General features: G+C 40.5%; 3 protein-coding genes across 3 annotated transcripts; 1 reads left to right on the forward strand and 2 right to left on the reverse strand.

The window, feature by feature from the left end:
• The first annotated feature begins 487 nt into the window (after positions 1-487).
• TLR2 (toll like receptor 2) lies at positions 488-2,842 on the forward strand. The gene has a single exon (XM_063108088.1). The coding sequence runs from the start codon at positions 488-490 to the stop codon at positions 2,840-2,842; it is 2,355 nt and encodes a 784-aa protein (XP_062964158.1).
• A 3,716-nt stretch (positions 2,843-6,558) lies between these two features.
• On the reverse strand, positions 6,559-53,900 carry RNF175 (ring finger protein 175). The gene is made up of 9 exons (XM_063107490.1): positions 53,864-53,900; positions 50,004-50,040; positions 47,220-47,361; positions 23,219-23,373; positions 19,020-19,127; positions 15,573-15,693; positions 11,576-11,709; positions 8,559-8,664; positions 6,559-6,663 (listed from the first exon to the last, which is right to left on the reverse strand). The coding sequence occupies exons 1-9, from the start codon at positions 53,898-53,900 to the stop codon at positions 6,559-6,561; spliced, it is 945 nt and encodes a 314-aa protein (XP_062963560.1).
• A 25,407-nt stretch (positions 53,901-79,307) lies between these two features.
• On the reverse strand, positions 79,308-87,537 carry SFRP2 (secreted frizzled related protein 2). The gene is made up of 3 exons (XM_063108527.1): positions 86,992-87,537; positions 84,555-84,635; positions 79,308-80,205 (listed from the first exon to the last, which is right to left on the reverse strand). The coding sequence occupies exons 1-3, from the start codon at positions 87,491-87,493 to the stop codon at positions 79,901-79,903; spliced, it is 888 nt and encodes a 295-aa protein (XP_062964597.1). The 5' UTR covers positions 87,494-87,537; the 3' UTR covers positions 79,308-79,900.
• Between the last annotated feature and the right edge of the window lie 56,642 nt (positions 87,538-144,179).

A 144,179-nucleotide genomic window follows, 5' to 3' on the forward strand; every position in this document is an offset into this window, starting at 1 on the left:
TCCAGTGAGTGCTATGATTTGGTTCTGTGAGATCTCGGTGATTAAGGGGGCACTGACAGAGGGAAGAGGCATGCTTAAACATAAGAAGGTTTGAAGTGCAGAAAAAGGAGGTTGTAAATCCATATGGTTAAGCCTCGTCTATTTGTTAAACTGCTTGCATTCCTCCATTCATTCATTCACTCATTCTTTCAACCCATGTTTATTGAGTCCTGCTCTATGCTCCCATATGGTTGTGCTTTTAAGTCACTTTAAGTGGCCATATATATGTGTTAGTGTTGTTGGATGTGTTGGGGAATTCATTTTTTATCCTCATTTGTATGTTTCATTCACCTCTCTGTTGTTTCCTCTGTGTGTGTGTGTGTGTGTGTGTGTGTGTATGTATGTGTTGTGCCTTATAAAACACTTCTTGAGAATCGGAATTATAATATGCTATCAAACACAATTACCCATTTGAACCTCTTTTATTTGCAGGTTGAATCACTGGACAATGCCACTTGTTTTGTGGACAGTGTTGGCCTTAGGGGCTGCAATCAGTATCTCCAAGGAAGGGTCCCCTGATCAAGCTTCTCTGTCTTGTGACTCGGCTGGTGTCTGCGATGGCCGCTCCAGATCTTTAAACTCCATCCCCTCAGGGATCACAGCAGCTATGAAAAGCCTTGACCTGTCCTACAATGAGATCACCCGTATCGGCAACAGTGACCTGCAGAGGTGTGTGAACCTCAAAGTTCTGATGCTAATGTCTAATGGAATTAACACAATAGACGAAGACTCTTTTTTACCCCTGGGCAGTCTCGAACATTTGGACTTAGCCTATAATCACTTATCTAATTTATTACCCTCCTGGTTCAAGCCCCTTTCTTCCTTAAAATTCTTAAACTTGCTGGGAAATCCTTACAAAACACTTGGGGAAACATCTCTTTTTTCTCATCTCACAAATTTGCAAATCCTGAGAGTAGGAAATACTTATAACTTCTCTAAGATTCAGAGAAAGGATTTTGCTGGACTCACCTTTCTTGAGAAACTTGAGATTGATGCTTCAAATCTCCAGAGTTATGAGCCAACCAGTTTAAAATCAATTCAGAACATAAGTCATCTGATCCTTTATATGAAACAGCCTAATTTACTGCCCGAGATTTTTGTAGATCTTTTAAGTTCCGTGGAACATGTGGAACTGAGGGATACTAATTTGAGGCCTCTCTGTTTTCCAGAGCTATCCATAAGTGAAACAAGTCCATTGTTAAAAAAGTTTACATTTAGAAATGTGGAAATCACCGATACAAGTTTTAATAAAATTATAAAAATGCTGAGTTACGCTTCTGGATTATTAGACTTAGAGTTTGATGACTGTACCCTTGATGGAATCGGTGATTTCAGAGACTCTGACGCATACAGAGTTGAAGACTCTGGTAAAGTAGAAACATTAACAATACGAAGTTTGCGTATTCCAAATTTTTACTCATTTTATGATCTGAGTACTGTATACTCACTCACAGAAAGAGTTAAAAGAATCACGGTAGAAAACAGTCATGTTTTTCTGGTTCCTTGTTTATTTTCAAGACACTTAAAATCATTAGAATACTTGGATCTCAGTGAAAATTTGATGGTCGAAGATCGGTTGAAAAATTCAGCCTGTGAGGATGCCTGGCCTTCCCTACAAACCTTAATTTTAAGACAAAATCATTTGAAATCATTAGAAAAAACTGGAGAGACTTTGCTTACTCTGAAAAACCTGACTAATCTTGATATCAGTAAGAACAATTTTCATTCTATGCCTGAAACTTGTTACTGGCCAGAAAAGCTGAAATATTTGAACTTATCCAGCACACGAATACAGAGTTTAACTCACTGCATTCCCCAGACACTGGAAATTTTAGATGTTAGCAATAACAATCTCAATTCGTGTTCTTTGATTTTGCCACAACTCAAAGAACTTTATATTTCCCAAAACAAGTTGAAGACTCTACCAGATGCCTCCTTCTTTCCCCTGTTAGTAGTCATGAAGATCAGTAGGAATACAATAAATACTATCTCTAAGGAGCAACTTGATTCTTTTCACAAACTGAAGACTTTGGAAGCTGGTGGCAACAATTTCATTTGCTCCTGTGAATTCCTGTCCTTCACTCAGGAGCAGCAGGCCCTGGCTGAGGTCCTGATTGACTGGCCAGAAAACTACCTGTGTGACTCTCCGTCCCACGTGAGGGGCCAGCAGGTTCAGGACACCCATCTCTCAGTTTCAGAATGCCACAGGGCAGCACTCGTGTCTGGCATGTGCTGTGTGCTTTTCCTGTTGATCTTGCTCATCGGGGTTCTGTGCCACCGTTTCCATGGACTGTGGTACATGAGAATGATGTGGGCCTGGCTCCAGGCCAAAAGGAAGCCTCGGAAAGCTCCCAGCAGGGACATCTGTTATGATGCATTTGTTTCTTACAGTGAACGGGATTCCTACTGGGTGGAGAACCTCATGGTCCAGGAGCTGGAGAACTTCAATCCCCCCTTCAAGCTGTGTCTGCATAAGAGAGACTTTATTCCTGGCAAGTGGATCATTGACAATATCATCGACTCCATTGAAAAGAGCCACAAAACTGTCTTTGTGCTTTCTGAGAACTTTGTGAAGAGCGAGTGGTGCAGGTACGAGCTGGACTTCTCCCATTTCCGTCTCTTTGATGAGAACAATGACGCTGCCATTCTTGTTCTTCTGGAGCCCCTTGAGAAAAAGGCCATTCCCCAGCGCTTCTGCAAGCTGCGGAGGATAATGAACACTAAGACCTACCTGGAGTGGCCCAGTGATGAAGCTCGGCAGGAAGGGTTCTGGTTAAATCTGAGAGCTGCAATAAAGTCCTAGGCTTCTAGTAGAGGCTAGTCTTGGTCTAGTTGTGGTCTTTCTATCGCTAATTGTACCTAAATTCATTCTGATATGATTATATAAAAACCACGTGAATGTACTGTCATTTGAGGACTTTGATTATTAAAACTACTAAAACTGTTCTTTTTCTCAAGTGCTGTTTTATAAAAGCTGAACTGAAGATTTCCAATGTCTGTGTCAAGTCGGTCAGCTTTCCGTGAAGAGACTCACCTGTGGCTACACAGGGCATTCTCCACACAACCCAGATGGCACTTCTCTGTGTGACTGCTCTCAAGAGCAACATGGCAAAACGTTTGGGGCACTCAGCCACACGTGTTGCTTTTCCTAGAAAAAAGTGCTGTGTGCCCACATTCGCCTTCACAGGATGCAAAATATCTAGAGGGTATATTTTCATGGGAACTGGGTCTTTTTTGGGTATTTGATAGGTTCCTCCAGCCATAGACTTGAGAGAGGGTACATAACACAAGGTACAGTAAATGGTGTCTTTCCACAAAAACAAAAGTACTCAGGTAAATAAAATACTCAGTTTAGAAGAAGTTGAAAGAAGCCTCCCCTGTCCTAACTCTCATCTTCCTCAGCCTTCAACCACTTGTTAGGTTCCAACTAGTGTTAGTTGCTCTGGCTCTCAGTTCCTGTTTTCTAGTCTTCTGTATTTTGTGGCTTTTTTCTTCTTTGAAGTCGTCTTGTTTCTAATTCTAATAAGGTCTTCCTTTCCTTTTCCTTCTGAAAATTTAAAAAAGTACATGTGAGCTAAATAGATCCTTAAAAAAGCATGTACCTGGAAGGTCCTCATAATTACTTGAAAATAGTTTGATACACAATAATTTAAAGATAGATACCATATGTTAATTTTTATAATCTAGATTTAATAATACATTAATTTTGATGGAACATTCTTTGCTGAGAACTATTTACTGATTCTGTGTGACTTTTTTCTTATGCTGGGAACGGCACGTGAAAGGAAGTGAACCCTTTGACCGCTGCTCAATTCTCAACCAGAACTGGGTCTACATGGTCCAATCGGTCTCTGGTGGAGAAGGATGTGGGTTAGTAGATGTGTAATCTTGGGCAATTCACTCGACCTGATCCAAAATGTTTTCCTGTCCTTTAAGACGGGGGTGCTGATCTGTACACCCTGGGCTAGTGAGAGTATGGAATGCAGTAATGGAAATGCGCTCTGAGCACATGCCCCTTGGTCACCATTCCCTCTAGAGGGATGAGGAAGGCAAGAGGACCAGGCCTATGAGAATGGGAACCACAAATGCAGGGTTAGAGATGTGTGTGGTAGATGTTAGCCATCATCATTATTATTATTTTCCAGGAAGTGATTCATTGCTTTATATAGTAGGACTACTAAGTGGATATTTTTTCTGTTATGGGTACCAGCAGGGATATGAAAGATCCTGCCGTCTGCAGAAAAATACCCCAAAGAAATAAGTTCATTAAGTGCATAGCAGGCATTAGTCCTTGGGGAACTCACATAGTGCTGCTACTCTCATACACACTCCCAGGAGAGCATGATGGAGGAAACAATAGCCAGCCCAAGCAAAAGATGGGCAAGTTCAGAAGAAGGAAACTTGAGTAGAAGCTACAAACACCAAACACAATAACGAAATTTCTGCTTTACTTCTCTTTTTCCTGCCATGTTAATAAAGCACCATGTTAACTATGAGAATCAGATAGATTTAAAGTTGACTTGATCTAGATACTGAATTTCAAGTCCTTAAAAACAGCAATAGAAATAGCTTTGTAGTAAGCTGATAAATTTAAAATAATCTTTGAAGAATAATCTTTATTTTTTCTTAGTGCAAATGTTAAACATGTTCATTGCAGAAATTTTGGAAAAGAGACAAGAACATATAAAAAATGAGTCAGCTCTTATCCCATCACTTTAGGGTAAACACTGGTAACTGTAGTGTGTAGCTCTCCAATCTTTTTTTCAATATATATACTACTTTACAAAATTGGTATTAGATTGTAAATACTAAAACTGTATAAAGAAAATCACGTCTTCACTTTTGTCCCTGAGATTATTTGGTGATTATCTGACATTTCTGAACTCTAAGGGTCATTTTGAATTCTATGCAGAGAAATACTGTTTTTTTGCCTAGAGGTCTAACAAGTTCTTAAAACTACCCTCATGCAGCTGTCCATAAAAGGTAAGTGGCAAATACACCAGAGATCCATTTAAGGGTTCCCTTTTCCACAGAAGAAAAACTGATTTTTAGCTAGTGCTTTATCCGAATGTGAGGTCTTTTATTTGTCGATAGACTGTGAGCTCGAGAATTCTGTTTTATCTCCTTAACCCGTGAACATGCCTAGCATGTAATAAGTATTGAATTATTGAAATGTTTGCTGTGTAGAGTAATAATCCAGAACTAAATCTTCCAGTAATCTGGATGGTGAACCAATTGTAATATTGAAGCATTGGGCAGTTTGGAGAAGGAAAATTTTCAACAGGTAGAAATCTTAGTATGAGTTATCTTGATGATGGAACTTTGAATAGCATTAAGTGAAGTATGCTGTGAATACCTGGACAAGGAGAACAATTGCTGTATTTCCTTCGTACTTCATACAAGTGTTATGGTTTCATGTATTGCATAGTAGATGTCTGGTGTTATGTATAGTGTTGGCTGTATAACAAATGACCAGTGATTTAAAATGAATTAATTTTGGGAGACCAACATATCATTCTTGGGTTAATTCTTTCTGACTGGTCTTCCAGTTAATTTTGTTCCCTTCTGCCAGATTAATTTATTCTTTCAACAAGTATTTATTTAGTTCCTATTATGTGCCAGACACTCCTCTATGTTCTGGGGATATAGTAGGGAACAAAACAGATAAAATTCCTTGCCTTCATAGAGTGGAAGACAGACAATAAACAAATGAATTTATGATATGATTCCAGGTATTGATAAATGCTATAAAAAAAATAAAAGAGTCCTGCAATAGAATGATTGTGCATGTCCTTGTGCATGCACATGGGCGTGTGTGTATGTGTGGATGTGAACAGAGCAGCACAAAAGAAGAGAGTGATTCTTTCCTCTTTAGTGCAGTCCTTGGATAGGTTGAGTGCATTTGGTAGTGCCCGGCACCCCAGAGTAGCTGTGGCCCACTGAGTAGGCATGGCACCCTGTGCCACAGGCTTTGAGAGTAATCCCCTCTGCAATAGAAGGGCTTTGTGGTGCCAAAACAGCCACGTGGTGACAAGCACAGAGGGCAGAAAAGACGATATCCTTAAGCCATAGATTACTTGATGATTCTACCTACTTCTTTGAAGATGTTGAACTGATGAGAAGGTATTAATTACAACTAAAAGTCGTATGTGAGAGTACTTTGTAAACCTCTGAAACGCTTAACAGAAGAGATCATTATCAGCCAAACTAGAGGTGGAATGTCCACAATGGAGTGTAACAAATGTGTTGCATACATGGGTTAGAAAACACTTGTAATAAAAAAGAAAGATTAAAAAGCACGCTTTGTTTATTCCACTGTTCAGCTTCTCTTTAAATTCATTCCACATAGACAAACTGCTTTAAGCATGACACCAAATTTTACTTAGTTTTCTTAACTCTTAGGAGCATCTCTAAAAGTAAAAAAGAATATCAATATTAAATGTAGGACCAAAGATTTTTTAAATGTTTCAATCATGCAATACATTGCTTCTGGGGTAGGTGTGCGGTACTATTCCAGTCCTAGAGAACAGTTAATGCCTGAACTATTCCTATCATCACAGGTTGCCAGGCCACCAAGTAACGAAGCCAATGAAAAATTTGTCCATACAAAAAATGTGTGTGCTCCTAGCTAAATCTCTGTTAAGGAGGTTGTTTTATGTACAACCAAGTAGCAGAAATATTCATAAATATCATTTGCAAATGTAATAAGCAATGTATGTGTATTTCCTTTCTTGTTAATTCCATGTGCTCAATTAAAAGTCCCTTACATGATTTTTATAGCATTATGGTTATCATTGTTATTTACAGAACATCCAATTTCTGAAAATAAATTGAGACTGTTTACAATAAAATCCAAAACTATAAAACAAGAATAAAGTAAAGGGTACATGCTAAAAGAAAGAGGAAGAAGGAAATGACTATATTGGAAAACCAAGGATAGTGGGAGCTGCTATAAACGAGCAAAAACTTAGCTCCAGGCTTTCCTGTAGCCAGCACATCATAGGGAACTCATCGTATACCAGCACTAGTTCATCAGATAAGACATACCTTTTTCTGGTATCTTTGATAAATTGTGCTAAGGAAACTTAATTAGTGCATTGTATCCCTGATGGCAATTTTACAAACAAATTGACTACTCTTTTTTATACTGAGTCTCGATAAAAAGAATACATGTGATATTCAACAGTTTATTCTCTCGAGATTATATGAAGACACAAATTGCCCTTTGTTATTTAAACTGTCACTTAAGGTGACATTTATGATCATATTATCAGCAATTTTATAATAAAGATTTACATACTGCAATTTTATAAGTTACTAACCAAAAGCTGCTCTGAACTCGGTCTCCTCATGTTAGAAAGGGAAGTCGGGGACAGTGGATGAAAAGTAGGGAGAAAGGAGCATCATACACCTTCAGCCTTAGGCTGTGCTTGAGTGGCACTGTGGATGGAGTGGGTGGCTGCAGACGGTGGGCTATTGCCATGGCACGGCCCTGAGACCCAAAGACCCACCAATGCCGCCTCCTCTGATGTCCTGCTTGAAAATCTCTCCCTGATTGGCAGTGCTTGGGGATGGGGGCAATGCTGCCGGTAGCCACTGCTGAACTGCTCACTTAGAGTTGGTGAGTAGGGGAGCTGGGAGCAAGGAAGGCGTCTCCTTCAGCACTGTAAAATCCAGGGGACTGTTGCTCAGAAAGTGCAGAGAGGCTGTCTTTTATGAGAAGACAGAGTACTTGGCCAGTTGATGATGTTAACCTCTCAGTGCTCTTCTGCTTAAGGGGAGATATGTTTTAATCCCGTTTACCTCCCAGAAGAGATACACTAGGGTGTTGGGACAGTGAGGTTGAGGACTAAGTCTTTCTAATCCGCTCTGGATGGGGGCCATTACCTTCCTTTGACCTTAATGGGACTTAGGTTTAATCAGTTGGGCATCCCTCCTGGTGTCTTTAAATATCCTAGTTGCTGCCATAAGCTGACAAAATCAGTAGATACTTGTTTTCTTTCAATATCATTATCACTAGGGTTTAGCCTAAGAGATGAAGCATGACAAGGAATTTAAAAAGCCAAACTCCAGAGAGGAAAACAACCGCTACTCATTTCTAGGAATAATAAAATTTGGTACTCCCTAAAATATTTTCCTATAATCTAGTTCACATTTGGGGCTTTTAAAATTTTAATTCCAATTCATCTATTTATCCACCCACCCATCTATCCGTCTTTCTATCTTGATTACTCTTCCACATATTTTACCTATCTTTTGCAATGTCCCATCACGTTTCCACTAAAGCCTTTAACATGGAAAATATGAACAATAAGGAGTGGGATGTTTTTTGGCCTTTAACTTCCTAAGCTTCTTAGCAATATAGGCACAGAGGAAAAAGAGAGACCTAAAGTTGTTTTGAAATGGTTGGGGAAAACAAAATGTTTTTTACTAAAACTATTCAAAGATAATGAAAGTTTAGATTGAAGAATGCTTCTCTAGAAACTTTTACGATAATATTTTATAATTTTTAAAAAAGGATATGGATTACTGATCATCCTCTTCAAATCTACCTTCTCTTTGCAGTAAGGGAAAGTCTGCTTTTTACCGATGATACACCAACCTCGGACGCAGAATTCATGAAAGCTGAAACATCTTGTTGGGGAAGTTTCTAGATATTAAAGGGCGATGTCTGGTTCGTGATGACATGGAAATGATTGTGCATGTCAAAAAGGTCTCTTTTTTAGGGAGATTCTTTAGGACAATGGAGCCTCAAGGATAGCGAGCTTGGAGTCGGGGGTGCATTAGTTTTATGACGCTGGGAAATTTGCTTTGCTTCTTGGCCTTACTTATTCTTGCCCCACTTGATTCTGGTAAGAATTAAATGAGAAAAAGAGTGTGATTTTTTACAGTAATGTCTTATGCAAACGTATCACTATAGTTCCCTATATTTCCTACCTCATTTACTGTGCGTTTCTCGTGCATTATCACAGCATTTCCCATTCTACTTTTTGTGCATATTCATTACTTTCTATGTAATCAGACTTGTCTAAGGCAGTTAGACAAGTTTAAATTAGTTGTGGTCATAAACTTACAAATATTTCTATTAACTTCGTAAGTTTTTACCTCAACTTTTTACTACTGATAAGGAACCAATTATTTTTAATAGAATATAAACCTAATAAACTTAACTTCTCAAACTCTAGGCATTTACAGATTCATTTGTATACCTCACCTTGTCCAGACAGTCTGACCCTTTGCCCCAAAGCTGCGAGTGAATGCTGTGTTTTCTCACAGCACTGAGGACTTGCTCTAATGTATCATAATTTTCTGTGTATTTTGTGTCTCTCCTAGAGGATATGGTACCTGTGGCACTATGTTTCACTCATCTTCTGAGTCCTCAGAACCTTAAGCAATGCCTACGAAATATTTTTTGAATGAATATTTGAATAAATCACTCAAAATCAAGTGTTTTTGGAAATGTATATATTTTTCAACCTCCCCAATATTGCAAGTTTGGATAAAATGATTAACTATAATGAGATCCATCCTATTGACTTATTTATTTCTATGATTGCTGCTCCCAATGTGGTTTTTTGGTCAAGATTGCATGATCTTCTCACTGGCTTATTACATGCCCATGTGACCTGCAAGGATGCAGAAGTTCCCTTGCAAACAAGCAGTGGACCATGGAGAAGTAGCCGAGGAAAGGCCATGTGTGTAATCCCTCAATATTAGATCTCTGAAACTAAGAGTTTCCACTATTTTATGTTCTTGGAATTGGGTCATTTTTGCAATATGCTTGGATTAATATAAAGTGATGTATTAAAAATTTTGAACCAAAATCCATATAGCCCTGCATTCAAAAGGTCTGGAGTACAGGCCCAACTTCCACATAGGTATAGAATTCAGGGGTCATTGAACCAACACTGAAGTGTCCACGTTCTCTTTAATATTCTCTTTCATCTTCAAAATCTCAGTGCTGAAAAACTTCCACACTGGTAGAACTGCCGCAGAGCAATACTCAGATAACCTCCCCTCGTTAATATGATTCATGTTTGTCCACTCCTCGCTAATATGACTCATGCTAAAAGGGGCCATTAATAATACTTCCTGCAAAGCAAATTTAAAGGTGACTACATTTTACATTACATATGCACACATGTACAACAGTCCCTAAGGGCTTTTAATGGTGGAGAGAGAAAATATTTCCACTTGCAAATGGCAGAAAGGGCTCTGTTCCAACATTTGAAAAGTAAATCATATTTAAAACTATGGCCAGACTTGGAAAATTTCTACAAAGAATGATAGTTTTTTGGGAAGGGCACCACACTGAAAAACCACTATAGAACTCCATATGGGATATTTGTGTTTCCTTCCTTAAAAGTTTAAGGCTTAAATGTTGGTGTAAAAGCTCTTATTACTTTTGAGATGCATTTGGTCCAGTTTTTTATTCTCAGGATTGAATGCATGGAAACTGTTCAGATTAAAAAGAACTGAGTCATAGACACTGCACATCGAGGTATGACTGACTGAATTAGGCGGGCTTCAGAGGCAAAACACAAATGGTTAACCATCTCATAATGCCAGATCTTTGAACTGACTGGGTATATAGTGATAACATTATTAAGTTGATACTGTACTATAAAATAAAGATAAACGATGCCCTTACTTTGTATTAGGGAAGAATTAAAATACAGATTGTCCAATCCAAACACAACTTTGGTACCCACAGTTACATGCTCAGGCAGCACAGGCTGCTTTGTGCAGGGGTCTTGACACCAGCATTTTTCTGCACGTTGAGGCCCTCAATCTCACTGGAGTTCCCAGAGTATGCTGGCTTCCATGCTCAGACTTGTCTGAGTACAACCTGAAGATCCTTCAGCCAATAGGGAGCTATTTGGGATGAAACCCAAAGGCAGAAGAGCCAAATGGTCCAAGAACTAGATGCTTAAATTTTGGTGCCTCCTTTTGTAATCTAAGGTGCCCCACTGCCTGTGGCATTATCCTCTTTTCAAGACCAAGTCTTATCCGGAGCCTTGGTTTTCTCCATTGGCTGCCCCATGACCACTGTTGCTACAAGTAGGTTCCTAGGATTACTTCTAGGCCAAACACACTTTGTATTTCTTGGTCCCCTGAGATTCAGACATGGGCTGCACCTGGACAGCCTTGAGTTCCTCCTGCACCTGACATTTCACTCTTTGTCTCACCTCAAACCCCTTCTCTCCCTGGTCCTTCTTGGCTATCCGCTCACTTATGGCTTTGACCAACTTCCCCAGCGAGCACCGTGCTCAGATGCTGCTGCCTTCCTCTTTATGTGGCATTAAGAGCCCTCTTGAAAAGGAAATTACTGGAGGAGGAGGTTCACCTTCATCAGCAGTTCATTATTTAGCAGGGATTATCAGAAAGTTTCAAAAAGAAAGACTGGCCCTGAAGGATAAAGTTCTGAAGTTTGGGGACGGGGCTAAGCAAAGCAGAGGGGATGGGGACAGGAGGAGCAGAGGAAGGGATGAAGAAGTCTTGATGAAGGACAAATGGTTTCCCATGGAAAGGATACACATGACTACATGAAAGCTGGTAGGTGTTGTCAATGAGCCCTTCCTCATCGAGCTCCACAATGATCTTCTGCCCACAGATGGCACAAATAGTGTCTGACAGGCTCCTTGTGGGCATCCCAGTGACACTGTAGAACTGTCAGGGAAATGAACAGAGCACTGTTGGAAAGGACAGCACATGCCATCCTCTGAATGCAGGGAAGCCACTGCCGGGCACTAGTACAGGCAGACCTTAGCACAGAGTATCCACTGCCTCTAAGATGGTTTAGAACTTGAGACACCTTTTCCTATGGGAACAAGGCAACAGAGGGGTTAAGGTTTCCAGGCAAAAACCCAATGAATCCCAAATGGATCCAAAGCACATTGCTAATGATAACCTCCTATTTAACCTCCGCATTTAGGAATCTTTTGAGATGAATAGTTTTTATCCAGGGCTGTAGTTCAGAATCACACAGGAGGTTTTTGATCTTATCCATAAACTTCCCTTTATTCTCCTGGGGGTTCTGACTTAGAGATCTGGAGTTAACCCAGGCATCTATCTATTTTTTTTAAATTCCCAAGTTATCATTGGGAGCAAACAGACTAATAGCCATCGAAGGCAATGCATTTGGAATTCTACCTTGGGGTACCTGCACCTTCCAGTGCTGTGGATGAGGACTGGTTCTCAACACTGCAGCGCCTTAGAATCCCTAGGAAGCTTTTTTTAAAAAATAAAATATTTATTTTACAATAGTTTTAGATTTAAATAAAAGATATGAAGATAGTACAGAGAGTGCGCATACACCACATACCCTGTATTGCCTATTATTATTAGATTTATTTTAAGAAATTGGTCTACACCTTTGTGGGAGCTGGTAAGTCAGAAACCTTATGGGCAGGTTAGCAGGCTGGAAATTCTGGCAAGAGTTGATGCTTCAGTTGAGGCAGAATTTTTTCTTCTCGAGGAAGCATCAGTTTTTGCTTTTAAGGCCTTTGACTGATTGGATTAGGCCTACCCACATCATGGAGGATAATCTCCTCCACTTAACATCAGTTGGTTATAGATGTTAATCATATCTACAAAATACCTTTATAGCAACATCTAGACTAGTGTTTTACCAAACAGCTGGGTACTACAGCCTAGACAAACTGACACATAAAATTTGCCATCACAACCTCCTTGAGGGTTGATTATCTACATAAAATACATAGACTTCTGGACACATTTGTCTATTCTCCACCATTTATTTACTTATTCAATCATTTATTTATATCAGTGAGGACTCAGATATTTATTTTGTACTTTGTGTTATAACTCAATACTGCTATTACTATCTTGTTGCTCAAATTTCAGCTTTGGCCATTAGAGGCTCTTTCAGTTGTCCTGTGTGTCTCTTTAACATACCACCATCATTGTGGGGTTTTTTTTGTTTTGTTTTATTTTTAGTGCTTACTTATTTTCTGGCCCTACAAGGTGCTCTGGGCTGATATTGTATATTCCTTGCCCAGACCTGTAATTAGCCATTTCCCCAAGGATCCCTGGTTCCTTTTATTGTAGGATGATATTAGAAACCAAGATCTGGGCACTAGGTGTGCTCATTGCTGCTGGGATGTCATTGCTTTCAGGGCTTCTTAGCTGACAGAGCAAGTAATATGTCCGTATATACCAATCTATGTACATACACACATATATAAATATTTCTATATGTAGCCATCCATATATTAAGCTAAACATGAGTTCATACATCTCCAATTCTAATCCATTAACATGTAGCTCATTCTAGACTTCTCTCCTTGCTTGTCTGTAACCTGCCACTCTGACAGTGAGAAACCTAGCTTCCACTATCAGCCGTCCATTCACCTAGTTGTTCAATTCCAAAATACATGTGTAGTGGCATCAGAATTGCTAACCCACAGCCCTGAGGGCAACAGCTATGTCAGTTAGAGCTATGTACATTCCTTCTGCTTTTAGTCTTACTATCTTGTGTTATAACTCATTTCAAAGTTACCGGGGAGAGCACCTGTTTCCCCCACCCCTTTCCGTGAGTTAGTTCATACATTTGTGATACAGTCAGATTCTTTTGTCACAGTCTGCTTTCCATCCTCGGATTCTCTGGCCTCCTAAATGGTTTTTTAAATTTGTATACATTAAGGTTCACATTTGTGCTTCAAAGTTCTGTGGATCTGAGCAAATGAACAATGTTATGTATCCACCATCACAGTATTCTACAGAACAGTTTCCCCACTCTAAAACACTTCCTGGGCCTCACCTGTTCAACCCCATTCCTTCCCTGAAACTCTGGAAACCACTGATTTGCTTAGCATCTCTGTACTTGTGCCTTTTCCAAAATGTAATATAAATGGAATCATACAGTATGTAGCCTTTTCAGACTGGCTCCTCTCACTTAGCAATACTCATTTGAGATGCATTCACGTTTTGGGATGGCTCAATAGCTCATTCCTTTTCCTAAGGAGCTTTCTAAAACAGAACACATACATACATTGGCTCCCCTCCAAGAGATTCAGACTTAGCCTGGTGTGGGATCTAGACACTGGCATGGGAATAGAGATTGCTCCTCCTTCGCTTCCTCCTTACCTCAGTCACAAGCACATACACCCCCCCACCACACACACTCTCACACCCCACTAGTCCAAGTCACTGGTGGCTGTGCCAACGGCTTGAGGCAGTGGTTTTTATAGATTTGGTAGCTGGAATGAAGATGACAGAGGATGACAAGATGTTGAGGGTTGGTGTGGGGGGATCAGGTGAAAAGTCTCCAGGAAGTTGGTGCTTAAAGCCCTGGTTGTTTTGCCAGGTGAAATCTCTTCTTTCTGTTTCACTGGAGAACAGAACATACAACTCTTCTCCTCCTCTCCTGTCCATAAACCAGCACAAGAGGATTTGGGAAATTTCTAATGTATATGATTTCTAGTTTTTGTTGGAGGAACTGAGAGTGAAAATGCTCCTTCCTGTCCTCACCTTAAACTTTGTAAGAAAGACAGTTGTCCCATTGAGGATGCATGGCATAGGAATTCCAAAAGGTATGTTGTTGCAGCATTTCATCTGAGAAGTTGAGTTGTAGTCTCTAGGAAAAGAGTACTATAGAGCCTAGAGTGGAGGGGAGAAGGACCAAGGGCGTGGGGATGAAGTCAAGGTCATGTCCTCTTGGTCCTGCCCCATAAATGGAAAGAGAGAACAGTCCAGAAGTTCACTCTTGTCTTGCTACTTACACTAGTTTTTCTACTTCATATTTGGCTGTGCATCAAAAGACAGGTAGAGGACAGAGAGGCAGAACTCTTGAAACCACTGGGTCATTCCTGGAGCCCTTGGTTTGTAAGTTTTTAAGAGATGTGCACATGTCAGACACAGATGAATGCTCTTTATATCTGAATCTGGAATCCATCTAACTGGAAAGTATGTCCATTCTGAATTTTAATTTTAAGAGAGTTCAAAAACTAAAAGCAACTATTAGGGATGTTTTAAAAAATTCCAGGCAACAATATATGGTCAGAATACATTTAGCACACTTTTTATATCTCCTTTTGGGTGCTATAAAATGATAACTGATCTCTATGATAAGTATTACCCTGAGGCATTGGTTGATTCTGAAGTGTTTTATATAGCATCAAATATGATTTTTATTTGCATTAGGCAGAGTTTCAGTCAGAGAGAAAAGGTTTTTGTTATTGTTGATCTTTTACTAATCCTTTAAATATTGGCAGTTGGAATATGCTAGACATGATAACCTAAATAATTAACATTTTATTTTTAAAAATGCCACATTCCCCAGTCACTCTATATGAGAAAGAAATGTATTTTCTAATTAATTAACAAAAATTTTTAATGCAAGGAGACTTCAGGGAGCCATTGGGTTGGGAGAACCAAAATAGCACCAAAGGACATGACCATAAGTATACGGAGAAACAATGCCCTGTTTTTGAAAATGGATGCGGATACATAAGATGAGATCATCTCTCCATGTGTCATAAGTGGTTTCAAAGAATGAAAGCAGCACTTACCCCTATAGTAGAAGCCATGTAATCTGAGCAAATCTCAGTGAAGTCTCTCCCCATTGCTCCATAGTAGCGGCCATAGAACAAAGACACAATGCCAAAATCCATGCAATCTCTAGCTTTGATTCTATTGAAAATAACAGTATAAGGAAATAAGAATGTGGCATTTCGAGGGTAGAGGACAGCTGGAGCTTAAAAAATATTTCCTGCCATAGTATCTAACAGAGCCTTGGGGATTTTTTTTTTTTTTTTCATTTATCTGTTTAGTTTTCTTTTTGAAAATGAAAGAACCTTAAATTCTTTAAATTTTCCTCAAATTGTGCCTCCCAGTACCAAATGGACAAAGGAATTCCTGAGACAGTCTTCACATGCTTCTTAGGACTGCAGTGCTGAGATAAGCCAACTCTAACCAGTGGTTTCGAGCTTGGCTGTACAGGGAGACCTGGGCAGCTTGCGAAAACCTCCATCTTCACGCCACAACCCAGGCCAATGACATCAGAATCTCTGGGGACAGGGCCTGTGAAGCAATGTTTTTGAAGCTCCCCAGGCCCTGAGTGGTACAAATGGGCAGCTAGTGTTAACAACCACTAGCATCTCACAAGGGATTAATATTCAGAATATACAAAGAGCTCAAACCACTTTACAGCAAAAAATCCAAATATTCCAATTAAGAAATGGGCAAAGGAGCTAAATAGACATTTCTCAAAGGAAGACATACAAATCGCCACCAGGTATATGAAAAAATGCTCAACATCACTAATCATTAGGGAAATGCAAACCAAAATCACTTTGAGATGGCACCTCACCCCAGTCAGACTGGCTATTATAAAAAAGAGAGAATAACAAACGCTGGCAAGGATGTGGAGAAGGGAGAACGCTTCTACGCTGTTGGTGGGACTATAAATTAGCACAGCCATTATGGAGAACAGTATGGAGGTTCCTCAAACAATTACAGATAGAACTACCATATGATCCAGCAATTCTACTACTGGGGATATATCTAGAGGATTGGAAATCATCAGGTCGAAGGGACACCTGCACTCCCATGTTTATTGCAGCTCTATTTACAATAGCTAGGTGATGTAACCAACCTCAACGTCCATTGATGGATGACTAGATAAGGAAAATGTGGCATATATACACAATGGTATACTACTAAGCCACAAAAAAGAATGAAATTCTGCCATTTGCAGCAACAGGGATGAGCCTGGAGAAAATTATCCTAAGTGAAACAACCCAGGCATTGAAAGAGAAATACCACATGTTCTCACTTATAACCAGGAGCTGAATCCATAAATAAACAAATGAACAATAAAGAGAGACAGAGAGAAAAAAAAAGAAACAACAATCCCAGTAATATGTTGAACTTTTAGAAAGAGAGAAAAGAACCGTGGTTACTATAGGTGGAAAGGGGGAGGGGAGTGGGAGAGGGGAGGGGGCTAATGAGGAATTGGTCAAATGACACAAAGAATGATTGATATTGTAATGATGAATAAGCCAACTATCCTGATCTAACCATCACTCATTGTACACAATTATTGAAAATCAATGTTGTACCCCACATGTACATATAATAAATTATCTTAAAAAAAAGAACCACGAGCGTGATGGTTCTTAGCCCTAAACATAGATTAGAATCACTTGGGGATTTACAAATGCACGGGCCCACTCCCAAGGACTCTAGTGTAATTGGCTTGGGGTGGGGTCTGGACAGAAGTATTTTTAAAGAGGATGTCAGGTGATTCTACAATACGGCAAGAATTGAGAATCTCTGCCTTAAAGCTCAGACTTTACAGAATGATTCCAAATACTTTATCTTTTCTAATCAATGTTTGAGATAGATATTATTAGCCCACTTGCATGTAAAACATGGAGACTTAGAAAAAATTATTTGTTTAACATGACAATTGGTATATAACAAAGCTATAAATCAAGCTCAAATTGTGAGGCCATTTGCTGCTATGCCATAATTGCCATGTGTTAATTGAAAAAAATTTTTTGCAAGTAGAATCATATTTCAAATATACTAGAATTCTGTGATAACCCCCTTTTCATTCTTAAGGGAAAGATCTCTTTAAAAAGTGAATAATTTGCCCCCAATTTAATTTATGAATATTAATTATTGCACATTTGGTTTGCTCTATTTGTAAAACAATCTCAAATACCAACAGTGGACCTGAATGGGTCTGACTGATTCAGGGAAGGAAGTGAAGTGTAGAGAAGAGTTGGGTGGTCTGCTTCTGGAACTTTCTTCTGTTTGTTTCTGTGCCTTGACAATTTGAAGAGGAAATGGTAGAGGCAGAGAGCTTTGTAGATTTAGAGGATACAGATTTTTTGGTGATATAAATTGGGAATTCCAACGTAGGTGGAATTCTTTAAGGATTCGCCTGGGTGTATTTGAGAATTAGGGCAGTGGGGAAAATGAAGCTTATCCTTCCTCCATGTCCAGGACAGTCTGTATTTATAATCTTATTGTTAAAAAGTATAGCAACAAACTTGTGGCTCCATAGAAAAGAACCTTAATACAATGAACAGTGAAAAAGTAGTTCCTTCCCAATCTAGGGATTAAATTCTTGATACTCCTCCTTGAAGGAGAATTCATGGATAAGGATCTTAAAATCTTATGAGGTAATAGTCTTGGGATAGCTATGGTTTCATAAAAATCCTTACAAATATTTTTACATTCACTAAAATAAAGCAATATAGACACTATGCTCAAAAAAGACATTATCAGTGTATTTCTGTCTTAACCTAGCAAAAATAGATCCATGCAATTACTTTCTATCCTATTCCTGCTAGAAAATATTACAAAATAGTCGAAGTTACCTCTCTGAAATATTTACTTTCAGAGAAAGTTTCATGAAATGCTTTATAAAATAAGATTGCTATGCTGTACTAGGAACAGCCCTTTCCCCAGGGCAGATTCTCCATTCGATTGCCTTCCTTCTTTTATGACCTCTGCTTTTCAATTTCTGGATGGTTCCAGAGATTGAGAGTAACTTCATGTGAGGGATATTCTGAAGAATTTTTATTTGAGCTGCTTTCCATAGCTGGATAGTTGGATAGCGTAGTTCTAGAGGTTTTAAGAAAGAAGATGTACAGAAGGAGATCTGAATTCTTCAAAATTTTGTGGAAAAGAAATCTGAAGTTCAGTAAGAATTACTCTACCACAATTGTAGATCTACTTTCAATGGTGATCTCTTAAATTTGTAAATCAAGTGTAGATCCTCTTTAAAGCTTCTAATTAAAAAAAAATTATTTTGTAGGGCTCTCCTTTCTTCCTTTTCTAGTGGTTTCCCCCAATGACAAGACTATGTCTAGACATCTACTATAAAAAATATGCACACGGAAAATTACAGAGCTAAATGCTTCCAAATTGAGAGAACATGATGAGGTGAATGTTCAAGCAAGTGCTTAGCTATATGTATTAATATCTTAACTGGAGATACTTACTTGGAAAATAAATTGAATCCACACATTGTAAACCTGATAGCCAAATAACCCACAACACCAAAAGCATAGCTGAGCTTGTAGATTAGAAGAAACCATTTGTAGACCAATCTGTGTTATGAAAAATGGGGAGAAACACAGGACATGATATAAAGTATTTTGTCTTTTTCAAACATTGTTATAAGTTGGTTTTTTGTTACTAAAATTCTATTTGTTAAATAACATACAAAATATATATTAGTTGAACTCAAGAATAGTCTAAAGTTTTAACATAATAGCAACAAGCAATATATAAATAGTACTATTATGCTCATGTGTTTCTATGTATATGCATGTGTAAATTCATTTTAATTTACCTATATCCCTCACATAAAAATAGACTTGGGGAATGGTTACTCTACCTGCCTACTCCCTTCCCTCCTTCTTATTTGGCCCTAGGGTTGGTTTAGAGTAGTTGTGGTAGGAGCGCCTTGGAGGCAAGCAAACATTGGGAGAAGTCAGGAGGGGAGACCTGGTCCCCCATGGTTCCTCTCCCCCCCTGCTGTGCTGCCCCCCTGCCCAGCCCCAGTGCAGACATCATCAGCAGAGGGCCCAGTCCTCTTCCCATCTCCCCTCGGGCCCCGGGATGAAATCACAAGACAGCGGCAGCCTTGTTTTCTTCTGTTAAGTGGATGGCTCCTTTGTGCATCCCAGCACCCACCGTGACCACTCCTGAGGCCTTTCCTTCTTCCCAGCGGGTCTAAGTGGAGAAGTAAGAGGCTGAGGACAGAGGGCGAGAGTGGAGATGCTCTAGAAGGAGCCCTTTATCCTGCTTGTCTCCTTCACTGGCAGTAAAAAGGCCCTTAGAAAAACTACACGATGGGCTGCGCGGCTGCTTTGTGCCTGGAGGCTGTGGGAAGAGGCTGGGCGCCCAGCTCTGTTCCTGGAGGGTCACAGCAGAAGGGCGGTGCCAGGTGGAATGAGAAGCTTTTCCTTGGTGCCCAAAGAGAATAAAGGGGTGGCCAGAATGTTGCTCACAAGGGTGTACCACGGCAGGAGGCTATTTGTCCCTCGGCCCTTTCCCTGCACCTCCCTTTTCCTGCCATCCACCCCAAACCGCTTTCGGAGTCTCCCTCCAGAGATCTGGCCCCACTCTCTCACCTCCTCCCCCTTAGCTCTGTCCCCAGCTCTCTCACCTTCGCCAGCTTGTCTCATTGAGGCCCCTGCACCACATGCTTAAGTTCCCTGGTATTACTCATGTAAGGTTTCAGCACCATTTTAAAAGGTGCTCTATTTCATTGTGTTCCAGTTAGAAGGGACCTTCTGAAATATTATGGTTTAAATGGGGGTTGTGGGCTAGCCCGGGAAATGAATGTCATTTACATCACTGTTACGGTGAAATGTTTTCTGACTTCAGGCAACTGACACACCAGGGCCATCTGTGCTGGTGCCTCCTCCACACAGGAGTGATCCTGGCCTGTGGAGGGGCAGGCCGTGGTGTGGTATGCAGAGTCAGAAACTTGCAAAGGCTGCACAACTGGGCTTAAATTGCCATGAGTCTGCTGTGAGTCTCTAAAGGGGGACAGAAAGAGTTTTTGGGGTCTTTCTGCCACAGTGACTCTTCTTTAGATTTGCCGGCGCTGAGAGTTTGGATCATTGCTCAGTGCAGTTGTCAGAAGTTTATGTTGCTAAAAGGGGTGAGGATGGGGAAACAGGCAAGCTCCAAGACGGTCCTTTCCTACCCAGTCCCCCAACACCAGCCAGCACCAGAATGTGTGTTCCTTGAACTCCACACGTTCTTGGCATACCCTCTCCCTGCCTTGAGGAACCTCTCTCAAAGCTGTGCCAATATTAGAAATGTTCCAGGACCAAAAACTTTTCAAACTGCAGGATTTCTCTGTGAAAAGTGGTTTGTTAATTTAATAAGCCACAGCATGCCGTTGGGAGCAGGGGCTTTGCAATTGACTAGTCTTTGGTTTGATTCTGGGCTCCTCCACTTACTGCCTTTAGGACCTTGGACAATTTATAGTCCGTGGCATTTCTTCCTACGATTGCCTCATGTATAAAGCGAGGATGATAACACTAGCTCCTAAAGTTGTTCTGAAGATTATGTGAGATGATGTATTAATGTTTAAAAGACATGGCACATCAAATGCTCAATATGCCATATTATTGTTAAAGATGTGTTAGATTTTCCAAACCTCAACACCCTCTGTGCATCTTCCTGCTTATTGGGGGTACAAGTTTCCAGGAGCAGCAGAGTCTGCTACTCAGACTTACACTGTAAGGCAGATAAGCCAGGTAAGTTGTGTTCCTGCTTCATAGCAGCCTCCAAAAGGAAAGCTTGGCCTTGGGTTGGAATTGGTATGGTCAAGCCCAGCTCTTTCTGCTAGCGTGTGGCCTATTTTTGAGCCTGAACTTCATTGCTTGGCAGACAACCTAGCTGTAGCACAGAGGAAACTCACTTCCCCTTCTCTGGTACTCTGTCCCCTGGGGCGGGCCTGGTGTGCTCTTGGGGAGGAACAGCAGGTTTTAAACTGTGTTGGTGCTGGAGACCACTCCTCTTGGGTTTGCCTTCTGCGCCTATGCTGGTATGCTTCACCCAGCCTTGCTAGCTTGTCACGAAATCCTTCTCTTTCAAATGGAAGATAGCTAAGATGACTCACCTATAATACAATGATTAAACAAAGATCCATAGAAATCCTAGGGCCTACTCTCTCTCATAAACAGGAGCTTCTTTATCCTGACTGCTGTTCTAGACGAGGCCCTAATTAGCCTCTCCCACTGTGGTCTTCTCCTCAAATGGCAGCTGGGTTTGCTTTAGAATGTCAGTGGAGTCTTTTGGATCTCAGACCGTGCTCCCGGGCTCGGAGCTGTGCTGGCAGTCAGAAGCTCAAGTGGACGTGCTGCGGGCGTGAGAAGTGGAGGGCACGGCACCTTCGCCATCTGAGATAAATGAGCCATGAAGGGTAATGAGGCAGCAATTGAGTATTTCTTGCAATGAAGTTCTGCGCTGAGTGAGCTGATGTGCACAGAAATACTGCATTTAGCTAGGGTAATTCATTAGATAGTGGAAAAGCAAACATTCTCATTGAAATACAACATAGATTATCCAGGGGATGAAAACAAGTACATTTCGATTCATCTGACACTCAGACTTTCACGCATCTTACATAACTTACAACACTTTGTGAAAAGGAGAAGTGGACCATATGCCCATTTTACTGATGGGTAAACCAGGCCCTCCAAAGGCTATTCAAGACCCCAAACTGACCAGTTTAGAAGGTCTCCTAATACGACCCCAAAGCTCTTCCCGAAGTGGAATTAAATTAAAATACTCATAAATCTGAATTCATGTATTTGAATTTCAATTTTTATCATTATGTTTATTTATCTGATTTCTCTCACTGCATATTTTTCCTTTTCCATACTAGAAGGAAAAGTTAATATTTGTCTCTCCTTTTTCAGAGGGTAAACACAAATATCTACATGGCAAAATAATCATAAAAATATTTCACAAGAGCTTATGATTTCTTCCTCAAAAAGATCAAAATTTGACATTGTCCTATTACTATTTTGCATTTTACACACTTTCTGTTTATCTCATTTCAGTTTTATCTTGATCAGGATTTGGAACTTGCCCACAGAAAAAGGTGAGCAAGAGCAAACTTGTAGGCACATTACATGATTATAAGCATTTTGGAAAGATTTGTGAATGATACAATGGGATTACATAAACCTCAGACGCTGGTAATGGTAAGTAAAGTGATCATCAGAATATTAAAGCCTCTTTTTTACGACAGCAATAGGTTGTCCATTACTTATGATTTATTAGATATTTTCAGGTTGAAACACAAACTTTCAACTCTTGCTCTATCTTAGAATGTGTGTGACACATTTTACAGTGGAGTGAAACAAAAGCTGACCTAAAAATAAACACGCAAATTGTGCTCTAGAAATTTTAAACAATAGTTTCACTTCTCTTTCTCCTTCACTAGCTGATATCTGAAATAAATTTTACAGGCATGTCTGAATCACCGTTAAATAATGAATGTGAACTCACAGCAGTATAGCTTATCTCCAGATAGTTTTGCTACCAAAGGCAAAACAAGTGTAAAAGAAGTGTAACACCTGGTTCTCTACCCAGGAAAATGTAAATTGTATATACTTTTTATTGTTTAGAATAAAAGGGATCGTGGGGATGGAATGAGTGGAATACATACCGTGGTGTTCTCCGTGACAGGGGTTTTCGGGTGGCTCTGAAGAGGATATAACTGGTGATAGCTGAGAACGTTCCCCACACAGACAGAAACCGCCACCAGTAAAGTTTTATTGTGAAATAGAAAGGGACAACCCATATCTGCAACAAGGTCACCAGCTGTCAGAGAGAGGAACAGAAAGTCTCTTTCAATGACCAAAGGCCCGAATGGCATCTCCATTATTAAATGATTCAAAAGCTTCTCTGGGGGAAACCACTTTCACCGTTGTTTGTATGGTGCAACTGGCTCACCGTCAAACTAAGCTGTTCCTAGACGTGTCGAGTTATGGAGCAAACTGGCACGATGATCTGAAGATTCAAATGGGAAACGATCCAAAATACCCGTCTTTTCTCATCACCTCCTCTCATCTGACTATTTCAGGCCCATTTGGGGCCTCTACAGCTATGGGACTTTGCACAAGCAAGCTTCGCTCTAGTTGTGAAACTGGGGACACCAATGCCTGCACTGCTCCCCTGTCCTGACTGATGTGGGGATCAAATGAGATCACAGCGGGAAAGAACTCTGGAAACCACGCTGTACTACGCAGAGCCAAGGGGCTGTTGTTCCTATAGGTGCCCACGTGAGAGTGCAAGTGATGTCAAAGGAGGAAGTGGAAGTCACAGCAGCTCCTGGGACCTCTTCTGCCTGCTGTCCAAGTGCCCTCTGCAGGGTTTTCTATTCCTCTGTGCATAACCTTTCTGTGGCCTATACCATTGATCTGAATCCAAATATCCTTCAGAGGGTCCTTTAACCTGGCTGACGCCAATGCCACAGGGCAGGGAGCAGGCAGGCTGAGCCGATGGGAGGTGGGTCACTGCCTTGATCTGGTTACTGTGACAATACTCCTACACTCCAGAGCGGGCGTAATAGCAGCTCTTCACCTCTCTTGTGGAAAACAGACCAGCTTAAACAACATCAGTAATCTTTGGTCTTTAATGTTTTATCACTTTCAGATTAACCACCTATTATTTATTTGCTCTGAAAGAATATAAGGTGAATAGCCAAGAGGTTTTGTCTCAAGTATGGATATTAATTTTTAGCAGCACCTTGCAATGCTCTGCTGGCTTAGTGGTAGTCTCAGGATCAGTTAATTCCATCTGCCAGCAATGTGGGAAGAGTTGTTAGAGCTTGCACATCATGCATTTACCATCTTGAGTATAAAAAGATTGATGCCATTTGTTTTCTTTACCTTCTTAATTTTTGTGATAAAAGGGAAAGGCTCAGAAAAAAAAGTCTATGGATACAGTTTTGCCTCCTTTATTTATTTATTTATTTATTTATTTTTTTGTCCCCGGTAAGGGGATCACAACCCTTGGCTTGGTGTCACCTGCACGGCGCTCAGCCAGTGAGCGCACTGGCCATCCCTATGTAGGATCCGAACCTGCGCAGCGGGAGTGCCGCTGTGCTCCCAGCACTGCACTCTCCCGAGTGCGCCACGCGGTCAGCCCTTGCCTCCTTTAATAAAGGCTCGTTTCACTAAGACTTGTTTCACCAAGTTTCCTGTATGTCTTTTCATGACTTGATAGCTTCTTTCTTTCTTTTTTAATTTTATTTTTAAAAAATTTTTTAATTTTTATTTTTTCAAAGATGACCGGTAAGGGGATCTCAACCCTTGGCTTGGTGTTGTCAGCCCCACACTCACCCAGTGAGCAAACCAGCCATCCCTATATGGGATCCGAACCTGCAGCCTTGGTGTTATCAGCACTGCACTCTCCCAAGTGAGCCACGGGGTCACCCCTCTTTTTAAATTTTAAAATAATTTGTAATCCCATGAAAAAGAAATTTACAACTGTTTGTATTTTGATACATTTCCTCCCAGTTTTTCTCTCTTTCTCTCTGTCTCAATATAAACAGGTTATATCACGAGCATTCTCCCATGTCATTAACTACTCTGCTTATTTCTTTATTTATGAATAGCATTTTATTTCATGAATGTGCCACAGTTTGTTTATTTGGCTTTTAAAGCAACCAATATGTGCTTTAAAAGCCAAATAAATAAATATTATTAATAATAAATATTATTCACAATAAATGTCTTTATAAATATTATTCATAATAAATGTGATGCATATTTTATATTATTCATTAATAAATATTATTCATAATATTATTATGAATAAAAGTACTATAAATATTTGCATACAGGATTTTGTGTGAATGTAGATTTTTCAGTTCAACTGGGTAAATGCCAAAGGGTTGGTTATAATAGTCTAAGATCAATAACCAAAACTATTTGACAGCATTTCAAGATGTAAATGAAAAAGGCAAGGTCACAGCCATTCTTCTTTGAGTGTCAAAGAGGACATTCCCAGGCTCATCGTTCTCCTATTGCTCCATTCCACAAACAATCTGCAGTCTTAGAATTGTTCTAAATCTTCTTTCAGAGAATAGTAGAGGTGTTTTTACACATATACATTTGAACAAAAATACACATGAAGCAAATCTGAAGTAAATGTCTGGAGAGTTCAGGAAAAAACAAATTTTATAACCTTTTTTGTTTTTAAATTTCAGGGAATACTTTCAGGATAAAATAAATATTCTTTACTCTTGCCTGAATTTGTCCAATAATCACTTGAATTTTGCATCCTATTTTGTGGATGTGGTCAAAGTTAATGAACGAGTTAGCCCTTTTATTTATGCAACTGAGATAAGTATACACAAATAGGAAAAACAGGCTTTACTTAAGGAAGGAAAATAGTTTTTGGGAGGATCCCAAACCACATGCTGGGTAACCAAAACTCAAGACATGCTTACTTTAGCACTCGGCATTAGCAACTTTGACCCTCTGCTATTGATAATGAAAGTGAGCAGCCCCTTAAAAAATCTCATCATCACTTTGGTTATTTATTTCCCGTAGCTGATTACAGAGACAGTTCTCTATCATAAATCATACATTTGCTGACTTTTTTAGTTTATTACTTCTGATACTGAAGAAGGAAATGGACATGAACTCCATTATTCAAAATCTGATTATCTGTCATTTACATTTTTCATCTTTCTGTTTTAAGAATTTGATTCATTTTAATATTTTCTTCATAGAAATGCTTACATTTTCTGAAAAAAAAGTTGAGTTTTTTGAATAAAAAATTGAGTCAGTTCATTTTAATTCAGTGAAACTACTACACCCTTGTATTTTACACTTTAGATCATAAGCTAAAATTTTCTCAAATCCATGGAGTTACAATCTATGATAGTTTGGAGTTACAGTTGGACTCTGTTTTTATAAAACTAGTTCTCTCCCTGTGAATCTATAAGTATGAACCATTTATAGGCATGCTACTTTTTAAAATAGGCTTTGGAGATCAGAAATGAAAGGAAAGCAAGAAATCATTATAATGTATTATGTATGCAGATATTTAATTTCTTATCTTTAAAGTGTATACCCAACGCCATATTTTCTCAACATGCAAAGAGAAAGGTCAGAAATTTGCATTATCAATTCAATAATTGCATGAGAAGTTGTTTTGAAACAAGGACCACATTTCATAGCAATTAAAAGATTCTTTATCAATTTCCAGAGCAGTTACAACATCTCATTTTTAATAGTAACTGCCACATATGAAATGTAGGAATGTTGTGCCTCATAAATAAACACATGAAATATGTGAAATTGAGGCACATACATGCAAAGGAGGAAGCCTGGCATCTGGAACACATTAATAATGCCAGAGGGGTCATCATCTGGGCATGTGCATATAAAACACATCTGCATTGCTGGCAAAGGGCAACTTGGGCATCTGGATCACATCATCCACATTCTCCCCACCCACACATCATAGCAGGAGGAATTTCCTGACAAATCAGATACTGCTCAAAGGTACCATGTTTTTTTGTTGTTGCCATGCACATAATGAATCTGAAAAGAATTGCAGATCAAGTCAAAACGAAGATACCTGTCATTTGTCTAATTATACAGAGTGATGAATAAGCCATGCAATATGAAAGAGAGAAGATATATGATGCTCATTTCCTTTGCACTGCAAATCCCAAACTACTTGCAAACATTTGTGTGTGTGTGTGCATGGGTGTGTATGAATGGCGGTGGAGGGAAAGAAGGGGGATGCTCCGAGGTAAGCAGAAAATTATTATGTAAACAAATTACCCCAGGAAACATTGTTGCCTCCAGTACAAAGGCAATGAAGGAAAGTGTGAACGTAAGTCAAACAAGAAAAAAGTATGGAATCTTAGCATATGAAGGGCCTTTTCAATTAGTCCACCAGCCCAGTGATGACCACGAGCTAACGCAGGAAGTGCTCTAGGCTCTCCTGAGCCCGGGCAGTGGGGGATTGAGAGCCTCGGCCACACCCCACCCAAACTTGCAGCCAACCCACAAAAGACACTGAGCCACCGCAGGAAGTGCCCCAGGCACTCCAGAACCAGGGCAGTGGGGGGCCTCCGGGCTCGGTCACACCCCACCCCCCAACACAAGCAACCAGCCAAGCAATGACCATCGAGCTGCTGCAGGAAGCACCCCAGGCTCTCCCAAGTCAGGGCAGTGGGGGCCCAAGGGTCTTGGCCATGTCCGCCTGACACGTGCAACCAGTCCAGTGATGACCACCATATTGCATCAAGAAGGGTCCTGGGTTCCTGAGCTGGGGTTGTGGGAGGCGAGGGCTTTTGCCACACCCTCCTGACATCTGCACCCAGGTTGGCTATGACCAAGCCACCTCTGGAAGCCCCCTGGTCTCCCCTGTGGGAATGTGGGGGGTGCCACAGGCCTCAGTCCCACCCCTCCTCCTTCCTTCTTCTTCTTTCCCTTTTCCCCTCTCCTTCTCCCTCCCAACTACTCTGCAACATCATACAATGTAAAAAAATAATATTAATAAAATAAAATAAAATAAAAAATCTTAAGAAAAAAAAGAAATTCAGTTGGTTCATATTTCTATCACCAAATCAATTGAATAGTTGATTTTGTTATTTAAACTCTTAAAGGAGATTCTGCACTGTTATGCAGAATGCATATAAGTATGTATTTATGACTTACCTAATTTTAAAACGATTTGAGCAGACACAATGCTTTATTGACACTGTGATATTTTGCAGTATTTCACAGCTATTAATAGGCAGGAAGTTTGATTTCAATAGAGCAATGTTTCAATCTGGCAAATTATTTGCCTGTGTATTGAAGCAAGTTAATAGCGTGTCTGAAACTCAAATTGTGTGGATGTAGTTATTGGGCCTTCTATTGATTTGAAGAATAGCAGAAAGATTCTTTTTTGGCACTCTCCTTCCTACTTCCTGCAGATATGAAAAATAAATGCACATAAAAGAATGTGGAGAGAGTGGTGTTCAATGAAATTTTACTTTTAATTAAATGCTGTTCAAAGCATTTGGAAATAATTTATTTGAAGTTCTGCCTATATCTATACCATATCAAGATTATCAGCTGAAAAGAGAAAATTCAAATATCCAGATGCTTGGTCTATACTGTGCTAAAAATGTGACTATTTGGAAACATCCAGGTATTAAGTAGTATCCCAAACAAAATAAGAGTTTTCCACCTTCTCTCCACTTTCTACCTGAACTTTTTGGTATCACATAGGAACAGTGTTATGTTTTTAAACTTTACTTTCTAAATAAACCACTTCCTTTGTTTTAGGTATTTATAATAAGCAGCTGTGACGTACACAGCTCCTACAGACCACAGAACATAATCTATCTAGACAATTTAAATCACTTCAGAAGGTGGCCATATTTGCTAAAAGTTGTATCTGAAAATGTTCTGAGCTTTTTGAATTAGTCCCTCTCCTTTTAAGTACATGGTCCAAATTATGTGTGAAATAGTGTGAAAATAATAATACTGTATATATAATAAATAATACCTTCAGAGTATAAATAATATGTATAAGTAATAATACTTTCAGTGTACAAAGCTATTCACACATATCATTGTATATGCACATCCTACTTTTTTTCTAACTTCCTCCCCCTGCTTAAATCTAATCCCCCACATCAACAGTAAATAATTTGGTAAAGAGTAAGTAATCAACAGTAAGTAAGCACACTATTTGCCATCTATTTATGTAATTGTTCTATTCCAGTATACATATTTAGCAGTATCAGAATTGTTAACCCATACCCGCATGGGAAACAATTTTATCAATTGGAGTACGGTGCTCACATAAAGTTCCTATTGTCTCAGTCTTACAGACTACATTCATTTCCAGTTACTTAGATTAGCACCTTTCCTCTCACTCCCCTTCGGTGAGGTTGTTTCATCCATTTGTAATGCAGTTAGAACCTCTTGTCACAGTCTATATTTCTCCCTGGATCCCCCAACCTCCCAAATGATTTTTTAAAAATTTGCATTCTTTAAAGGTCCACTTTTTGTGTTGTACAGTTGTATGGGATTTGACAAATGCATAATGTTTTCTATCAACAATTACAGTATCACACAGATTAATTTTACTACCCCAAAATTTCCATTTCACCTTTTTACCACCTCCTCTGCCCCCTGAACCACTGGCAACCTCCGATCATTTTACTGTTTCTATAGTTAGGTGATTTTCAGAATGCCATACAATTGGAATCATACAGTATATAGCCTTTTCATACTAGCTTGTTTCACTGTCTTTTTTTCACCAAGGTTCCTCCTTGTTTTTTCATGGCTAGATAGCTTATTTCTTTTTTATTGATGAATAGTATTTTATTGCATAAATGTACCACAGTTTATTTCAGCTTTGAATGAACATCTTGGTTGCTTCCAGTTTTGGATGATTATGATAAAGGTGCTAAAATATTTGCATGCAGGTTTTTGTGTGAACGTAGGCTTTTAATTCAACTGGGTAAATTCCTAGGAGAGTGATTGCTGGATCATATGGTAAGACTGTTTAGCTTCGTAGGAGCCTGCCAGACTGCCTTCAAAAGTGGCTTTACCATTTTCCATTCCCAACAGCAATGAGAGTTCCTTCTGCTCCACATGCTCATGAGAATTTGGTATTGTCAGCTTTTTGGATTTTAGTCATCCTAATAGGTATGTATTGGTATCTCATTATTATTTATTTTGCAATTCTCTAATGACATTGTCCTTTTCTGTTACTTATAACAAAATACACAGACCTGGGTGATTTACAAAGAAAGCCAAATTTTTTGCATAGTTTCAGAGGCTAGAAAGTCCAAAGTCCCGGGAAATCATCTGGACAGGGTCTTGGTGTTGGCAACAGTGACACAGGGTATCACATTGTGAAATGGTGCAGCAGAGATAAAAACAGACTGTCCTCTCTGTTCTTTTAAAGCTCTCAGAACTATGCCTCTGACCACCATTTTAAATCCATTCACTACTGCAGGGTCCTACAATCTAATTACCTCTTCAAGACTCCACCTTTCAATTACCATAATAGGATTTCGCACCTTCTTAACATCCATATTGGGGGCCAAGTTTCTAATACATAAAACTTGGGGGACACAATTCAAGGTTCAGTGAGTTTTGGGGGGACATAATTCAATCCACTACAATATATGATGATGAACTTCTTTTCTATGCTTATTTGCCATTGGTACATCTTACTGGGTGATGTGTCTTTTAGATCTTTTGCTATTTTTTAATTAGTTGTTTATTATGGTTGAGTTCTAAGTATATTTTGGATACAAGTCCTTTATCAGATATGTGTGTTTGCAAATATTTTTTCTGTCTGTGGCTTATTTGTTCATTCTCTTAACAGTATCTTTCCCAGAGCAATTTTTAATTTCAATAAAATCCATCTTATCAATATTTTCTCTCATGGATCATACTTTTGGTGTCATATCTAAAAGCTTATCTCCAAACCCAAGTTCACCTAGATTTTTTCCTATGTTACCTCCTTAAAGTTTAATGGTTTTGCATTTTACCTTTAGGTCTAAGATCCATTTTGACTCAATTTTTATGAAGGGTGTAGGTTCTATGTCTAAATTATTATTATTATTATTTTTGCATATGGATGTCCAATTGTTCCCGTACCATCTTGGAAAGAATATCCTTTCTCCATTGAATTGCCTTTGCTCTTTTGTCCTGGATCAGTTGCCTCTACTTGCGTGGGTCTATTTGTGGATTCTCTATTCTGTTCCGTTGATCTATGTGTCCATTCTTTCACCAATACCGCACTGCATTCATTACTGTAGCTTTACAATGTCTCGCAGTTGGGTATTGTCAGTCCCCCTCTGACTTTGTTCTTTAGCATTGTGTTGTCTATTCTGAGTCCTTTGCCTTTCCATATAAACTGAAGAATTAGTTTGTTGTTATGCATAAAATATCTTACTAGAATTTTTTGATTGGTATTCTGTGGAATCTATAGATAAGTTGGGAAGAACTGACATCTTAAAAATATTAAATCTTCCAATCCACGAATACAGAATATCTTTCCATTAATTTTAGATCTCACTTTTTGGCATACAGGTCCTGTACATATTTTGTTAGATTTCTGCCTAAGTATTTCCTTTTTTTGGTGCTATTGTAAATAGTATTGTGTTTTAATTTCAAATACCAATTGTACATTTCTGGTATATGAGAAAAAAAATTGACTTTTATGTATTGAGACCTTGTATCCTGTAACCTTGCTATTATCACTTATTAGTTCCATGAATTTTTTTTGTTGATTCTTTGAGGTTTTCCATATAGACAATCATGTCATCTGCAAACAAAGACAGTTTTATTTCTTCCTTCTCAATACATATATCTTTTGTTTCCTTTTTGTATCTTATTACACTAGCTAGGTCTTCCACTGCAATGTTGAAAAGAAGTGGTGAGAAGGAACATTCTTGCCTTCCTCCTTATATTAGGGAGAAAGCATCCAGTTTCTTGCTATCAAGTATGTTGGCTGTAGGTTTTTTGTAGATACAGTATCAAGTTGAGGAAGTTTCCCTCTATGCTTAGTTTGCTGAGAGTTTTTATATGAATGGAAGTTAGATCTTGTGAAATGCTTTTTTTACATCTACTGATATGGTCATATGACTTTTTCCCTTAGCCTCTTAATGTAATTGATTACATAAGTTGATTTTTAATTGTTGAACTAGCCTTTCATACTTGGAATAAATCCCACTTGGTTGTGGTTAAAATTCTTCTTATACATTGTTGGATTTTATTTGCAAATATTTTGTTGAGAATTTTTGTATTTATGTTTATGAGAGATATTGATCTATAGTTTTCCTTTTCCTTGTCCTGTCTTCATCCGGTTTTGATATGAGGGTGATGCTGACCTCAGTGAATGAGTTTGGAAGTGTTCTGTTTTTATTTTCTGGAAGTCACTGTAGAGGATTGGTATTATCTCGTCTTTAAATATTTGCTAGAATTTATCAATGAGCTTAGTGCTTTTTTTGATGGTCATTAATTATTGATTCAATTTTTTAAAAACACAAGGGGTCTTCAAAAAGTTCATGGAAACATTTGTATTATTTTTTAATTCTATTTTTCCATGAACTTTTTCAAGTACCCTTATAGATATAGGCCTATTCAGATTATCTTTCTCCTTGTATAAGTTTTGATATAATTTGTATCTTTTAAGGAATTAGTCCCTTTCATCTAAGTTATCCAAATTCGCGGGCATAGAATCATTCATAATATTCCTTTATTTTTCTCTTATGTCTATGGGATCAGTAATGATGATATCTTGTTCTTTTCTTATATTAGTAATTTGTGTTTTCTCTGTTTTTAATTTTTTTTCTTGGTTAGTCTGGCTAGAGATTTATTGAATTTATTGATCTTTTTAAGGAAACAGCTTTTGGTTTCATTGATTTTCCTCTATTGATTTCCTTTTTTAATATCACTGATTTCTGCCCTAATTTTTATTATTGATTTTCTACTCCATTGTAGGCTTAAATTACTCATCTCTCTCTAGTTTCCTAAGGTGTATTCTTGGATTATTGATTTTATATCTTTCTTCTTTTCTAATATATGCATCCCTCTAAGTACTGCTTTTGCTGTACCTGACTGACTTTGATAAATTGTGTTTTTATTTTCACTTAGTTCAAATTATTTTTTAATTTCTTTTGAGTCCTCTTCATTGACCCATGTGTTATGCTGTATTGTGTTATTTAATCCCTAAATATTTTGGGATTTTCCCAGCTATCTTTCTGTTATTAATTTCTAGTTTAATTTCACTGTGTTCTGAGAGCACAGTTTTTATGATTTCTATACTTTCAAATTTGTTTTGGTGTGTTTTATGTCTCAGGAATGTGGCTTACCTTAGTGAATGTGATCTCAAGAAGAATGTGTACTCTGCTGTTTTGGGATTAAGAATTACATAAATATCAATTATAGGAAGTTGATGAATGGAACCATTCAGGTCAACTAGATCGTTATAAATTTTCTGCCTGGTTGATCTATCAACTACTAAAAGAGGTGTGTTGAAGTCTCCAACTATAATGGTGGATTTGTCTACTTCTCCTTGCAGTTCTATCAGTTTTTGCCTCATATATTTTGATGTTCTTTTGTTAGGTGCATACCCATTAAGAATTGTTAAGTGTTCTTGAGTAACGGACCCCTTTATTATTATGTAATGCCCCTCCTTATCCTAACAATATCCCTTGTTCTGAAGTCTGCTGTGTCTAAAATTAATACAGCTAGTTCAGCTTTCTTTCAATTAGTGCTAGCATGGCATATGTTATCCCAAACCTTTCCATTTAACATACCTGTATATTTATAAGTTTGTTCCTTATAGGTAACATATAACTGGGTCTTGTTTTTTTTAAATCCACTCTGACAATCTCTGTCTTTTAATTCGTATATTTAGACCACTCACATTTGAAGTAAATATTGATATAGGTGGATTAATATCTACCCATGTTTGTAACTGTTTTCTATTTGTTGCTCTTGTTCTCTCTCTCTCTCTATCTTCAACTGAGTATTTTATATGATTCCATTTTCTCTCCTCTCTTAGAATATCAAGTATACTTCTTTAACATTTTTTAGTGGTTTCCCTAGAGTTTGCAATACATATTTTCAACTAATTCAAGTCTATTCTTAAATAACATTAGTCTACTTTACTGGTAGTAAAGGTACTTTATAACAAAGAAATCCTAATTCCTCCCTCCCATTTTTTATAATACTGCTGTTATTCATTTCACTTGTCCACATACTATAATCATCCCATACATTGTTCCTATAATTACTTTGAACAAACACTTATTAGATAAATCAAAAATAGGAAAAATCTCTATACAGGCCAGAAACAAACAAAAAAAAGAAAATAATAAGAAACAAAAGATTTTATTTTACCTTTATTTATTCCTTTTCTGACACTCTTCATTTCTTTATGTGGATGTGAGTTTCTAGCCTGTATTATTTTACTTCTTACTGAAGAACTTCTTTTAACATTTCTTACAGATCAGATCTACTGGTGATGAATTCATCATTTTATGTTTTTCTGAGAAAGTCTTTATCTCCTTCACTTTTGAAGGATAGTTTCTCTGGATATAGAATTCTAGATTGATGTTTATTTTTTCTTTCAATACTTTAAATATTTTACTCCACTGTCTTCCTGCTTACATGGTTTGTGAAGAGAAGCCTGATGTAATTCTTACCCTTGTTCCTCTAAAGGTAAGGTTTTATTTCACCCCTGGCTGCTTTTAAAATTGTCTCTTTGTCTTTGGCTTTGTGCAGTGTAAATTTGATATGCCTAGGTCTAGATTTCTTGGTATTTATCCTACTTGGTGTTCTATGAGCTTCTTGGATTTGTGGTTTGGTGTCTATCATTAATTTTGGAAAATTCTTGGCCATTATTACTTCAAATATTTCTACACCTCCATTATCTTTTTCTTCTTCTTTTGGTATTCCAGTATGTGTAAGTTATACTTTTTGAAATTACTGAAATTATTCCACAGTTCTTAGATATTGTGTTATTTATTTATTTATATATTTATTTGGTCTTTTTTCTCTTTGCATCTCAGTTGGGGAAGTTTCTACTGATGTCATCTTCAAGCTCACTGATTCTTTCTTCAGCCATGTCCAAACTATTGATGAGCTCAGTAAAGGCATTTTTCATTTCTAGTACATTTTAAAAAAATTTCTAGCATTTCTTTTAGACTCTTTTTTAGTTTCTGACTCTCTGTTTACATTACGCATTTGTTCTTGCATGTAGTATTCTTTTTCTATTACAGACCTCAGCATATTAAGTATAATTATTTTAAATTCCTGGTCTGATAATTCCAAAATCTCTGCCATATCTGAGTCTGGTTCTGATATTTGCTTTGTCTCCTCGGACTGTGCTTTTTTTCTCCTTTAAGCATTTTTGGGTGAAAGACAGATATGATGTATCACATAATAGGAATTGAGACAAATAGGCCTTTAGTGTGAAAGTTTGTGTTAATCTGGCCAGGTTGGGCTGTGTTTAATGTTTGCTGTAGGGGCGTTTCAAGATGGTGGTGGCTGCGGCGGTTGGCGTGGAGGACCTGAGGTGGAAAAGGCGGCCACTGGGCCTCAGGCAGCCAGGAAACTTGTGGACCTTCCTCTTGCCATCTCTTAAGGGAGGACCGCTGCTACTGGCTGGTCGTGGGGGCTGACCACCACTTTGCCCCCGGCAGGAGAGGCTGCCTCATTTACAGGCAACAGCTTTGAAGTGTGGAGCAGGAAAAGACCTGTTTCTTAGCTGCAAAAGCGAGTCTCGAAACAGGGAACATGGCGCCAGAGCTGCTGTGGATGCAGACAGGATCCGGGAGGCCGGGGCTGCGCTGAAGGCGGCCAGCTGCCCTATTCAGGATTCGAGGTTTCAGGCCGGCATTAAAGAAGATTCCTGGGAGCGCCCGAGCCGCGCTGCGACTGAACAGCCCGAGGCGGCAGCGGCCGAGAACGGGGAAGGTGACAAACCAGAGGCAGAGAGTGAGCGCCCGACCTGGCACAGTCCTGTGAGTGACCCCTGGCCCAGCCCTGTTCGGGGGGCTGACGCCCACCTGGCTCCCGCCTGCATCACCGGTTCACTCACCGCCCCGGGTCTGCCTCCATTTTCCCAGGTGCTGGCAGCTCCGCCCGGCTCGGCCATCACTGAGCCTTCCCACTTGCTTGGCCCGGCACGGGACTTTCCGGAGCCTGCGGGCCAGCCTCCCCTCCCACGCCCTCCATGGTTCTCTGGCAGGGCTGGTGGTGGAGGGCGTCCCCGACCAGTGTCGGGAGGGCAAGGAAGTACAGGAGGGCCGACTGTCACTCCACCACACCCTGGACTCTGGCCCCTGGTAAACTTCCTGTTACTGGGAGGCAGATACCATCTCTGCGGCCACCAGTTCGGAAAAAAGCCTAACCAATTTCTGGTTGGGAACAGTGTGGTAGGAGAGTTCCCAGGTCCGCTTGAACCTGCCGGAGAGCTGGCTGCAGGTGGGCGCTAGATTCGGTCTATGCCGGGGGGATACAAAGGTGAACAAGTCGTGAGAAAGATCTACACAGTGCTACAAAGGCACCCAGAGTGACCGGTCATCTGTGCCTAGCAGAAACCTGGTAGACTTCCTGGGCAAGGCGGTGCTGAGCAGGGTCTTGAAGGCCCAGCTGATAGACGAGGGTTGCAGAAGACACGCCCCAGCCCAGCACAGTGCGCACAGAGTGGGGAGATGTGCGGCCAGGGAGGCAGAGACTCGACAGAAACCACACACCCTGTGGGGTCACCACTGCATGATCCAACAGCCTGGGCCAGAGCACACGGAACGGGGAGAAGTCCTGCACAGGATGTGAAAGCTCAACAGAGATCACACACCCTGTGGTACGTGATCCACCAGCCCAGCAGAGTCCAAGCTGACCAGAAAGGTGGCTCCCCGGAGAAGCCCAAGACCCGAGGCAACCACACACACAAGGCACTAGAGGCCAACTGAGCAGCCATGGAGGGAGCCATACGAAATTGGCAACCACAGCAACATCCTAGCTAGTCATTAGTCTCAAACCGGTGGACTGTGAAACCCCCTGCCACAATGAATAAACATCAAAAAAAAGATACCAGAAATACAAAAAATCAAGAAAGTACACCACCAAAAGTTAATAAATCTCAAACTCTAGATCCTATAGAACAAGAAGCCCTTGAAATGACTGACAAGGAATTTCGAGTGATAATTCTAAGGAAACTGAATGAGATACAAGAAAACACAGCTAGACATCATGATGAAATGAGGAAAAGTATACAGGATCTGAAAGAGGAAATGTACAAGGAAATCAATGTCCTGAAAAAAAATGTAGCAGAACTTGCTGAACTGAAGAAGTTATTCAGCGAAATAAAAAACACAACAGAGAGTTTAACCAGCAGGCTTGTCGAAGTTGAAGAGAGAACCTCTGAACTTGAAGATGGGCTGTTTGAAATAACACAAGCAGACAAAAAGAAAGAAAAAAGAATCAAGGACATTGAAGAAAATCTGAGAGAGATATCAGACAACCTTAAGCGCTCAAATATCCGAGTCATGGGTATTCCAGAAGGGGAGGAAAATGGAGATTCCATTGAAAACATATTCAACAAAATAGTGGCAGATAACTTCCCAGGTATAGGAAAAATCACAGATCTTCAGATCCAGGAAGTTCAATGATCTCCAAATGTATTCAACCCAAAAAGACCTTCTCCAAGACATGTCATAGTCAAATTGTCAAAACTCAGAGACAAAGAGAGAATCTTAAAAGCTGCAAGAGAGAAGCATCAAATCACTTATGAGGGAGCCCCAATCAGGCTAACATAAGACTTTTCATCACAAACCCTAAAAGCTAGAAAGGAAGGGGTGATATTTTCAAAATACTAAAAGACAAAGATTGCCAGCCAAGAATACTCTACCCTGCAAGGCTCTCCTTCTGAAATGAAGGGCAAATAGTATATTTCTCAGACAAACAAAAACTGTGGGAGTTCACTACCACATGACCACCCTTACAAGAAATCCTCAAGGGAGTACTGGGTTTGGTTCCTGAAAAATAACTACCACTGCCATATAAACCCAAGAAAAATCAATACCCACTAGTATAATAAAAATGGCATTCATGAAGAGAAAACAAGCAAACAAAAACGCTATCTACAACCTAAGGAACCAACAAACACAGAAACCAAACAGTAAATCAGAAAGCAAGGAACAAAAGACACCTAAGACAGCCAAACAAAAAATAAAATGCTAGGAATAAACCAACACCTTTCAATAACAACTCTTAATGTAAAAGGCTTAAATTCCCCAATCAAAAGACACACACTGGCTGACTGGATCAAAAAGGAGGACCCAACTATATGCTGCCTACAAGAGACCCACCTCACCCATAAAGATTCACACAGACTAAGAGTGAAAGGATGGAAAAAGATTTACCATGCAAACAGAAAAGAAAAACGAGCTGGAGTAGCTATTCTTATATCTGACAAAATAGACTTTAAACTAAAAACCATAAAAAGAGACAATAAGGGACACTACTTAATGATAAAAGGACTGATCCATCAAGAAGACATAACAATCATAAATATGTACGCACCCAATGTTGGAGCAGCCAGATTTATAAAACAAACTCTATTAGACCTAAAGAAGGAAATAGATACTAATACCATAATAGCAGGGGACCTGAACACTCCACTGTCAATATTAGACAGATCATCTGGGCAAAGAATCAGTAGAGAAACACAAGATCTAAACAAGACTCTAGACCAATTGGAATTGGCAGATATCTACAGAACATTCCACCCAACAACCTCAGAATATTCATTCTTCTCATCAGCACATGGATCATTCTCCAGAATAGATCACATATTAGGTCACAAATCAAGTATCAACAAATTCAAAAAAATTGGAATTATCCCATGTATCTTCTCAGACCACAATGGATTAAAACTAGAAATTAATAACAAACAAAACTCTGGAAAGTATACAAACACATGGAAATTAAACAGCATTCTACTTAATGACATATGGGTCCAAGAAGAAATCAAGCAGGAAATCAAAAAATTTATTGAAACTAATGAAAACAATGATATATCATGCCAAAACCTGTGGGATACTGCAAAAGCAGTATTGAGGGGGAAATTTATTGCATTAAACGCTCACTTCAGAAGAATGGAAAGATGGCAAGTGAACAACCTAACACTTCACCTTAAAGAACTAGAAAAACAAGAACAATCCAAACCTAAAGTTAGCAGACGGAAAGAAATCATTAAGATCAGAGCAGAACTGAATGAAATTGAAAACCAAAAAACAATTCAAAAGATCAACGAATCAAAAAGTTGGTTTTTTGAAAAGATAAATAAAATTGACAAACCATTAGCATGGCTAACAAAAAAAAAAGAAGAGAGAAGACTCAAATAACAAAAATTAGAAATGAAAAAGGCAATATTACAACTGATTCATCTGAAATACAAGGAATCATTCGAGACTACTATAAACAACTATATGCCAACAAATTTGAAAATCTGGAGGAAATGGATAAATTTCTGGACACACACAAGCTCCCAAAACTGAACCGTGAAGATGTAGAAAGTTTGAACAGACCAATAACAATAAAGGAGATTGAAGCTGTTATCAGAAGGCTCCCAACAAAGAAAAGCCCAGGACCAGATGGATTCACAGCAGAATTTTACCAAACATTCAAAGAGGAATTGACACCGATTCTTTACAAACTATTCCAAAAGACTGAAATGGATGCAAATCTCCCAAACTCATTCTATGAAGCAAACATCATCCTGATACCAAAACCAGGTAAAGATATAACCAAAAAAGAAAACTACAGGCCGATATCCTTGACGAATATAGATGCAAAAATCCTCACTAAAATACTAGCAAACAGAATACAGCAACACATACGTAAAATTACTCATCACGATCAAGTGGGATTCATCCCAGGGATGCAAGGTTGGTTCAACATATGCAAATCAATAAATGTGATACACCATATTAATAAACTCAAACACAAGGACCATATGATCATCTCTACAGATGCTGAAAAAGCATTTGATAAAGTTCAGCACTCATTCATGACAAAGACCCTCTATAAGTTAGGTATAGAGGGAAAGTATCTCAACATAATTAAAGCCATATATGACAAACCCACAGCCAATATCATCCTGAATGGGGAAAAGCTAAAAGCTTTTCCTTTAAGAACAGGAACTAGACAAGGATGCCCACTCTCACCACTCCTATTCAACATAGTGTTGGAAGTACTAGCTAGAGCAATCAGAGAAGAGAAGGAAATAAAGGGCATCCAGATTGGAAAAGATGAAGTCAAACTGTCCCTGTTTGCAGACGACATGATCCTATATATCGAAGAGCCTAAAACCTCTACAAAAAAACTCTTGGAATTGATAAATGATTTCAGCACAGTAGCAGGATACAAAATCAACACACAAAAATCAGTAGCATTTCTTTTCTCCAATAGTGAACATGCAGAACGAGAAATCAAGAAAGCCTGCCCATTTACAATAGCCACCAAAAAAATAAAATACTTAGGAATTGAGTTAACCAAGGAGGTGAAAAATCTCTATAATGAGAACTACAAACCACTGCTGAGAGAAATTAGAGAGGATACAAGAAGATGGAAAGATATCCCATGCTCTTGGATTGGAAGAATCAACATAGTGAAAATGTCCATACTACCGAAAGTGATATACAAATTCAATGCAATCCCCATCAAAATTCCAAAGACATTTTTCTCAGAAATGGAAAAACCTATCCAGACATTTATATGGAACAATAAATGACCACGCATAGCCAAAGCAATGCTGAGCAAAAAAAATAAAGCTGGAGGCATAACACTACCTGACTTTAAGCTATACTACAAAGCTATGATAACCAAAACAGTATGGTACTGGCATAAAAACAGACACACTGACCAATGGAATAGAATAGAGAATCCAGAAATCAACCCACACACTTACTGCCATCTGATCTTTGACAAAGGCACCAAGCCTCTTCACTGGGGAAGGGACTGCCTCTTTAGCAAATGGTGCTGGGAGAACTGGATATCCATATGCAGGAGAATGAAACTAGATCCATACCTCTCACCGTATACTAAAATCAACTCAAAATGGATTAAGGATTTAAATATACACCCTGAAATAATAAAACTGCTTAAAGAAAACATAGGAGAAACACTTCAGGAAATAGGACTGGGCACAGACTTCATGAATATGACCCCAAAAGCACGGGCAACCAAAGGAAAAATAAACAAATGGGATTATATCAAACTAAAAAGCTTCTGCACAGCAAAAGAAACAATTAACAGAGTTAAAAGACAACCAACAGAGTGGGAGAAAATATTTGCAAAATATACATCTGACAAAGGATTAATATCCAGAATATATAAGGAACTCAAACAACTTTATATGAAGAAAACAAGCAACCCAATTAAAAAATGGGCAAAAGAGCTAAGTAGGCATTTCTCTAAGGAAGATATACACATGGCCAACAGACATATGAAAAAATGCTCAACATCACTCAGCATCCGGGAAATGCACATCAAAACTACACTGAGATACCATCTAACCCCAGTTAGGATGGCTAAAATCCAAAAGACTCTGAACGATAAATGCTGGCGAGGTTGCGGAGAAAAAGGAACTCTCATACATTGTTGGTGGGACTGCAAAATGGTGCAGCCTCTATGGAAAATGGTATGGAGGTTCCTCAAACAATTGCAGATAGATCTACCATACGACCCAGCTATCCCACTGTTGGGAATATACCCAGAGGAATGGAAATCATCAAGTCGAAGGTATACCTGTTCCCCAATGTTCATCGCAGCACTCTTTACAATAGCCAAGAGTTGGAACCAGCCCAAATGCCCATCATCAGATGAGTGGATACGGAAAATGTGGTACATCTACACAATGGAATACTACTCTGCTATAAAAACGAATGAAATACTGCCATTTGCAACAACATGGATGGACCTTGAGAGAATTATATTAAGTGAAACAAGTCAGGCACAGAAAGAGAAATACCACATGTTCTCACTTATTGGTGGGAGCTAAAAATTAATATATAAATTCACACACACACACACACACACACACACACACACACAAAAAATCGGGGGGGGGGAAGAAGATATAACAACCACAATTACTTGAGGTTGATACGACAAGCAAACAGAAAGGACATTGTTGGGGGGGAGGGGGGGAGGGAGAAGGGAGGGAGGTTTTGGTGATGGGGAGCAATAATCAGCCACAATGTATATCGACAAAATAAAATTAAAAAAAAAAATTCCATCATTTTAAATATCAAGAAATTGAGGCTCACTGTGGTTAAATAAGTAGCTAGAGTCTTCCAGCTCCTGAGCCAGTACTCTTCCCTTCATCACCCCTCCAGTTCATAGCAATACATCTCACAAAATCAGCCTGAGGAACCGTTTTCAGAAAGAGCAACCGCTTTGAAACAAAGCAATTCATCAATTCTAACAGAAAATTTAGATTAAAAGCTGAGTATTCACTTTAGCTTTACAAAAAGCATTCAGAAAAAGATTCTATTATTAGCAAACAGCTTTTACAGCATATGATTAAGTTTGCATAAATGTTACATACAAATAAGAGCTCCGAATGCATTCAGAGTCAACTAATGATACTGAAAGCTTACTATATATCAGTTACTGTACTAGAAATTCTCACAGGGAAATAATTCTGAATTACAATGACTCATTGAGAGAGGTTCCTATTTTAGATATTTCCATTTTGCAGATAAGGAAACCATGGTTCAGAGATATTTAAGGAGCATGTCCTTGATATGAGAGCAAGTAACTAGTGAAGTTAGATTCTAGCCACCTCTCTGCAAAACTAATTAGCTATTTGACCTTGGTCAAGTTATTTAATCTCTCTGAACTGTAGTTTATAAAGGGGATAAAAAATAATTACCTCCCAGGGTAAATGAGATCATGTTCAAAAAGCACTTATCACAGCTGTAATAATAATATTAATTTATATTTAAATTTATATATATTACAGTATTATAGTAATAGTTATTATCATGAGAGTAACTATTATTATAGTAATTATAATTAATATATATACTAACATGTTACTAATAAATTAATGGAGGTTACAATATTAAGTCATGAAATAAACTTTACTATATGGCCCCCTGTAGAAAAGATCAAGGAACGTCATGAATCTTATAAACATGTTCAAAGCTCTTTCTCTTTTCTTACATAATCTTAGATGCTAAGAGAAACAATTTAAAAGCTAGGTTCTCTCTGGGTGATAAGGCTATTTAGATCAGCATTTATGGAAACATGTCCATCAAATTCCATCCCAAGGACATTAAATTGGGTAGTGCATTAGGTCCTGGTTTTTTTGACATTGTTCATGTAGAGTACCATAAAAAAGCTGGAAACCAGTGTTAGAATAAGCTACGAGTGCTCGGGGAACTATCACCAGCTCAAATGGCTGTAGACATCACTGAAATGGCTGTGTTCTGATGACTGGCTCTGGAGGTGAACCTCTGAGAAGGGACGCAAAGCACAGGGCTACATCAGGGCTGCAGTGTGGGAAGCCTGGCTTCAGATACTGGCTCTCACCTTGAGCCAAAGATTGTCAAAAGAGACAAGCGAGGGAAAGGGACTATCCAAGCTGTTTCTTTGAGACAATGCCAATAATAGATAGATTGATGGGAAAAGAAGTAGAAAATATTACAGAGGTCAATCAAATCTATGAGCTAACCCAGCAGAGTCTCAATGGGGCATCATGAAACCCAACTCTGTCCTTGACTATATCTTTATCTAGGGTCCTGGCTTTGTCAAAGTACCAGATAGAACCACTCCAAGAGAGGCCATGATCATAGTCACCTGGTCAACTCCAAGGTAATCCTTAGGACCAGACAGCCCCTCTGGGTAGCCACAAAATACAGGAGCTGTGTGAAGGACACAGGAATAGCAACTTTCAGGAGCCAAAGTGGGGCAACTAAAGGGGTTCAGGGGGGCAGTCCAAAGCAACATCCCTGGAGAGGTATCCAGGCAGCACCACTTGTGCAGTGAGTAACAGGAAACAACTTGGACAGATGGTTCCAGCTAACCAACAGTTGTCAGACTAAGGGCTACTTGCCCAGCAAAGCCCAAATTAGCTAAGATTAGAAACTTCAAGGGCCACAAGCCCTTAAAGGAGACTCTGACTCAGGGGCAGGTCTATCTGTGGCCAACAGAGCAAGTGTGTGAGCTCCACACTTACTATTATAGTGACATACACCCTTGAAGAGGTGACACAGGGACAACTTCTTAAATACAAGGCAAGGAAAGAGTCTTTTTGGCACTTGCCACCTCAAAAATCATTGACTGGCTATTATCACAATGACAGAGAACAACAAATGCTGGTGAGAATGTGGAGAAAGAGGAACCCTTATACACTGTTGGTGGGACTGTAAATTAGTACAGTCATTATGGAAAACGATATAGAGCTTCTCAAACAAGCACATATAGAACCACCATATGATCCAGTAATGCAACTACTGGGGATATATCCAGAGGATTGGAAATCATCAGGTTGAAGGGATACCTGCACTCCCATGTTTATTGCAGCTCTATTTACAATAGTCAGGTGATGGAACCAACCTAAATGTCCATTGATGGATGACTGGATAGGGAAAATGTGGTATGTATACACAACAGAATACTACTAAGTCATAAAAAAGAATGAAATTCTGCCATTTGCAGCAACATGGATGAGCCTGGAAAAAAATTATCCTAAGTGAAACAACCCAGGTAGAGAAAGAGAAATACCTCATGTTCTCACTCTTAACCAGGAGCTGAATCCATAAATAAACAAATAAACAATAAAGAGAGACAGAGAGAAAGAAAGAAAGAAATAACAATCCCAGTCATAGGTTGAACTTTTAGAAAGAGAGAAAAGAACAGTGGTTACTAGAGGTGGAAAAGGGGAGGGGAGGGAAAGAGGGAAGGGGGCTAATGAGGAATTGGTTAATGACACAAAGAATGATTGCATATTATAATAATGAATAAGCTAACTATCCTGATCTAACCACCACATATTGTACACAACTACTGAAAATCAACATTGTACCCAACATGTATGTACAATTGTAGTAGATTGAATTATGTCCCCCCCAAACTCCCTGAAGCTTGAACTGTGTCCCCCAAGTTTTATATATTAGAAACTTGGTCCCCACTGTGACTGTTAAGAGGGTGGGAAATCCTATTGTGGTAATTGAAAGGCAGAGCCTTGAAGAGGTGATTAGATTGTAGGACCCTGCCATAGTGAATGGATTAAAAATTGTGGTCAGGGGCGTGGTTCCGAGGGTTTAAAAAGAAGAGGAGAGTCTGTCTCTCTCTCTCTCTTGCTCTATTTGCCCTGCCATTTTCACAATGTGATACCCCGTGTCACTGTCACCACCACCAAGACCCCCACCAGATGTATTCCCTGGACTTTGGACTTCCCAGCCTCTGAAACTGTAAGCAATAAATTTTGTTTTCTTTATAAATCACCCAGTTCTGTGTATTTTGTTATAAGCAACAGAAACGTACTAATACAATAATAAATTATCTTAAAAAACAAAACAAAACACATCAACACATACAGACACAAAACCATCAAACAAAAATGGTGGAGGAGTGGTGTGACCCAGTGCAAGTCAGTTGGCTCATGTGGCATTGTTTCCTTTCAAGGATGGGGGCTTCCTATGCCAAAGCCACACCTGTGTTACCACGGAAATAGGCCATTTTTCTATCTCCAATCCAGAGACAATTATCAGTTATAAAGAAAGGATGGAACAGGGCTATGAATTGGTTCCCTAAGAATCCAGGTTTCTTCTTACATAAGGACTCTGGAAATTGTATCTTGGGTATTTCCATTTTGCAGATAAGAAAACCATAGCTAAGATACATTTGAAGAGCTTTTCTTTGATATGAGAGTGAATAACTAGTGAGGTTTGATTCTAGTCACATTTATTTAACAAAATTACCCAAGTGCAATATAAAGGGTGTTTATTTTAACTGACAAGACAATGGTGACATGGCAGAAAATCAATGCATGTGTTTTTTAAAAAACAAAATAAAACAAGATTTCTCTTTCTAAATAAAATGCTCAAAATCGCCTAAACTTAAGTATTATACAGAACTCAGAAGAATTCCTTTAGACCCTGTGCTACACAGGAAATAATTTTTATGATGAGTAAAAATAAAATAATTGTCTAAGCCAACACTTCATATACCACAGGCAAGTCTTCTTATATAATGACCAGTCTGAGACCCAGAACCATGTAGAGTGTTAATTGAGACCTTCTCCCTCTGCAGCATTTCTCCATTTAAGCCATGCTTGGGTCTAAACCAGTGTTTCCCAAAGTGTGGTCCCAGGACTGGCAGCATTGGCACCACTTTGGAACTTGTTAGACATGCAAATTATTTTGCCCCAATTAGATCAGAAACGCTGAGGGTGGGACTTAAGAATCTGACACACCCTAGGATTGCAGAACTACTGTTGTAAACATCGCAATGGCAAAGTCTCAGGTTTAACAAGGCCCAGGGAATGCCTCTGAGGCCCTGAGATGGGAATGTTCCAGTGGATATGCTCATGTGGGATTGGTTTGTGAAAATGGGATCTTGTTCTGTGTTGATGAGATCGGTGGAGTGTTTGCATGAACACACTTCCATGGATATGCAAACCATTAATGTCAAGACAGTTTATTGCCAATGACATGACATTGGAAGTCTCAAGCTTTGGATTCTGCTTTTCCTAATCCTCCTTTTCCGGGATCATAGGCAGAGTTATTCATGCCCAAGAGGAAAACTGGTTTGCTTAAACCAGGGTTTCTCAACCTTGGCACTATTGACACGTTGGGCCACATAATTTTGTTGTTGGGAGCTGTCCTGCGCTGTTGGATGTTTGCCAGCATCCCTTTGCCAGCATCCCTGGCCTCTACCCACTAGATTTCATAGCAACTCCCCTTCTCGCTGCACTCCTACCCCACGTTGTGACAATCAAAAATGTTTCCAGATATTGCCAAATGTCTCCTAAGCATGAAATTGCAGTTGGTTGAGAACCACTGACTTAAACCAAAGCTGTTCCTTCAATGTGGCAGTGAAGGGACAGTCAAGCTGACAGACTGGAGCACGCTTCCAGCGGGCTGGGGGGCGACTCATGTTGTAGGACTGGCCATGCCTCTGTCTCCACTGCACCAGCACTACCTGGGCAACGACCAGGGCACAGAGGAAGATCAAGATCATCTCCACATGCATGGACTCATGGTCCCGGTGCATCTTGTACATCCTCTCCTGCTGCAGGCTGGAACTGGCAAATGAAGTCATCTGAAAAAGCCCTCAAGTCTCCCACATTTAGCAAAAAAAAAAAAAAAACAGAAAAAGAAAAAGAACAGGCTGGGCTCACAGGAAGCAATTAGTTATTTCAAATGTAAGGATTGGTAAGATTTGGTTTCAAAATTTTCTTCGTTCCTTCCCTTTGCCCAGGTTTGGGGAAGGGACAGCTGATTCTATTAGCAAAACTAATTCATCTTAACCCTTTGCTTTCCCTGGTTTTGGCCTCAGCCTTGTCTTTTCAAGTAAAGTGAAGGGGTCGAAAATCACTGATGTGCCCTGGGAAGACCTGGGTTCCAGTTCCTGATCTGCTACTTCATCACCTTATGACCTTGCGAGAGTCATCTACTCTTCTGAGCCTCAGTTTCCTCACTTGCAAATTTAAGATAAGGATCCCTCTGTACTTCCCAGTACATATGACATATGTCTGCAAAGGCACATGTTATTTCATTTGTACCCATATGAGGAATAATTATTATTAGACTGAACCATATGAAACTGCCATTTTTGAAAATCAAAAACAGTAGAGTGTTGGTAATTTCAAGTAATTTCCACTATTTTAGGGAAAAAGGATATCCTGGAGATGATGCCTATGCCAAAGGAGAGTATATTATCCGTGGGGCAACAGGGGGCTCTTGAGTGAGTTGTACAAATGGTTATACAACTGTCATAAGGAGAAGGAATAGGCCTGAGTCTTATCTTAGACATGCTCCAGCATTCAAATTATGGCTGAATGTTTTGGTTTTTAGCTAGATACTTAGTTTTACACAATGGTAGAGAAAACCACTAAAACAGCATGCCATCTGGTTTAACATCCTAGAACAGAAGTGGCCTTGAAGAAAACCTAGAGCAGTGGTTCTTGACCTTGGCTGTAAGCCAGAAATCACAGGGGAGCTTTTAAAAATCCTAGTGCCCAGATGTGCCCCAGATCAATTAAATGACCATTGCTAGGTGTTATGGGGCTGAATCGTGTTCTCCCCAAAACTCGTATGTTGAAGTCCTAACCCCCAGTACCTCAACCTGTCAACCCAAACCTGCCATCACCATGATCTTGGGCTTCTAGTCTCCAGAACTATGAGAAAATAAATTTCTGTTGTTTAAACCACCCAGTCTGTGGTACTGTTATGGCATTCCCAGCAAACTAATAAAGATTTCCAGGATAAGACCTAGGCATCAGTAATTTTTAAAGCTTCCTGTGTGATTTTAAGAAGCAGCCAAGGTTGAGAACCACTGGCCTAGAGGAAGAGAGAGAAGCCCAAGGTCAAGATTTGCGAAAGGGGGGAAAATTGCAAATGCTGCCAATCAATTACTTTCTAAATATTGGTTAGCATTATGTTTCATCCCTAGTGGGGCACCATCAGTCACAAAATCTCTTGTTTCTACTTATGACTGGTTACAGTATGCAGTTAGCTAGTATATAGTCAGAATGCACTACCGAGTAATATTAGTCTGTGCCACAAGATAGTGACTATTAAAAAGGCACCTGTTGGGTGTGTGGATTGGGTTCTCTCCCTCTACCAGCATTTCCACAGCTACTCTTAAAGCAGAGAAGTACCCAGTGCCTCAGAAAAGGGCCCCATACTAATCGCAGGGGTGCCCCCTGCTGGACAAGGTGTAGAAATGAGACCACGGAGCTTAAATATTCCTTCTTGAGATCAGCATCTTTGACATAGACTCTTTGAATGTTAGTGCTGGAAGGTACATAGATGTCCCGAAACTCCTTCATTTATCAAATGAAGAAGGTGAAGTCCAGATCAGGTAAGCAACTTTAAGTAAATTAAGTGGCTGTTAGTCTGTGTGTTGAAACCTGAACTCAGGAGACGAGAATGATTTCTAGAAGCTCATAAAAAAAAAAAAAAAAATTACACTTGTTTTCCCAAAGAAATGGGAAGAAAAATTAAAAGGATATAGGAGTTTAGTTGTGGTTTTTACAGCCCCAAATCCAAAATAACTATTTAATATTTTACGTAATTAATGTACTTTCAACTTAGGCCATGTAGATAGAAGAGTGAATTCATCAGTCTATAAAATAGGACTTGCATAGCTATAAAACAGAATGTCTTGTATGATATTAATATATTTTGTATATATATATAAAATGAAAACACATCTCGAATGGGTTAACTTATGTGGAAATACAACAAAAGATTAAATTGGTATACAAATGTAATAAGTATTTTCTATTTTGAGTAGAAATACATTCATAATTGATTCCTATAATGCAAAAAAGGTGGAAGTTTTCATTTTTATTTCATTTTGTGTGGTGCTTAAAGGGCCCAACGGTCCCACAGTAGGTACCAGAATACAGGGAAAACAGCATATAAAGAAAACCAGATGTATCATGTACCTAAAATAAATAGTAACTTGACACTGACATATTTTGAAGCATATATTAACCCTGCTTTGTGGGACTGCATGGATTGTGCTGTGGAAAACAGATGAAATCTATGCAGTGTTGGTGTATAGTGTGCTTGTCACATATGGCTACGCTACCCCATCTTCTCTACCCTGGGAAATTTACAAATAAAATGATGACTTCATTCAACTTCCTAATCTGTTAAGATGGATATCTAATTTTCAGTAAGACAGCTATAAAAAATACTAATCACTTACTTCCATGCATCGTCCTCAGAAAGCTTGTGTGAGAGATCTGAAAAACATAAAAAAAGGCCCTTATCAAAATTTTCTTGTTTTCTTGGCTCGTATGTTAAAGAATTACACGGGAATCCCAAACCATGTAAAATAGCAGTGTTCTCTAGGACTGGAATAATTTAGGATGAGAGTCCTAATAAAATAGTTTGCTTACATAACTAACACAAAACAAACAAAGGAACAAGAAAAAACCCCAGTAATCGGGTCACTATTAATAAATATTTGATTCTACTCTTAGGTCAGAGAACCAGATGTGGCTCCATTTCTGTGGTTTAGTTTGGGCAAATCAGTCAGTGCCACCACGGCTTCTGGGAGGTGATGTGTGAATCCAAGAACCCCTAAAAAACCACCCATTTTTGTGGTGTCTTAAATAATGCCAGTGTGTAAATATCATCTCCAAGTTGAAGGTTTTAGAGAGCTGACCAGACTATTGGTTGACCAGACTTTTTGTTTGGAGCATTTTTGTGCCCTCCTGTTAGGGAGACACCATTACAGATCCCAGGGCAGGGAGCAATCCAGCCTCAGGCCCTTGAAGATTAAGCTGGGGAACAGAGAGGTCATCCCCAGGACAGTGCTTTTTGGACGACCTGAAGAGTCTACCCCTGTGTGCCTTCCCTTCATTACTGCTAATCCACTACATTTAGTCATTTGAAACCTTTAAGGCCAATCACTGGAAAGACACAATCTTATAACTTTCATGGAGGGTACAGACAGCTTAATCCCTACTCCAGTAGTGTTAAAAGACACTGTTTGAAAGGTAACACCCCTGATGATGGCAAAGAAGGGAAGGTGAACAAAACATTTGTTACACAAACCTGGTATTAACCAGATTTTCTCCCATGTTTTCTTCAAATGGTGTAAGCAGTTCTGACAGATGGAAAGAAATAACTAACACCCATAGTTCAGTCTAGCATTTCTCTCCCTCAAAGTAAATAGGCTCCATAATAAAAATCTATGCTCTGTCAGATGCTTGAGGAATTCCCTTACAAGAGAGAACAAGGCTCCAGATAACACAGGTAAGTTTAGTCGTCCCTTGGTTCCAGGATGTTTGGTGATACCGAAATCCACAGACGTTCCAGTCACTGATATAAAATGGTGTAGTATCTGCATATAACCTACGCACATCCTCTCATACACTTTAAATCATCTCTAGATTACTTAAAGTACTGAATGCAATGTAAATGCTACATAAATAATTGTTATACTGCATTGTGTAGGGAATATGACAAGAAAATAAAAAAGCCTGTATGTGTTTAGTACAGGTACAGTCCCCCCCCAGTTATTTGCTGCCCCCCCCAATTATTTGCAATCCGTGGTTGGTTGAATCCACGAATGTGGAACCCATGGGTACCGAGGGCCAACATTATAGGCTTAGGCAGTATTTGCACAAGCCCAGTGCTTTCTGGATGATGCCAGGAAAGAGGAAGTGGGTGGTGCAGCAGGTGATACTGGCAGCTTCTCGATGGCTCCCTGTCCCTAAGTGATCACACCTGGCAGGTCCCTGACCCATCAGCTGCGCTCAAGTGCTCAGTTCCAGGAGAAAAGCCACCCTTAGGTAATAGTGGTTCCTGAGTCTCCTCCTTTGTTGGATAGGTCCCTGTCTGCTGATTTCTGCTTTTGAGGAGAAAACACTGGATGGGTGTGGAGCCCTGAGCCATGCAGCCACTCAGCACTACCCAGCACTAAACACTGTGCTGCCTGATTCTTTAGGTAATGACCTCAGGCATATTAATAGAAAGCTGCTAAAAAAAAAAAAAAAAAAAAAAGAAAGCTGCTCTTGTCTACTTCGTTGGAATATTGTAAGCATAAATAAGACTCTATATGAGGGTTTTGTAGGAAGGTGCTTAATCCAAGGTCCAATTATCTTAATAAACGTTATAACCTGTAGGACTCCCTGGGTCTTTTTCTTTTTCCTTTTAGATCTTCAGGTTCATAGTGCTTTTAACATTTGCCTTTAACTAGTAATATAGTCCTGGACATAACTGTCCCCAACTATCCACCAGATTCTAAGTCATTTTTAGTGAAGTATGATAAATTATTCTTCTGGAGACCAGGGAAGTTTATAGGTTAGAAATTGTACCTAAAAAGATTTCTGTTAAACATAAATAAAAACTTCCTTAGGTCAAGAGATATTGAAATCCCTATTTCCTAGAGAAAAAGTGAACCAGGATGATTGATGATGATGATGATGATGGTGATGCTCTTACAGACATCTCTTTTCTAGTAACAGTTCTTAATAGCACAACATTTTTTTCTACATGGGGTCTACTTTTTGGTAATCTTTTATAATATATTATTTTGCAAGCCCAATCAAGATGTTAAGAGGATTTACTTTGGAAATTAAAATGACACTAAAATTCACCTGGAAGGATAATCATATAAGGACAGCCAGGAAAATTCAGAAGAATGAAAGTAAAGACTGGGGGCTTGGCTTATCAGACTGAAATCCAAGATAAAGCCAAAGAAATTAATTGAAAGCAGTACTGGCACAGGAATAGAAAGACAGATGAGTGAACAGAACAGAGTTCAGGAATAGACACAAGTGCAAATGATAAATGAGTCACTTCAAATCAGTGAGGAAAAAATGGATTGTTCAATAAATGGTGTTGGGACAACTGGCTAGGCATTTGGAAAAAAATAAAGCTGGATTCATACCTAATTCTCTGCTTCAAAATAAATTCCAAATGATCAAATATTTAAATGTAAGAAAGAAAATCTTAAAAGTGCTAGAAGAAAATATGGGCAAACATTTTCATAATTGTGCAGTGGAGAAGGCATTTCTAAGTATGACATGGAGCCCAGAAATCATAGAGTAAAAAACCTGACAAATTTTTGAGGACATAAAAATGACTAATAAACTTATGAAGAGATGTTTAAGCTCACTAGTAATAACTGCATTAAGAAAAAAGGCCAATAAACATGGTAAATCAAATATATGCATTTTTCTCCTCTCCTTCCCCAAACACCACTAGAATACACAGAAGGATAAAAAAGACATAAACCCCCAAGTACAAGGAGAGTGAGACGGGAATCCAAAGCAACCAGTTTTGGAAACTGAAAAGCAGACGGGCCAGTGGAAAGGGACATGGCGGAGCAGAGGACACTGATGCATGCCAGCATGCAGGTGGTGCACAAGTAGACTGATTGTGTTAAGGTCCTCAGGAAGAGTGAGGGACTGAGGGGTCCAAGGACTTCTGGAACTGGAGGTGCAACTGGGGATGATAACAGAAGTTTCAGTTGAAAGTTGGTTTAAGACTTCGAGGTCCCTCCTCTGGCAGAATACTAGTGGTTAAAACTGACCAATGGGACTCAGAGGAACCAGGCACGTGGAGAGAGGGCAGCCTGCGTGGAAAGTCCTCATCTCAATGGACAGAGCCCCTGCCCCCTCCTCCAGTGGCAGCATTACCTTTGGATCAGGCCACAGGGGCTCTATCCTCCTTTAGAAGACCCCTGTGCATCTCAGCCCCTGAAACAAAAAAATCTGTCTTTTTGTTTCCCAAGAACATAGTTTTGAAAGTTTGCTAACTGATTGAGTGAGCAGAAATTGAATGGAGAGAGCTGATGTAGGGCTGACATCCCCAAGAGAGTTGGGAGGCTGGGGAGGAGAAAAAGAATAGCCCATGGGCTGGAAAATCAGAGACAGAGATTTGAAATGTGGCCATCCCAAACCATCCCAAGTGTCTAGGCAGATCAGGCTCCCCTCCTAACTGTGCTGCCGCCCCCCTCCCCCCTTCTGTGGTGGGGTAGTCTGGGAATAATTTAGAATGCACTGGAAATCCTGAGTCTGAAAAATGAGGTGTGCACCAGGGGATCCTACCTACCTTGGCTCCCTTGGGAGTCAACGGGGTCAGTCCTCATCCTGGTTTAGGCACTGCAGTTAGTTGAATTGTGTCCCCCCAAAAGATATGTCTGAGTCCTAACCCCTAAAACCTGTGAATGTGACCTTATTTGGAAATAGGGTCTTTGCAGATTTAATTAAGGATTTCAGGATGAGATCATCCTGGATTTAGGGTGGGCCCTAAATCCAGTGACTTGTGTCCCTATGAGAGAACGGAGAGGAAGATTTGCCACCCAGAGACACAGGCACAGAGGAGCAACATCATGTAGAAGGCCATGTGAAGACAGAGGCAGAGACTGGAGCAATGCAGCCATGAGCCAAGAACACCTGGACCCACCAGAAGCTGGAAGAGGCAGGTAAATATTCTCCCCTAGAGTCTTTGGAGGAAGCATGGCCCTGCTGACACCCAAGTTTTCGACTTCTGGCTTTCGTAACTGTGAGGGAATTAAATTTCCATTGTTATGGCAGCCCTAGGAAACTAATATAGGCACGATCAAACTTCCAGCCTCCCAGTCCCAGCAGATGTTTGCTACCACTCAAGCTTGTAGCCAGCAGTGCAGGTAGGAAGAACGTGGACCCTACAACTGAAGTCTAGCAAGCTGCATGGGTCATGGCAGGACCTGCAGGCAGGGCTGTGAGAGCAGTTTAGTTTATAATAATTAGACATGTGGCATGTGGGTCTCCATTTATGCCCTTGGCTGGGAATGCTGGTGGCCAGATACACCCTGTGCACACAGAAGATCAGAGGATTCCTCTCTGAAGAAGCTATCCAAGCACTGTAGATTGGATGCCCCCCAATATCACTGAAGCTTAATCTCCACTGTAACTGTTGAGGGTGGGAAATCCTATGATGGTAATTGAAAGGTGGGGCCCTGAAGAGGTGATTAGATTGTAAGGACCACGCAGTAGTGAATGGATTAATAATGGCGGTCAGGGTGTGGTTTGGAGGGCTTTAAAAGGAGAGTGAATGATGAAGTTGCTCTCTTGCTCTCTCTGCTCTGCTATTTTCTACCATGTGAGACCCCTGCATGGTTGTAAAGCCACCACCAAAGAAGACTCACTAGATGTGCTCCCTGGACTTTGGACTTCCTTGCCTCTGAAACTATAAGCAATAAATTTCATTTTCTTACAAATCACCCAGTTTTGGGTATTTTGTTATAAGCCATAGAAATGCCAAGAGAAAAGACCGACAGACATGGACAGTCCTTGTCTTCATATGTAAAGGCCCAGCAGGTCACCCTGCAGCACAGCCTCCTGTCAGCAAGCTCTCTCTGCTAGCAAGAACTTCTGAACAATGCTGTAGTGTCTCCCCTTAGATACACGTGAATAGCCAAAGATCACTAAACATTTGAGACATGAGAGGATTCTGCACCCATGATGACAAGAACATCATGCTTTAAAGAATATAGGGAAACAAACAAGAACTCTTATAAATGAGAAACAAGAGGACGGATATAAAAAATCTAATGGAAGGATTGTCTATTAATTGAGGAACTCCCTGAGGGGGAAAAAAAAAAAAAAACTTAGAGATGAAAAATAGGAAAGAAAATATAAGAATATTAGAAAACCTGGCCAGGAAATCTCACATGCAATAAACAGTAGTTCTCAAACCTGAGAATGAGATAGCAAATGGCAGGAAATTGAAAAGAAATTACACAAGAAGATTATCAAGGACTGAAAAATATCTGTTTTCAAAATGAGACACTCAGCAAGTGCCCAACACAATGAACGAAAAAGACCCATATCTTTGTACATCTACATAAAAAATCTATAAGATCTTTAAAATGTTAATACAGATCCATATTTATTGACATGGAAATACTTCCATGACATGTTGTTCAGAGAAAAAAAGCTTGCTTCAAACCAATTGTGCGCAATGTAAGACTATTTATGTAAATGTATAGCTGTAGAGACATCCAGAAGAAAAAGACATCCAGAACAATGATTACCAAAATGTTAATAGGAATGCTCTGTGGGAGGTGATGTACCTTGGGATATATACTTTCTTTTTATGCTTCTCTATATTAGACATGTTCTACATGAACAGGTGTCACCTAAAAAGAACAATATAAAAGTAAGGTGCGCTCTGTCTCTCTTTTCTCCTTCTCCTTGTCTGATTAGTTGCCCAGTTCCTTTCCCCCATCCCTGCACCATGATCTGTATCCTTTCTTTTAGCTAGTCAAATCTCACTTGCAAGCTCCAGATTCGGTAGATCTGGGGTGGGGACTGAGACTGTATTTCTAACAGGCTCCCAGGTGATGCCTTGGCTGCTGATCCCTAGACCTCACTGTCTTCCTACAGGGGATTAAGGGGAAAGCTACGAGTCCCTCCCCAGGCAGAGGTAACAGAGGGGCCATACCTCCTGAGGGCAGCGGGCAAGGCAGTGATGCCAGCCTTAAGGAAGAGCAAACTTCAGCAACGAACGTTGACACTACGAGGTCCTCTGCCCTTCCTGGCATGTAAAGCTCTCAATTCATAGCCCCTTTGGGATGATCTGGGTTTGAAACCAGAAAGAAAATCATGGAGTTTCCTTATAGGTTCCCCCATTTTAGAAAAGAAAACCCACATGCATAGTTTGGTACACAAAGCACAGCCTAGCTGCTTTATTTTTCTCTATAAGCCTTTATGAACCCTGGGTTTCTGCCAGTCACAATGCAGAGGCCCCCCCTCTGCCTTTTCCCATGGCCACCCCCCAAGAATTTTCTTCACTTTCAGGCAATTTGACACTGCTGTTTCCTCCATCTGGAATTCTAATTCCCTCTTAGCACCACATGGCCTTATCCAATCCAGTCTTCAAGGCCCAGCTCAAACGCCACGCCCCCATGCAGCCTCACCCATCCCCCCAGTCAGGAGCAATCTCTTGATTCTTAGAAATCCTAGATTCTTCACTGGAACCTACTTTGGGACACTGATCTCCTCCTGTTCTGTATGAGTTATGTTTGTCTTTGCTTTAAGGACGTGGGTTCCTCGAAGAAAGGCCCACCTCTCATTGTACTTGCCCCCACCCCCGACCCCCTTCCCAATGTGTAGCACGGTTCCTGGTACCTGGTTATGACCTAAGGATTGTCCTATGAATGAAAAATAAAGCAAGAGTGGATTTGCAATCACCACCAGCGGGAGGAAAGGTCTAGCCCTGTGGTTCTCAAAGCTCGAGCACCGGCAGCTCCCGGGAGCTAGTTAGACCAGCTAATGATCAGGTCCCATCCCAGAGGTACTGCATCAGAAGCCCTGGGGCAGAGCCCCGCGATCTGCGTTTTAACCAGCCAGCCCTCTGGGTGATTCTGATGTAAGTTGAAGTTTGAGAACCACGGCAGTCTAGCCAAAAGCCTGAAGTACAACCTTTCCCTTCCCCAGCTGCCCTCTTTCAGTGTTCACAGGCCTGGGGGCTTCTGCCAAGCAGGGAGGAGAGAGGCGGCTAGTGTGGAGGGCGGAGAACGGAGAGGATGGCGGGAGAGGGCGCAAAGTAGGACGGGAGGAAGGGAGCGAAGGCAAAGGGGGCGGGAAAGGAATACGGAGAGGGATTGGCAACCCCCTTGGCAGCATCTTCCAGAAGGCCATCCATTCCTACCTCCATCCAGGGAAGGCCCCCATCATTAAGGGTGGGGGTCTTGGAAACCGGTCTGCGCGCCCGCCCGACCCTAGCGTGAGCCTCGGGACCCCGACCCGGCGTTTCCCCCTGCGCCCCCGGCCCGCGCCCCACGCCGGTACCTGCTCGTGCTGCGGGGGCGCCTCCGGCACCGCCGCCCTCGCGGCCATGCTCCGCCGCGGGCCCGGGCTCGCCGGGAGTCTAGGGTCTCGCGGGGTCGGCAGCAGGGGGCGCCCCTCGCCGCGCGCGCCGCGGGTGGCTCCGACCTGCAGGGAGCTGTGCGCTGCAGCGCGGGCAGCCCCGGCGCACGCCCGCCCCTCGGCCCTCCGCGCGCCTTCTGGCCTCCGCCCGAGCAGAGACGCTCAGGCCCCGCATCGCCGTCACTGTGAGCTCCCCTGGGCCTCGGGCCCCTCGGCAGTGAAGCCGTTCGGTCAGTCTTCGTCGCTAATAAAACGTCTTGCGCCTTGCCCTGTGCGCTCGGCGGGAACCTGCGACTTTGTTACCAGATGACGGGGCTGGAGCGCAGGTCAGCGGTAGGTAGGAAGAGAAACGGAGTGAGAAATGAAGGAGACAGGGAAGAGCGGGAGAGAGAGATGGTGGGGGGAGGGTGGGAGGAGGGACGAGGGAGGAAGAAAGAGACAATTCCCTCAGCTCTCTGTCGCATCCCTAGCCTTGTTCCATTCCCTGGGCCCAGACAAAGGAGAGAAACTCCACTCTGGGGAGAGAACACGGACCCTCTTGGCCCCTGTGGTGCTCCAGGGTCCCCTGGGAAATCACTCATAACTTGTCCCCTCCATTTACACTTAGGTCTAAGCCTAGACTTAAGGTTGGGAACAAGCTGGAACATTTAGGCAAACCTTTGGAAATACTTGGGTGCTAAATTAGAGAAATAGACAAAGAGGGAATGCACAATGAGATCATCTGGCCTACAAGATACGTATACTTCATTTCAGTTTGTGATGGCTGATGTTTTTCAAAACCTAGAAGGAACTACAGGTGGGATTAACTGACTAACAGGATGGACCCTTCTCTGCCATTGTAGAATGTACAGCCCAGCAGGGGGTAGAGACAAATAAACATCTAAGTACAATTTATCTTGATAAGTGCCTCAGTTTTCCAGCCTAGGCTGTGCATCAGAGGCCAGTAGAGTACTTGTTAAAATTCTGGGCCCAACCCCCAGAGTTTCTGATGTAGTAGGTCTGGGCTGGGGCCTGAGAATTTGTCTTTTTAACGGGTTTTCAGGTGATGCTGCTGCTGTTGCCTACATCCGAAGACTGTCTGGTAGCATGATCAAGGTATTGGGAAGAGTGTTCCACATGGGTGGAACAGAGGATGCAAAGGCTTGGAGGCTGGAGAAAGTATAGCAAGTTGGAGAAACTGAAATAAAAGTAATAGTTGACTGACATAATGCTTGCTATGTGCCAGGTGCTGTTCCAAGCACTTTACCTGTAACCCATTCAGTCCTCCCAACAGGTGGATGTTGTTATTATCTCACTTTTACTCATGAGAACACTGAAGCACAGAGAGGTTCAGAAGATAGTTCAAGTTTTGAAGCCAGTGGGTGCTGCAGTGAGAATTTGAACCTGGAGAAGACTGGCTCCATGGTGTGGGCTCTTAATCACATAAGATAGTGGCAACAAAGGTCAGCAGGGGCCATATCAAGAGGGCTATGTAAATCATATTACACAGTTTGGACTGTAGCCTCAGGAGGACAGGAAGCCATTAGAGAATTTTTAGCAAGAGGACATTACCAGACTCACCTTCTGGCTTCAACGGTGCGGAGGGGAGGTAAGACTATGATTCAAGGCAGAGAGACCAATCAGACAGCTACTGCTGTGGTTCTAGAGAAGGATGACAGTGGCCTTGGTGTTGTATGTGAGAGTGTGCGGGGATGGGGTGGAGGAGAGATGGAGAGACGTGGACGGAGCTAGGAGATTTAGGTGATAGAATCTATAAGACTTGACTGATCTTCAAGGATGGTACCCAGGCATGTGGCTTGAGCAGCTTGGCATTTGGGCAGATGGTGCCACCATCCCTGTGAATGGGAATAGCAAAAGAACAGCAGATTTTGGGGAACAAAGATAGTGAGTTCATTGGGACATGCTGCATCCCTACCTGGCTTCTGGCCTGCCTTCTTGTGTCAAAGGCCATTTTTGTCTCTATAGCCCAGGATGTTCTCAAATTCATCTGGATTCTTCCAAGTCAATAAAATAAATAAAATAGAATAGTTCAGATATAAATGGAAGTTCACTTTCCTATAAAATTCTAGCCCATTATCATTGTATAATTTCTAGTTCCCTGATTTGAAACTCTCTTCCCTGGTTGGTTGACACCAAAAAGGTCCACATACTTCACTGGAGACACATGTAAACACAAAGATGGTTGGTCACCTTCTTCTGGCTTCTGCTCAACAATCACACCCAAATAAAACTCAAAAAGTCCATTTCCTTCCCAATGGTAACGATGGATTTGCTCTAACCTTTTTCTCTTACCTGGTTCCTTTTGTGTCCAAGAGAGCCAGAACTAATATCTCATTTCCCGGAAAGTTAGGCACTGCTTTCTGGAGGAGTTCGCATAAGCAAGGTTCATTAATTTGCAACTTTGTTTCCCTAATCAAATGGTTGGCAGCTGACTCTGTATTCCTGCTGCTTAAGCGCTAATCTCTTCAGCATTTTAGCCATAGTCTGGGCATCCTGCTGTCATCCCCTGCAGTCTAGAGCCCTGCTGTGATGGTAAAGATGTAATGGAAGAAATGAGCTAATGTGGTAAAGGGGTTTGAAACCAAAGTGGGGTCAAGAATAGCCAGCCAATTACGTATGATATTTGGTGCAGGAAGAGACAAATAGACCCATGGAACAGAATGGAAAGACCCCAAATGGGCACTTGCATTCATGGAAAACTAGTTTTATGAGGGAAGTGGCAAATTAGAAAGAAAAGGATGGACTGTTTAGTAATCAGCTTATCCACATGAAAAATTATGCCAAACCAAGACAAAATGGGGTTTAAAAACAAAAGTGGGTGGTGTGAGTATCCAAGAGCTTGTCTGATCGCAGAAGTCAGTATGAATGTGGCACCAAAGGTTCTGGATTCCAGTGATTCTTGGGGCCAGGGGCAAACTTGTCCTTAATGGAAATAATCATCTTGGGGGGGAAACACTGAAGCCAAGTCCCAACTTGGGTGAGGAAATGGCTGCAAAAAGATGGTTGGGCTAACTCTTTTTCAGTCATTCCCAACCCTTTACTTCATCCTCTCCCCAAGGCCCTCTCTGGGTACTTTCAGGTGCAGACACTGGGCACTTAGAATTGGCAGAAATCCTGCAAGTTGGTCTGGTTCCCAACTGCCAGGGTTCCTGATTCTAGTCCTAGTTCTCCCTGGCCCCTCAGCCTAACCGGATAGACCTTTGCATCCTCTTATAATTAAATCTACTTTTGCTTAAGCACTAGTACTCAAGACAAATGAAAGATACTCAACTTTATTGTGCATCTCATTCTTTAATTATTCATAGTGTATCATTATTGATTTCTACTCTTTTTTTGGCTAAAATGTACAATGTTTAGCTATATTATGGTTACATGGTTTTTTGTGAGCTGGCTTGTGGCCCTGATCGCCATTTATAACATTGCTTCTATGAGAAAGTGCATTTCTGCCTTTCAAATCACAGCCTTTCAAATGCATGTTTGGAACATAATCCCTTTGTAAGCTGGGAACCGTCTGTATTAATGTCTCTTGGCCCAGGGCAGCCCCACTATGAAAAGACATGTGGTTTAAGGTTCATGTAACAGCCAGTTCATTTAAATAATGTTAGCTAGTGCTCAGCTTTCAGTTTCTCAGATTTCTAGTTAATTTAGAATGGAGGAGGCAGCAGAGTTGCAGCGGTCAGACAACAGTATGTATGGTGCTCCCTGCTCTCTACTGAGAAATGGCACAATCCTGCTTTTAATGGTTTACCCTGTAAATTTTAGGATTGAGCCTCTTCCGAGGGTGAGCTTTTCAGTTCTGCTGAACAATTGGTCTTGAAAAAGAACTCCTTTTAAAAACCAGCTATACTTTCAAGCTTGGAAGTTCAGCTAGGGTCATTCTAGTTTATTGAGTGCAGGGGCCCTCTCGGCGGGAGGGAAAACCACATTTAAATCCTTGATGGGGATCCTTCTCCTCCCCTCTCCTTGTTTTCCTTTTCCCAGTGCCTCCACTAAGTCTCCTCTTTAATAAGTTAGAAGGCAGACAGCCCATCCCAGGCAAGCCAGGGTCCACTGCCCTAGCTATAAAGAGTTAATATTTATTGAACACCTACAGTGTGCCAAGCACGTTGTATGTCTGATATCATTTAGTCCTCAAAACGAACCCCAGTGATAGGTATCACCACCCACGGTTCAGATGAAGACCTCGAAGTTAGCAGAGATTGCTTGCTTTATCTAAGAATGTATATAGCAGGAACCATGGCTGTTCCAGCTCCCTAGTCCCTACGTCGTGTGGGGAGACCCATTGCTTCACTAGGGGTGCCCCCAGGAAACCCTGTCCTGGTGTGGTGTCCTGTCTTTCATTTCTAGTTAAGACCAAGGTATCTCCCTGGCTTATGGAGGCAGAGTGGGGACATGTGGTTTCCCTTGGCCTGTCACCTGCAGGGATTCCTCCAGGAAGAAGAGGGGACTATTGTCACTGTGACCACAGGCTTTCCTTATCTATCCATTGAGAACTGTGCACATGGATACAGACTTCAAGTAAGGGGCCTGAAACATGCCCTGTACATAATTCCATGCAGTTCAGAATGAACACATATTACTTCTTATTTTATAATGTGCGCATACTATTCTTACATAAGTTATCTTATTTTACAATACTTATATTTTGTAATATTTTATATTATATTCTTATTTTACAATGAGCATATACTACTTCTTATTTTATAATTTATTAATCAGGATGGAACATATTTTTGTCATCGTTCAGAGACGCTGACATGGACCGGGGAAAGGAAAGCTGTGCAAAAGGTAAGCCTGGCTTTGTTTCATTCTGCCTTTTATCTTATCCTTGTATTGAATGAACATAAATTTTGGTATTTAGCCACATAACTGCTAAAAATATGTGGCAAAAATGAGTGTTGAAGACATAGTTGTGTGTTTAAATTTATTCTGTAAATGCAGTAATCCTAGCACATCATATAAGAGCTGGAATAGTTGAAACAGGGAAATAAAACACATATTTGGGAATATCAGAGTAATGGAATATCAATGTTTTTGCTTGTTTATTGTTGGCTTCATCTTTTCTTTGGAAAGGATTTCAAATATTCCAAGTTACTAAATGATTATAAACAAAAATTTCGTGCTGGGCATGTTGTCTAATTATGACTATTTAAAAAAATTAATATCTTGGGATAAAATTACTTATGTACGTTTTATTTTTATAGTAAACATTTTTCTGGGTCTTGAAAAAAGAAAAATTTTAGAAGGTATCCTTGATATGATGGTTAGTGGGTAATTTAGGGCGTAGCTAGACTTCACTAGTTTAAGACCTAGTTTAAGATCTTATGGATATCTTTTAAAGTAGCCATAATGTTAGGGACAAATTTAAGTGAATAACTTGAAGGAAGTTTTACCTTGTTATATATGTGTGAAAAGAGCATTGTGTGGTTCCTCACCCTGCAAGAATTGAGTCAGGGTCCTGTCTCTTCTACTGGCTCTCTGGACTGTTTTAGAGAGAGCGTGCTAAGATTTGAATGTGTCCCCCAAAGTTCATGTGTTGGAAACTTAATCCCCAGTGCAGCAGTGTTGAGAGGTGGGACCTTTAAGAGGTGATTCTGTCATGGGAATGGGTTCATTATCTTGAGAGTGGTTTGTTATAAAAGCAAATTTGGCTCCCCCCACCTTCCATGAATGAATGTATGAATTAACCCACTCCTATGATGGCTACATTAACTCATCCGTGAGTACAGAGTCCCTCTCCTTGGTTTATACTGTGCATGTACTCAAAGTATATATCTAAGGCACTATATTAATAAATAGTAAAAAGAAAATGAGAAATCTCTTGGTAATACGTCATCTGAGTGAAGAATCACCAAAGAAAATTGTCAGAGCTGGTAACCCAAGCATGAAAAATTTGATCATTTACTGAATTTGGGGTAGGTTAATTATCTTTGCTTTCTAAATGGCCTGAGAACTGGAAAGGACACTAGCCAATGAGGAATAACTACCAGTAAAACTGTTTGTAAAAGGAGGATAAGATTGTGGAAGGTGAAGTGAAATTTGGTTTGATGCATGTTGATTTTGATGTATCTCAGGCCACACAGGCAGAGTTGTCCACAGTTAGAAGACAGACTGAAACTCAGGAGAAAAGTTAGGTATAGAAATAGAAATTTGGTGAGTGACGGTGGTAAACTCTGTATGAAAGAATAATGTTGCTTGGAAAGTCTATAATGTGAAAAAGGAAGGAGATCCAGGAATACAGTTAGTAGTTAAGACAATGAATTTAGGGTCAAATGATAACACACTTTTACTGTGTGGTCTTAAGCCTTGGGACATCTGACACTTTTTTTTTTTTTTTAAACAGATGAGATATAATTTACATATCATGAAATTCATTCTTTTAAAATTTATGGTTCTGTGGTTTTTAGTATATTCACAAAATGGAGCAACCATTACCATTATCTAGTTCCACAGTTTTATCACCCCTCAAAGAAACTCATATTCATTAGCAGTCACCCCCTATTTCCTCCTTCCTCTGTCCCCTGGCAACCACTAATCTACTTTCTGTCCCAATGGTTTGTCTATAATTGATATTACTTATAAATGGAATCATACAGTATGTGGCCTTTATGTCCGGCTTTTTAACGTAATTTTTTGAAGGTTCATCCATTTGTGGTGTGTCAGTACCTCATTCCTTTTTTATGGCCAAATAATATTCCATTCTATGGATGTATCACATTCTGTCTATCCACTCATCAATTGACAGACTTTTAGATTGTTCCCACTTTTTGGCTATTATGAATAATGCTGCTGTGAAAATTCATATACAAATGTTTTTGTGGATATATGTTTTCCATTCTCTTGAGCATATATCTGTAAATGCAGTTGCTAATTCATATAATCGCTCCATGTTTAAGATTTTGAAGAATGGCTGAACTGTTTTCTGAAATACCTATACCATCTTACAACTTCACTAGCAGTGTATAGAGAGATCTCATTACTTAACATCCTCATTAACAATGTCATTATCTTACTTTCTGATTCTAGCCATTACGGTGGATGTGAAGTCATTTCACATTGTGCTTTGATTTGTATTTCCCTGATGACTAATAATGTCAAGGATCTTCTTGTGCAATTATTGGCCATTTGAATATCTTCTTTGGAAAAATGTCTGTTCAGATCCTTTTCCCATATTTCGAGTCATTGGTCTTTTTACTGTTGAGTTTTAAGAGTTCTTTATATATTCTAGATACCAGTCCCTTATTAGATATATGCTTTACAAACATTTTATCTCATTCTGTGGATTGCCTTTATATTTTTAAATTTTTGGTAAAACTTTTGAAACAAAAATTTTAAATCTGTGTTTTCTTTTGTTACCTATGTTTTTGGTGTTATATCTAAAAAGCCATTGCCTAATGCAAGGTCATGAAGATTTACTATTATGTTTCTTGGAAGACTTTTACAGTTTTAGTTCTTAGATTTAGGTCTTTGATTCAGTTTGAGTTAATTTTTTATATATGATGTGAGGTAGGGATCCAACTTAATTTTTTTAGCATGCAGATATCCTGGCACCATTTGTTGAAAAGACTATTCTTTCCCCATTGAATTATTGACTTGGCACCCTTGTCAAAAATGAATTGATCATAAATATAATGGTTTATTTTTAGACTCTCAATTCTATTCTATTAGCCTATGTGTCTATCCTTATGTCGGTACCACACTGTCTTGATTATTGTTGCTTTGTATTAAGTATTGAAATTGGAAAATGTAAGTTCTTCAACTTTGTTCTTCTTTTGCAAGATTGTCTTAGCAATTCCTGGTCCCTTGCATTTTCATAAAAATTTTAGAATCAGCTTGTCAGTTTCTGCAAAAAACCCCAGCTGGAATATTGGTAGGGATTGTGTTGAATCTGTGGACCAATTTGAGGAATATCAGCATATTAACAATATTAAGTCTTCCAATTCATGAACATGGGATGCCTTTGCATTTATTTAGTGCTTCTTAATTTCTTTCCATGATGATTTGTACAATGATGTTTTTCAATGATGTTTTCAGTGTACAAGTTTGCACTTTATTTGTTAAATTTATCCCTAAGTAGTTTATTCTTTTTTATGCTATTTACATGAAGTTGTTTTCTTAATTTTATTTTTGCATTATCCATTGCTGTAGAAATAGTCAACTTTTGTTTATTGCTCTTGCATCTGGTAAACTTGCTGAATTAATCCATTAGTTGTAATAGTTTTTAGTGGATTCCTTAGGATTTTTCTGTATACAAGATCATGTCGTCTCTAAACAGAGTTAGTTGTTTTACTTCTTCCTTTCTAATCTGAATTCTCAGGTGTACTCTTTCTCTCTCTCCACCCCCCCTCTCCGGCCCCCTTCTCTTCTGTCCCTTTTTCTTTCTTTTTTCCCCCTAATTGTGTTGTCTAGAACTTCCAGTATTTGGGCTGGTCTGTTAGCTCAGTTAGTCAGAGCACGGTGCTGATAATACCAAGGTCTGGGGTTTGATCCCTGTACCTACCAGCCACCAAAAAAATAAAAAATAAAAAAATTCCTAGAACTTTCAATACTATGTTGAATAAGAATGATGAAAGTGGACATATTTGCTTTTTCCTGATCTTAAAGGAAAGCAATCAGTATTTCACCATTCAGTGTGATGTTAACTGTGGGGTTTATTTAGATGGCTTTATCAGGTTGGGGAAATTCCCTTTTATTCCTAGCTTATTAAGTGTTTTTATCTGGAAAGAGTATTGAATTTTGTCAAGTGCTTTTCAGCATCTACTGATATGGCCATGTAGTTTTTGTTTTTATTCTGTTAATATAGTGTGTTACAGTGATTGCTTTTTACATGTTAAATCAATCTAGCATTCCTGCGGTGAATCCCACTAGGTCATGCTGTATAATCCTTTTAATATGCTACTGTATTGTTGAGGATTTTTGCATCTATATTCATAAGAAATATTGATCTGTAGTTTTCTTACAATTTCTTTGTCTGGTTTTGGTATTGGGTAATACTGGCCTCCTAAAACAACTTTGGAGGTGTTCCCTCCTCTATTTTTTTTTTTTTTTTGGACAAGTTTGTGAATGACTGATGTTCATTCTTCCCTAAATGTTTGGTGGAATTCACCAGTAAAACCATCTGAGCCTGAGCTTTTCTTTATGGGAAGTTTTTTATTACTGATTCAATTTCTTGTTATATAGGTCTATTCAGATTTTCTATTTGCTCTTGAGTCAGTTTTGGTATTCTGTGTCTTTCTAAGAATTTGTCACTTTTGTCTAGGTTATCTAATTTGTTGACATACAATTCTTAACAGTGTTTCCTTATAATCCTTTTTATTTCTGAAACATTGGTAGTAATATCCATCTTTTATTTCTGGTTTTAGTAATTTGGGTCTTCTCTCTTTTTATTTTGGCCAGTCTAAGGTTTTGTCAATTTTGTTGTTCTTTTAAAAGAATGAATGTTTCATTGATTTTGTCTATTGTTTTTCTATTCTCAACTTTATTTACTTCTGCTGTCATCTTTATAATTTCTTCTCTTCTTCTTGCTTTGGCCTTAGTTTGATCTTTTTTGTTTTTTAAGGTGGAGGTTTAGGTTATTGATTTGAGATTTTTTTTAAATGTAGGCACTTAACAGCTATTTCCCTCTGAGCATTGCTTTAGCTGCATCCTATACATTTTGGTATCCTTTTCATTTTCATCCACTTAAATTTCAAACACGTTTAGTAATCTGTTGTTTAATTTCCACATATTTGTGAATTCCCCAAATTTCCTTCTGTTATTTATTTCTAATTTCATTTTGTTGTTGGAGAGTATATTTTGCATGATTTTAGTCCTTTTAAATTTACTGGGGCTTGTTATATGGCCCACCATATGGTCTATCCTGGAGAATGTTCCATGTGTACTTGTGTGATGAGTTCAAGAATTTGGGGGTTATCAAGGAAAGATAGGAGCATGAGATGGCTCTATCACACAGCAAGATCATTGGGTGGTGTTTGGACAGGGTTGTAGGAGAGAAGAAGTCCTTCACAGCAGGAAACCGCCCAAGGAGAGCTGCCAGAGCATCCAGAAGGGGAAAAGGGTAAGAGAACTCCCAGGGATGAGGGGAATTGGAGAGGGGGCTTTGTGTGTAGGTGATGTTACTAGGCAGCAAGGTGGGGATTTTCTGGATCAGATAGCTGTGAGGGCAGCAGTGGCTTGGGGTCATTTCTAGCTGCAAGGTTTGTCTTACCTCTGGCTGGCAGATATTGGGTGCAGTTTTGCAAGGTATGCAAAGCAGGCAGTCTCTAATGACTAAAAAATATGCTTATTTAGGATATATTTAAGGCAATTGAATGTGTAAAAATTTAGTTTGGTGCTGGTAGTCTTTGAACTATAGGTTCCAGCCAGCTATAAAGAAGTAAACAATATAAGGGTCAATATACAGGGACCATCTTTGGTCCATTTATATGACAACTTGAGAAAAATGTGTATTCTACTGTTGTTTGGTGGCATGTACTCCAGATGTCTGTTAGGTATAGGTGGCTTATAGTGTTGTTCAAGTCTTCTTTCTCCTTGTTGATCTTCTGCCTATTTGTTGAATCCATTATTCAAAGTGGGGTTTGAAGTCTCCGACTATTATTGTTGAATTGTCTGTTTCTCTACTTTGCCCTCTCTCTGCACATCCCTCCCACCTTCTTCTTTGCCTGAATAACTCCTCACATCATAAAAAGTAGCTCAAAATTCATGTTGATGATCTGACTCTGCTAGGCAGAGGGTAACTTTACTGGTTTGGGGATGGTTGTTTATTTTAATTTTTCTTTTCTAGTCTTGCATCACTGTGAGCTGATGTGTACATTCTAATCCTCAATAGGACAAGGGTTCAATGGAGGTAGGCCAGGAAATGTGATAGGGACCATGCTACACTCAGAATCTCTCCCTTTTCACTTTGAGCAGTGAGTGTTAAGATTTTTAGAAGTTCAAAGTACTAAAGAGATTATTATGACTTCTCATATCCCCCGTATTTTTATTCCAAAAACAAATAAGCAAAAATGAAAAAAGCCACTAAATTATTTTTAAAAGCATAAGTAACTATGCAAAGATCTGGTTTTCCCCATGATGATTATTTTGATGTTTTTTTAAAAAAATAAAAAATTAAATGCTTCTCCCCACCCTTTTTTCCTGTTTTATAAATAGGAAAAAGAAAAAGGAGCTACTTTTTAAAAAGGGAACTACTTCTTTATTGGCACCCTAAACATGAAGCCTCACCTGTTTTGGAGGCACTACAAGAAAGCCTCCTTTGCCCCATAGGATCTGCGTGGCAAGTATTAGGGACATGGGCAAGTACTTGGCTACCACACCCTACTTCCATGCTCATGGAAGACACCATCAAGACCATATGTATATCCTTTTCCATGAAATATCCATTCATGCCTCTGCTCATTTTCTAAGTGTGTTGTTGGATTTTTTTTACTGTTATGTTTTAAGAATTCATTATATATTCTAGTTACAAGTCTTTTGTCCTTAATCTGTAATTTGTCTTTTCATCCTCTTAAAAGGGTTTTTGCACAGCTAAAGTTTTAAATTTTAATGAGGTTCAATTTATCAATTTTTCCTTTTATAGATTGTGCTTTTGGTGTCACATCTAAGAAGACTTTGCCAAGTCCTAAGTCTTGGAAAAATAAATGTCTATTATGTTTTCTCTAAAACTTTTATAGTTTTATATTTTACTTAAGTTCATGATACATTTTAAGTTAATTTTTTTAATGCAGTGTGAGGTTTAGATTTTTTTCCCCTGTAGGATGTCCGATTGTTCCAGCACCATTTGTTGAAAAGGCTATCCCTGTTTCATTGACTGCTTTCACAAATTTGTTAAAACTTCATTGGGCATATTTGCGTGGGTCCGCTTCTGGGCTCTCTATTCTGTTCCATTAATTTATGTTTCTATCCCTTCACACAGTCTTGATGACTGCAGCTATATAGGAAGCCTTAACATTGGGAAGAATAAGTTCTTCTTCCACTTTATTCTTTTTCAAAATCATTTGGGGTATTCTAGGACCTTTCCTTTTTAACGTAAATTTTAGAACTAGGTTGTTCATGTTTACAAAAAACTTGCTGAAATTTTGAGAGGAATTGCATCAAACCTGTAGATCAATTTGGGAAGAATTGACATCTTTATTCTGTTGAGTCTTCGGGTCTATGACCATAGTATGTCACTCAAATTATTTAGGTCTTCTTTGATGTCTTTCATCAGCATTTTGTAATTTTCAGCATATAGAAGCTATATATGCATTGTTAGGTTTATATGTATTTTATTTTCTTTGGAGCAATTGTAAATGGTATTGTTTTTTACTTTAGATTCCACTTGGTTATTGTTAGTGTGTATAAATACAGTTGATTTCGTGTGTCAGTCTTGTATTCTGTGACCTTAGTGAGCTCACTTATTAGATTTAGAAGTGTGTTTTGGCAGATTCCTTGTGATTTTTATATGTGGATAATCATGTTTTCTATAAATATACAATATTTTATTTTTTTCCCATCCAATTTATGTGCTGCTTATTTCTTTTATTTTCTGAAAGAGATTGAGTACAATTTTTGTTAATTCTTGTCTAAATGTTTGGTAAAATTCTTCAGTGAAACTTTCTGGACCTGAAGATTTTGGTTTTTAGTATTATTTTAATGCCATGTCCAGGAAGGTTGGGAGAAATTTGGGTCTCAGTTGCTATTGTCTGTCACATTTATATGTGTCACATTAGACCATGAGCTTCTTTTTTTTTTTTTATTATTCAACAGTATTTTTTCTAAAAGCATGAAACAGAAACTTAAAAATCACAAAAGAATGTGTAAGAGTACAGAAAATAATTACAGTATATATATATATATATATATTTTGCTTTGTATATATATTTTTTATTGGTTATGAATATTCATGAATACAAAGCTGATTGTCACTCCTTGTGCCCATGATGTGAGGGCCAGATTCATACTGGCAGCATACCCATTACCAAAAATTGCATTTGTACCCGTGTCCCCCACCCAATTATCCCCAGCCTCCCTCACCCTCTTTCTTTTCCCCCGACTCCACTTTATAGCCCAAGGAATCTTCCCTCCCTCTGCAAGTCCAATGCTCTACTGTGGTCTTTCTTTCCTTCCTTCTTTCTCTCTTAGCTCCCACATATGATTGAGCACATGCAATATTTATCCCTGTATGCTTTGCTTATTTCACTCAACATGTTTCTCCAGGCTCATCCATGTTGTTGCAAATGGGAGTATTTCATTCTTTTTAATGGCAGAGTAGTATTCCATGGTGTATATATACCAGTTCCTTATCCAGTCATCCATCATGGACATTTAGGTTGGTTCCATGTCTTGGCTATTGTAAACAGAGCTGCGATGAACATGGGAGTGCAGCCTTCGACATGATGATTTCCATTCCTCTGGATATATACCCAGAAGAGGGATTGCTGGATCATATGGAAGATCTATGTGTAGTTGTTTGAGAAACCTCCACACTGTTTTCCATAGTGGTTTTACTAATTTACAGTCCCACCAACAGTGCAGTAGTGTTCCCTTCTCTCCATACCCTCCCCAGTGTTTGTTATTCACCATCTTTTTGATTATAGCCAGTCTAACTGGGGTGAGGTTGTATCTAAATGTGGTTTTAATTTGCATTTCCCTGATGACTAGTGATGTTGAACATTTTTTCATGTATCTGTTGGCCATTTGTATGTCTTCCTTTGAATAATGTCTATTCAGCTTCTTTGACCATTTTTTAAATTGGGTTATTTGTTTTTTTACTGTATAGTTGCTTGAGTTCTTTGTATATTCTGGATGTTAAACCCTTGGCGGATGCATAGTTTAGCAAAAATTTTCTCCCACTCTATAGGTTGTCGTTTCACTCTGTTGATTGTTTCCTTTGCTGTGCAGAAGCTTTTTAGTTTGATATAGTCCCATTTGTTTAATTTTTCTTTTCCATGAGCTTCTTGAGGGTAGCTGTTGTGTGTTGGTCATTACTGGAATCCCTGCACCTAGGACAATGCCTGGCATGTAGTAGGTACTCGGTGTAAGACTGTTGAATGATGAAATTGACTTTGAGCACTCTGACTGCTGCAGACTGGAAGCTTGATGCTGCTTAGAGAAGCCTGGTGAAAAGAGGGCAGCATGGAGGTGGCTGAGTCCTCTTTCAGGGATGGGAAAATCTCTTCGGAAGAAGGCAGGAGTAGACATTTGTGGTTCCATTTCTTCCTCTTATCTGCTTGAAGTGCTACCAATCATGCCCTGATCAGCCACACCACCTTGAGCAACTCAGTGTGGTCAAGAAGCTGAGCTGCATGGGGAGCTGGTGGGGAGGAGAGTAGGGCTAGGGCTGGCTGTAGTTTGGTGTTCCTTCCTGCTGTGGGTATCTTCAGGCACACAAACAAGCTCTGAGAATTGCTATTCAAAATTGAGGATGGAAAGGAAATAAGAATGTATTGAGCTTAGGCATAACTTACTGAGTCATAATTCTTAATTAGTTATAAATGAGCAGACTCAGGCTTGCAGAAACTATTGACTTAACTAGGTATCTCTGAATTTTAAAAGCTACACCAAGATGCTTGATACTTTTACTGGTTTCTAGTCTACGAAGTAGTTTATTTTGATATACCTTAGATTACACAGTTTTAGAAGATTTCTGCCACAGCTACATTTGTGTGTTGGTGAACGTGAGAGCACATGCGTGTATGAGTAACTGCATAGGTTTGTAGGTATATTTCTCCTGGGGACCCAGTTACTAAGTTCTAGTGCTTTGCTCATTTTACAACATAACAGAATAAATTAGTGATCATTATCACTCTGTACTGGAACATCTTGTAGCAGTTAAATTCTTTGATTTGTTCTTCTAACATTATATGTACTAACTGATATGTTTACTAATTGGACATTTTTAGCACTTACCTATATGCATCACTCTCTGGACAATTATGGACTGCTTTTAAAAATATTTTGTTTTATTATGTTGAATTGCTATTTGTTTCTGAGATATGTGTTGTTTAATTTTTTGTAGTTTGATAATTTTTGAATTTATTGATTATAAAAGCAATGGATCTTATGCTAGATTTATTTTTAGTGCCTAGAACAATACCTTCAGCATGATACTTGTACAGTATAATTGTTGACTGGTCAATATGTGAAACTGATGATAAATTCCTAATTTCTAAGGCTCTGTCTTAATAGAAGATATTCTAGTGCAACTCATTGAAAGTTCTCTTCTTATAAGCACCTTTAGCCTGATGCTAAGCTTAATCTGAACCAAACATTCTATTTTTTACCCAAGTTAGCCACTCTCTCCACTATGCCATCCCTGGAGCATGTAGACACTTCCATCTCAACACAGAGTGTTGGAATTATTTGTTTGCATGCCTCTCTCCCTTATTGAATTATGAGATCCTTTTGGAAAGGATACAATTCCTGACTCTGGAATATAAGCTGAAGGAGGGCAGGAGCACTATGTACCCACCACCTAGAACAGTGCCTGACATGTGGGTTAGCACTCAAAGCATATTTATTGAATGATTAATCCAATGTCAATAGTTGATACTCAATAAATATTTACTTAATTAATGAATTAGTACTTGTGTGATGTGTTTCGTAGGCAAAAATCACATTGTTCAATAATCAAGATGCAATAACTATGTGAGGGATACATATACCTGGATTTCCTTTTCAAGGCAACCCTCCCATCAGGAACATTGAAAACCTGGTAGTAAACGAGAGTTGAAATGTAAAAAATCCAGCCAAATTATCATTTGAAAAGAGAACATGAATGAGGAATTGAGGGTAGTTTTTACATAAAACTGATCCTTTTTAATCCTCTGAATTTTAGTTTACTGATTTGTGCATGTAGACAGTGCCTTTATCCTTTGTGCCCTTAGGAAATGCTGCCCCAAATCTATTATGAATTTGTTCTTGTAAAACAACTCATTTCTCAAGCTGTTTGTTAAAGGGAAGATGAATTAAATGCACAGTAAATGCATATAATTTTCATATCTTTTAACTTTTCTTTTTAGGCTGATCCCCATTTTGGTCATTTTAAGTTTATTAATGGGTGATGAATCATCTCAGGAAACTCAGAAATCAAATGTCCTCTTATTGCTTTCTTCTTCTAATAGTGGACCAACACTCATATTTTCATCTACCTACAAAAGAAATCTGATACTTGAAAAAGTAATTAAGAATACAATTATGATGACTTTAAGAATAAATGATCCATATATATTTGAATTATTATACAAAACAAAACAATAAAACAAAATGAAATAGCAAATAAAAACATACCTGCCGTGCCCCAAGCATGTTGCATTGGCCTGTGTCCTTGTCAAAGATGGGAACAAGAGGCATTGGGGATAGGGGGTTGGAAAGTCCATAGAGAAACATATACACAAAAGGCAGACACTGAAGGGATGCCAGATATTTAGAGTGTCCTCAAAACATGACTGAAGGAGACTGTCTGGCATTAACTTGCTCTCCAGAGCAGAAGACTTTACATTCCAGTATATGCCTGTGACTTTTGGCTTGATTGGAGAGGGAACACTCAGACAGGCCAGTTTCTTCCAAATTGTTTCTTTCCATTAGTTTTGATGCATTGTGCGTATTTCCCTCTTCTGATTCCCAAATCCTTGGTTTGCTGTTTATTTCTTTTGCCTTTTATCACCTCTTCCTTTTTTTCCTGCCTGTTCCAGGGTCCCTATTCTCCCATTCCAAGTATTTAAAGTGAGTGTTGGCCTTGACCTGTTAGTGGCCCCCTTCTAGTCTAGTCCATAGGGACTGTGTGGGAGCAGAGTGTGTCTTGAGTTTGCGGAATCAGATATAAGAAGCAGAGTCAAGTGACAACTCAGAGGAAAATGAAAGGGACCGCCTTAACATGCAGCCTGGCCAGTGGACTCTGTTAATTTTTGGTGGCAGAACTTAAAGTGCTGTAGAGAGATGAACATGGATGTATGTCAAGGAAACTTTTAAATTAAATTGACAAAATGCCATTAGATAAAGGCTTCACAGGAATGCCAGCAAAAATTTCAGTTTGATGGGGGAAACTGCTGCTCTTACTTATTACCTGTTCTTTCATATAACTTATGAGTTATAGGGAGGTGGGGCAATATGGTGGACTAGAGGTTCCCAATGCACAATCCTCCCATAGAAAGGGACCAGAGCAAGGAAAGGACAGCTAAGCATGAGGGAAAGCATTGGTGGGAGAGTGTAGGAGGGTAGCAAGAACCTCGTGAGAACCCTGTGGAGCACAAAAATCAAGCAGGGTAGTGTAAAGGACAGAGAGGCACATGGTTTCAGCTGCTGCCACGTCTCCTGTAGTGGATTGAATTATGTCCCCCCAAACTCACTGGAGCTTGAATTGTGTCCCCTGAGTTTTATGTATTAGAAACTTAGCCCTCACTGTGACTGTTAAGAGGGTGGGAAATCCTATTATGGTAATTGAAAGGTGGAGCCTTGAAGAGGTGATTGGATTGTAGGATTGTGCAGTAATGAATGGATTAAAAATGGTGGTCAGCGGCATGGTTCTGATGGTTTTCAAAGAAGAGGAGAGTCTGTCTGTCTCTCTCTCTCTCTCTGCTCTCTCTGCTTCCACCGTCTTGCAATGTGAGATCCCTGGACCACTGTCACCACCACCAGATGGACTTTGGACTTCCCAGCCTCAGAAACTGTAAGAAAATAAATTTTGTTTTCTTTATAAATCACCCAGTTTCAGGTATTTTGTTATAAGCAACATAAATGGACCAATACATCTTCTAAATCAGGATCAGCCAGTAGGAATTCTCCCCAGTGGCAGAAAGAATCTGCTCAGCATGAGTGCTTCCCAGCGGTAACCCTCCTTCTGCCTCTGTCCCAGCCTGCCTCCACCATCACTGCTGTTGCTAATGCCATTGTCTAGTCCCAGAGCCATGGCCCTTCTCCCGCACAGGAATTCATCCTGTGTAGTGCACCCCACTGTGCAGCTTATGTCCATGTTGCCCACAGGGCACCAGGTGCCTGTGTGGCTCCAGCCTTCCATTCCTCTGTGCCGCTCCTGCATTCTAGCCCTGTGTGTGGCTCCAGCTTTCTAGCTGCTTGTGTGACCCTGGCTGCACCTGTGACCCCAATCACCTGGTGGCCAACATGGTCCTACCCACCTTGTTGGCCCAGACATCAAGCCACCATGCAGTTGCAGCCACCCTGGCTGCCCACATGGCCCCAGATATCCAGCTGCCTGTGCAGTCCCAGCAACCACAGCCACCCATGTGGCCCTACCTGCACACATGAGCCCAGCCATCTATCTACCTACATAGCCCCAGCTGCCCCAGCTGTCCACACTGTCCCCACCCAGTTGCTTAGGCACGACCATATATGCAGCCTCAGCCAGAGATATAGCTGCCAGCATTCCCTGGAAATACCAAGTCAACCCAGAACGACTGAAACTACTGAGCCTACCTAGAACAACTGAGTGTACCCAGAACGACTGAAACTACTGAATCTACCTGGAACCAAAAGTAAAATACACCACCCAATGGGCAATATATAACAAACCTACAGGAGGGAGTCTCTCTCTTCAAAAGCCACCCCAGAGTAAAAGAAGAAGCAACTACCAGGTGACTAGGCATCAATGTAGGGAAACTAGAAATATGAAAAAACAAGAAATTATGACACCACCAAAAGACCACTATAATTCTCAAACACCAGACCCCCTACAACAGAAAATCCTTGATGTGTCTGAAAGGGAATTGTGAGAAACAATCTTAAAGAAACTCAGTGAGATATAAGGAGACTCAGTTTAGACAACACAATGAAATGAGACAATCAATCCAGGACTTGAAGGCACCAAGAACATACAATGGGGAAAAGACTGCCTCTTCAATAAGCAGTGCTGGGAAAACTGGACATCCATATGCAGGAGAATGAAGCTAGACCCATACCCCTCACTGCATACCAAAATCAACTCAAAATGGATGAAAGACTTAAATATAAGACCTGAAACTATAAAACTCTTAAAAGAAAACATAGAGGAAACACTTCAGGATGTAGGACTAGGTAAAGTCTATGAATAAGACCCCAAAAACACAAGCAACAAAATAAAAAATAAACAAATGGGATTATGTCAAACTAAAAAACTTCTGCACACAAAGGAACAATTAACAGAGCAAGAAGACAACCTACAGGATGAGAGAAAATATTTGCAAAGCATGCATCCAACAAGGGACTAATATCCAGAATATACAAGGAACTCAAACAACTTCACAGTAAAAAAAAGTAACCTGATTAAAAAAATGGGCAAAGGAGCTGAATAGGCATTTCTCAAAGGAATATATATAAATGGCCAATGGGTATATTAAAAATGCTCTGTGTCACTAACCATCAGGGAAATACAAATCAAAAACACATTGAGATATCATCTCATCTCACACTGGCTATTATCAAAAAGACAGAGAATAACAAATGCAGTGAGAATGTGGATAAAGGGGACCTCTCCTATGCTGTTGGTGGGACTGTAAACCAATACAACCACTATGGAAAACAACGTGGAGTTTCTTCAAATAAGTACAGATAGAATTGCCATACAATCCAGCTATCCCAGTACTGGTATATATTTACCCAAAGGAATGAAAATCATCATGTGAAAGTGATACTTGCACTCCCATGTTTATCACAGCTCTACTTACACTAGCCAAGAGTTGGAACAAACATAAATGTCTGTTGACGGATGACTGGATAAGGAAAATGTGGTATATTTACACGGTGGAAAACTACTTTGCCATAAAAAAGAATGAAATTCTGCCATTTGCACCAACATAGATGAACTTAGAGAAAATTATGTTAAGTCAAATAAGTCAGGCACAGAAAGAGAAATACTGCATGTCATCATTCATAAGTAGGAGCTTAAAAAAAAATCACAATAATACATTGAACTTTCAAAAGGAGAGAACAGAACTAGTTTACCAGAGGAGAGAAAGGGGGAGGTAGAGGGTGGATACAGAGAAATAGGTTAAGGGCCATAAAAAATGATTATATTGTGTAATGTTGAATATATTAATTATTCTGATATGAGCATCACATATTGAACACAGGTATTGATATTCAATGTGGTACCCTATCAATGTGTACAATCAATTATGTTTCAATTTTTAAAAAAGAAAGAAAAAAAATTACCAGTTATATATAATTATAATTGTGGTTATTTCTTTTTCACTCCTTCATGTAAATTCTGTAAGAACAAGGACTAATATCTCTACCTCCAGCACTTAGAACAGAGCCTGGCACATTGCAGGTGCTCAATACACATTTGCTGACTAGACGAGTGCCGTCATGTTTGTATAATCCACATATAGGCTGAGTAGAAGGCCTACTTTGTCATCTGATAGGCCTGCTTTTCTGCCGTGGCTCTGCTTCTTATGAACCTCACTGCCTAACCTCTCTCAGCCTGTTTCCTCATATGTCCAGTAGGATTTCTGTGGAGGTTCTGTAATAAAAAGGTGAAGTGTTTGGATGGAAATTGCTATGGCCTGAATGTTCGTGTCCCTCCAAAATTCATATGTTGAAATGTTGGTATTAAAAGGTGGGACCTTTGAGCTGGTCGGTTAGCTCAGCTGGTTAGAACCTGGTGTTGTAACACCACAATCAAGGGTTTGGATCTGTGGCCAGCCGCCAAAAAAAAAAAGAGGTGGAGCCTTTGGGAGGTGACTAGGTCACATGTGAATGGATCACTGCCCTCATAAAAGAGACCTTGAGGGAATTTGTTCATTCCTTCTGCCATGTGAGGACACAGCCACAAGGTGCCATCTATGAAGCAGAGTCCTCATCAGATACCAAATCTGCTGGCACCTTGATTTTGGACTTCCCAGCCTCCAGACTGTACAAATTTGTTGTTTATAAATTACCCAGTCTCAGGTATTTTGTTATAGCAGCCTAAACAGGCTAGACAGACATTTCATGGGTGTCTGTCCATCTTTTCCCTTCTTATCCTAATGCTAGTTTTCTACCATGCCCTTCCTACTCCCTGTCTTCCAGTGGATACTCTCCAGATCATGGCTTTCTTTATCTGAGGGTTAGAGTTTAAGTGGGGAAGGAATTAACATTTTTGCAATGGTTATTCTTTTTATTTAAAAAATCTCAGGAAATGAAAAGCACAACTGTAAAGCTCATGAACCTTAAGTTTACAGTAGCTGCCACTGAACTGCTGAGAAGGGACAAAGGAAGGCAACCCCCCTCCAGAGCCTGCAAGTCTCTGCTTCCTGCAGGGTCAGCAGTGGTGGAATCTGTTTGAGATGTGAGGTACAAGGTGGGTGGTGTAAGGGGTGACATTTTCTCAGTTACTTCAAACTGCTGAAGGGCTGGGCCTCAGGAGAAGGAAGTGGCCACTCATGCACACTTCTCTTTCCAGTTCCTTCTACTAAGAAGACAAGACAGAAGACAAGGAATAGGTAAAACAGGATGTAAAGTTTATATACAAGAATATAATGTTTATCTGAAATATTTACAGTGTCGGTTAAAGCAATATTTTTACAACTTTTTAAGGTAAACTACTATGTATCTTACAGGTAAGCTACAATGGTTTAATTTGCAAAAATTAAGTAGAAAATGTTTTAAACAAGGTTTAGAGTACTCAGATCAATTATAAAATTTGTTTTGCCCTGTATTTGAAGAAATCGTGCTATGAGGAATGGTTAATGTGCTTTTCATAGATGGAACGTGATACATGCAACAGTTTAAGTTTACAACGAGGGTGACAAACGTATTGTTATAAGGCTTAGACAGAGTCTGTTTGGAGCTGAGGAAGATGTTGAGATAACAGCCAGCTTTATCTCAACAGGGTTTGTGACCCATGAGCTTAGACCACAGAGAAAAATGAAGCAATTTGCATGTTATGATAACCTCAGTGGAAAGTGAAAATCAGCTGACTCAAACCAAACAGAAAACAACAACAGCAACAACAAAACCCAGACCCATGTCACAGTCACACCTATTCAAAACTAGCTTTAAAGTGAGCTATTTTAAAACTTCATAAAAATATTCGTGATTTTATTAGTTTGAATATTTCTACAAGATTGGGTGGGTTTTTCCTTTATGTGAAAACAGCTATCCATTCCTGAGGCCTCCTAGGGCCTTACAACTCAGGAGATGCTGGGGATGCGAACGTGCAAAAGGCAGGGGAAGCTGCTCCAGGCTGAGGCTGGAGCAGCCAGGACTGTGCTTGGGAAACGGGCGCTGAGGTCCTGGAGCAGAAATGGCCAGCTAAGCTCAGGAGCTGGTCTGTCGGGAACTAGCACTGCAGCTTGCGGATGCTGCGGGAGATACGCTTGAACTCTCTCTGCCCCTTCTGCCACCGCTTCACCGAGGTGATCACCAGCTCCCCGCCCTGTTTCTGTCCCATGACCAGATAGGGCGCATTGATGTCGTTCATCTCTTCGCAGGTGCACTGTAAGCTGTCTTTGAGCCACAGCACTGATTTCTTCAGGTCCCTCTCAGACACACCATTCAGCTTGTAAATGGTCTTGCTCTTGGTTTCCAGGATGATTTTGGTATCTCTGTTGATGTAGGTTATCTCCTTCACTTTTATTTTCAGCGCTATGAAGACAAGAGGGGGCAGAAAGAATCACACCAGTTATAATGAGGGAATACAGTAGAGATTGGGAATTTTCCTTACCCCATTCTGCTGCATATGTGTGTGACTCAGCCTGTGGGAGGAAGATGAGCTTCCTAGAGCTAATGAGACTGTAAGAGGCTGCAAGTAGGGGGTTGGGAGCCGGGGGCAGCAGGTGGCTCCATTTCTAAAGCCTCAAAGCATTTGCCAGGCACTTTGTTTCAAATCAGACATCCTTTCTAAACTCTTTCCCTTTGCAGGACTCAATTAACTTTTCTTTTCGTTTCCGCGCCCCTGTGTTTGTAAGTAGGTTGCATGTGGTTCGTGCTCTCCCCGACAAATGACTTCCCCTATTGGAAACTTCAGCGTGAAAAGAAATGCCTGACTCTTAGGTGAAACATGATCCTTCTGTGGCCGTAAACTTTAAACTAAATTTATTATGTCAGAGAGGTTTTGGACAAACCTGTAAGGAAATTGTATCACACAATCATTGTTTTCTAAAGAACAGATTACAGGGAAGGAGAATTGATCTTACAGCTGCATTTGATTTGGTAAAGTAACTAGGAGAAAAAACATGCAAGACTGTTTTTAAGAGCACAACATGTTTAGCCATAAAAGTGTTTTTCTGAAGACCTCATCCTAACATGCTCTCATTTGCCTGTCCAAAGCCAGGGCGTTTACAGATCATATATGTACTGTTTCCAAAATGTATACGTAGACTCATTAGAGTGCTAAGACCAAAAGTAAGTGGTTTACTATAAAAGACACATTTTATAGTCATGAACAGTATGCTTTGGGAAAAGAAAACCCTAAGAACGTACATGCTGGAATTAAATTTCAAGACTCTATGAAGGCAGGAAAAGGATAGAATTTTAAGGTTGGAAGGGATCATCCCATTAAAATCTCTTGTTAGTACATAAAGAATCTGAAATTCAGAGAAGTTTAGTGACATGAGGACACCCAGTGAGGTTGTGTCTTAGCCGAGTCTAGCATTCCAGTCCTCTTATAACAAACACCACTGTGGTCTCTTGAGGTAATGTCATATTTCTTGTCCTGACTGGAGCATTAACTTGCCCAACTCCAAAGTGTCCTAAGACCCTTGGTGCTACTGACAGCTGTCTTGAATAGATGATGTGCAAGTATGACTTCCTGACTTTGACAGAATTTAATGCATTGTTTAAATTAATAATACAGGAAGAGTTTTGTGTATGTATACAACTTTTCAGGGGTTTTCTTTTTTGGTGGCTGGCTGGTACAGGGATCTGAAACTGAGACCTCGATGTTACCAGTCTTTGGGGTTTTCTTTTTTTAAATCTCAGAAAGGGAATTAGATGAGTATGGCTTTCCAGCCAGCTAGGAAATGACAGAAACTCAATCAGGTATATCAGGGATACTGTGACTTGGCCAGCCATGGTTTTGTTTGATATAATGTGCATCTGAACCACAGTACTGAGTTCTCAGAGTTTATGACACTTAAGTCATGGAATAAGCCATGTGGAAATGTTTCATGTTCTTGTGGTTTTGGCATGGGGGCGGGGTGCTGGAAGACCTCACCATGGTGGGAGAAATAGATTGATTACACATTACCTGGTAGCCTCACCAATAGTACATATGGGGCACATGCAAGATTTCACCTGGTCAAATGAAACATTCCTAAGCTCCAAATATTAGAAAAATCATCACTTTTAACTAGGATGATTTATTACTCATCTTTCTCTAGCTGTAAAATAACCAACTCAGGCTGGCTGGTTAGCTCAGTTGGTTAGAGTGCAGCCTTATAACATCAAGGTAACAGGTTTGGATCCCTGAGCCAACCAGCCACTAAAAATGAAATAAAATAAAATAACCAACTCCACAAAAGCTTACCATGGGAAAAAATTAGGGGTTTCCTTCAGCTGGAACCAAACATAGGGAATCAAAGCCCCCAAATAACTTTTCCTACCCTCGAACATGAGACTGGGGATGCAGGATGTGGTCGGGGGCAGAGGTGATGATATTATCTGGTCCAACAATAGGCTGATACGTAGGAAGGCAGTTCTGGGCCATTCTTTATTTACCAGTATCCGGACCACTGAAGTGAGGAGGCACTCTACGTATTTCTGGAGTGCAAGAGAGAAGAGTATGGTGCTTTCTGGGATGATTCAAGTAAAATAAATCAGATTACTATGCTTGTTTCTTCTCCCCCTCCATTACTCCCCAAAGAGCAGAGGCAATATAGAGCACTGCTTACAAACCAAAAGTATATGATACACTTCCTGAAATTCAGCTTCGTTATCCCCTTATGGGTCAAAAGGAGAGTGTGGAAATAGAAAACAAAGCTTGTGACGTATCTGCATGTGAAATACCTCAAGTGATAACTTCCATGTTGTTTTGAAAAGCTTTCTTTCTTTAAGGAGAGAGAAAACTAGGGCACACTCACACACATCCATTTTTTTGGATAGGGCATCTTTAGAAAGGGGGTCTTCTGTAAGGTAAGCCACAGAGCAAACAGGGTGTGTGTGTGTGTGAGAGATATTCACCTGTTTTGGGGCCCCTTACAGTCAGAGATCTGTATTACATATAGTACAAAGGACAATAAGCTGCCAGAAGAAAGTAATATTTTATAGAATTTTAAATAAAACTTTTATTAAAATGATATTCTTCTATCTTGTCCTTAATCAAAGTCCTGTAGCATGGAAGCTAAGAACTGTGTTTTGGTAAGACTCTGGTGATTTGGGATTATCTACTGCCAACATGCCTGGCCCTCAGCTAGTTTGAGAGTTGTATATATGAGGGTACTTCCAAAAGTTCACAGAAAAGTAGAATTAAAAAATAATATGAATCTTTCCAGGAACTTTTTGAAGTACCCTCGCATTTGAATACAGACGTATGAAACCCTGTTAGCCTCGTGTGGCTCTTTCTGGAGGAAAAGTTCTTTAGGACTTTGAGTTACCTCTTTTCTTTCCTCTTCTGCAACAGTGTGAAGCCTTCCCTGACACTGGGGCTATAGTTGTTCTGGGAACAGCCAAGGTGGAACCCAGGACAATTCCTGGGAGGGACCTAGAACTGTCAAGGAGCAGTGATTGGATTGTTCCCAGAGTTTAGGGACCTGATCGGGCTTGAGATTTTGGGGATGGCAAAGTAGAGTGGCAGGACATCAGCAGTGGGAGCTGGAGTGATTCCCCTCAGTCTCAAGGAGTTTGTTGAGTAAGAAGAAATGCTAATTAGGGATCTGTTGGAGTCCATTATCAATTGATAGAGCAGGGACCATATCTGCTTACCAGGACGTTCAACCTTCTGCCTGAATAAATACTTTAAGGTATACCAACTGCTCTAACACAACATATGGTGCCTGCCCTTGGAATGGGATGAAAGCATGAAGGCCTCAGGAGTCTGGGCAAAGTTCTTGGCTACTCCCAACTCTGAATTGAGCACTGATTCTGTGTCTAGCTGGGCTCCTCCCCTCGCCCAGGAGGCCTGAGGACAGCAGATGAGGTGCTGGTGGTGTTCTGTGCAGTCTCCAACTCTCTTTTCTCTTATAGTCCTCTCTTAAGGGGAATGACTTACACTTTATGGAACTTCGATAACATATCACATGTACTTTTTATTGTCCCCAAGCATTGTGGTGTCATGGCATCTTACATGTACTGACTTGCTAAAGTAAATTTCTAAGTTTTTTTTTTAAAACTATTTGCAAAAGTGTGGCAAATGTATCTAGGCTTATTCATAAAAAACTTAAAAACACCTTGTTTTAAAAAGGATTTTAAGATGGTGTTTCAAGGTTATTAGGTGTCTTCTCAGTAAATCATTCTTCTTTTTAAATCTAAGGAATTATTAACCAGTATCTTGGATATATTCACTAATGGTGAAACATAGAGGAGCAAATCATTATGGATTATAAATAACAGAAAAATATTTTGATTTGATGCTGGAGTAAATTTTTATTTGTGACTCATTTACTGCCTTGAATCTTTTCTGCTGCGACTAATATTTACATTTCTATCCCTGGTGCACATGTCAAGTGATTGAAACGGAGTGTGGCTCAGGATAATGCTTGCTGGCAAGATAAAGCCAAAGTGAGATCAAACATGTGCCATTGAAAATTGATAATCTGAATAATTCTCATTATTTGGTTATTCCTTACCAGAACAATGAATCTCACCTAAAAGATACAACTTGATATAAGATAGTAACATAAGGCCTAAACTAGCATATCAAGTTGGAAACATGAGCTGTGATTGTATTTTGCCCAGCCTTTATCTAGCAACATCTTAATGGTTTGTATCTTTAAGTTTTACCAGTAAATAAAACTTCTGAATGTGACATCTGTTGTTGTTGGTGGTGTATTACTTACCAAAATCATTTTTACAAAGAGTTTCCATTATGTCGTTGTCATCATCGTTTTTATTTTTGCAGGCTTCACATACCTTTGGAGCTAGAAATGTGAAAAAGTCTTTAGTAAGTTTGCTTAAAAGGGAACAGCAGGTGGCGTTTGTAAACAACTCAAAGGGGCTTATCTAGGCAAGAGTAGTAATTGTCCTGTATGATCCTAGCTTTTGCCTCTATTAAAGTAGGGTCCATTCCTAACAAAGTCCCCCATGCTTCCCCATTTTTGGCTGGGCAAAATGAGAATGCCCGTATATTGTGTTTAATAAATGATGACTCTCAAATACAAAGGAAATTTTGGGCAGAGTGTGCAGGTGTGTGTCGCTACAGATAATGGCGACAGGTTGCAGCTTTTCAGCTCATCCTCCCCAACCCTGGAGCAAATTCACTCTGAAAAAGTTATTCCCAAAGCCTCTCTAAGGAGAAAGCACCAAAACAGCTAAAGACCCTTGAGGGATTTGGGAAAACTGGTAACCATAAAATATAGCCAAAAGATTGTCTTTCTCAGCTGCAGGACACCAGTGTAGCCTGTTCCTATTCAGAAGAGCTCTGTGGCTTAGGGGAGTCATTTCAAGATATTTTCAAGTCTGGACTGGGAGGGGTGGCTAGTGTTGTAGTATAGGCTGTTTCCACTTTGGAAACACATCTTACTAATTATAACAGCCTGCTCTAACTGGTTCTGTATCACCTTGTGCTTTCTGCCAAGTTTGCTCTTGAGTTAGGCAGCATTTATTTCATTGTTACCTATAAGCTCCCTGGTACAAGTTCTTCTTGCTCCTCTTTGCATATTTCAAACTCTCAAGACAAACAAACAAACTTATTCTTGAAGCCTATCAAAGATGAAGCAAAACTGTCTATGGGGTCTGACCAAATCTAGGAATTGTGTACTGGAACAATTATCAGAGATCCTACAGAAGGCTCTTCTAAGACGGTCTGGTTTCTTGGGAAAATGAAAAAAGAAAACATATTCTTTTTCTCCCTCATTTATAAATGTGTGTTAATGCTGTCTTTAAAAAAATGTGGGTAACGTGAGAAGATTTTCACTAGTACGAAATTGAATTTTCACAGAAAAAACTTTATGTGACTCATAGTAGAAGTTATCAAGTTAGGAAAATCACAAAGAACAAATTTTGAAGAACATAAGCTTTTACTGTGAAAGAGGAAAATGACTTTGGAGAAATAAATGTAGAGTGTGCAATGCTGGTGCTGATCGTGGAGAGAAATAAAAACAAAAGCAACACACACAAATCTGCCCTTAACTCCCCTCACCCAAACAAAATGAAACATTTCCAATTAGGAGCTCTCAGAATGTATACAAAACGTTACTAACCTGTATTGGTTGCTCTATAGTATATGTTAGACAAACGTTTGAAAAATGCCAAACATTTGCAATAAATTATAAATCTAACCAATAAGATGATTGCAAACTCATGGTGCCTGCCAGGAAAGATTGCTAAACAACTTTGCATTTTCTTTAACTGATGATGTCTGCAGGAAGACAATTAGAGATTGAAAGGGAGACGCTGCTGAAGCCCTGACAAGGATTAGGAAGCCTCCTTTCTATCCCAGGGGAACCTAAATCAGCTCAGACACATCGTATATGTTTTCCTTTCAGGAAGAATATCAACAGCCCATGAGGTTTTCATTGCTTTGATGGTTTTTGCACAGGAACTCCTCCTCTGTTTTCTAAAAAATTGGGAAACTCTGTTTTGCATATTTTCTTTCCAGTTAATTAAAACCACTCCTAAGATAAAAGCTGATAGTGATAGAAAGATGATCCCCGGGGATTCTCGTTATGCCCTCTTTCTCACGCACCTGAGCAGTTACAACCAATACCCGACTTTCCACAAGCCCCCGGCCAGTCTTTGTTTTATTTCCAAAACCCAAATCGGCGAAGGAGAGAAAGTACCTTAAAAGGTTATCTGTGCATTTTGGTTATCCTGTCTGTACGAGAAATGTCCTGTGACTAGAATCCTGTAACTAGAACGTGCGGAATGAGGCTGTGAGGAGCCCCTGGCCAGGTGCTTACCACCAACTCCTCCACCCGGGACCACTTCCAACGCTCTCAAAACGGCAGCTCCAGTGCTAGCATCTTTAACATTAATTGTGTACCTATAAAGAAAGGCCGCCTTCCAGGTCTTCCTTTTCTTTTTTGTCTTTCTTCTTTTATAAATGTCCCTAAGTATAAGTGGGATATTTCGGGAGGGGAATGAGACACTTGGGGTGGGGTGTGGTGTGTCTCAAATTTGATACAGGCCTGTCCCGATGACAGACCCGGGCAGGGAGAGCGTCCCGGGATTGGCACCTCCAACGCTAACGTACCGGGATGCGGGGCGGGGGCTGCGGGATCCCCTGGAAGCGCCTTGGCTGGGTTGGGAGGGCGGGAAGTAAAAGGGAGGGCATACCTTCCTCGGTGGCCGGCAGGAGGTGGTCGCTGCTAGCGAGGGGGATGCAGAGATCGTTGTCCTGGGGGAAACGGTCGCACTCGAGCATGTCGGGCCAGGGGAAGCCGAAGGCGGACATGACCGGAGCGCAGCGGTCCTTCACCTGCACGCAGAGCGAGTGGCACGGCTGGATGGTCTCGTCTAGGTCGTCGAGGCAGACGGGAGCGAAGAGCGAGCACAGGAACTTCTTGGTGTCCGGGTGGCACTGCTTCATGACCAGCGGGATCCAGGCGCCCGCCTGCTCCAGCACCTCCTTCATGGTCTCGTGGCCCAGCAGGTTGGGCAGCCGCATGTTTTGGTACTCGATGCCGTGACACAACTGCAGGTTGGCGGGGATGGGCTTACAATTGCTGCGCTTGTAGGAGAAGTCGGGCTGGCCGAAGAGGAAGAGCCCGCGCGCACAGCCCAGGCAGCAGTGCAAGGCGAGGACGAGCAGCAGCAGAGAGCTGGGGCCCTGCGGCATCGTGGGCGCGCGACCCCCGGGGGGCGGAGGCAGCCGAGCCGGGGAAGCGCTAGGCGGCCGGAGCCCGAGCTCGTCCCAGGACCGCTCGCTCCCTCTGGCGCGGCTCCGGGGCCTGGAAAGCGGGCAGCCGGCAGCCGAAGCGCGGAGAAGCCGGGTGCACGGAGGACGACGCGGGCGAGGCGCTGCAAGCCCGCGCGCAGCTCCGGGGGGCTCTGACCCGGGGGAGCAGAGTGCGCCGCTGCTGGGGCACAGCCAGAGTTTTCTTGGCCTTTTTTATGCAAATCTGGAGGTGGGGGGAGCAAGGGAGGAGCCAATGGAGAGTAATCTGAGGAGGGTTGGTCACTACTTTCTTGGTCTGGTTTTCCGTTGAGAATGCCCCTCACGCGCTGCCTGGAAGGAAATTCTGGCTGCGCCCCCTCCCCAGATGCTGCAGCGCGCGCGTCCTAGGACTGCTTAAACAGCACGCAGACAAGCCTGGCCGCCGCGCCCCCACAGTGCGCGAGGGGGCGCGGGCGGCGGGAGTGGGGGCACGCGGGGCACGGGGCGAGCGACCTCGCTGCCGGGTGGTAGCAGGGACGCGCTCCGCCCCCCGCGCGGCCCTGGCCGGGATTTGTTTGGTTCTAGCCCGAAATTTCTGCTCGCGCTGCGGGATTGTGGGGCGGAACTGCCTCCCCGGGAGCCGGGAGCCATGATCCAGCAGCCCCTGGGCTCGAACCCAGGGCATGCTCGCCGGAGGCCACCTCGCGAACTTCGTTTCCTCCTGAATCTGCAGCCACAGTCCAGCAGCCTGGCCTATGCGGTGTGCCGCGCACCCCCCCGGCCCCGCCCTTAAAAAATCAGAATTATGAATAGAGTCGTGTGAGCAAGACTTTACATGGAAAACGAAATAACAGTAAAACGTTGGGGTCGTTATTTTGTGGTGTTGAGTGTCTAGATTTTGCAGTTGTTGAAACGCCTCTACAGAATCTCTTCAAAATCACACAGGACTGCCCACCATTTCCCCGTTTTGGAGAAGAGACTTTCCCTCCTTAAATGATTGAGATGACTCAGTACTGAGGGCATCACGGGCCCTTGCAGCAGGGCGCCCAGAAGAGCCGGAGTACGGCCCTCGGGACACAGTTTGGAAAAACTGGTGCCCGGCACAAGAGACTCCAGAAAGTGTGCCAGGTGGGCAGGCTGGGAAGAATCGGGGGACAGAGGAAGGAGCCCTGTCTAGAGATCCACTAGGGCTAGTCGTGGCCTTGGCAGAATTAGTTCGTCCATCCTATAGGTACCAGGGGTACCATGCTGGGCGCTGGGTGTGCCGAGTGAACACACAGGCCGGCCTCTGCTTTCGTGGAGCTGGGGGTCTAGTCTTTAGCACTGTAAACAGTCAACTCACGGCTGTAAACCGGGAATAGGGTGTACGAAAAGGAGAGGTGGGGGCGGGGTGCTCCTTTTCCCTAATCGCCTCAAGTCCCCCCTCGGGGCAGGCGGCCTGCGGCGGTGTCCCCTGCCCCCCCCCCCCCGCCGGGTGGTGGTGCAAATCCCAATAGATAATCCCCGGAGAGCGAGGTTCTTTCACATGTAAGGTGGGCGCATTGTTATTACTTCCCGGACACTTAGCGCCATCAACGGGCTCAGGCCGCAGCTGCTCTAGTTTCCTCCCTCCGGAAGATGCACTGGCTTCAGCGGCCCCCCAAGCCCAGGCCACAGAGCACTCTGTGTGGGCCCGCTACTTCGAGTAGAGGGTGAACGAGTGGATGGCGAAAGCCCACTCTTGTTACCTCCTACCCCTTCCTGATCGTAAACACGCAGGAAAATAGCCACCCGGAGGGATCGCACCTTCTGAACTCCAAGAGTCTGGGTCCCTAAAAGCCCGGCCTCCATCTTCTTCCTTGCACGCGGGTGCTCTGCCGGGGAAGGGCCGAGGGCGGCAGCAAAAGGCCGCTCTTTTCCTCGATTGGTTCCGGGCTTTTTCGTGTCTAACGAAAGCACCAAGAGGCCTGCAATCTCCCCCCCCCCCCCCCAACACAAACTCCTTAGCAAATGAAGGCAAAGGAAACGGAAGCACAGCGAAACAAACAACTAACCAGAGCCTGGGTTCTGAAAGATGCTAGCACTTGGGCCCGGGAACGCGACGGGGCCCTCTGGCTTCTACGGCCCCAGCCCCAACGCCCTCCCTTGGAGTCGCTTCCGGCCTGTAGATCTCCTTGCTGGGGACTCAAGGAGCCCGAAGCCCGTCGGGCTGGTTTGAGCCGCGCGGGTCCGCACACTCCGGCGTGGCTGGGCCCGGACGCCGCGGGGCATTGTTTTGGGAGCCCGCGCGCCCAGCCCGCCGCCAGGGGGCGTCGGGAGCTGCGCTGGAATCTCCACCATGCGCGCGCAGTGTCCGGCTCCCGCCGGCCTAGTTGCCTGGCCCGCAGCGCCCACCGCGGCCCGTCGCGGCCGCTCCCGGCACCCGCACCACTCGCCCTCGGCCGTACCCTGCACCAGCTTCATCTTCCTTCCCACCTCGGGGCGCGCCTCTCTGCCTTTCCATTCCGCCTCTAGTCAGCGACTGGCCAAGTTCGTGCCCGCGTGACAGGAGGGCCTGCGGGACGAGCTGGTTGCCAGGGAACAAGGAGGTGGGCTCCCGTAGAGTCTGGCACGCGAGCGCGGACCGCTGTCTGTGTGAAAAGCGCAAGGAGCGGCGATGCTCGGCGCGCCTCCCCAGCCCCGTCCCTGAGCCACCGCGTGCAGTGGCGCGCAACGCCGGAAGGAGATGCGCACACGTGCTGCGGCCCCTTCGGTAACCCCGACTCTTCTCCGCTCCCTGTTGGCCCTCTGGTCCACAGTTCTCTTACAATCCTTGCAATGATCAAAACCCGCCAAAGGCTTTTGTTTTTACAAACGGAGAGTCCATGCTTACCCCGCTTTCTACTCATTTAGTACCTGCCCGTTTTAAGGACGGAAACTCTATTCACCCAGTCCTGGGGTAGATGGCGGTAGGTGCTGTCCTCACTGTGGACTGAAGCAGCGGGCCGCCCGTGGGTCTCTGGTGGTGGGGTTGGTCCAGACCACACGCACGTGCAATGAACAACATCCCACACAATGTTGCGGGCCCGATGAACAGCATCGACAGCTCGTGCTCCGGATTTGGCCTCGCTTCTTTGCTTGAGTGCTTCTTATGGTCAAGGCGCTGAAGCAGCTTGAGGAACAAAGTTCCCCCAGTTCGACCAGAACAGTTCTTCTTGGTTAAAACTGCGCTGTCTAGCGGTTTCTGGGCAGGCAGCATCCTGACTTTCAGGCTGAGAGATTCTGCCCTGTCGGGGAGGTCTGCTCAGCGCTCGCGAAGAGCTGGGGAAGGCGAGCCTCCCAGCCCTACCCGCGAACCGTGACAGGAAAGCGCACGGAGTCACTTCTGAGTGAAAGCGAGAGCGGGGAGAATCACCTGTCTCATATGTTCGTTCCTTAATGCACATAATCCAGCGCTAGCTGCGGCGGAAACCAGCCTCTTAGCCTTCAGTGTCCATATCACCGACCTGCCCTTTAGATTGGAGAGCCTGGGGCTTCGATGCTCCTTGTCAGAAGGCACAGCCTCCCGGGGGCGTTAAGCCTTTACCGCAACTCCTGAGCCTGAGCTGATATTAACGAAGTTACACAATGAGCGGCCCGGAGAAGCACAGAGAAGGGCCTTAACAGACTTTTGAGGGCCACCCTGTCTCATGAAATCGTCACTGCCACCGGGCAGGTGGGTGTGATTATCATCATTTTGCACGTAAGTAGTCGCGAGGAAACTGAGGCACGGAGGGGTTAAGTAACTTGAACCAGGTCACACCCTGGTAGAGTGGTAGAGCTGCTGGCGTTGCACGTGCTGCGGTGAAATTCCGGCAGCGCTGGCTTTGGGGACCCGTCCCGTCCTGTTGGCGGTCTCTAGCAGCGTCGTCGCTTGGCTTTCGTGCACGCGCAGGCCAACCGGGAGGGTGACGTCCTCCCCTCCTCCTCTCGGGCTGCATCCGGGCTTCTCTGCTCCAGCCGGAGCATCCTTCCGTGGGGTTCGCGGCGGTCGTCCGGGGGCGCCATTTTACATGTGGGGCGGGGGAGGACACCTCATTCCTTCGCCTTTGCTCCTCGTTCACCCCGCCCCGCGCCCCGCCGCGAGGACGGCCACCGCCGCTAGAGGGACAGCCACATCGGTGCCGCGCACCTGAGCGTGCCCTGCGACCCCTCGGACGCCAACGGTTCCGACGCGGCTTCCAGAGCAGGACGCCGGGGCCTGCGACCGGAGAGCCGTTGACTCTCATTTAAGAAAGGAAGAGACTAGACGTAGAGGGAACGGTTTTCCCACTGCTGACCCCAGCTCTTGGCCCATCTTATTTAGGGGTCCCTTGGGCCCCGGATCCGAGCAGGGAAAGCAAACAAAAGGCCCTGCCCGCGCTCGCGGCGCCCGCGTCCGCTCACGTCCCGTCCCCTGTTCTCCAGGGAGGGCGGCTGGAGACGGACGGGTGCGGAGGGGCCGCGCGGATGCACACGGTGGTCGGCAGAGCGCGGCGCGAGGGGTCCCCGGGGCCCGCGTGCGGCTGCCCCGGCGAGAGTCCGGAGCCCGCCCTGGGAGGGCTGCAACTGCCCGAGTCTCTGTGAGCTCTCGGTAGGGGGTTCAAAGCCTGTGTGAACGGCCGAAGTTCCCGAGGCCTCTGTCCCAGCGAACTTGCTCACTGAGAAAGGCCTGAAGAAAGGCCACGAGCGAATATTTCTGGAACTCCTTAGCAAATGAGTAAAAGACAGTCGCTCCAAAATGGTAAAAACAATGACGCCTAACAATTGATAATCCACTACTGCCACGGAACGGTTTCTTGCTCTTCCCTGGCCACTCCAGTGTGTTAGTCAATAGCTGGCTGGAGATGGACTGTTTTTATGGTAGGCTTCTCTCAAGAAAAGATAGAGGCTCATTGTGGAGATGGTGCCTTAGGAGAGACCAGTTTCCGTTTCTTCTATCTTACCTTCCTAGACATTTTGGAGAAGGGATGGGGCTAGGGCATGCTCTATATGCTCTATTTGCATCCCTAGGCTGCTTCTGCTTAAAAAAAAAACCCTGGAGGCAGTAAAGAGACATCAACCTCTGGGAAGGAAATTTCATTTCTATTTAGTGCACACATCTTCTCCAGTAACCTTTTATTTACAGTATAAGGTCTCAAATTTGCTGCATCAGTGGTGGTTCCTTGGTCTTTGGGCTCAAAAATTTGAAATTCGTGTCAAATGTGTCCGTTCTGCACTTTTAATTATAGAAATATTTATTGATACTTTCCCTTTCCTCTTCCTTACCCCTTTCTTCCCAACTTGCCCTATCTCTTTCTGGGATCCCAGTAGTTTATTGCTCACTGAGGTACTGCTACTGCTGAGGACACTCTTGAAATGAAGTATCTCCTAATTGCTCACATTAGGAAATCCTGAATGGGAAAAGCAAAACCCCAAGGCCATTCATACAGGACGATGCACAAGCCACAGAGTGTCTCTGGGAAGAAAGACCTGCTCCATTGTCTGATTTGAACAGCAGGGGTCACTGGATAAGCTGGTGTTTCACTCTGGTGGGAATTTATTGCCATCAGATAACAGCACACAGTCAATACAGTAAAGCCTGTTGGCTCTAAAGCAACAGATGGAATCTGAGTTCCTGCACACATGTACAGTCTTTCCAGAGATAAATCCCAGAATAAAAAGCTCTTTGTCATTACTGAACTGACTTTTAGGGAGACTTTTCCATACTGTGTGTGTTTTTGTCTGTCTGTTTGGGTTTTTCTCTATAATGGTAGAATTTTACACTGACCAAGTAAGACATTTGTCATATTCATTAAAGTGATTCATCCTTTTAAGACATAGTCAGCTTCAGTAAGTCACAGGATTCACAGCAACAATTAAATCTGTAAATTAAAAAAGGATTTGTTTTTGGTTGATTTCAGGCCAAGAGTGTAACCTGTGATTTCAAACTATAGTATCAGGATATGCAGATTTAGCATTCTGACTAAACTCATTGATACTATTAACAAAGTTTCATTAGTAAGCCTAATATTTCTTAATAGTTTGTAAATCTCCAATGGTACAATGGTGTGTGTGTGTGTGTGTGTGTGTGTGTGTGTGTGTGTGTGTGTGTGAAATATTACATAGAAATAACATTTCCAAATGTTAAATTGGGTTCCTGGTAAATAGCCAGTCTGTGAAGTGTCTAGCAATTTTCTTGGCCTGGTTGTCCAGGGTTTTTCTTCAATTTTCTTGAAGTCTTAATTAAGTAAATTCATGACAAGTTCTGCCCTGGAAGAAAATAAGGAGGAAAAGAGTGCTTTTATGAGTACAGATAATTTATTATTATTATGTAATAGTTCAGAAACCCTTTTCTATGTACAAGTGTGTCTGGATTAGATCTTCAAGATGAAGGAGATTATCTGAGGTTTTTGTATGATCAATTCTTCTTTGGAATAAATACTAAAAACATGTTTTTAACTCCTTTCTGTTTGGTGTTAATAAGTTGAAACCTTTTATTTCTTATGCTAGTTATTTTTCCATTCAGAGGAGTTGGGGGTGGTGGGAATGGAGAGGAGGGAAGGGAAGGTCGGGGACAATCTTGCTTGTGCCCAGCTTCAAAACCAGATTTCTTTTATTTTGAAATTTTTTGGGGGAAGGGTGTACTATTCCCTAGGATATTCCTGTGGTATTTGAAAGACTTTACAGATGGTCACTGAAATGTTTGTCATGGGATGTCACCATGTCACATCAGGCAGAACAAAAATTCTGCCCTGCTCTTCTCTTTAACCATACAAAAACTATAGTTTTTGTAATTAGCAGTCTAATGCCTCAGAGAAGGAATTTCTTAAGTTCCTTGGGGTTTAATTCCATCCATGTAATCAAAAGACTATTGGGCCTCTACCACGTATTGTGGGGGTAATCAAAAAGGTCCCTACCTTTCAAGGGTTTATGCCTTAGTATTTGCAGGTAAAAGTAGGATTTTTCCTTATCTACATTTAGCTTAAAGGTGAAAATGGCCCATATTTCTGAGGATAAAGAAATTTTCCCTCTACACTTAGATAAAGGGTGAAGGGCTTTGAAGATACTCAGAGTGAAATAGATGTTCTTCAGTAAAGGAATAACCAAGCAAAGGCTAACAATCCATGTGCCAGTCATGGCTGAAAATCTTAGTTACTTTTTCAATTGTGACAGGTATAAGCTTTATTAGAAAGCAGGCAATCAGAGAAACCTTCTGTAAAAGATCTTGAGAGATCTGTTCCTTGCCCTCACATAAGAACAGATTAAACTAACAAAGGGAGATTGTAATCTGTCCAGTGTATAAATTTACTTTCAGAGAAGACTGTTCAGTGTTTAAAAAACCCTAAATTGTAATAGATACATAGGAAATTCATGTATCAATTCATGTAACAATTGCATTTCCCACATCGGCAGCGGGCAATTGGACAGAAGACTGAAGGGAATCAAGTGAATGTTAAATCAAGTTAATATGAAACTTTTCATTCAAGACTTGCTTTCCTCTCTCTGCCCAAATGCTTTTTTTCTGTCTATAAAAGTAATACATACTCCACATCAGAATTTCAGACAACACAGAAAGTTATAAAGAGGAAAGTAGAAATCTCTTCAATTTCATTGCCCAGATCTACAAAAAATTAAGAATAAGCTTTATAAGATGGAGTAAAATAATATGTACTACTTGTAGCAACTTTCCATATGTCAAAATGGAGTTCTTTGTTTGTTTGACCTTTGAATATAGCACTCAAACAATATTCAGTTTCAGAACTGGGTGCCCCTGTGTTGATGGTTCCTCTCTAGTTTCTTATCAGTTCACAAGAGGTGCTGCTATTGTAGTAGCTGAGTCATGTGTATTGTGATCAAGATGACTGTGGGTGAGCAACTCATTGTCCAGATTTCTCCCAATATAGAAGTTTGATCATAATATCTTCTAGCATTTGGGTAGGTTGTCCAGACCTCAGAAACTGTTTTTCTCATATTACTGAATATATTTCCCATATCAACTTGGTTGGAAAGAGGAATTTTAGATTTGCAATAAAAAAAAAAAAAAGCACCAATCAGGCTTTTCTCTTAACCTCAAAAATGGTGTGGTTAGAATTTGAGAAGGGTTAGCTCTTATTTTTCTGAACTATTTTTCCCATTCATGTATTTCAAATATCCCTTTGTGCAGAGAAGAATGTACTTTAGGAACCAGAACTTTTTGGTTCCTGGAGATCATACTTGGAAGGCCCAATTCTGCCTACCACGAGAGTGATTGACAGGGAAGGTGAGGTGAGGTTGAGTTTGTATTGTCTGGGAGAGGAATGTGTTCACTCTCAGGCAAATGTAGCTTTGGATGGGGACAGTGTCAGAATAGATTTGACACCCTCATACAGAGTGTGTGCTCACAAGCCCTCTGATAAGGATCTTCTTGCTGGTGTGAATTATCTGGAAATTGTTTTATATGTTGTGTTTACTTATATTCTGCTTTCAGAATTAATTTAGCTAAAATAGTTTTTTATTTACAAGATATAATAAGCTATTTGTTATGTGTAAGGATAGTCCTATTGAACATTGATCATTAAGATGTTTATCATCACTTTCTTTTATAGAAGTAAAGAAAATGTGCACTGACTCATGCAAATTATCTTTCCCAATTCTCCTTGTAACCACACATTAGTATTCATTTTCAAGATGGTAGGGTTAAAATGATGGTTGGTCATTGATAGAGCAAGTTGACTAGTTTACTAAGGAATTGCACATGTGGGGCTCTGGGCTTAATTCAATATGATGCAAATCATGGGTCACACACAATACTGTATTAGTGAGGATGGGTGAAGTTATACTGCTGTAACAGTTACCACCAAACAACAGAAGTTTGTTTCTCACTAATGCAAAGTGGGTCAGGCAGGCTCTCCAGGGTAGCTGGATTCCAGGCTCAGAATTCTCAGCTGCTTTCCATTATGGCACTTACATGTCAGGGGTGCTCCCATAATCACTGGACAGGCTGGTGAATCCATCAGTGAAAGTTAAATGCTTCAATTCCGGAATGACACATGTCAATTTCATTCACATTTCATTGGCCAAATCAGCAAGAAGTCCACACCTAACTTCAGAGTGGTGAAACATGCAGTCCTGCTTGTGGCTAGAAGTGGAGACGAATGGAATATTAAGAAACAGTACTAACACCTATCAAATATAGGTACATGTTTTATATCCATTGCTTTGGATAGTGCTTAAGATGCTATTGTTGATCAATAACTGTCAAGTAATGAGTAAATACTGTCAAGGTTTATAGATTGATATGCTGTAAAGTTAGAGCTAGTGAACAAATTGACAGCTAGGAAATATTGCATGAAACTTTTTCTATGGTTATGCTTCGGTTTGTATCAGAGCAGAATCTGTAGGTTATGATCCGATTCCATTGCATTTGTAACAAGCAGTGTCAACTAACATAAAGAAATAAAAATAGACTACTGTTAGAAGGGCTAGAGAAACATAAAGTTTCCCCGTAGCACTGACAGGCCTAAGTTGTTGGTCCTATAAAAGTTTTTCTACACTTCGAATTGACAATTTAAATTAACTCCTATAGAAATTTCTTGCAGGAACACCTATAAGAAATAAGAGCATTACCAATAGGATGTAGCAAAGGAAATATGCTTTAGACATCTTTTTACATTATATAGCTGAGAAAGAGTGCTTACAAAAATGGCACATAAAAGAGTAAGACACTTTTTAAGAAAGAAAAGTACTTCTGATTTAATTTATTTTGATCAAATAAAATCCTTGAGCAAACCAAAATGTGTTGGGGCTATAGCTAAGAATACATATTTATGATATATTTGTATAACATGCATTACTGGTTCTCATGGATTAGGGTTTTTATTTTTTTATTTTTTTATTTTGAGGTGATCCAGCTATGAAAATACGTTCAATGAAATGTAAATTGCTAGGAAATTAGATAAAGACTTTAGATTGAGGGAAGAAAGATAAAGGAATCCTCCAAGCTATTTGGTGCTCTTGTTTGCCTTGGACAAGGAATGGCAAAAAGAGGAAGAATGTGCTTCAACATCCCCCAAGGGAGGAGAGTCAGAGTGTCCTTGTCAGAGAAGGTGAAACGAAGATCACAGATGTTTTCTTAAATTCTCTTCTTCAGCGTTGTTGCCACCAAAGAAAGCAAATGGTGTAATTTGAGACATATACTTGGTGCTGGGAGATATCAGCATCTCCCAGGCCGATATCTGGGACAGGCTGATGGTAAGAACTCAGACTGTGTTTAAATCTGGCTTCACTACTTTCTGGCTGTAAGATCCTGGACAAGTTACCTAAACTCTCTGTGTCTCAGTTTTCTCATCTGTAAAATGGGATAATAATAGAACCTACTAAGGATTTAAAGAATAAAGCACTTAGAGGATGTACACAGTAAGTGCTTTATGTACACGCTATTTATTATTTTTATTTTACCGAGTAGTCAATAGTGCATCATGGCAGCCAACTCCACTCACAGAGGCCTCCTCTGGGAACTTATCATGTGGATGTAATGAGGTGTTAGGAGACTTATCTAGGTCATAAGTAAAGCCCCAAATCACTAGCAGAGTTGGAGTACCACTCAGCCATTAATAACTGGACTAGAAATGAACTCCACACCATCATCCTGGGATGGGGAAAACAAATTTGACTTACACTTTGTTGCCAATTCAAGAAAAAGTCAGGCTCACTAAATTAGAAATAGATGTAATTATTTAAAAATGTTTTCACTGTTGTTGGAATTTGAATTTTAAGTCAAAATTGTATTACAAAATAGATGACAAGTAGTTGACATATTAACTGAGGGAAACAGTTTTGGCACTCCAAGAAAAACCCTTGTAATTAATCTTCACTCGTAATCTCCTCAGGATAACCATTGCTAATTAGAAACATGTCTTGTCAACCCATCCAGACTCTAAGCCTGGTGATGGCCAGAGTATATTTTTGTTGTACCACCATAACCCCAAGACTCAGTGGTATGCTTTGCATACAGCAAGTGTGTAATCAGTGTAATTTGTTACTACTCTGCCTTAAGAGCTAAACATAAAATCATAAACTTAAGGCAAAAACGAAACAGAGGCTTTTCTGGAGTGGGGCCATTCTCTTTTCTAGTCATGTGCTGTTGTTGAGATAATCCAAGTGGAAAAAGTGAATTTGATTCTGACAGTGTGGGCCGCAACATCTGCAGTCTGGCCTCCACCCTGGGCAGTGACCAATGTGTGACGATCTATTCAGGGTAAGGAGCATATATTCATCACTGCAAAACTTAATCATTTCTTTGGGATATGCACATTTGATCTCCTCTCTTCTAGTCATTTGGTAACATGCAGTAAGTCATTGTTAATTATAGATTCCTGGGTTGACTGTATACCAATAGGACTTATTTTTCCTATCTAGCTGTAATTTTGTGTCCATTAACCAGCCTCTCACTATCTCCACTTTCCACCCCTCCTTTCCCACCTCTAGTAACCACAGTTCTTCTCTCTCCTTTTAACAGTTCTACTAATTATTATTATTTTTTGTTTTGTTCTCTGTGTTAGCTCTCATATATGAGTGAGAACATGCAGTGTTTCTCTTTCTATGCCTGGCTTATTTCACTTAACATAATTTTCTCCAAGCTCATCCATGTTGCTGCAAATGGCAGAATTTCATTCTTTTTTATGGCTGAGTAGTATTCCATTGTGTGTACATACTTCATTTTCTTTCTTTATCTGACAAGGAGCTAATATCAAGAATATACCAGGAACTCAAATGCCTCAATAGTAAAAAAGCTCCAAATAAGCCAATTAAAAAATGGGCAAGGGAGCTGAATAGATATTTTGCAAAAGAAGACATACAAATGGCCAACAGGAATATGAAAAAACACTCAACATCACTAGTCATCAGAGACATGCAAATCAAAACTATGTTGAGCCAACTCATCCCAGTTAGACTATTATTAAAAAGACAGAAAATGACAAATGTTGGTATAGATGTATAGAAAGGGGAACACTTACACATTGTTGGTGGGATTGTAAATTAGTATAGCCATTATGGAAAATTAGAATAGAGGTTTCTCAAAGAAGTACAGATACGACTACCGTACTATCTAGCAATCTCGCTAGTGGCGTATACTCAAAGGAATGGAAATCATCATGTCAAAGGCATACCTACATTCCTGTGTTTATCGCAGCTCTGTTCACAATAGCCAAGATATGGAACCAACCTAAATGTCCATCTACAGATTACTGGATAAAGAAAACCTGTGTGAAATCATAAAATCAAAGGGCTATTCATAGTTTGTGGCATTTTCGACCCATTGGCTTTTACCAAAGGAAAGTCTGTGACAGAGGAGTAAAGACACTATGATCATGTGAGGGCACTTCCAAAAGTTTGTGGAAAAGTAGAATTAAAAGATAATATGAATCTTTCCATGAACTTTTTGAAGTACTCTTGTATAATAGATCCTCCCAACAGCAGCTTTGGGAAAATGACTTGGTGGAGTAGGGAATAGAATTTATTGACCAAGATGAAAATGTCATGCTATTCCTGCTATTCCTTTCTCTCAACAGAATTGGTTAGAGTTGCTAATAACTTAATGCATATCACAGTCCCCTAAAATGAGGCGACTCTTTAGAGCCAGCCAGTTTAGAAGCAGATCTGCTGACTCTTGAGCCTAGTGGAAGATTCTGGAATACTGTTTTCTTGTGGTAACTGCAGCTGTTCAAAGACCATCTTACTTCTCTGTGACCCTGTTGGTGGAGACTGGGGGACATCAGCCTCCTTCTTCTCACCTGGAAAGGCACCCCCAGCCTTTTTTGCTTACATTTGGTAAAATCCTATCTGTCCTTCAAGCTCATTTTTAAACACTCATGTACAAAAGTGGGAAAAAGTTGATAGCAGTGGTAAGAGACCATGCGTTTGAGGAATTAAGGATCCAAAGGAAGGAGGGGCCAGAATGAATCAAGGGAAAGTCTTTAAATGCACTTTTTTAATTTTAATTTTTAGATAGGAGAGCCCAAGTATATTTGATGATGGAGCTATTAATTCTCTTCCATGCAGAAACTGAGGTTCATAGAGAAAAACCATAGAAATCATAGAACCTGAGTGTTGGAAATGACATTGGAGGCCAGTTGATCTACTCTCCCACCCAGTGCAAGGTCTCTGACAGGAAATTATCCACCAATTCCCCTTGAACACATGCAGGGATGGGAGCTCCCCTGTATCTATTTCTCAAGATTATCTAACTCCTTTCTTTGTCTCCTATATTCATCAAGCAACCCTGATATATAGGAAAGGATGCTGTATTAATATGCCAGGGCTGTCATAGCAAAATGCCCCAGACTGGTGGCTGAAACAGCAGAAATTTATTTTCTCACAGTTCTGGAGGGTGGAAGTCCAAGATGAAGGTGCCGGCAGGGTTGGTTTCTTTGAGGCCTCTGTCCTTGGCTGCCCTCTTGCTGCCTCCTCACATGGTCTTTCCTCTGTGCACACGTATCACTGGTGTCTTTTCCTCTTCTCATAAGGACCTCAGCCATATGGACTAGGACCCTGCCTTAATGTCCTCATCTTAATTTAATCACTCCCTTAAAGACATTATTTCCAAACATGGTTATATTCTGAGGTGCTGGGAGTTGGGACTTTAACATATGAATTTGGGGTGGGGGGGAACAAACCTAGTTCAGTCCATGACAGATACTCCAAATGGAATTCTGCTGGGGCATGCCAGCGAACCATAAAAGTCTTGCAGATGTGCTGAGAGATTGGTTTCCTTAGTCACTGGAGTGGTTGTGTAGGGTGAGGGGCGCTGGGCCCCAGATGCCTTATTTTACTCCAGTGTGTCTTTCAAAGATTTCCTTTTCTATTGGTGCCATGATGTGAAAAATGCTGTGAAGTGTTGGCAGAAGACCCAAATATTACAGTCATTAGGAAGGTTGTTTATCATTCTAGATTAATAGATTGTCTTGCAAAGTGGACATGGACACTCACCACCACCATTTTGCAGTGTAAATGTAAAACAGAATTTCTTGTGGGAAGAACAAACAAAGCAGAGAAGTCAAGAATTAGAGTGTACAGGAACCCCCAAGCTCTCATTATTCCACGTCGTGACATACTTTGGCTGGGCCCAGCTGGAGTGGATGCATTGTGCCACAAGAGAGGGACTTGCCCCTACAGTGCCCCATGCCAACACTGCTCATGGTGTGCTCCATTGGCTGGTTGGCGCAAGTCTATGAGGACATGTGAGATGGCACCAGAATGTAAATCTACTATGTCCCTAAGCACAGTGTGTAGTTGAGCAGACTTCTTTTTTTTTCTCTCCTTGTAGCATGCCTTTTGATGAAGGGAGGAGTATGTTGCTTTACAGTGTGATACAACCTCCAGACCAGTCTCAAACAGTTCCAGGGTCTGTAAGCACAGGGACATGTGGGCAGAGAGCATCTATACCCCTGTGACTAGCAGAAATGGAAGCTCTTGGTGGAGGAAGTGGCCTCATTAGGAAGAAAATTCTTTGAGGCTCAGCAGCTGGTATCAGCCCGTTATTCCTCTGAGCTAAGTCAGACTTGCTGGGTCTGCTTCTTCCCACACTCCCAGAAGCTGGAGGAAATGAGCCTCCAGGGTCGTCTAGCTTTGTCTCTCTTCATACATTATCCTTTGGGCGTATTACCAGTTTCTTTGGTATGTGATTGTGATTAGCATCTGCACACACTGACAAAATCATATCCTGCATACACTGACAAAATCATATTTCTGGGCCTGCAATACTGAAGACCTTGTTCTGGTCTGCGTTAACCCAGGAAGCTGCTGTCACCTTTTGAGCAGCTAGCCACCCAGCCAGCCACACTCTGACATCTTTCCATCAGGAAATACTTGACATACAATATTTTCTCCTTTGCCCATTTTTTACTGGGTATGATCCATTTGACACTTTCCTTTGCCATATTTCAGTCATGAGTCTTGATGCTGTCTTTGGAACCATACTTACCTCCTTTGTCTTTTTTTATTACTATTAAGTGTTGTTAAGTTTGTGTGTGCAGAAGATAAGTAGTATTCTCAATTCTCTTTTCTATTTTCTCCTGAAAATTGCTAGAAGCTGCTTTGAATATTTTCTCTCTGTTTTAATTTTTTTTTGACCATGGAATTTGGTATTATGTCTGCATTTGGATGATTACTACCTCTTTCTCAGATTTCCACTTAATATCTTGCTCTTGCTCAGGAGAGGAAGCTGCTGATGAAGTACATTTCCACTTGAGTTTCCACACTTTGCCTGCCAGGGGTCCAGCATTCAGGCATGATAAGCCAGGGTCCAGGTAACCAAACCTATTCTCTTACATCATTTACATAGCAAGTTGCTCATTTTCCATGCTCTCTTTCTTTGCAAATTATTATCTACCACTAGAAAGAGAGATGAAAATTCAAGATAGGTCTCCGTGTGCCAATTTGTAAAGGATTTCAAAGCCACTTGAGGTGTAATATGTATTTCTCTGAAAAAAGTAAGTGGGCTGAAAATTGAAGGAGAAGAAAGGTGGAATATTTCATCAATTAACTATGCAGATGAAGACAGCTGTGTGATCTCAAGAAAGTTACTTTACCTTTTGTCTTGCTTTCTTTCTCTATAAAACCCAAACCATATATAATGAAACACAAAGTACAGAAAACAAATGTTTAGCTGTGTTTGGGCGTTTATTAAGCTGGGCTTGGTTTATTTCATGTATATGTAAATTTCACAGTTGAGAATTTAATTTAAAATTAGAAACAGCTTTGAATAATAATAAGTCCTTATATAATACCCACAATATAAGAACCTGTTCTAAGCCCTTCAGATCTATTTATTTATATGCAACTCTCATGCTAACATATGACATAACTATTACCTCCATTTTTCAGATGAATAGGCAAGGCACAGAGGTATTAAAGACCTTGGTAACAGGTGCTGTCTGGCTCTGGAATCTGTGCTCTTAGAACCTCTGTACTATGAGGAAGATTTGATTTTCACATGCAATGTGCAAAGCAAAGCCCACTGGGGCTTTCAGAGCCAGATATCCTTCTTAGGACAGAATTCATTCACAAGTATTAAATAAGTGACACTTAAACTACCTACTTAAGCCAGGTAGGATTTAGTTAGAAAAAGTTAAGAATATTTTGTAATCACAAGCAGAATTATCTCTGTAGGTTGTGGCTTGGTCCATATTACCCAAGAATACCGAATTTTGAATAACGAAAATCTGAATTCTAACATAAGAACAGTAGCAACTTCTCAGGGATACAGATGACTTTATGACTTAGCCTCAAAAAAAAAAAAAAATGCAGAATCATGTGGTTTTAAAGCCAGAAAGTACTTGTGGTATTATTTATCTCAACCCTTCTCTTCGCAGGGAAGGAAGCTGAGGCTGAGAAAAAGTTGAAAGACTTGACCAAGATCACACAGAGTTAGCGGGAGAGCTGCAGGTCCATGCCTGAGGATCCGCAACAGCCTCAGTGAATCGTATTTTGGAGTCTAGTCTGGGTTCGTACAACACAGAAAAGTCCACTCTGATCATCTGATTAGCGAGGCTGACCGAATTGTTATGGAAACTTCACCTTGAGTTGTGGACAAAGGGGTTGGCCGAAAGCCTTTGTGTTACCCTGGCCATCATAATGCCAGTCAGAAAGAGGGACTCGAAGTTAAAAGAGGAGGAGAAAGTAAAAGAAAATAACAGAAGACTGAAACCTCAGTAACAGAAAGTTTCCATGTTTCTGATCTCCCCTGTCTCCATTAGAGTGAACACGATTTTCCTGAAGAAAAAAAAGGGCAAGTATGAACCATGTTCCTTTTTCTTGTACCTCAGTTTAGTCCCTCTGTCTGCTTTTCAAAGATGCATATTCCCTGAAAAACCCTGGAGCTAAGGCCCTAGGAATCTAATTTAAAATAGATCTCCCTCCCTCTCTCTATCTCTCCCTTCCTTCTTTCCTCTCTTTCTTTTTTTCTGTGCTTTTTTAAAAAAATAGATTTTAAGATAAAATAGATTTTGTGCATGAAAAATGGAATCACCCAAAGCTTTAAAAATATTTGAATGGTTGCTCCTGAAAGACAGGAATCTTGTTTTTCCCATTGTGGGCTGTCAGAGTCCAGCACAGTGCCTAGCACAGAGTAACTACTCAATGCTCAAATGAACCACAGTGAAATGAACTGAAATGCATCTCTGTGTTCATTGGGATCTTCTGTGGGAAGCCAGTGTAGGACTGGAATAAAAAAAGCTGGAGAAAGGTGAGAGAACAGCCTCATATGGTGCCTGGGCATGTTGGTCCTTTTGCTGCTTGAAACTGAAATGAACCGTTAATTTTCCATGTGGTTGAACACATGATCCCATTAGACATCTTAAACATGTGACTGTCTTTTGGAATTTCATACTTATCAGTAATGCAGTGAGCCTTCATTGCATTGAAAGGCATACATATTGGAAACAGGTGCCATCTGTAGTGTGATGATTTCTCGTTTCCAGCCAGCTATGGGTGGATAATTGCAGGTTTTTGATAAAGCCAACAGGTTCACTCTACACGGTCCAATGAACTTTCTATCTTGTGTAGACAAATGTTACCATTATTTTATATACGACTTATTATTATATTCTAGATTATTATAGAAGGGCAGGTTATTATATTCTAGATTACTTGTATTCAGTGAGGCATACTCTTTTATTATTATTATTTTTGTGCCCTTCTCATGTAATGGTACCTACAGACTCATAGGTGCAATAGGTTCTTATTTAGCAGCAGAAGAGTCATCCTGCTTTGACTAACGATGCATCGTTCAGATTGATTGCTCAGTTGGAGGAGCCTGCATCTGGCTTCCCTGTTTCTCATTATGTACGCTTCTTTCTAATGTCACAGATGCCCTTATGCAGTGGGCACTTTCATTTTCTTTATTTTCTTCGCTTCTGGTGTTCATTCTCACTTTTTCTTGTCACCATTAATTTTGAAAAGTAAATTGCTATTTCATGTTGCTATTAATTTTGAAAAGTAAATTGTCCATAGAACAAATATTTCAGTGCATATGCTATTTTCATGTTCACTATCAATTTTTTCATTTGGACTTAGTTAAGAGAACATGTAAGATAAAGTTGTCCTTACTAGTCAAAATATAGTGGTGATTATTCTCCTCGGCCTTTGGATAACACACATCCAAAGATAAGGAAGTAATCTAGGACTGAGAACAAGGCATAAATAATACACTGCCCTCTTGCTTTAAGCCATAGGAAATTATGTTGGTGATCAAAAGAAAGGCTGGCAGTCACAGGAAAACTTCATCTATTATTTATGTAGTTGTTGCAGGGAAGTTTCAGTATCATGTCCCATGTGGCTTGTGGGTCACAGGTCAGACTGCCTAATCCCCACTAGGGGATTTGTCCCCACTAGGGACATTTGTGAATCCATTGCCCAGTTCCTAAGCTAAAGGCCCACAGGCAAACAGACCATTTGTGGATGGGCATATCCTTACAGAAATTAGCAGATGAAACTTATTCTAAGGTAGAGAAAGCCTGATTGGGGTGCGGGGGAACTAAAAATAATGTTAATTTTCATAATCACTTTATGAGATTAAAAGATGAGAAAAACCTCATATTGGGTGTGATAGAATAAAATAATTATGAAAAATAAAAACAGTGACATGCTGATAAACCCACAACAGTGAAATCCTTTTGTCCAATAGGAAAACCTCCACAGAAATATTAGAAAAGAATATAAACAGTATTACTTTAGAGAATAAACAATGCTGACTGATGTTTTATTCAATAGAACTAAATAGGATTGAAATAATAGTTTAAGATAGTTTCTTCAGATGGAAGTTACTTGATTGTCAGACTTCTAGAAAATACTCTGGACATATCTTGCTAATGTTCTCATACAGATTTGTACATTTCTGAGTTTTTCCATCTTTACTTATTCTGAGTGTACCAAACATGTGTATATAACATATGTATTTCTTTTAGTGGGAACCGATTTTATGGTAGTTTTTGTATAAGGATGGTTATTACAGTTTTGCAGTGTTGGGTGGGACCTGTTGCGTGTGCAACTCCCTGTAAGCAGAGGGGAGTGTATGTGGTTGAGGAGTGGTAGGGTGTCATCAGGAGAAAGAACAGATATTTTCCTCAGATCTCCTTGTTAAATCTTGTTTTCGTTATATAACTGAATATTGACATCCAACCCTTGTGTTCTTGAGACCTGGGCTGTTGATTAACAGACTCTTGTGATAAATGATGGCAGCAACTATGGCATCAGAAACGCTTGCTGTGACACTGCAACCTGGTGAGGCTTGTTAGAAACTTGTAGCAACGCCTGTGGACTGATGAATAGATTCTCTCACTCTGTCCCATATGTGATAATTTGGGGACATTTTCAAAGGGGATAGGCCACCAAGATCAGGCCCCCCAGTGTGTTACTTAACTCCTGAAAATTTTCAGAAAGTTACTAAGCAATTTTATTATTTTACAAAGAAAATTGCACTTTTTCATCCCTGGACTGTTTTACACATGTTATTTGGAGTGATAATTTTTTGTTTAGGCTTATGAGTGCTACCACTGCACATAGGACAGGCTGAACTGAGCAACGGCCTGGAGTGATAATGCACAATAGATCCAACTACATTTGGCTTCCAAGTCCTCAAAATATGTCATTGACATTGGCTCCAAGTGAAGAAAGTATTCCCATTAATTTGATATTGAAAAGATTTGTGTATCATCTTCTGATATCCTTTAGATTGGTGTTGGAGATGGGGAAAGTGATACAGGTGGTCATATCGCATAGAACATTTATGTTCTCCTTGACGACCAACTCACCTTTGGGCTCCTGGGAGCAGTTTCCAGAGAAATGGAGAGCAGAGAGAATCATAATTTTGTCTCAGCCCTGTTTCATCACCCAATAGGGACCTGTATTTCTACATGTGCCCTTATAAATCTTTTTGCTAAATCAGGGTCTCAAATGTAAAATCAGTTCCCTAGGGAACTTTTTAATATAAACCAAAGTCTGGTTTAGGCTGATTTTTAAAAAACTTTGTGAAATGCATTTACACATGATAATTGCAGATTTAGAACAAAGTCTTATTTATTTTACATGACACTAAAAACAAAAACCAAAATCAAATGAATAAAAGTAGAAACATACCTCAAACACTTTATTACACATACATCAAATTCCATGTAAATTTATATCTATGAAAATATAATTTAGAAGTTGGTAGAATAGTCAGAGGAAGCATAATATTTCTGGGCAAAGCTAACATCATTATTATGCTTGGTTTTGCTTTCCTATGAATAATGTTTTTTACTTTTTTGTAGTATATACCCATGAGTAGATAAAGTAATGGAAATATGACAAATTTGTCTGTTCTAGTTGTTTATGTGTCCTGAGACAACCAAGAAATGTGATCAGTTAACCAACTGATTCAACTAGGTTTAGTGTAGGTTAAATCCCGAGTAAGTAGCAATCTAGAGTAAATCTCATAAATAGCTCTACCTGATGTCCTGACTATCCTTAAAAAGGAGATTCTGTCTGTTCAGCACTCCAGGAGCCAAGTGCGCTTTTAAAATCTGGATTGTCTAGTGCTACATGTCACAATCCAGACAGTTATAAGTTACTCATAAGTAAAAAGAGAGGAAACTATGTAGTGATGGTCACTGGCTATGATCTTGGTATATCAGATCTATAGCTATTCTTTTTTTTTTTTTTTGTCTTTTTGTGACCGGTAAGGGGATCGCAACCCTTGGCGTGGTGTCGCCCGCACGGCGCTCAGCCAGTGAGCGCACCGGCCATCCCTATATTGGATCCGAACCCACGGCGGGAGCTCCGCTCTCTCCCGAGTGCGCCACGGGGCCGGCCCTATAGCTATTCTTTTAACTAGAGATCTTTTCTGTATTGAATATTTGATTCCCAATTTGCACCTCTGAATTTGAATGACAGAATAAGTTACTGAAAGCTGTTAGCAAAAACTGTGCTGCCTGCAAAAGATCCTTGGGATCTTTAGAATCCTACAGAGAAATAGTAGAAAACTGAGGGAACACTGGATGCCATGTGAACTACAGAGAAAAAAATAGTTTGTATTTTTCTGGAGCAAAGGTGACTATCTGTATCCATTTAATCATTTCAGTTATGATTCTGCTTATTAGATATAAGCCCCAGAAGTCATAAGGTTAATAGGAACCTTTCCAAAACACACGTGTTAAACTTAGGGAATAAGATGGTACATTTGAAGAATTCAGTATTTATTGGGACAAGTAACTGTCTCATGTTAGAGTCTTTGTAGGGAACACTGGCTTCTGGCACATGCTCTCTTGGCTTCTGTACTCTTTCTGTCTGCATCAAATGCTGCTTGTTCCGCAAACCAGTAGAAGCTATTTAAGACTTAAGGGATCCCCCGCTAGACCCAACATCATGTAAGCAATAAAGATATATGTCTCATTTACCTAATTAAGAAAGGACCTCAGCAAGCAAGTTTGGGGTATTAGTGACATGCTTTTAGACTTTGGTACACTATTTATGTTGGAGTAATTTTTTTTTGTCTGAAAATTTTTGTTAATTCACTCTGAATTTCTAGCTTTTAATTCAATTCAGTTGAGTTTATTTTCTGTTTTCAAATGTGCTAGGAACTTTGTGCAAAAGGCTATGAAGGGTGCTATAAGTGAGTGAGATGGAAGAAATGTAAATAAATATTTTGCATATGTAAAATTTTCAAGCTCAAGAGTAATCAAATAAATGCCCATTAAAATGAGATTTTTTTTTTTCTATCAAATTATCCAAGATTTAAAGAAAAAAGAATGTGAGGCTGTAATGCTAGCGACATGCTGTACTGCTGTTGGAGTGAGTGTTGTAAGAAAGACACAAATCAAAATCCCTGGGGGAAGGATGGAGATTGGAAATGGCAGAGAAAATTTCTGGAGGGATTAGTGCTTAGCAAGGGCTTGAAGGAGGGATGGAATTTAAACAGACAAAGGGTAGAAATGGAAGGCAGTGCACAGAGCTTGCTTAAGGCGGTGCCTTTTCACTCCACTGTGATTTGGAGATTTATCCATGTTGGCACATGTGCTCTATCTCATTCATTTTGATGTTTTTATAGTATTCCATTGGATGACTATACAATCATTTATTTATCCATTCTCCTTCTGATGAATGATTACATTGCTTCCAAATTTTCATTACAAGCAAAGCTGCTGTGAACATCTTTATATATGTCTTTTTGTGCACATTTAAGAGACTTTTTCCAGGACATGTGCTGAGGAGTAGAATTGCTGAGCCATGGGGTATGCACTAGATGTTCCAAATTGCTCTCTGAAGTGGCTGTGTCACATGAAACTTCCACTAGCAATGTTTGAGAGTTCTTATTTTCCCACATCCTTACTCTTACCATTAACACACATACATTTTTACCAACTTGATGGACATGAATGAGTATATTAATTTTTTCAGTTCACTGATTGCAAGTGAGATTCACAATGTTTTTGTGTATTTATGAGCCATTCAATTTCTTCTTGATCCAATTGCCTGTTTTTCTCTATTTTTTGTCATTTTCTTTATTGATTTATAGATATTCTTTACATATTCTCGATGTTTTAAAAAACATAGTTTTAAAAATCAATGAAATCAATGAAATGAATTGCAAATGAAATGAATTTCACTCTCTCTGGGTCTTGTTTTTTAAACTTTTGTATGGCCTCTTCTTTCTTCCAGAAGTAATTTTAATTTAGGAAAAATTATCAATCTTTTTCTTTATGGTTTATACTTTCTATGACCTGTTTAAGAAATCCTTTCCTAACATATTTCATAGAGTATCCTAACATTCTTTCCAGAATTTTTGTTTCTCATAAATCTTTAGTTGGCCTGGAATTGATGTGAGGTAATGTTGTGATATTTTTTCCCCCAAAAGATAGCTAACTCTCTGAGCCCATAAATAACTCATTTTCTATTTTATTTTTATGTATTCATCTGCTAAAAGGCAAAATTACAACAAATTTAGTTTTGCAGATCTTAATTGGCTTTTGTTTGAAATTCTAGAATTGGGCAGCAATCTTGACCAAAAATGGTTCAGAATGCTCCGCCCCACTACACGCACAGGTTACATTTATAGCCAGAGGAAAGGAAGTGACGTATAGAAAATGGAAGTGAGGTACAGAGACAGTTCAGTTGGTTAAAGCTTCATCGTTTACCTTAATTGAACCTGTTTTGAACAGTTGGCTGCCTGCCATTGACTGAAGTTTAGTTGCCATGATTGGCTGAGATTCAGCTATTGGTTACAAAAAGGCAAACTCTTAAGATAGGTTTTCAGTTTGTTTACATACTAAGTTAGGTTGCAGTTCATTATGTAGGCTCCTATGGAGGCTTCTAAAGCCCAAGTTTAGTTTGATTTAACATATCACATGCCAGGCAAGTTTACACAGACTTCAGGGAGCAAAAGCTATAAAAATCCGCTCAATGGCAAAGTTTGTGTGCATATCCCTGTGGTCTTAGGTGTTCCAAGAACAGCTTAAGATATGAATACAGATCTGATTGAGCTTGAATTCCAACTCTCTCGTTTATAAACAACAGAGGATAAAAAGAATGTTAACAAAATGAATCAATTTACAAAAGTTGGTATTGAAATGAATGTAATTGGACAGAAGATTGGGGTAGAAATATGAGCTGTCCACATCAATTTCAAATTTTTGGAAGGGCTGGAATATAAGGCTCTCCACAGGTCTCTGGGGATATGAGAATGAAATGAAGAGGACCCTTAATAACACTAACCCCAAGAGTCTAAGTAAAAAAAAAAAGTTGAGCTAAATAAATTGAACAAAACAGTCTCAATGAAGTGCAAGTTATGTGAAAACCATTTATTCTTGGAAAAAGAGCTGTCTACGTACAGCATCAGGAGTTGGCTCACTTAAGCCCATTCCCAACCTACTTATACCTTGCCTCCCTCTTTTATAGAGGCTGAAAGCTAAACGCTCGTTTTTCTTAGACACCTTCCACTGAGGTGGCCATGTGGCTCAGCTCTGTCCAGTGATACAAATGGAGAACATCCCTTCCCATGCAAAAGACAGACGTGCCTGGGAATAGAGCCTCTAGCCCTCTCACCTTCTTCCATCCTGGAAATTGGACGTGGGACCTGAAAGTTCTGAGGCCGTCTTGACATCCCAAGACAGAGACTTCTGAGCTACTCTGACAACTCTGTTGATTTTACCCTCAGACTTCTTGTTGCCAGAAACAAAGTAAACACCTATCTAAGTCCTTGCAGTGAAGGTTTTTATTTTTTAAATTCATCTGGAATCAAGCACATGCCGACCTGATACGGCTTTGATACTTACGAGGTCCTTCATTTATTCAATATTGTCACTGAAAATTTACAGTGATGGATGTGTGTTATTAAAACGAGGGAGGATTGAACAGAGGAAGGGAAAGGAGAAGATAGCACATGCACCTTGCATATCTGGGATTTAGTTTATAATAGGAGAAATAAGATGTGACCACAATGAGAGGGAGTTTATGATAAGTGCCCCAAGTACCAACATTTAACCCCAAGATTTTATCAGATGACCTTCTACAAGCATGTGGGGTTCATTCTGGTAGTTTGGGTACCACGTGGACACCTTTGTGCATCATTTGTCCCAAGAGCACATGTTATGTGCTCTTAAAGTCACTTCAGGACTATTTTGTAGTGTGAAATGTCCAATGGCATATTTTCTACTACAAAGAAATCATAGAAAATTCCCTTTGGATCTATACGTCATTCTATTCAAGAGACACAAGCAGTTCAGTCTAACTGTGATGGATGCAGGATGGACTCTCTTCGTCTGGTGGGGCTTTGAAAGAAATAAGCAGCCGACTGTCATTTTGTGATCCCATCCTCTGCAGGCAGCACACAAGAGACAAGAAGGCAGGGAAATGCACACTTAGGGCCAGGGTTAGAATGTAAACTCCTGGGATCTTGTTTTTCATCCTGGTATTCCCCATTGTGACTAATTTCTTGCTTGCACATTTCAGGGACTCAAAAATTCTTTGCTCTTTGCCACGGTCTGAATATGTTCCTCAAAATTTGTATGTTGAAACAACCACCAGTGTAATAGTTCTAAGGGGTGGGGTCTTTAAGAGGTGATAAGTCATGAGGGCAGAGCCCTCATGTATGGGATTAGGGCTCTTATAAAAAGGCTCGAGGGAGTGGGTTTGCTAGTTTCCGTCCCTTCTGCCAAGTGAGGACACAATGTTCTTCCCTTCTGGAGAATGCAGCACTAAGGCACCATCTTGGAAGCAGAGAGCAGCCCTCACCAGACTCCAGATCTGCTGGCACCTTGATGTTAGACTTCCCAGCCTCCAGAACTATGAGAAATAAATTTCTGTTGTTTATAATTTACCCAGTCTGTGGTATTTTGCTATAGCAGCATGAATGGACTAAGACACTCTTTTTGGTTATGAGTGGTTTTATTTCCTGGTTGTAATTTAGTCTAGAATACACAAAAATATAGTCTGACTTCTTACATTACTGGCCAGGCCTAGATTTAAATTTGGCACTGAACACTCTATCCAGTTTCTAGTTCCCTGAGTCAAATTAATTCTTCAGCAAGGACGTGTACCATGCCACTTATCTTCTCACAGAGGATCTTTTGGTTCTGGCCAAGGGCTAAAGACAGGGTCACGGGAAATGGAGGGAACAAGACTAAGGCATGGCTATGGAGGGACCCCTCCCTAGGTTGTCCTTGGCCCAAAGAACCTCCAGGAGAATGGGTTGGGAGGCATTTAGGATTGTCAATTCTCCTCGGATTTCGTTAGTGTCCCTGTGAGGCTGTTAGTAAGGGTTTTGCAGCAATCCTGGTCTTGGACTTGAGTGTGTGGTTTGTGACTCAGGCTGTCCCCTGGTCTATCCCTGGCACTTTCAGTCTGACTGGACCTGGGCTGAGGCTGCAGAAGAAGCAATTGAAAGTATCAAATTAGGGGACATTTGCCAACTTATTACTATGGTACTGAAATGTCTTCCCTTGGAAAACACTCCCACCAAGACTTCTGTGCCATACTTTGCTAAACATCATAGGCCAAGATAGGTAAGCTACGGGAATAGGATGCCTTGGGTCTTTGGACTTTGATCTCTAGCTCATATAAACACAGTATGGGATGATGTGGTTTTAGCTTCTTTGTCTTTTCCCAGCTTTTTTGAATGTCATCTTTCTTGATTAAAAAATGCCATGCTTACAAAATCAAAAGTTTGTGATAAAGGCTTTTATTCCATACAAAGTCACTTAAAATGTTTTTGTTTGTTTCAGAGATTGCTTAGTTTGTCTGTGGTTACCTCGGTGCAGCTTTCCTTTATATAAACAGAAGCGCTCTTAAAAATTCGATGAATCCCAGTGTTGGTTAACATTAGTATTGGCTCATACTGAAATTCATGTTGATCTCAGACCTTTGAGATTGCTTTGACTTTGGAGGAGGATAGATATTGGAACTTTCCATTGAGAATAATGCTTGGTTGACTTGTTTTTCTTCTCCATGATGTTAGAAAGAAAATCTCCCTGACCGGAAGGCTTACTCCTCAGCCAGGTGGTGGTCCGTGTGCAGTGTCTCTGGAAAGATTACCAGGAGGTCACTTGATCCAGAACCCTGGCCTAGGCTGGGAAGATGGTGTTTCTGCTTTGACAAGTGAGATACCTGAGGTCCCCAAAAGGCCAAGCAACTTAGCCAGATCACTGTGAAATAATGCTGATGGTGGTGTGGAGATGCAGTGGGTATAGGGGAGTGTAGGGGAGGCAGGGGAGTGTAGGGGAGGCAGTAGTGGGGGAGTGAGAGTAGGTCCTGGGAGTCTTGATTTCCAGTCAGATCCACCAATCTATATTGCAAAGATGGCCTGTGTCGGCTTGTTGAGTGCTCCTGATGCTGATCTATAGGATTCTGAGACTAAGGACCAGGCTGGATGGTGAGGGAAACCGAGTGATCTTGCTACTCTGTCTTCTTTGGTAATTGTTCACTACCCCTTGTCTTTCAAAATCTCTTTATTAAAATATCTAAGAAAAATATATTTTTTTCCCTCCAAGACTTGAGTCAATTCTCTGCCATGGCTTTGTCATCGACCTTGTTCCTTTTAGTAAATCTCTTCTTTTTACTGTATTTCCAGTCTCTCCTTCCCTGACAGGTTCTCTGCAGTTTACAAACATATTCGAGTCCCTCCTATATTTAAAAAAATCTCTGTTCTGCGTCCCTCACTATCCTTTTATTCATTCACGGCTTAACTTGGAGTTGTCTACCCTTATTTTCACTGCTTCCTCACCACTAGTTCACATCAAACCTACTGCAATCCTCGCCCTGACCCTTCACTTAACAGTTCTGTCAAAGTTACTATAATATTCTAATTATCAAGGTGAGTAGATTTGGCTTTGCTCTGTCTTACTTGACTTCTCTATGGCATTTAACAGTTTATCACTCAACTTTTGGGGGGTAGGGGTTTCTTGAGGACAAATTATATATAATAATATTTAATATAAAATCTAGCTTCTGTTTTGACATTAACCTTTATTTATTAGCACAGATATTAATTGAACTTGTTACTAAACACTAATCTGTTTTAAAAATAATTAATAACTTTATTTTTTAGAGCAGTTTTTAGTTTACAAAAAAATTTAGCAGAAAGTACAGAGTTCCCATGTATTCCCTCTCTCTCCGTGCATACTTTCCTCTGCTGTTAGCCTCTTGCATAGATGTGGTATTTGTTACAATTGATGAGCCAATATTGATAAATTATTGTTAACTGAAGTTCACAGTTTACATTAGGGTTCACTCTTTTGTGTTGTACAGGTTTATAGGTTTTAACAAATGCATCTTGTCACGTATCCACCATTACAGTATCACATAAAAGAGGTTCACTGCCCCCCAAATCCCCCGTGCTCCATCTTTTTGTCCCTTCCTTCCTCCCCCTGAACCTCCGGCAACCGATGATCTTTTTACTGTCTCCATAGTTTTGCTCTTTTCAGAACGTCATGTAGTTGGAACCATACACTACGTAACTTTGTCAGACTGGCTTCTTTCACTTAACAACAAGCACTTGGGTTTCTCCATTTTTTTTTTTTTTTTTTGTAGCTGGTAGCTCATGTCCTTTTATCACAGAGTGAAATTCTCTTGTATGGATGTACCACAGTTTGCTTGTTTACTCACCTAGTCAAGGACACCAAGGTTACCTCCAAGTTTTGGTGAATATGAATACAGCTGCTATAAACATTCGTGTGCAGGTTTTTGTGTGGACATATGTTTTCAACTCATTTGGGTAACTGTCACTTAATTTTGAAAGCTTGTCCTTCCTTGACCTTCATAGCATCCTTCTCTTTCATTCTCCTCCTACCTCTTTTTCCTTTCATTTCCCTTTGCTGAAGGCTCCCCTCTGCCAGCCTCTTCAGTGTTGTTTCCCGGGGTTCTGTGTTGGGCCTTTTAATATTTTCAGTATTTCACACATTCTTTTGGGATGGTCTTATCCCACTCCCAGGGCTTCAGCTGTCACTTCACTGTTTGTGCCCAATCTTTTATTTCATTGCAGACCTTTCCCCTGAACTCCAGACCCAGGTATGCTCTTCGCTTCTTGAAGGTCTCTCATACTGATGCCTCCTATATCTCTTACACCCCAGGAAGGAAGAACATTCAGTTCCTGGGACTGTTTCTCACATGAAAGTATAAGCGTTTCCATTTTTCTGACAAGCATATGTGAGTGGTGAGGCATGTGTGTATGTATGTATGTGTGTGTATCCCCTATATTTCCTCTAGGCAGGGTTTCTCAACCTCAGCATTATTGACATTTTGGGCTAAATAATTTTTTGTTGTAGGGGGCTGTAGGATGTTTAGCAGCATGGCCGGCCTCTACCCATCAGATGCCACTGGAGCCTTCTCCCCTCACCCTCCAGCCTTAGGTTGTGACAACCAAAAATGTCTCCAGACATTGCCAAATGTCCTCTGGGAGGGCCCCAAATCACCCCTGTTGAGAACTATTGCTCTAATGTAACACACTTTCTACTACTCTGCGTCTTGGCTCACACTTCTTCCTTTTGAATTGCCCTTCCCCAGGGGAACACCTGAGAAGCTCTTACTTGTCCCTTAAGACTTGGCTCACTCATCATCTCCTTTATGAGGTCTTCTCGCAGACACTTCCCCCTTCCTTTCTCTATAGAATTACCTCTTCCTCTGTATCTCACTGTTCTGCTATGATGTTACTATGCTTGCTAATTACACATGTGACTCTCTTCTCTGCATTGTGAGCTGACTGAGAGCTGGCATCACACTTTTAGTCTTTGACTCCTCAACACCTTCACAGTGTGTGGCAATTAATGTATCCAATTAATATTGTTGAATAAATGAACCATACTGGCCTCCGTTGGTCAAAACCCTGTATGATAAATTCTCATTAACACTATGTACAGCTCCTTCAAAGCATTTAGTAAAGTTACAATTTTCCACTTTTTTGAGTGTGATTATTAACTCAATGTCTTTCCCCCTCACTAGATAGACCATGCTAAGCTCCATGAAGGCAGAAGCTGTCACTGCTTTGGTTATCACTGAATCATGCAGTTCTTGGCCCTCAGTAGGTGCTTGGAACATATTCATAGAATGAATAAATGAACTTGGGAAAGAGTGGCCTTGGGAGGTTCAGTCTGGGCTTAAGCACAGCTAATGTTAGTTCAGAGTATTTTTATAGGTATTATTCTCATATAATAATCATAAAATCTCTGCTAAAAAGGTGTTGTTTCTTTTTTATAGATGAGAAAATTAAGGAAGATCAGAGAGGTCAAACATCTGAAAATCCCATACCCCATGATCATTGTATCATGAAATTTGGGCCCTGAGTTATTTCTTGTCCATGCAGCCAGCTTTGGGGAGATCAGTAAATATTTTAATGGCATATGTAGTGAATGAGAGAATTTGTGATTATTTTGTATTTTTTGTGTGTATTGGTTTAGAGCACAAGCATTTTTCTATCTATATGAGAAAGGGTCCCTGGAACTGGTGATATCTGCTCATGGCCCCTTTCCATCTCTGTAGTAATGCAATTGTCGTCTTTTATTTGTATTTTAGGTGCCAGCCACAGAGGGTCAATATAGGAAGTTTTATAGGTCCAGCTCATTCTGGAACCCAATTGGAGAAAAATTTTTGTATTTTAAAGAATAAAATACTTTCTCTGTTTTAATTTACAGTATAAATGACTGACCTGAACAAAATAAGGGAGGACTAGGCCAATGGTTCTTATGCTTTTGTGGCTCATAGAGTCATTTTATGGGACAAAGACTAATGTAGACCCCTTAATCCCATATTTTCTTACCACTAGAAACATAGGGATAACAAGCTTCATCCCATTAATCTGGAAGTAGTGGAAAGAATGGATTTACATGTATAAGAGCCTCTTATGGGTGAATTATTAATACATTCCTGAAAATAAAGTAGAGACATACGTGCCTTACGAACTTGAGTGCTATGGGAGACCAGCTCCCATGAAACTCTTTTGCAGAGCATTGAAATTCCCAAGACACAGCCAAATGTCACTGACTAATCACCCCATACTTTTTACTTAGGAACGATGATGGGTTAAATCTCAAAAATATATGTACATAGAAAAGATGAAAGGGGATGTCAAGTCTGTACTAATCCCCATTAGAAGATGCATTAGAAGTGAAAACAGATTTTCTGTGGAGTGAACAATTATTACTATCTAGTTAATACTCTTTGTATCTCCATGCCAGTTCAATGAGGGCATTCAACAGTTATTTGTCAAGTGAAATGGGAACTCCATTTTATCATATGAATGCCCAACTAGAGAAAAGTCTTCCCAGCCATGAAACTAACCTCTATTTCAAGTAATATTTGCTGAGTTGTGTGGAAATTTATCCTGTGATGATACCAAAGCATACTCTATGTCCTGTCATTTTCCATCTGACAAAAAAAGGATGGTATCAAAGGGCATGTGAGAAGATGTGGAATTCCTGTAGGACATTCTCGATGGAGCTGATAAGAGACAACTCCTTAGTGATGTTTGACCCACCTTTGACACAAATGGAAAGACGAGGTAAATATGAACAGAGGGAAGGGATTCCAATAATGATGATGACATGAATGCATGAGGTATCAATCTTTGCGTTACTGATCACTGATTGATTTCTTGGTGAGATGTTTATTAAGGGATGACTCTGTTACCAAAAGTTACAGTATTGGGAAAATGTATAGCTACTGATGAGAACATGTACAGATTTGCCTTCTGTGGATGTGTGTGCATATTACATGGAGATATTGCCACTTTATTTAGCAATACACTGTTTTTGGTTCTTGAGTCAAGAATATAATGGAAACTCAAGTGAGTTTCTCTTTAGCCAGGAGAACATTTTATTTTGTCCTTTCTTACGCTTGTAGTCATACTTTTGACCACCCACAGGCAAATCCAGGAGAACCGGAGGTAACTTCCATAGACAGGAAAACCAGATGAATTTGTGTACATTTCAGTTTAAAAAATCCTTTTCAGGGGAGTTTACACTGTGATGTTGGAAGGTGTTCTTTCATTCACAAAGCATTTTCGAGATCTATTATGTGTGAGATTAATCACATGTAAATATTTTATAGAATAAAGCAAATATGCTCCCTGCAAAATGGTGAGAACCAGCCTGATTAGAAGAGACTGTTTCACTTTTCTAAGCATCACCAACAGAGCTGCTTATTCTCTGAGTCTGGAAGAGATCCAGTGGGATTTAGTTTTATGAGGTTTAATGTAAAGGTGTTGTATTTCATGAGATGAAATCATAACACAGTGGGTTGCAAGAATTTTGAGAGATTATTTTTTCAGAGAGTTGGCAAGCACCATCCTCTAGAGAATTTTTGTGTCTAAAAAAGAAATATAGATCTTCTTTCATAGGATTGAAATGATAACTAATCCTTAATCCTTTCTAGATGGCCAGGGTTTGACTGGTTAGGCTGATTTGGAATGCGCATAGCGGGTCTGACCTTTTCAGTTGGCCTTTTTTGAATCTGTGACTTCAAATCTGTAACTGCCTTCTACAACTTCAGAGTACTTGGACAATGCATTTTTGTGGGCCCCCACTCCTAAGCCGTGATTAAGGATCTTTTTGTTTATTTATTATAGATCATACTTCACCTTTTGGCTTTATCCACAGTTTGATTCTCTATAAATTTTGACAATCCAAACGAACGTTTGGCCAAGACAAGAGAAGGCTATCAAGCTGTATCTCAGGTTTCTTTCCTCTCTCTCTTTTGTTATGTTTTCATCTGAGAAAAGTTCTCTGTCTCTGTTGTAGAGAAAGCTGAGCCATTTCTTTGACTTAGGCTTGACCTTTTTTACTTTGTTCTGAAACACATATAACTGTCCTTAGGCTAAACATCTCTCTACTTTTGTGACCATTTCATCTCCAATTTCCCTGAAATGCAACATCTTGGACCATGTTTCTCATGAATGGCAGGAGAGAAACGACACTGGGGGGGGAAATCTGGCACCTCTTCTGATTTCAATGTATATAAAAAGAAATTTGCGTTCTCTGTTGCTGAGAGCCTTCTTGAAATGTGGTTCAGGCAAGAATGTTTTGAAACTTCAATTAATTCAGCATGGGAGTCTAGCAAAACGAATGTATGCCCCATTGTATATAGTTCTATTCCCAGGGGGATTTGTTCCTCCCTCGTTTCAGAAATAATAGATGGAATCTTAAGACTTTAAAAAAGTTCTGCAGCAGCCGACGTATCATCTCTAATGATAAAAAGATGTGCACATCCACACAGATGTGTTTGTATCAAATTGTGTGCATGATATATCTCATGTGGAGCCTCTGGTGAATTCTCATGGTAACACAGATGAAATTAGTGTTATGGAGGAAGAGAGGGGAGAGTTATGAGTTATTACCATCAAGTAACAAATGTTACATTCCTTATCTTTCTCAAATGCTTTCTTGCAAATGCATGTCAGAACAGTCTGTCCTCCGAGAGAGTCCAGGCTTTAGGTTGCGGAGTCAAGTTGAGGGGGGATAAACAGCTTGGGTATAATCAACAAGAGGCAAGAGGCACAAGCTTATTTGCAGCTGTAGGCTATCACCTATCACCTTGTTTCCCAAACTTGCCTGCTCACCTGGGGAATGTGTTAAAAATGGAGATTCTTGCAGACTTACCAAATCAGTCTCCAGGGGAAGGATCTGGGAAATGGAATTTTTAACAAGCAGACCAGTTGATTGCTATGATCAGGCAAGTCTGGGAATCACTCACCTCGTATTATCAAGATGGGCATTTAAAAAGGAGTAGGTTTAGTGAGTGTGTTGGGAGTGGGTTGGGGAGTGGGTATGGATGATAAATAACAGTCAGAGGAACAATTCTGCTTCTGTGTTTGCTGAGAAGTTGCTGGAAGAACGTTGCCATCGTGCTGTTCACTGGCCCCTTGTAATGCCCCACCCAGTATATTTCTCTTCAAGTTGATACAAAGACCTTTGTCTTTCCTAAGAAAGTGGTCTGTTTTCTTCTATGAGATGAGAATCTTGCCACTCTTTGAACTCCCTCCTTGCCTCAGTTGCCAGTAAGTGTGATGCCATGGTTTATGCTCCATCACTGTTACCACCTCTACTGTTATGGTTGGCCTGTTGGATTTTCTCTTTCTACCATTGTGTCACCTTCTTTTAAATCCCTATTTTGATGAATTTTGTGATATGTGTTTTGTAAGTGGCTTCCAATCTCTCTTTTTCCTGAAAAGTGGCAGAGTATAAATATATTAAATTGAACTCATAATTAATAGTTGTTAATGGAAGGAAATAAGACAGTGATTTAAATGGTGACTGATTTAAATCACTTTCGTTTGGACTCAATGCAGTTGTACCTGTACCACGTGCATTCTATCTTTGTTTCCTGCCAATGACCTAATGTGGGTTAGGGAGAGAACCCAAAAGGCCTAGGTCAACTATGGATATTTCAAAAAGTGCATATTCTGAAGATGATGGTTGTGATTTGCTTCTGCAAATAATAATTCTATAAAAGCAGGATAATTTTTTTTTCTTTCTTATTCATGTTGGAGCGAGCAGGACTGAAGTCATATTGGGACCTAAAACCACATGGAGATTTTAAAAGACAGTTTTTTTCTTGGCATGCATTTCTCTGAGTTCCCTCTTTTCCCATGGATGGTTATTTGACGTTTTGAACCTTGGTTATGGGGCAAGATGACATTATTTACATAAATGTAAAGTTGCTTTCCAGTCAGCCTGGAGCTGCTAAGTCGCTAACAGACATGTACTATCCATACCCCGAGAAATCAAAGAAGATATTAATGAAGCTATGCTGATTCCACCTTGAAGCAAAGCAAAATCCCGCAGGACCCTCAGATAGCATCGAGGACGAGAACAGAAGCCAGATTGAGTCTTGATGAGAATATGCACCTCACCCCTTACATGTAGCCCCTGAAGCTCACATCTCCCCCTCCTGCCCCCCACTCTCTCAACCCTCTCTTTAAAAAGCTCTCAGTAAATCTGAGTCTTGCCTTTGAGATGGTGTTAGTCTAGCTGTTCTTCAGGTTTGCTGGAGAGATGGGTTAACCTAACATTTCTCCTCAGGTCACTGGTATTCCTGAATAAATCCTGACTTCCCTTATCACTGACATTTGACTTTTGGGTCGTTTATTTCGTTTGTGGCAGGCAGCCAGACTTGAGTTTGGTAACAAGATTTTGGCAAGCCTTAGCCAGGAGTGTAATGCCCTGTGGTAACAGATTTTGGTGAACCAAGCAAGGGTTTTTGTATGGGGCAGGCAGCTGGACTTGGGTTCGGTAACATCCATAATTCACTGTATGGGTTTGATTAGAAATATGGTAGGCAGCACTTTTACTTCTTTTGTTTTCAAATTAAAATAAAAATACTTTAAAGTAATGCACGAAAGCAAGAAACACAAGGTAGATAGAAGTATTTTCTATGAAAAGCCCGTCCCCACCCATCCCTTCCAACAACATTCCCTTTCAGAGACAGTCACTTTGAACTGTTTCAGTTTTCAGTTCTGGCAGCACACACCTCGATAATCCAGATGGCAGGAATACAACGTTGTCTTTCAATTTATCTTCTTTTGCCCTTTGTTCTTCTGGGATTTCATGATACTGTCTCTAAGCAGGCCCTGCTACAACTTCTATGCAACATACCCCATGAGCCACACAATCAGATCTAGGAATATTTCTTCACATCTGGGAATATTTTATTTCCCTAATAATTTCCTACTCTCCATTTTCTCTGTTCTCTCTTTTAGGAAATCCTATTGGGCCATTCCTCTTCCTCCATTTTTTTTCCCTGCTGTTTAGGGAAGATTTTTTTTTTCTTCCTGGAAGATAAACACTGGCTTACCTATTGCTCTGTGAGCAGGGTAAGTGCTCCCACTTTTCCTTTGACAGATATTCAACTAATTTTCTTGTTTTCAGTTCCATTTCTGACACCTGTTTTCCTTCTCCTTGATGTCATGGTAGGTTTCTTCTGGGAAGGTCATTTCCCACCTCCGCTGCAGCCTTATCCTGTACATTTTGGGGCTGCAGTTGTCCCTGTTCTGTTTCTGTCATCAAATTGCCTCCCTTAGCCTTCTCTCTTTCAGAATGTGTTTATGAGTTCATTATTACATGGATTTCTTGACTTTCACTAGGGCCTTGGTGTGTGGGTTCGACTATGCTACAGTAACAAACAAACCTGAAATCTCAGTGGCTTAATACACTAAAGGTGTGTTTCTGCCTCACACTAAGTCCAGTCTGATGTTGCTGTTTAGGTAGCTCTTCTGGTCAGTTCTTCTCAAAGATGTGAGCCCTTCACTTTCAGCCATGCAGGCAGGGGAGGGATAGAGATAGAGATAGACAGAGATAGGGATAGAACTAGGGATAGAGATGGGATAGATATAGGGGTAGAGAAAGAAGAAGAGGGAGAGAACTTCTACAGAGAGGCCTTCAAGTGCATTATATCATGTCTGCCTACAGTCATTGACTGGATTCATCAAGAGAAGCTGAGAAAGGAAGTTCAGCTGCGTACCCAGGAAGGTGAGGAGAACGAGGTACGGGTGGTCCAGAAGAGCTTCATCAGCAGGAAAGGCAGGTTCGTGTGTGTGTTCAATTTATCATCTTGAACTCGATTTACTTGTTATCATTTAAATTTATTTTTATTTCCTCCAGTGAAAAACAGGAAGACATCAAGAAGTAGCTGAGGATGAACCTGGTAAGTGGACTTCTCCAGATTTTTTTTGGTTTCTTATTTATTAGGCAGAAAATAAGTGTAGCTTATCAATAATTTCTTTTAAAGTATGCCCTTTTAAAATAAATATAATACATATTTATCATGAAAAATTTGAAAATATCAAATAAAAAGAGTCACGATCAGCTTTATCTATCAGGGAAACGGTGCTAACATTTTGGTGTATTTCCTTTTATCATTTCTATCATCTTTTATCATTTACACATACACACATATACATGAGGGAACTTCAAATAGTTCATGGGAAACTAGAATTAAAAGAAAAAAAAAAACCTTTATTTCTTAACATAAGCACCATCAAGTCCAAGACACTTTTCTAAGCCATTTAGTACATCCCTAAAGAACTAAGGGTCCTGGAAATTTAAACATGTCAATGCAGACTTTTTACATGAAGAAAAATGGGTGCCCTTTAAAGATTTTTTAAGATTAGGAAACAAAGAGAAGTTGGAAAGAGCCAAATCAGGATTGTAAGGTGAACGTCTAATGATTTCCCACCAAATCTCTTGCAAAATTGCCCTTGTTTGGGGAGAGGAATGAACAGGAACATTGTTATGGGGGAGAAGGATTCTCTGGTGGGGCTTTTCTGAGCATTTTTCTGCTAAAGCTTTGGTTAACTTTCTCCAAACACTCTCACAATAAGCAAATGTTATTGCCCTTTGGCCCTCCAGAAAGTCCATAAGCAAAATGCTTTGAGCATCTCCCGAACTGTTGCCATGACCTTTGCTCTTGACCAGTCCACTTTTGCTTTGACTGGACCACTTCAATCCTTTGGTAGCCATGGCTTTGATTGTGCTTTGTCTTCAGGATAATACTGGTAAAGCCATGCTTCATCTCCTGTTACAGTTCTTCAAAGCAATACTTCAGGATCTTGATCCCACTTGCTTAACGTTTCCATTGAAACCTCTGCTCTTGTCTGCAGCTGTTCCGGCTATAACAGTTTTGGCATCTATTGAGCAAAAAGTTTGCTCAACTTTAATTTTTCAGTCAGAATTGTGTAAGCTGAACCAATTGAGATGTCTGTGGTGCTGGCTATTGTTTCTGTTGGTCCTCTTCAATTAGGGCATGAACAAGATTAATTTTGTCCTCACAAGTTGATGTGCATGGTGTGCTGCTACTGGTTTTGTTTTCAACATCGTCTCATCCCTTTTTAAAATCAGTTATCCATTTGTAAAGTGCTGATTTCTTTGGGAGATTGTCCCATAAACTTTTTGTAAAGTATCAATGATTTCACCTTCCTTCCACTCAAGCTTCACCATAAATTTAATGTCTGTTCTTGCTTCAATTTTAGCCAGAATTCATGTTGCTGTAATAGGGGCTTTTTTCAGACTGATGTCTTATCCTTCTTAATGCCTCAAACTAGATCCTGTTCAAACATGTGATAGCAAGTTAGTAGGAACTTATTTTGGTGCCAAACATTTAAAAAATCTATGCATAGTTTTTTCACAGTGAGCATTTATCTATGAACTTTTTGAAGACCTCTTATTTACATACACACATACACACACACACACACACACACACACATGAGGGGTCTTCAAAAAGTTCATGGAAGAATTCATATAATCTTTTAATTCAATTTTTCTACAAACAAACTTTGAAGTACCCTCATAAGTGTGTACGTGTATATATAATCTTTTTATTCTGCTTTATTATTCTGTTAAGTGGATATATCATATTTACTGAAGCATTCTTTTATCATTGGGTCTTTAGATAATTCCAATGTTTTGCTCTTATAAGCATTGTTGCTATAACTTTTTAAAAATCTTATTTTTTATTTTTCCACATTGACAATTTTTCCTTAGAAATGGAATTACTGAATGAAAGAGTGTAAACTTTTTAAGGCTACTAGTTTTATCCTTTCTGAAAGGATCTTTCAATCTCTTTTCCCGTAATATTGGCTATTATTATTATATTCTAATTTGGTACTTGAACAATGTTAATTTCATTGAAGCTTTAATTATGTGCTTGGGAGAAGATTCTCCCCTTTTTGTACCAATTACTTTTCCTCTTTTTACATTGTTTGTCCATGTAACTTTTATATTTTCCTCTTGGAAATAATCAGTTTTTAAAATGAACTCTTCATATATTAAACCTAGTAATTATTTGGCTAACTAACTTTATCACATGCTAGACGCTTATATAAGAACACACAGATTTTTGTTTCAATTTATCAGGAATTGATGGGTACTTTGTCTTTTCTCCTTTAATTTTTTTTCTCCAGTAATGGAAGAATGAGCTATGAACTCACTTTAGAGAACTTAACAATTTCTCTTTTCTCTTTCAAGAGGTTATGAGCAAGAGCTTTCCTAGAAAGTTTGCTTAACAGTTTTGCTTAAAGCTGGAGGAATGATTGGAGAGTATAGTTTGTTGAGAGAAGGTGAAGCAGTGTTTTAGGATTGAAAGGCAATGATGGAGGGGGGCAAATAGAGTAGCTCGCAGAGAATCAAGGGTGAATCTTGTTAGATATTTGAAAATGAAATGGCCGGGAGTGGGGGTGGGGGGGGAGTAATTTGATGGAGCCAGATCTTGAGACCAGGAAAATAGTTAAAAGGAACAACGAGAGTTTTTTGCAGAGAGAGGCCTTCACAATCAGAGCTTCAGCTAAAGCCAAAGGAGGGACTTCATGATTGTTAAAGTCATTAAGGAACAGTGAAAACTTGTCAGTCTTTTATACTTCAGCTCAATGTGTTCACGAACTTGTCCTGATTCTTTCCTGAGAATGTACGTTAATGGGAGGAGGTAACAAACCTAAAGCCCTTGGGGGTCTGGTGACTAGGAGATGACCCTCAGAAGAAAAAGGCAGAGAAATGGAGAGGTGGAAGATTCAAAGACACATTTCTCCATCAGTTTGGGGGTGGAATGCATTCTGGACAATGGATTGGGGGTCACAGGAAAGGGGAGAAAATGTGGGGGCTGTTACCTGAGGAACTGTTGGTCACCATGCCAAGGCTCTCAGAGAACAAGTAGTGCTGAGGCAGGCTGGATGCAGGAAACCACGGCTGGCGTAACAGGCTGCCTGAGTTGCTTCTTTGGACAACAGTATTTTGGCAACGTCCGTGGATATCCTCCATTTCAAAAGTGAAAGCTGCAGGGATATAACTACAGTGGGATTGTCAGGGACGCCTCTGCTCCTGATTTGTTATGTGGCAAAACTTGCCAGCTCTGCAAAAAGATCCAAAACAAAAGATACAGTGGATTTATACTGTGTCTGGGTTCAGAGTAGAAGTTTATATAATATATTGGTCTATGATACAGAAAGAGCCAAAAATATGACAGCAGGGATTAAATGTCAGGCCAGATGTATCTTGTATGACCATTTCTGGATGAGGCAAAATTGCACACTATCTTTGGTTTGGAAACCTATTAATTTATTTGGATTTTTTTTACTTGAGGGGTAAACTCTGGTGTTGAAAATTCCATTAAAAATGGATAATTCAATCTAACAACTAGACCTTATACAGGGTGATTCTTTTTTACTTTAATGTGGGAGAGCAAACAGTAATTTTTTTCAACTAATTTCCTGATTTTCAATTTCTGGAGATCTCATAAAGCAATCAGAACTATTACTGTCTAGAATAGGGTTGGCAAACAAAAGTGTTTCATTGGAGTTTGAATATTAAATGCTGCCATGTTGGATTTCTCTCTTATTCTTTTGAAGCTCCGGTAAGTCTTTATCATTTCTTTTTTATGCACCAAATTTTGGTTATACTCTGGAAAGTATCTCATTGTGAAGTAGATATAATACTGGCTAATATATATTAAAAATTGTTAGGAAATCTTGCTTTTAAACAATTATTACTCATGCCAATAATCTGCATTCGGTAACCTAAATACACAGATAAATAGATGATATCCTGTTGTCCTAATTTCAGCTGATGCTCCAAAGCTGAGAACAAAGCATTAAGTACTTTCTACAAAGAGACATTTCTGCTGGACTTGTTAAGAGAATAGCAGAGCCAGTCACGAAACTACCAACACTGTCACCCACCTTCAGGCTATCCAAAATAAGGTTAGACCTTTGAAAAATGGGAGAGAGGCATCAGGGAAGAGAATAAACAGTTACAGGTAAAGTGCTGAGTCAGCCTAGGAGGTAGTGGCTGTGTGGTTGTGTGTGCACGAGTGCACACGAATATATGTGTGTGTGTGGGGAGGTGGTTGGTAGTACTTCAAGAAAACTGCTCACAGAGATTGGGCATACCCTTAAAAGAAGGAGAGTCTATCATTTCACTTCCCACCTGGATATTTCATCAGCCCACCTCTGTGCACTGGAGTGGACCTCTGGGCTGCTTGGCTCAGGTAAAGGGATGGCAGCTGCAGGGCCTGCACTCTCACTGGAAAGAAGGGCAAGACTGAATTTTCCATGGGCGAGCAGGTCAGCACAGGACGTGGTGGCCTTACAAATCCAACAGCAATGGCACTGGAGCCCAGGCAGCCCAGAACTGTGTGATGGAGAAAGCAGGTGGAGCTCAGGGCCGGGCTGCTCAGACAACGGCTCGTCTCTGAGATCATCATCATATCCACCCTCTTGGAGCTTCTCAGAAACCTAGGAGCAGGGAGGTTGGAAGTAATTGCTGTGTAGAGGATGAGGGCCACTCATTCAGCCAACCTAAACATGCAGTTTTAAAGTGCTCTTCTAGGCTCCTCAAGTTGGATGGGGCCTTGGAAACCCCTGGGTTACACTACAAATTTGAGGATGACCCATTTCCTAGGAGTAATTTCTTTTGAATGCTACCGTGACACTCATTAGATAGCACTATAAAATGTTGATAAGGGTGGAGAAGTTCATCAACTTTCAGCATTTAGTATGCTTTTAAAAAATTTTGCCCTGACTATTGCCCGAGACTAAAAACTCTAAAATTCATTAACAAGTTAATATGCAGCAAGTCTTTAACTGAGTAGAAAAAGGATAGAGGTCTACCCTCAATGCTCTGAGGCGTCGCTTGCTTCTCCAGCTTCTCTTCTGGAAGAAAGTGCTCCGAAAAGGAAAATTCCTGTAGAAGCCTTGAAATGGTTCAACAGTTGGTTTTATTGAAAGCAAGGGGCACCGGCGCATAGCAGGGACTTCTCCCTTTTCATCAGATAAATTTCGTAGATGGCTGCGGGGTCAATGTGCAGTCTCCAATATATGCGCTCACATGTTGTAACCCAAAGAGAAACATGAAATGATTTCTTTGTCCAGGAGAATTTCAGCAGCCGAATACTCCATGACCCTCTAACCTCCCAATCCCTTCCCTCTATGCAGCCTCTTTCCTCTTGCCTTGTTTTGTTGAGGGATTTTCTTTTGTCTTCTGCTTCTGCTTCATTTGGTCAGCTCTCTGCGGGTCTTTGGCACCTGGGAAGGTCTGAATGTGGCCTTTGTGTTTGCTGAACTGCACTGTGCCCAGCCAGGCAGAGATGATCACCAAGCTTTTCTATAGCTTCATAACTGCAAATTGCTCAGCCATTTGTCGTTTAATCCTCATGAGCCCTTTGTCCTGGAGGCAGTGCAGCATTATTGGTCGCCCTTCATTTTCCAGTCGAGAAGGTGGCCGACGTGCGACTTACTCAAGGACACAGGTTGTGTTGAGAATCTGTCCACTCAGGCACAGGAGACTTAAAAGGGAAGACAACAGCAGTGAACCTGAACTGGGAAGAGTGGATTAAACTGGGGTAGGCTGAGGTTTGCAGCCTTTTGAAGAAACCCTGACACCCTAAATTGCAGGGGTGAAAGACTACCTGGTTGAAGAGCTCTGCAGGGAATCATGCCACAAAGAGCAGCTTGTAAACTCAGATTATCTCTGGGTGGTAGTACTTATGGAGAGGTAATTTTGAGGCTGGTGCTGTCTAGGTTCCTTTATTATTTCAGGTGTTCTATCTAGGCAATATGAGTCAATGAAAGAGTCTCCGTTCCGTAGCACAGAGCTTGAACTCCAGCCCCGCCCCTGCCTATTGCAAAGGTCCCCCCCCTCCTCTGGGCTGCCTTCTTTCTCCCACCTTTTGAAGGTACCCTTGGTTTCTGCTTCACTAAGAAAATCTAGGTCATCAGCCTTCCAGGCTCCCTAACTCTTTTTTTCCACTTTTTTTGAGCTGTCCTTTTGTTAATCCTACCTCCTTTCCTTCTGTTTCCAAACTAATTTGTCCTTCTTTCTGGGACAATTTCACCATCCTCCCCACTGGCTGCATTTTGACCTACCTTCTCAATGACCTCCCTCACTCTCCCCAGTGCCCCCTTCCTCTCTGGCATTTAAGTCTCCCCTTTTGACTCCAGCCCCTACACACGTGCACATTCCCAGTGCTTCTTGGCTTTGATTCCACTTGATCCTAATACTCCTTCCAGCTGTCTGAATATTTCCCTCTTTCCTCCAGTGTAAACTTTTTGAACCAGTGGACTCTACTTCTTATCTCCACTTTCTTACCTCCCACCTTTGACTCCCTGTAGTCTTGCTCTTAAATCACTTGCTGTGGATGCTGCACTCCCTCTACTAGTTTTTCGGTCAACAGTGATCTGTAATTGGCCATACCCAGGGTTTTTTTCTGCCTTCATATGTGATTACTTTCTACAACATTTGCTATTATAGATTATAGCATGCTCTTGGATGCTTTTTCTCATCAAGTCCTGTAATGCTGTCCTTGTCCCTTTCTGTGTTTGACAGATCCCTGTCTCCTTCACAAGCTCCCTTAAGTACATCCAAACGTGCTTTCTTATCTTCTTTGTGTCCCTAAGAGAACTCACTATGGCCTTCTCTAATGACCCACAATCATGACAATATGACACCCAAATCTCTGCTTCTACTTTGAAATGCTCTGCTGTGCTCCAATTCCTAATTTCAGACTTGTCTCTGGATGTTTTCAAATTGATGACATGGCAGCAGCTGAAGAAAAATGTATGTAAAACGGAACCTCTCGCCTCCCTCTAAAACCTGCTTTTTCCTTCTGAATTAATTATGCCAAGTACTAAGTTTTAGGGCCATCTTTAATCTCTTCTCTCCTGTCTTCTGCCTTCCAATTAAGTCCTGTCACTCCCTCCATCTCTGTGTGCCTTGGTCTGTCCTTTGTACTCCCGCAGCCATGGCCCTGGTACAGCGCCACTGACCTTTGCTTCCTTGTCTCATCACTTCCTGACTGGCCTCCCTCTCCGGGCTCCCTGCTGCAATCCAGGTGGCACTTTCTCTAGATAAATTTCCCTCCATTGCCAGCTGCAGTGACAGTTACTTTGATCACATCACTTTCTAGCTCAGAAATGATGAGTGGTTTCTTCTTGCTTCTGAAATTGGCTCCAGGCTTGACTGCCTTCAGACCCTCTGCCTGTGGACCCCATCCGTTTCTAGCTTACTCTTCCCCCTAAGAGTCCCACAAGACTCTGCTCCGTTCATATTCAAAACTCCTGAAATGCTCCTTGTTCTTTTCCACATCTGTGCCTTGGTTTATGGCATTTCCTCCTCCTCTGACATCTTCTCTGTTCTCCACCTCCAGTGCTTCAAAACTGCCTATTCTTCATGGCCCAGTACATATGAGGGTACTTGAAAAAGTTCATGGAAAAATAGAATTGAAAGATAGTATGAATCTTTCCATGTTCCTTTTAAGACCCCCGCATGCTACCTGACTGAAGGGGTCAGTTCAGATGAAAGGAAGGAAGGAATTGGATATCTACCACACACTGACAGCTATTGCCTTGACACACCCAATCACTCATGCACATTAGGATCACCTGAGCAGCTTTTAAAAAATACCAGTGCCCAGGCTGTATCCCGGACCAATTCAATCAAAATCTCTGGGGCTGTGACCCAGTTATAAGTATTTTTTAAAGTTCATCAAGTGATTGCTATGTGCAGCTGTCGGGCTAGGTCACAGACCCCAACATCCAGTCCCGTGCAGGCCTTGGGCACTGTGGACATGCTTTATTTCAGATGTGAGCTCCGCCGCCAGCATGATTGGAAGCTGTTGTCTTATATACCAAACTACAGAATAGTGGCAACAAGCCAAGGGGTACATGAGTGCACATGCGCACTAACACTACTCTTATGTAACTTGTTTACAAAGGACATGCTGACTCATACCCAGCCAGATAGGAGGAGAGAGGGCCTGACTGAACTAACTCCATTTTCCTCATGCCCCACCCCTCCAGGGTCTCTCGCTGTACAATCTACACGTCTGTGTTCTTCCGTGATGTTCCTTTGGCGAGGATAGAGGACTCTTGCATCCATAGGCCACAGCAACAATATAGGCTGCAGCAGCATGCCACCAAAACACAGGCACCTCCTCCAAGCACAGCTAGCACCGATCTCCAGGTGGAGGACATATTTGCCCACCACTCCTGGAGGGGATCTCCAGTCATTTCTTGCACTGCATGAATTTCACTAGTTAACTGTTGTAAAGCTTGAGTAACATTGTCGTGATAATCAGGGATATAAATTATATAACGTTCCTTTCCAAGGAGGGTGTACACCCTGCCCTGGGAAGCTGTCAACATGTCTAAAGCCATGTGGTTTTGTAACACCACCTTTCTCATTTGATAAAGTTCCTGATCTAAGAGGGTTAAGGCATGATAGGTTTGGTTCAGAGATCTGGCAATGTGATCCGCTAAAGCAGTTATTTGCCATTCAGACACTAAAGCTGCTCCTTGTGGCGAAAACAAAGCTAATGGATAATACCCCACCAGAAGTGCGTTTCACCCTATATCTAGCTTTAACAGAGTCCTAGTTAGAGGGTCTGGTAAATAAGGGGTGCTCCACAACCTGTCCAGTTGTGTGGAAGATATGGCCACCCGTGAGTCCCACATACCCATAATGTTCCCTGTGGTACTGATATCACTGTTCCCTTGGGTCTACTATACTCAGTCTCAGATACTATTGTTTGACATTGGGGAGTGGAGTTCAGCCCATAACTTCTGCACCCATGGTACATTCAACACACTCATCAGCCAGACCCTGAAACTCTACCCTGTCAGCTGCTCCCCAAGAAAACCCATCCCATACACTGCAACCACCCCAGGGCTTACTAACGTTCAGGTGGGTCTTCACGCCTTTCACAATATGTTGTGTAGTACTGTTCCAGATGGCGGTACGTGAAAAGTTCCACAGAAATCAGGTCCAGTTAGTGGTTGTCATGGGAACAATCTTCCATGGGAATCCTGCAGCCATGCTGGTGGGGAATTCGGTACACAACCAGCAAGCAGAGACATTGGCCACACGTGCATATGTATGTGTCCAGTCAACTATGGTGTTTGTGGCTACATGACTATGGGCAGAAAGACAAAAGAGTTAGTGGCACCAAGAGGGGAAGCTCTTGCCCCTCTGGTAAAATACATGCCAATTTACTGTCTTGAGAGAGGATAGTTGCAGGCACAGGAGCCTTATGTGGTTTGTGATACCACACCTTATCAGCTAAAACTGTGGTATTTGTAGGTTCTACATGTAACAATATAGGGTAACTCATAATTGGCCACAAGGACAAAACAAACGTACCCTTCAGAATGGAACATTTATCTGTTCCAGGCCATGTTACCTTTATTTGGGGAGGCCAAGTACTTGTTACTCAAGGGGAGACTTGTAAATCTTCCTCTCATCCTCTCCCGCAAGGTCCAATTAAGCCTACTCAAATGTACATGTGGGGCTTCTATTTTCCATGGCCATTTCCATTGTACTGTTTGTCCCTGTTGCAAACAGGTGGGGGCTGGCAAGAGAATGTTTCCGTTCTTATCACATCCAGGTTTCAGAAGCTCATCTTTAGTATTAACCTGCAGTTGAATAGATACTGCGGCTCTATGCAGCAGAGCCTCCACTGGAGAGGGCCTGCCCTTGTGGGGTCTTTTGTTTAAGATCCTGACCGTCATCCACAACTGCCACGTCCACCCCTTTAGGGATGGGGTTGGGCGGACAGTCTTAATCCCTTTTTCAAAAGACCATTGTACCATTCAATCATTCCTGCTGCCTGGTGTTAATACGACACTTGTAGTTTCCACTGAATAAACAATTGGGAAGCCCACTTCTGTACTTCATGTCCAGTAAAGTGGGTTCCATTATCACTCTCTATGACCAGGGATCGACCATGTCTGGGGGCCTTGCAGGGCCACACAAACAGAATTCCTGTAGCTGTATCAACAGCTATGAAAATGTACCTGAAATTCTCTGATGTGGAAAGTGGTCCCACAAAATCCACTTGCCATCGAGTCAGGGGCACCCTTCCTCGAATTATCTGTCCATCAGTATGCAGTACCCATTGGGGGTGTGGACTCTCTTGAGCACATACTGGACAAACATGACGCACGTTTACCATATCTTCCCATGGTATAGGTAGGGCCCACCTTTGCGCAGCCATCCACATGGTTTTGCTGCCAGCATGCTGCATCTGTCGATGTAACCATTGGGCTACGTCAGTTGCTGGAGCTCTCTCCAGCCATCTTACCTTAGCCAGCGCATCAGCTTCATCATTGCCCGGACTGGATAAGGGGGAATGTCCTGTGACAAGGAAAAGAGTTACTTCCTTTTTCTGTCCTAAATCTAATAATTCCTGCCACATGGCTTGTTCCCACAGGGTTTGGTGACCTACACAGGGGTCGGTGACCTACCAGCCACTGCTGATACTTCCAAGTAGAGATCCAAAGGGTCAAGCCCTTGAATACAGCCCAGCTGTCAGTACAGATGGGTACATGGGCACACATGTGCACTAACACTACTCTTACATAACTCATTTACAATGGATATGCTGACTCACACCCAGCCAGATATGAGGCAAGAGGGTCTGAGTGAACCAACTCCATTTTCCTCACAGCAGCCAAGGATTTATGTCTACTAATATGTGATATTTTTATAGATTATTTCTAGTGGTACTGCCTTTTATTCTTTGTCCAACTGTGGGTCCTTGTGGGATTCTTTGTTTTTGTAGTGCTGTTTCTTATGCTCAGTGAACCTTCAAAGAAAAAAAAAGTTTTAAATGAATTTAAGAATGGAAAACAAATAAAAAACAGTCAATTTTTTAGGGGAGGAATGCAGATTGGCTCAGTGGCTATCCCACACTGGAAATGGTGAATTGAGAGTCTCTTGTACGTTAGATAACCAGTTCCAAATGTTTGGTATAATCCATTTATCCAAACAGTTAATATGCCAATTAAATATTTATTAACATTTGTGTAGTAAGGTCATACCTTGCCCATATATAATAGCAATGAATATAGTGCAACTCATATCTTAGATGGTATCCATTGTACCTGTTGGGTTGTTATCAAGATTAAATGAGTAAAGCTTCTGGGGAAAAAAGTTTTAAAAAGCATAGTTAATGAAGCTGCCATTTTTGAAAGAAATGAAGCTTAAGGAGCTTCATATTTGATGCATTCTCCCTTTTATGAACACCACTGAATATATTAAGTTAATGGAAAACTAGCATTATCTCAGGTATGTCTGTTCCATATACAATAGTATATTTCCAAAAGCAATTTGTGGACATTGCAGAGTTTATTTTAGTCTGAGGGATGGGAGTTAACTTAAATTCATTTGTACCTGGATTGTTGCTATACTCAGGTGAGATGGTCCTTTTCAGAAGAAGATAGGAAGCAAAGGAGGACGAATGCTGAGCATATTTCCTTTTTGAATTTATAAAAGCACAAGGTATCTCATGGAGGGTAATTTAATAGCCTGGACTATGCAGCAATAGAGATTCATATTCAAAATCTGGCTTAGTTTTCCAGCTGGGTGGACCTTGGACAGAGTGCGTGGCCTCTCTGAACTTTGGTGTCATCAGCTGTGAAACAGGGAGTGTCACAGGGAGGATTGAGCCATATAATATATGTAGGGTAGTGGACACTTAGTAAGACCCAACAAAGGTTCCTTTTTTCCTTAAGGCACCATGGATATCCGTGATTCCTGTTTTTTCACGACCTTTGTAGTCTTTTTCTTAGTGTTTTTTAGGGCATGCATTTTATTGGCATGTTTGTAGACAGAAATAATGCAGTTTCAATTTGAGTCTGAGAGTTTTCATTCTTTTTTTTTCTATCTTTCCTTGTAAATTTATTGAATGTTTGAATTCCTTTACATTGTCTTTGCCATAAATTATACTCACTACATATAATATAAGTTAAACAGGAAAAATGTTATGGTATAACATAGTTGCCCTCATAAGGAGAGTGTGGGACAGTATACTTACTTTGCTTCCATGAAATTCACATTGCCATTTGAAATGATTTCTAAACCGATTCCCATTTGTGGAAGTTTCTGGAAATTCAGATCGAAGAGTCACATACTTTGATGGGCTTCTGTTTAATTTATTGTCTTGTACATAGATTGTCTGAAGTAGTCACAGTAGTCTCTTATAAATCACAAACAGGAGGTCACTGTCATTCCAGTTACAAGTTCTACACCATGAGTCAAATCTTATCAAAAGACCATTTTAGAAAGTTTGAGAAAAGCCTGACATGTTAAAACAACTGGCAAATAGATTTTTCCTGCCCACCTCCTCCACCTTTCCTTTCCCTGTTCACAAACAGTATGATATGTATAGTGCTATTTTCAGTCTTCCTTATTTTTCCTTACTGAAATTAATTTTTTAAGCATGAAACCGGGCATTTTGCTGTCTTACACAGAAAAACTTTACAAGTCCAGATGGAATAGAGCTGAAGTGTACATAAAGTCAATGTCAAGGCCTACTTACATTAAAGTAAAATTGATAGTATGGATTAAAGAGAGAAGTCTAATTTTTATGTGCCTTCTCCATAAAAGCCAACCTCAATTTACAGGGAAAACTATCTGAGCCAGTCTGAGTGGACCCAACCCTTTTCATCTTCTAAGACTGGTTTGCTCATTACTTATGGGGTGAGGCAGAAACTAGTTTATGTGGGATTAAGAATGACAGAGTGAACCTCTAACACTAAGCTATGAATGAATTAGCATATTTTAGTACTTTGCCCAGATAGCCTGGGTCTTTCAAACAATTATTTTTTTATTTGAAAGAGATAAAGTACATTTTCACTCCATCCCAATTTAAATTCTCTGAATTTCTACCCACTGTTCAGTATTTCAAATTCCTGGGTAACTCATTAGGTTTTCTATTATTGTTTCTTTTCTAGCTTCCTCTATTACAGAGCTATGCTTCCCCAATGGACTACCACATCTTTGGGTTTCCAGTACTTGGAATTTTGCTTCCTAGCTCCAGAGCTAAGAAGCCAATTTGCATTCCATCCTTGTCCCAAAGTCCTTTTCCTATTTCGAATATCCCATCTTGTCTAAATTTATTAAGGGGAAAAATAAATGTATTACTTTGGCCTGAAAAATTCCTTGCAGAATCCCTATTCCATTAGAAAATATAATATTTGAAAGAAATTTGCCAATCCCAATTTCTAGGCCTGAACAGATCAGATGATTTGAGAGAGAATCTTTTGTGATTGTTTCTATTCATTTAGTGATTGAAACAATTCAGGCTTAACCACACACCCTGATCATTAGTTGGTATTACAGAGAGTAGGATTAGCAATTGCGCTGAGTTGAATTTTTCCTATTCTTACCTATTTCAGATAAAAGAGTCAGTGTAGAGGATGCTAACTCAGATGAGGTTTCTGAGTACTTGGGAAATCTTGAAGTATGTCGTCTAATCATCATAGGTAAGACCACAATTCTTATACATATTCCGTGGTTTAATTCTGTGCCATAGCCATAGAATTTTGGAATTAGGAGGTATTACGGTAACTCATTAAATGCTCTCCTCCACATTTTATAAATGAGAAAATGGAGTTTGGATGGGATCTCAGAGAAGAACGAATTGAGGTCTTTTAGTTTTTCCCTCCCAAGGAAAGAATCTTTATCTCGGTATTTTCTAAATTAGAGCAGCCACATTTTTCCTGTCCTTGACACTCTCATTTCCCTTTGAACAGAGTAGGTGAATCAAAATTCAGTAAAATGATAGACAAAGATATTTCCATTTAACTCAAAATTAAAAATTTTGCCTCCTAAGTGGAGGCAAAAAGAAAATATTGTTGGCAATATTCAAACTGTCCTTGATTAATGCTACATATGTTACTTTTCTGATTTGTTTCCTGAAAAACAGTCAATTGGTATAAAGAGCTTAACCTTCCACCACTGAAAATGACACCTTCCTCCTCATTTTCTTTGCTCCTTTTTTTCCATATAAACGAGCCTATGAAAGAGTGCCACTTTAGTAATATTTTTGTAACACCTTTATTAAGATATAAATCATATGCCAAACAATCCACTCAGTTTAGAGTGTACAGTTCAATGGTTTTTAATGTATTCACAGAGTTGTGCAATCTATTACCACAATTAATTTTAGAACATTTTCATTACCCCCAAAAGAAACCCTTTAGCCATCACCACCCCTTAATCCTCCCTCCCCCAGCCACTAATCTATGTTCTGTTTTTATAGATTTGCTTGTTCTGGATAGTACTTATAAAAGAAATCATACAATATGTGGTCCTTTGTGACTGACTTTTTTTACCTAACATGATGTTTTCAACCTTCATCTATTTGTAGTATGTATCAGTACTTCATTCTTTTTTATGGCCACATAATATTTCATTGTATGGATATACTACATGTTATTTATCTATTCATCAGTTGATAAACATTTAAGCTATTTCTATCTTTTGGCTATTATATTTAATACTACTATAAACATTTGTATATGGAGTTTTTGTTTTTTTTGTGTATGTATGTTTTCTTTCTCTTGGATATGTACCTAGGAGTGGAATTGCTGTGTTAAATAACTCTATGTTTAACTTCCTGAGGTACTACTATCTGTTTTCCAAAGTGACTGCACCATTTTACATTCCCACCAGCAGTATATGAGGGTTTCAGTTTCTCCACATCCTTGACAACACTTGTTATTATCTATTTTTTGGATTAAAGTCATCCTAGAAGATGTGAAGTGGTATCGCATTGTGGTTTTGATTTGCATTTCCCTGATTACTAACGATGTTGAGTACCTTTTAATGTGCTTATTGACCATTTGCATATTTTCTCTAACAAAATATATTCAGATCATAATATCTTTAGGAAGAAAAATGCATATCACTAGTAAGTCAGATAGAAAAAGATTTGGAGCAAGGATTGTTAAGAAGAGATTAATATTTGACTGGGTAAATCCAAGGAAAAGATTTTGTCCTATGTGCGTATTATGACCTTTGTGTATTGAAAAAAAAATACATTAGAAGAGACAGGGATGTGTGTATAATCATATATGCATATATGTGCACACATATCATATATGTGCATAGTAAGCACACACATACCATTATATATCTAAAACTATATATATATATGATTATATATTTCCTACCTTGTAGAAAGTGATATAAGGCAAGAAAAGAGAAATATAAATTCATTCATCTATTCAATCAGCATCTACCGTATCCAAGGCGACATGCTCAGTTCATAGGATATGTTAAATGAATATGACAGGTTAAATAACTTTTAGGCAAGTAACCAAAACTATTTTATACATACTCTGGTTTCTCTTCAGATCGCATAAATCTTTCGCCTTTTACAAAACTATTTTATAGTGTCCATATCACCTTACACTCTCTTAGTAATTTATGGACAATAGAATTGGGAAGTAGATGGAGTTACTTTGACTTATCTGGTTGCATTCAGCCCACATACTGATTTTGTCAGGAAGTCTTATTGAATTTTTTGAAAATATGGTTTTATTTCTATTACTATAATCCTAGATTAGGCATTTGTTACTTCATGCTTGTATTATTGCTTTAGTTGGCCTCCGAACTCTAGTCTCTGCATTTCATTTTATTCCAAAGACACAAGACTAATCTTATAAAACAAAATAAAACCCTCAGCTTTTATTGTTTCATTCTTTTGCTAAAAAACTTTAATGACTCATTTTTTCTTATTTCAAAAGTCTAAATGTTCTGCCCAGTTTAAAGTTCTTTATTGCCTTGCCTCTCCCTGCCTCTATTAATCTATTTATTGATTCACTCAGTACATGTTTTGGGTGCCTGCTTTGCACCAAGCACTATGTCAGGGCTGAGAATATTACACTGAACACGATCCTGCCCTCATGGAGCTCGCCATCTAGTGGGAAGCCTGGAGGTAAGCCATGGAGCAGATGCCCATCGATGGAAGCTTGGAGTGTGGTGGCAGGGAGTGCAAGGGGTTGTCCGCAGCACACAGGAGTTGATGCAAGACTTCTTGCAGGAAGTGGCAGACTGTGATTCCCAGCCAGTGAAGGAGAGTAATAACATTGTTGCAGGTGAAAGAAGTTGTGTAGTAGAGAATGCAGGTGAGAAGGAGTCCTAATGGGAGTGAGTAGTTAAGGTCAGAATTAAAGGTACAGCAGAGGATGGGCAGTCAGTAGGGCAAGTGCCTGAGAACTGGGGGGATTGGGATTCAGGCAGAAGTGGAGACATCAGCCTTGAAAAGGGGGAGGAAAGGATGAAAGGATAGGATGCTAATTTCACAGGGTTGACCATGGGAAGCAGAGGCAGTGCTGTCTTTTAGGATGGCTCTTACTTTTTCTGTGAAGCAGGGACTGAGAAGCCCAGCTTCAGGTGGGAGGTGGGGGTTAGAAGTGGGAGGTCTGAAGAGAATGATGACTTGGCACAACTTCCATGTCATGAGAGGAACAGTCCTGGAGGGCTGATGGAGATGAAGCAGTGATGCCAAGCTGGGTGGTAAGGCGCACAGGCTCTGAGATAAGACATGCCTGGATGCAAGTCCCTCTGAATCCCTACTCTGACACTACGTGGGTGACTTTGGGCAAGTATTGTAATGTCTCTGACCCTCAGTTTCTTCATGGAAGGGAGATAATATTAGTACACTGGGTTGTTTATGGGGTGGTTGTGAGGATTAAGTGAGATAACACATGTAAAGCGTTTAGCACAGTGTCTGCTAGGTAGTAATCACTTCATAAATATTTTCCATTATTGTTGTTATTATTTTCATGTTAACTTACCAGTTTGGTCCCTAGCAGTGCTGAGCAGCATAGATGTGGCATGGAGAGGTGGAGAGGTGGAATGGTGGATGTACACAGAGCTGGGCTTTTCCAGGGAGAGGGGGTGGAAGGCCAGTTGGGCAAATGAGTTGATGATATTGGCAAGAGTGGTCAGATGATAGAACCGAGGCTGACATGACAGGCAGGGCTGATAGGTAGGTGTGCTGGGAGTAACTGAGTGAGAGAACTAGGGCAGGAGATTGTGGGAAGACAGCAGGAAGTCTGAATGGAATATTTCAGAGGTGGAGTGACCACAAATAAAGATAGTTATTTCTCCATCAGTATGACTGCCTTCTCAAGATGATCAGACTTGATAAACTGTCTAGTAAAATCTCTCATTAGCCATGAACTCCCAAGGAGCAGGCATGTCAAGGAACTGAGAGGCTAGGATGGAGTTTGAGACTTCCATAGTGTGGAAGTACTTGCAGGTTGGGAGGAAGACAAGGGTCAGGTGCTGAAGCATTAAACGAGTGAGGGGAGGGACTGGGAAATATGGCAGATAACAACGACAAGGATGAAGAGGATTGAGGTTTTCTCAGGAAATTTGAGGAGGAATGATCTGGAAGTGGTATCAGAGAATAAGAAAGATAGCACACCCTATCTCCTAGCCTTGACCTTGAAGCTGGAGAAGAATTTGCAGCCTGCACGTGAGAGGGAGGCAGGGAAGCCGTTTCTCAAGGACTGGCCAGGCTTCTCCTAAGGCAGGGAGGGTAAGGGTGGGTTGCAGTCACGGTCCCAGGACAAGAGTTTTGAGGGTGTCACAAGAAGCTGGGTTAATACAGAAGCAGCAGCAGAGAGCAGTCGGGAGGAGAACAGGGTGGGTGCACTTCCAGATGGATTTCACTTTCTTCTTTGGAAGATTGTGTGTGAGAATAGTGGCAATTACATGAGGTCAAAGAGCTATGCTGTGGCAGGGGATTGACGTTTTTATTATTATCTTTGTGGTCGACAGTAACAAATTTTTTTTAAAATATAGGAAGTATTTATCCTTGAATACTAGATTATTAGAGGTGCATTTCATTTGAATTTTCTTTATTTAAAAAAATCATTGCTATGCCTTTCAACTTAGTAATCAATGGAGTTTTAGCTAAAATCTGCCAGAGGAGAAAATGCTGTCAGGTGTTTCTGTTACCTGATCTAGAAATGTTCATGATGATTATGTGTTGTGTCAATTAGCATTCCGTGGATTTTCATAATTCACAAAAAAGAATTTAGTAATTTTACCAGCTTATCACATGCTTTTCTATTGGATGAGAGATAGAAAAAAGAGCAGGTTAATTTACTTGCTCACTTTTAATTTTTGAATAAAATTTTTTCATTCTCATATGCCCTATTCTTATGAAAGAAATAATTTTCATTTTATTGTTTATTTTTTCATACAAATATGATACATGCTTATTGTAGAAAATTAAAAAAAAAATCTGAAAGGGTAAAGATAAAAGAAGAAAGCAAATATTCCTCCAAATCCCACTACCCTGTGGGAAAAACATTGTTAACTGTTTAATGAATGGCCTATAAAAGATGTGGAACTCAAAAGAGATTATGGAGAAAGGTTAATGACATGTGGTTTAAGGCTTCTATGAGATCGAATTTTATTATTATTTTGTTTTTGTCCTCAATACTTTGTCTCTTTATCATGTAAATACAGTGAAAATGTTCTTGTTTCCCAGTGGGAGCAAACACTCCAGGAGACCTCTGGCTGTTTGTTGCTAGTACACTGTGTGGGGCATCTGTTTAAGTGCTGGACAACCTAACAGTCAGGAAGGTCATTTTCATATGGCTTGTGCTCCTTAGAAAACATTTACTCGTGGTCAGATTTATGGTTAAAAAAAAAAACCAGTAACCTGATAAATACCTGCAGCTCAGGATCCAAAGTTTCCTCATTTAGGGACTACATTTAAGAAACAAATCTGGGACATTTCAGACTCAGAAGAACACTAGCCAGTACGTTATTGCCTCAGAGTGCTAAACGTTAGCAGGATTGTACATACTGGTTTTCTTCCACTGAAGAATGACTTAAGTTTTTTCAAAGATGTGTAACAAAAAACCAGAAGCCCAGTGCCTGTCACTGTTATTGTGTTGGGAATGGGAAACCCTGCCTAATTCAAGAGAGCCTCTCAGTGGCTATGAGGAGAAAGCTCTGGGAAATATATTCCCTAATGGGATCTGTTAGAATGGGATGTGCTATCTCATTTTGAACTTTGATCCTTTGAAACACTTTCATTTTCTCTATAAGTTCATGACAAAGTTCATCTGGCTATGGAGTGGTGGGGACCTGATCAGAAAAGATCAGAGGAAAGCATGGAACACCCCTGTGGTCAGTTATTACAAAGCTAGGCTACTGGAGGATAAAGTAGTAGAGGTCATGGTTTGGGGGACATGGGAAGGATACCTGAAATTATTTATTCCATGGGCTTGCACAGATACCACGATCCCCTTTTAGAGGGGTACAAATTGCCTGCCAAGAATCACCCACTTTCCTGGAGACCCAGAGCTGTATGGGCGAGGAAGCTTGGGTTTTCATGTCAGACAGGTACCATTCTCATCCTGGTTCTATCAACTACTCAATCTTAGAGGTAGGAAAAGATTCACTGGTACTCTCTTTTCCTCAAAAGATGGAAAAGATAGAAAATATATTACTGTTTCCATGTATTTGTTCCTGCAAAATGCTGTAACAGTCTCCTTATTGAAGTTTTTGTGTGCATTCCCAGTTACACAATGTAAGCTCCACGAGGGCAAGGGTCATTTCTACTGGGCCCACAGATATATCTCCAGAGCACAGTGAGTGCTCAATAAATATTTGCTGAATAAAGAGGAGGAGACAGGAAGTAGATTAGTGGTTACCAGGGGCTGGGGAGGACGTAATGGATTAACAGGTGCAGATTTTCAGTTTGGGATGATGGAAAGTTCTGGAGGAGGAGAGTTTTGATGGTTGCACACCACAATGTATGACTATACTTAAAGCCACTACTCTGATACACAAAAATGGTTAAAATAATAATTTTTATGTTATATATATTTTATCATACACACACACACACACAGCAATAGGAAGATGCATATGTCTCTGTGGAAATGACATTGCTTGGCTCAGTAAGACCTCATATTTCCTTATCTGTGGCTTATGTAAACAAACCAAAATGACTTATCAACAGTTACAGCATATGTTTTCATAAGATTTTGTATTTTCTGCATTAGTGGCCTCATTATTGCCACATTTCCTTCTGAGAGGTAGGCAGGGCAGGTATTAACTGTCCCCAAAGCAAAGGGCTTGTTTGAACAGCAAGTTAAAGGCATTATTTGACATACAAACAGTATGTTTTCCAGAGCTTCTCAAAAATGCACATAATCTTACACAATGAGCCTTACTTGGGTAAGTGATGTGAAGATCTACGAATGAAGAAGTTCTGTGACGTTCTGGAGTAAGGATTTCAACGTGGTAGTAGAGAGAACACTTGCTTGCTCAGCACTCTCAACGAATGTCTAACATTGACTGGGCGGAGTATCTTTTATGTTGCTTTTCTTAAGGAGAGTATATCAGTTCTGATCTGTCCCCTTTAGGAGGCTTCTGTTCTTCCCTGTGACCTC

Source organism: Cynocephalus volans, chromosome 9 (genome assembly GCF_027409185.1).
Source record: "Cynocephalus volans isolate mCynVol1 chromosome 9, mCynVol1.pri, whole genome shotgun sequence".
Classification (NCBI taxonomy): Eukaryota; Metazoa; Chordata; class Mammalia; order Dermoptera; family Cynocephalidae; genus Cynocephalus; species Cynocephalus volans.

What these genes read in the sequence shown, in the direction of transcription:
- TLR2 (XM_063108088.1), top strand. Translation starts at nt 488, where the DNA reads ATGCCACTTGTTTTGTGGACAGTGTTGGCCTTAGGGGCTGCAATCAGT.
- RNF175 (XM_063107490.1), bottom strand. Translation starts at nt 53,900, where the DNA reads ATGAGGACTGACCCCGTTGACTCCCAAGGGAGCCAAG. An exon ending in GGATTCAATTTATTTTCCAA is followed by an intron (nt 15,694 to 19,019) that starts GTAAGTATCTCC and finishes TATTTTCAATAG; the next exon opens with AATCAAAGCTAGAGATTGCA. An exon ending in GGATGATCAGTAATCCATAT is followed by an intron (nt 6,664 to 8,558) that starts CCTTTTTTAAAA and finishes AGATTTAGCTAG; the next exon opens with GAGCACACACATTTTTTGTA.
- SFRP2 (XM_063108527.1), bottom strand. Translation starts at nt 87,493, where the DNA reads ATGCCGCAGGGCCCCAGCTCTCTGCTGCTGCTCGTCCTCGCCTTGCAC. An exon ending in CCTGCCGGCCACCGAGGAAG is followed by an intron (nt 84,636 to 86,991) that starts GTATGCCCTCCC and finishes TCACATTTCTAG; the next exon opens with CTCCAAAGGTATGTGAAGCC. An exon ending in TCTTTGTAAAAATGATTTTG is followed by an intron (nt 80,206 to 84,554) that starts GTAAGTAATACA and finishes TTGTCTTCATAG; the next exon opens with CGCTGAAAATAAAAGTGAAG.